General features: G+C 41.8%; 2 protein-coding genes across 6 annotated transcripts; both read right to left on the reverse strand.

Annotated features, from left to right (window-relative positions):
• Nucleotides 1-12,317: 12,317 nt before the first annotated feature.
• On the reverse strand, nucleotides 12,318-47,002 carry LOC137876311 (ephrin type-B receptor 4a-like). Of its 2 annotated transcripts, none has more exons than XM_068715775.1 (17): nucleotides 46,058-47,002; nucleotides 29,234-29,304; nucleotides 26,978-27,259; nucleotides 24,948-25,338; nucleotides 22,609-22,761; nucleotides 20,575-20,910; nucleotides 20,363-20,487; nucleotides 19,216-19,381; nucleotides 18,809-18,908; nucleotides 17,542-17,603; nucleotides 17,296-17,409; nucleotides 16,701-16,948; nucleotides 16,407-16,622; nucleotides 15,921-16,070; nucleotides 15,408-15,601; nucleotides 14,787-14,945; nucleotides 12,318-14,539 (listed from the first exon to the last, which is right to left on the reverse strand). In XM_068715775.1, the coding sequence occupies exons 1-17, from the start codon at nucleotides 46,134-46,136 to the stop codon at nucleotides 14,431-14,433; spliced, it is 2,955 nt and encodes a 984-aa protein (XP_068571876.1). In that variant the 5' UTR covers nucleotides 46,137-47,002; the 3' UTR covers nucleotides 12,318-14,430. The 2 variants fall into 2 exon arrangements, with proteins under 2 accessions (XP_068571876.1, XP_068571875.1); XM_068715774.1 differs by having other exon boundaries at nucleotides 17,542-17,606.
• Nucleotides 47,003-53,348: 6,346 nt separating this feature from the next.
• Nucleotides 53,349-115,336, reverse strand: LOC137876312 (disks large homolog 4). Of its 4 annotated transcripts, none has more exons than XM_068715779.1 (22): nucleotides 115,250-115,336; nucleotides 85,168-85,329; nucleotides 78,387-78,443; nucleotides 69,429-69,482; nucleotides 68,532-68,582; nucleotides 68,255-68,379; nucleotides 65,907-66,076; nucleotides 65,574-65,710; nucleotides 64,367-64,511; nucleotides 63,778-63,913; nucleotides 63,502-63,658; nucleotides 63,261-63,363; nucleotides 62,973-63,087; nucleotides 59,794-59,985; nucleotides 59,620-59,662; nucleotides 59,497-59,524; nucleotides 58,967-59,014; nucleotides 58,748-58,849; nucleotides 58,411-58,583; nucleotides 58,022-58,134; nucleotides 57,739-57,830; nucleotides 53,349-56,837 (listed from the first exon to the last, which is right to left on the reverse strand). In XM_068715779.1, the coding sequence occupies exons 1-22, from the start codon at nucleotides 115,277-115,279 to the stop codon at nucleotides 56,731-56,733; spliced, it is 2,340 nt and encodes a 779-aa protein (XP_068571880.1). In that variant the 5' UTR covers nucleotides 115,280-115,336; the 3' UTR covers nucleotides 53,349-56,730. The 4 variants fall into 4 exon arrangements, with proteins under 4 accessions (XP_068571880.1, XP_068571879.1, XP_068571878.1 ...); XM_068715778.1 differs by lacking the exon at nucleotides 115,250-115,336 and adding an exon at nucleotides 105,635-105,930; XM_068715777.1 differs by lacking the exon at nucleotides 115,250-115,336 and adding an exon at nucleotides 95,477-95,891 and having other exon boundaries at nucleotides 59,809-59,985.
• Between the last annotated feature and the right edge of the window lie 535 nt (nucleotides 115,337-115,871).

Raw genomic sequence — 115,871 nt, forward strand, 5'->3', positions numbered from 1 at the left:
TAGCATAGCATATCGTATTGCATCACATCACATCATGTTAAAATAAAACTGATGTGTCATTTGGTGGCCAGGCAATGAGAACGGCACCTTCAAGGCTGTGTTTACAGTCTAAACTATGCTGCCATAACTTTACAGATGACTGTCAATCCCAAAAGGTTTCAGTCAGTGTTTGCTCTCTCACACAGCGGGACAACCTGCAAAACACTTTTGTACAAATAAGAATGCAGACACGCACTCGTACAAACATTCATCCTTTCTGTCAATTTGTTCTTCGGAGTCTTGTCTAATGAAATCTTGCTTTAGAGCAATCTGCAGTCCCCGGATGATCCCAGTGCAGTCAGCTGCCAGCAGACTGTAACTTGGACTCTTTTTAAAGGAGATATTCGGCACATTTTCTGCACAGAGAAAATGTGAATGCATCGTGACATTTTAAGAGAGAAGATGGTTTAATGATCTCCTGTCCTGTTAAAGCGCAGCGAGCGCCTACACGGATACGTGGATGTTGCAGCCACACGTTTTCTTCCCCAAGAAGCACTGTGTTCCAGACCTCTAACAAAATACCATTAAGCGAGTATAGCGACACATCTACATAATCACTCTGACTAAATCTCCATCCACACATAGGCTGAACCGTCACCTCCCGAATAAGGCCCATCATCACTTTAATGCGTTGACACAACCTGCTCAACAGTTTAGACACAACGCAGCTCTATGGAGCTTCCCTTCACTAACACAGAGCACCAGCTGCTCCATCTTGAAGTTCCGTATTGATAGAAAACAAACATGAACGTGTCTTTCAATACCTCTATTCACTTCTCTGCAAATGAGAAGGCTGTGGGAAATTGCCGTCTCAGGAAATGAGATAGATGACCATCTTTATTCTGAAGAGGCATTATATAACTGATTTTATAATGAGAACGTTCTTGAAGGGGAAGATTTTCTATACAACTCTGTCGTCTCGTCTCATTCGACTGTGATCCTCTGTAAAGTGGCAAGTTTCCGTTCTTGATGAAGTGCTCAAGATTATTCACACAATGATGTTTCTTGTGCTGTAAATCTCTTATTTGAGGGAGGTATTCTGCAAATATAAACGTGCCCATTAATTGACTTGAAGATGTTGAATAACTATCCTGTCATGATAGTTTTTCGATGATTGATCGCTTAGTATGTATTAGAAAAGTGTGCTATTGGCCAAATCTTATTGGGTTAAGTCAGTCAAAACCTTACAAGTGATACAGATAACATTTTATAACATGCTGAGAAATGTTTGTGTTGAGCCTCTACATGAAATGTGCATGTAGTTTAGCAAAGCTTTGATATATTCCCTCAAACATCTTGTTCTTCTTGTGGTTTTGGTTCATCTTAAAGCGATTCAGCCTGGCATTAGGATTGTCCCAAAGAGGACAGGTATTAAATACTTTTAGTAGGATTGCTTTTACTTAAATCCATCAACATTGCAATTTGTTTAAATATGTCTAACCTTTAAGCTTTTCTCTCGTGAAAGACAAGATTACGCTTTCAGCCCCCATAATATGTTTGTCAAAAATGTAAGTATTCGTCTCACTTTCCCAAATCAGCGGATGTGGAAAATTGCTGTTTCCAGCAAAACCAGCAAATCAGACTGAACGCTGGGGTGGATGGTTAGCTGTTGTGTTGATTACAAGTAATGACTTTCAGTCACACGGGAGTTCAAGTCGGATGCATCATTACACAAATGAACCAAACACATCACACACTGTGTGACTGCTGCCATCACAGACATGTGTCAGAGGAAATTCACAGTTCGAGAGATGGAAGCAGAGCTGCCAGAGGTGGAAGTATCGGTGCAACTGCATTATCCTCTGTTATTTATCAAATGTTTGCTGATAGAAAACGCTGCAAATAGATCAGAGAGAAAATGAGGCATGTGCTTTGAGACTGCACTCATCACATGTTCAAATAAATGATACTCTTGAAACTGCTGATTGAGCCACAGGGCTGATTTGTCTCCACACCGGAGTGACGCTGCCACCTAGAGGCGACTTTACTGGACTTGGGTTGTGTGAGTCTGTTTGGGATATAGAGTATCAAAGAAAATGTCATATTGTGTCACAAAAACGTTGTTTCCAAATAATTAGGTTTATAATTACTATTTTTCAGCAGAAAATAAATTGAATGACATTCACAAAGAAGCCGCTGATATTAAATGCAAACAAATCTACATCTGTAAAAACACAGTGCTATTCATCCTCTGTTTATGCTCTTTATAGTTTCATTTTGCATATTTTTCAGTGAAAATGGATTCATGGTAACCCTCTTCATCCCAAAATAGCTAAGCTGAGCACTTCAAACTGAGAGATACAAACAGTGTAGCAACCAACTGCGTGTCCCCTGCTGTCAAATCACGCATCATTAACCCTAAACTGATGCCCCACTGCTGTTGACCCCATCAAGCTGTCTGTTTGGAGGAAAATCAGACAATGGCTGACGTACATGTCCCATGTAAGTTACTGTAACTGGCGTCAACATTAGTGATTCCGAACAACCAGACGTTTTCGCAGTCCAGTCACATTTATCCAGTGCTGCTGTGCTTTGAAATCTCATCAAACGTGTGATATTTCTTTTCTAGGTCACTGGTGGAAAAAACTAAAAAAAACTGCAAACATATTTCTTTTTTTTCCACCCATGAGTGATGTCTCCACTCGCTACCTTCAACGGAAGCCTCTTCAAACACTCAACAATTCATGCAGTAGTAATATATTAGATTAAAAAAGTATTAAGCATGTTATTTGAATGGTTCATCCACAGATGGCTGAGTGATCATGGTGGTCTGACTCTCTCAAACGTTTACTTTTATCTGCAGTCCCTCCCGCTTAGAAGCATTTAAAAATCCGACTTCTCATTATATGTATTAAAGCTGTATGTGCATATTCAGTTGTTATTTCTCATAATAATCACTATTTATGAATGCAACAGAAAGGTTTAATTCTCAGGTGTTTATCTGTCTGTCATCTTTTTATTCTCTGCAAGCATTCCATCACATTGTGGTTTCATATCATTATTTTTGCTGAACTTGTATTTTCCCCTCTTTCTGCCACCTCTTACCTGTATGTCATTGCAGAGCGCTCCGCCTCACACTCAGCCAGGGAGAGTCCACATTCTCTCAGGTAGAGCTCCAGTCGGCGTCGCTCCACCAGCCTGTGCGCCGCCTCCAGGATCTGAGAAGCCAGGGCCTCTGACTCGGTCCTCTGGTCCGGGGTCTTGCTGCTCCGGGCTCCAGATTTGGCCACAATGCTCCCTGAGGAGGACGATGCCTTGGGCTTCTTACTGATGCCATAGAGGTCTTCCACCGAGTATTTCCCTCCCTTACCTCCTCCACTACCACCGCGGCTGGCAAACATTGTTATGTAGAAACAAGTGCTGCAAACTGATAAAAATTGTTCGTCTCTGTTGCCCAGGTTTGTCTGCTACATCTACTTTAGGCAAAAGGTGCTTCTGAGTTAGAAACAAAACAACAAGGCAGAGCTATTTTGATAAAGATTCGTGAAGATTTGAAACATCCGGCCCGAGGATGTCAGACATCAAACCGCGGGAAACAAGAACTTAAAGCACCTGTAAAATATCAAAAGTCTTGATTGCTCCTTTGTGGAGTCTAAATCCAAAATAAGACAAAGCCATTCCTAACATTTCAGCAGCAACACCCAGTCACAAACAATGACTCCTGCTGATGTGTGGTGCCTCTTTGAGTAAAAGTGGATCGGAAAAGCAACCAGCATCTTTCTCTCTTTATCTCTTAAAAGAGGGATTTGTGTTGGAGCCCCACCAGCTTACATTTCTTCAGATTAAGAGAGCACCCGGATGAATTATCTGCTCTTCTGTGGCTGCCATATAATCTGATACAGCAGAGGCTGTGAGAGTTCAGCCCTCTGACATTTTCTTCAAATACTGAGTATTAATGAATCTTTTTTTTTTGCCTACATGGAGAGCTGATCAGTTCATCTGCAGGGGCAAAGGCATCACAACTAACAGTCCCACTGCCTTCCAGCTCCTGTTGGCTCAAACACAAAGAGAGTGGCATCCTCCCAAAGCCTGGCAGCGGCTTCAGGCCAGTGCTGAGTGTTAGTGTCGAGGTCTGGGTTAATGTGCAAACCTCCAGCGCCTGATTTTCACACAAAGCATAAAGCAGCACAGAATGTGGGGATCCTCTTTTCACTGGAGGGGCAAACAAAATGTCTTACCACTGAAAAAAAGGTTCGGACATCATCTGTGCACTAAAGACATTAAAGAGAATAAAGACAAACATAAATCCGACGGACCCACAGGAAATTGCAGTTTACAAAATGATGACAGTGATGGAGAGGATTACTTTTCTTCTAAACGGTATGTGTGCAAAGAAATCCACCTTCTAATCTCTTACGTGCATAGCTGTTAAATCCCAGTACCGTAAACAAAAAATACATCTTGCATAAATATAAGTGATTTACTCCCAGATATTATGAGGGTATCATATGGACAGATATATTTTTCTGTATTTCAAAAGGAAAACAACGAGATGAGTCTGAGGTTAGTGAAAATGCTTGCTCACGTTCACACGTGTCACACTCTACAGCAGGTTAAAGGGTGGAGACATAGGATCAAAGAACTATCAATGCTTAATGGATGAATGCAAGTGCATCAGTACACAGGAGTCAAGCTCATTGACTGCCTGAGAATCCATTCATGAATCCGTCTATCTCTTTCTGTTCCTTCATCTTCCAGCCGTCATGGCGGCCAGGCGTTGCTCCTAAACCGCGGCCCTCCCCGACTTTGCTGCAGTGGCTTTTAAAAGCAGAGATCATCTGGGATTAAGCCACTATAATCGCTCTTTCGATTGACCACAGGCAGCTGCTGGAGGTCGGCCTTGATCTTCAGTGTAAATTACCACACTGAGTGTTTCCGGGGCCACAGAAGGTGCAGTTCTCAGAAGCGGGATTATCGCAGGAGAACTCGAGAGCAAAATATACGTTTGCATTTGTGTGAGCAATCTTGGTCTCTGCATTGTATAACTGTCAGATATCTGGGTTAGAATGGTTTGTTTTTAGTAAACTGTTGCATAACTGTGCAGAGATAGATTTAGTCAGTCTGACAACATAGTAGTTCAGGACTATAGAGCACAAAACTATGATGCAGTCTGGCTATTGTTTGCCACCTTGTGCATGCTGTACAGTGAGGAGAGGGTGGCGAGCTCAATTGATTGTGAGAGAGGTGGGTTGAGGATCCCATGCTTCAGTGTTACTCACCCTCCAGCACCTTTATACACTGATCCACTGCTGGTGTCAGATTCATTTTACTGTGATGGGAGAGACTGGGATGAGACGGTCTGTAAAAATCACGGTGGCAACTCACAAAACCACACTTAAGGGACTGCAGGAATATTTTTATACATGATCTCCAAATTAAATGACAAAATACATAGTTTGTACAACATTTGTCTATACCGTCCAAGACTGTTGAAAAATAATGTTAAATAAACAACATATAAAACGGTTTCATGGTGTGTGTTTTTCTTTTGACCCTCCTAGTGACTCAGAGAAAAACTGAAACATCCTCCCCACAATATCTTAAAATAATATAACGATATGGAATTGGTACAATGTATTTTTTCCACAAATAATTAAAGATGGTTAACTTCCAAGTCAAACCTTAATGTGTAAATTAATTGATAATGTTCACATAGCCAACACATTGATACATTTGACTTTGCTTTGCTTTCTGTTAAGATGAGCTGAATGAAATGAAGGTGGGAACTTCCTGACAGACTGATGGAATCTCTGGAGAAATAAAATGAATTACTAAAAATCCTCCCCCACCCTCCCAAATAAGGAAAAAAGAACAACCCTCCCCCTTGCAAAACCGCCCCTTCTAATAATTTTCATACAGTCCCTAAGAATTTATGGTGGCTTAAATTCCCCTCTTCTTCCCTCTCACACACACAACAATGTTATGCAAGTCATTATCGGGTTTTATGTTCCCGTAGTGCTTCATCTCCTATGGGGCATTGACTTTGTGCGTTTGCAATGTTAATTTCAAAGGGAGTAAAAATTATTGGTCATATATATATATATATATATATATATATATATATATATATATATATATATATATATATATATATATATATATATATATATATATATATATATCTATCTGTCTATCTATCTATCTATCTATCTATCTATCTATCTATCTATATATATATATATATATATATATAGATATATATATAGATATATATATAGATATATAGATATATATATACATATATGCAGACTACTCCGCCCTCACAGCCTTGTTGTATACTCACGCTCATGGGTCCATGGTGTGTAGTTCGTTTATAGCCTAATGTTGGCGTTTTACTTCTGCCAATTGCATCCATGCTTCACAAACCATAAAAGTGGTGTTATTGGTGAAGACTATCTTGCTGAGCAAAACGTTTTGGTATCATATACTTGTGTTTGCCACAGAGTTTATTTACTGCAATAATACAAAATCCAATGGAAACATCCTGTATGCTTTTTGTCGAGGGACCCAGTGCGACCCTAACTTCCGGGGTTGGCCTAAAAAAAACACTGCTGTATCTGCAGCATTTATACAGTATGTATATGTCCACGTGCACAAAGCCAATAATCAAATCGCTCAAAATACTAAAAGAAAATGTAGACAACGTAGAAACAGAGCAATGTGTGTGTGCATTCTGTTGGACCCCCACCTATGGTCGGATCAGAGTCATCATGACTTTCCTTTTTTCCTCTTTCAGGGTGCCACACCGTCCCATCACCGCTGGGTGGCGACAAAGCAGCGCGGCTGAATAACAATACCACACACGTCTGGTAGGCGATTCAAAGTTACCGTGAAGAAAACCATAAAAAAAAGCTAAATTCTAGTACATTTATTTTGACAGTAGACGACTCCACCCTGTGATGTGTCGAGGAGACAGACATAGTCACCGGTTGATAATGTTGTTGAGCGCCCAGCCCCCAAAACACACATTGATCATTTCACACGCGCAGCCATCTCTCTCTCTCTCTCTCTCTCTCTCTCCTCTCTCTCTCTCTCTCTCTCTCTCTCTCTCTCTCTCTCTATATATATATATGTGTGTGTGTGTGTGTGTGTGTGTGTGTGTGTGTGTCCTCGTGTGATTTTACTCCACCCAGATGTGTGGGGGCAATGGCGCAGGCTGCACACCGCGTTGTATTCTCGGAGAGCACACTGTGAACAGACTGTGGCAGAGGAGAAACAATCGGACGTCAGACACGCGCTGCTTTATGCGTGACACGAGCTCATCGATCCAGACAGCGGTGTCGTCTAATTGACAAGTTGGACCGATGTGTGGGATCAAAATGTGCTGAGACAATGAATACGCACGCGCGGCGACTCGTCGCTGCACAGATAGTCGTAGGCTGGCTCATATGCATGTATTTCAAGCTTCCATTAACGTTATATGTCCCACAGTGACCATAATTAAGATGAACATGAGCAAAAGGAGTGATTATTTTCTCTCAGTATTAGAGTCTGTACTTGGGTTTCTGCACGCTAGATGGAGCGCATAGCACGACAACTAGAGCCAGAGGCGTCTCCTCTTTTGGATACATTCTTCTATCCTGGCTCCTATGCTCTATGAATTTGAAGAAGGGATTGTTGGTCATTGCTGTTGCATATGAACTGTGTTGAATTAGAGAGTATGCACAGGGTTGGCTACAGTTTACTTTATTCCTGTAATCTGATTACATTCAATACACATTCATGTATACACACACGTACACACTTCATACTTTGAAAACCTGCTTATTATTGCATCCAGATGCTGGTTGAATTATAACCATATGCTCCTTCCTCAGATTTCTAAGTGGACTCTGCACATGGTGAACAAAGGTGACACACACACACACACACACACACACACACACACGTTCCTGACCGCCCTGCAGACTGTCACACCGCCAGCCCAGAGAACACGGTTTGTTCACGGGGTCAGTAATGAACGTGAGTGGTCATGTTTTTACAGTATAATCAACAGTTGTGATGGACTGTCATTTATCCGGACCGGGCTGAAGCAGCAGGTTTAGGTTTTTTAGGGGGCCCCAGGGGAACAGAAGAGGGGGGTGCTTTAATCTCCTGGCCTGCTGTGTGAGGAGCTGCATTCACGCAAACCCCCCACCCCAAAAAAGTGACTGAATCAGGTTCAGACTTTACATTTAGGAGCAAAATCAGTTCTGCAGTGCAGTTACTCACATGTGTCTGATTGTTTACATGACTTTTCAGTGTTTACCACTCATTGGCTTTGTAAACATCTATGAGAATAGCTCATTTAGGCGATCGGTTACCAAACTATATAATTTAAATGTAGAAAAAGAGGGGGGAACATCCAGTGAAGGTAAACAGCTATGACCACATTACAAATACAAAGACCGGGCTTCACTGTAATCATGAAAAACAGAGAAACAGCAGACAAAACTGGCATGAGAAAAAACACCCTTCAATGTTTTAAACTCATGTTACTTTGTAGTTTCTCCAAATCCTGCAAATTCTTCAGACTTTGTGGTAAGAAAAGGCCGTGTTTTTCTCAGTTTGGGACTTTTGGCGGATACTGATGGTAAAGACTTTTGCTGGTGGGGTTCAGAGGTGAAGAGGAGTTAGGTTGATTTAGGACATGAAGGTGAGGCCTGTGTGAGAGGTAAAGCACAACTCCAAAGAGTGAACCCCATCAATCTGAGTTCAACAAGCAGAGTTCAAAAAGGACGTCAATCACTGATCACTGATCAGAAACATTTTTAGCACGACAGGCTTGCCATTTCTGAATCTCACTTTCAGATACGCGCACGCTCACACTCCTTTTTGTCACACAACACCTCACTACTTCTTCTGACTTGTAGAGCAATTTGATAGTCTTCCAGTTACTTTTAATTCCCCCCCCCCCCATAGTGGTTCTTGACGCATGTGGATTGAGTTTCAGAATACCGGGTGATTCACACAGAGAGGATAAGAAGCAGGGAAGGTCACACTACTTTCATTTCCTCACAGAAGGCAACGGGCACATCTTAGAGGAGTGGAAAACAAAAGGACGCCACAGGGGAGACGGATGGCTGCTGTGTGTGTATTGAAAGCCGAGACAGAGCAGGAACCGACAAACACCTTTGGAGGGGCAGTCGCTCGTCCTGAAGGTGTTCATATTTGCATTCCTCATCCCACTAACACCTTCATCTGTTCTTTGAATTCTGGCAGAGGAGAGGTAATATACCAGCTACATGTGTTATGGCCACTTTGGAGTTGTAATATGTATAGGAAAACTATTTGGCTTTATGAAAAAATCAATTTTTATAAGCAGACAGATGCACAAAGGAGCAGACATGGATCTGTATAACTGTGGAACTTGCAGAAAAGTCAAATAAATTGAGATCACATCAAAATATATTCATCTGGAGGTGACAGCCTGGAAGCAGATAATAGAACAATATTTGAAAACCCTGCTACAACAAATAATAACAATAATAACACTGAGGGGACAGCAGGGGCCTATAATCTAAAGGTTTACATTGATTAACTGGATTAAGGGCATGATGAAAAGTACAAGACTAATTCCACATCAAATGGCGCTGCAGCATGAAAGTATAATTAAAATCTGACAACCTTTATTTGACCAGGTGGGTCAGTGAAGAACAAACTCTTATTTACAGCGATGGCCTGGCAGAAGCTCCGGCAAAGTCAACAGAAATGCTGTAGAACAGCGGGGAGGGACAACTTTCCCAGTGATCAAATTTAATACAAAACAGAGTGGAGGCGCTCAGCCGCGCAATGTGCCTCCCATCTTTCACCACAATCACGCTGCGTACACAGGTGAAAAAATAATCTTCGCTGGCTGCTCGGTGCATTTGCTCAGAAATATTGGGCCATTTCAATCAAAATTGTCTGAAAGTCATCTCGGGGAGGAAATCTGGCACCAGAAGAGAAAAGAGAAAAGAGAAGAGAGAGAGAGAGCGAGAGAGAGAGAGAGAGAGAGAGAGAGAGAGAGAGAGAGAAAGAAAGAGAGAGAGAGACAGAGAGAGAGAGAGAAGAATGACTCAAATGTAACTTTCCATCTCCAAGCTGCCGCTGTTAAGGGAACTCAAAGCAATGCTGCATCCAAAAAAAGGAAGGATGGAAAGTTAGTCAGTAGTTTCCCAAAATGGATTTTTTGTACACGTTAAAGGGCCATTACACCAATTTTAAACATTAGGCTCCACTTGCTTTTCACAAGGAATACTATTCAAGGTGGGCGTGGCCTGGAAACAAACTAGTTTGGACAACATCTGTCTTCCGATCACGTTGGAAAGCAAAAGTGCTCTTTGCTGTTCCAAATGGATGCAACTGAACTGTGAAAAGCCGCCTGTCATTATGAGGAGCGCGACACAATAATCATTCATATATGGGGATGATGGCGCGCTCTTCATTGATAGTGCTGCACTCGTTTGTGCACACAAAAAGAATCGGTTGTGTAAAGAATGGAAACCTCTGAACTGAGAGTTACATACATTTTTAAGACACGTCCCCCTTCAAATTCCGACATCAGAAATGTTTGAGGGACAGGGTTTCAGGCGTTGACCCTGATGATGTCATCATTTTTTTTGTTAAATCAATTTGTTATCTCGGATTAGGCTTAAAACTTTTGATGCTTTCAGCAGAAATTACAAACTGGAGGTGTGGGGTTTGAAACAAGTCTGCGTTTGGGAGGATATTGAGATGCTTTATTGTAGTGTTTGAAGCTTGGCCCATACTACAAGCTGTTTTGAATTTGTTTTTTGTTTTTAAATCCGTGTCTTGTGAGGACCCCCAACTTTATGGAAGTGCAGCAGTGAATCGCTGGGGTACACCTTTAACGATACACATCTGATGCAGAATCACTGTTCTGTGCTGTTTACCGCTGCAGACACGGTGAAACCACTTCTTATCCTGTCTCACCCTCCCTGCCCCCCTTGCTTGCAAACACAAACGTACCTGTCCCACTGGTTCACCCCCACCCACCACTACCATCCACCCACCTACCCGCACACACACTGCACACTTGAATGCACACAGGAATGCGAGGGGAATGACACAATCCGCTAAATGCTGAAACCTGGGCGGCCTGGTCGGCTCTCCGCTCAACAGCAGGCCTAATGAATGGCCATTCAGATACGCAGACAAAGCCGAGGCTAGATTTCTACTATACGGTGGGGTCAGGGGTCACGCAAAGCACTGACAGAAGTAGAAACCAGAGATGAATGCCTGTCCCTCTCTTTCAAACAATGAATCACTCCGACACAGAGATTCATACACACCATAATACACTGTGTGGGGTTTAAAAAAAAATAAAGAAATAGAAGTTATCCATCGTTATTTATCTCCACTACATGGAAACTCCACTGGCGCAGGTCTGTACTTTGTGGGCCACAAGAGAGCAGTAGAACAAGAGGAATGAGTCAGTAACACAGAGATAATCAAAGAACATTAATCAATGAACCTAAACACTTCTTGAAGCCTTGACAGCTTTGCCTGGTTATGGTAGCTTTGGAGATAGGAGCAGAGAGAGAGAGAAGAAAAAATACATTCTGTGTGAGAGTTTAGTTTAAGCTTATGCTGCGCTCTAAGCTGCTCTCAGCCCGAGGCACAGGAGAAGAAAAGAACATCTCTTCATGATTAAAAGAGCTGAGGACCAGGAAGAGAAACATAGGAGAGGACAAGCTTCCAGCCCTCGAGGGGTAAAGGCTCTCCGGAGAGACAGAAGGCAAAGAGGAAAGGCAAAGCTGGGAAATGTAGGCGGAGTGAGACTCAATTCTCGCAGTCTCCTGTTTCTCTCATTATTAAAAACGGAGCGGCGGGATAGATGAGAGGCACGCTTGCAACAAGAGCCACAAAGGACATTAGACATTTTACTTGCACATTTCTGCTGCGAGCATAGCCAGTTCAGATGAGGCATTATCTAACCACAGATTAAAAACAAGAAAACCAAGAACTATTTATTTATTTCACATCTTTGAGAGCCGAGATAAAATGCAATTATAGCATAAAAGGAACGAGCAAATCCCGAGGCATCAGTGTGTTTTTGGCAAATATGGAGCTGCTTCGCTCTGAATTTGGGACAAAAGTCACCGGGGTTACTGGGACAGCTCCGCCTGTCATCAGGTAAAATATATGGATTTTCACTTTCGGGTCAGAGAGGATCTTCCTTTGACGTCAAAACAATGACGTGCACATATATTTGGCGCAGCAGTCACGCTCCAGTTGAGGTGATAACGACTTTGATGATTATCTACAGACATGTTGATAAGCAGAAAAATGAGTCCTTGATAGTAAACACTGGTGTGTGTCTTTATTATGAATACTGAATACAGATTAGCCTACACACAGGACAGTAATCAAAACATACTTTATCTATTCATCATTTAAAAGTGGATTTTATTGAGATCTTCAATATGAAGACCACATTGCTCACACTCCTTAAAGGAATCTCTCAGACTCTTGCGTGACAATACCAGTGATTTTGATTATGGGCCTGTGACATAAATGTATGTTAATTAAGAGGGGGGGATGATTTTATGGTATCACCAACCACACTTTTTAAAGTGTACCTCAGAGTGTGGCCATTACTACCACCCAAGGTTTGGTGTGAGTCAATCCGACTTCAATCTATGTTAATCATCACATTTGAATGGATTTTGAATGTGTGTAAATTGCACTTTAAGCCTCTTGAAACCCAGGATAATTGTCGCATATGATAGAAATGCCATGTTAAAGTCCAAGGAAGAGGAAAACCCAAATTGCCAATTGAAAAATCATATAAGTGCTCAATGGCACTAAGGTAAAAACCATTTAGAAAAAGCAATCATCCCATGTTGTATTCAACATATTTCAGTATGTTTTAGCAGCTGTTTAAACTTCATTTTCCTGATTCACTGCAGGAAAATGATGTACGACTTGTCAAAATGATTGGTATTATCCTTCGAGAGATCTTTGAGCAGTACTTTGACATTTTGAACTCCAGTCGGTTATTCTTCTTCAAGCACCTGTAATAATGTGAGGGGGGCTGCTGTGTGTTGTTAGCACTCCAATCAGAAACCAATACGTACTACTGGCTACAAGCTAGCATGTTAGCTTAGCAGGTAGCTGTAGATTGTCTTCAATGCAAAATGTTAAGAAATTCAAGTGACTCATTTTGTATAGCTTTGAGGCAACGGCAGAAACAATTTGCCGACTACACAACCAGCATGAAGGAACATAATACTTCAAAATGTCAAAGTAACCCTTTGAGGTACATTTTAATGAAACAAGAATCACTCATGAGAGATTTCTGCTTTATAAAACTGGCATTTAAGTCCACAAAGACGACTGAATGGCACTGGAAGATGGAGAATACAGAATAAGAGAATTAAAAATGCATCAATTATATTCAAGAAAAACAAGTTTGAGGCCAGATAGCAATTTCCTTGGTAAATTTCTACAATGAAACCCAATTCTACAGTGTTCTCTGGTCTCTGAGTCCACTTGGTCCTTGTTCAGTCAGTATTCAGACTATAATGAAACTGAGCTGCCAGCAGAAAACACAGGCAGTAGAAAATAACCAACCACTCCAAGAGAAACACATGGAGCTGCAGAAGATTACAATTCACTCTGAAATGACAAAAGTGCTGATATGTCTCAGTGTCTCTCTTCTCACATGCTGCGGAGCCGATGAAGAAAGAGAGACTGAAGAAGATGAAAGAAGTCTGATTAGGACGAACGAGTACAGCGCTCTCCAAAGTTTGCATTACACATCACACCTGAGTAAAGAGGAGGTAATGTTGAAATCAAACAGAAACAAAGAAGTAAAAATCCAACTGTTAAAATGTTCAGTCTCAATGTGAAAAAAATGTCTGTGTAGTTATGTAATCCAGATGGATTAAATGCAAGACACCCAGGTGAAAGCAGTTCTCATTCATAATTACAACAATATGAAAACTGAAATCCTTGGATTGTCACTGGCATTTCTTTTTGTCTACTTTGGTGACGTGACTTTTTACTGGGACAACAAACCAGTCCCCTGCCAGTTTCCAAAATGACATGATACAACAGAAACTTTGTAAATTCTGATCAGTCTTGGTTTAGCACATTAATTGGGTCCTTATTTCAGGTAGATACAAAAACACTGACCGCAAACAGTACAAAAAATGAGGCAGAGTCAAGTCTGCACAACAGCAACTTTGTCCCATGGTCACTGTGCTTGTCAGAGACATGCCCGTCTCTGGACAGCTCTCTCTTTCTGATGGGAAAGTCATCTTCATTTTTTTGAATTATTTTTTGGTCATAGGTAAATTCTGCTGATTTCCCTTGAAGTCCGTGTTCAAAGTGGGTCACAGGATGAGCATCCAGAGTGCTCAGAGTGCACGGCTGCACTGGTCCAGGTTACTAAACGAGGTGAGCTTAGAAGGTGACAGTCGCAGTGCTCTTGTTCCGAAAGGTCATCGTCTGGATGCTGGAAAGGATTTTCCTCTGGTGCCCAGCCAAAGTCACTCCCATGTGCAGCAGATCCCTGAACACAGACGAGAAAAATTACTAATTAGACAGGAAGAAAATAAATAAATAAATAATATAAGATATAATTGGATGGACAAAAATGTCAGTCATCAAATTTTTGCTCTCTGGGCTTCCATTGTCTAAATTTCAAATATAAAAATGCACCTCAGGAGATTGTAATGATAGCCTGTCTGCCATGGAAGAAAAGTGAACATTTAGTTTTGGAGATAAGTATCAGTTTAGATAAGAGAACTGGAACTGACTGTGTGGTGATCTGGGCCAGCTGGTCCACTGAGTTAAAGCCGGCCTGCAAGAAGCTGTCTTCGTAGCGCTCCATCTTGATGGCCCGAAGCCATTCCCCCACCGAAGCACACGACGAGAGGGCTAAAGGTGCACGCTGGTCCAGCAGGGGGTAAGACGGCCTACGGCACAGAGTAGAGAAACAATGGAAGAACTTACTCACACTGTCACCAAACAGTGAGGAGCTTACAATCATCCAGCAGCAACATTCCAGTCGACAGGCAAAGGTATAATCTGAGGCTGAGTGACTGACAGGGCCAAACAATGGGATTTGTCAGGGGTGGAGTGTCCTCTCCTGTATGCGACCAGCTGACAGGCAGAATGTGAAGGAAGGGAAATCAGCACAGCAAGTGTCTGACAGGTCACAGCAGGACATTAAAGTGGTACATAAGATTGGGCAGTAGGAGGGTAGTGTGTGACTATTACAACTCTAAATGGAAAATAAATTCTAAATGGACACTAAAGAAAGGGACATCATGAAATGACTGGCATGCTTCCTTTTCTCTGTTCTTTGTGTATTCGCTGCCACTGTGACCCTATCAGGCGGGTTTGTCTGTCAATCACCAAGAAACCGCTGCACTCACCCCGCTCCTTCTTGAGCCACTATTTTCAGCGACGCTGGGTTGCGGATGAGCTTATCGAGGGCACTGACGAGGTCGGAGAAGCGAGGGCGCGCCGAGCGGTCCTTCTGCCAGCAGTCCAGCATCAGCTGGTGCAGATGGGTGGGGCAGTCAGGGGGCGGTGGCAGCCGGTAGTCCTGCTCTATGGCATTGATAACCTGATAGGAAGAAAAATTATCACTATTCAACCCAAGGCATTCACTTTTCAATTCAACGTTGAGCTGCTTGGTGGGTTAGAAAAAACAAACAATACAGAAGAGGAAAACGTTTCCTCCACTTAAATTTGCCCTTTATACCAGTGTTGCTCGGCAATCTCATGGTTAAGCTACTATCCAAACACTATATTGTTTATCTGAAAAGTTCATACATAGCTTTTTTTCAGAATGCAAATGTTACATTTTGTTTTGCAGAAGCTCAACTCTGTGCTGCGCCAAACAAAACCATCCAAATAATTGTCAAGAATGGCCTTAAACTTACATCCTGGTTGCTCATGTCCCAATACGGTCTCTCTCCAAAAGACATGACCTCCCACATGACAATGCCATAGCTCCACACATCTGAGGCTGAAGTAAACTTTCTGAAGGCTATCGCCTCTGGTGCTGTCCAGCGTATTGGGATCTTACCTCCCTGCACAGAAAAGAAAACAGTCAGCACTGCAAAACTTCAAATAAACATGATCAGACAGGGCTCTGACATGGAAAGAATACATAGATATCTATCTTTATATATATATATATATATATATATATATATATATATATATATATATATATATATATATATATATATATATATATATATATATATAGAGAGAGAGAGAGAGAGAGAGAGAGAGAGAGAGAGAGAGAGAGAGAGAGAGAGAGAGAGAGAGAGAGAGAGAGAGAGAGATATCTATAGATATACTGTAGACAGATTTAATGAAAGAGTTTGTTAAGCATCATCTGAAGACGAGTGTCATCGTACCAGGGAGCTGGTGTAAGTCGGGTCAGATGAGTTCTCCTGCAGGAAGCGCGACAATCCGAAGTCGGACACCTTGCACACGAGGTTGCTGTTGATCAGGATGTTGCGGGCAGCCAGGTCTCGGTGGACGTAGCTCATCTCCGCCAGGTACTTCATGCCAGAGGCGATGCCACGCAGCATCCCCACCAGCTGGATGGGAGTGAACTGGCTGTCGTTCAGCTACGGAGGAGAGAAACAGTTCAGTCGGAGAACGACTGAAGCGGCGGTGCGTTTCAGTGTTTTCTCTGTCGCACTCACCCGTAGAAACGAGTCCAGAGCTCCGTTCTCCATAAACTCGGTGAGGATCATAACCGGACAGCTGGCTGTGATGATCCCCTCCAGGTGGATGATGTTGGGGTGCTGGAACTGACCCATGATGGACGCTTCAGAAAGGAAGTCCCGCCTCTGCTTGTCAGTGAAGCCTCCCTTTAGTGTCTTAATGGCCACGTAGTTTTCTTTTTTCCCTGGGACCTTCAGTCGCCCGCGGCACACCTCCCCAAACTCTCCTGCAGCACACAGACACACGTCTTCTTTAACTGGCGTTAACCACATTAGGAGGACAGTTGTCGTCTGCAAACCTACAGCTCGCCTGAGGCTAGCGGTGCACTTTAGATTGAATGGGCTGGAAACATATTTATCAGTTTATTGCTTTGTTTACACGCCAATATTGAATTTTGTCTGATGACAATTGTTTTAAATGTCACAGAATCAATTTAGCTTAGCAAATTAAATATATTCCTAATAAAGTTTTGTTGAACGTTGACAATCTGTTAGGCTTAACAAAAACAACTGTAAGTTCACATAGAGAAAGTACATTTGTGAATAATGGGAAAAGCCTAAAGCTGGGGCTTACCAGCACCGATAACCTCCTCGATCTTGACAAAGGAAACATCAATTTCCTTGGCAAATTCTCGCACGGCCTCATTAGGGTCCTCATAGGTGAAGGGGTCGATATAAACCTTGACCCCTGCAAAATTAAAACAAACAGAGTCGTGGGAAAGGAAAAGAACAAATGTTAGAGCACTATGAGCAAATGTCTTGACGTGGGCGCGTTGTAAATCACAGCTAAGGTTTAGTGTGCATGTCCTTCATCTGTTACCTTGGCCAACAAGGTACTGGCTGTTTTTGTCGCTCAGCTCTGGATCCTTTACCCGGCTGTGTCTGCTGCAGGTAGAGACAGATCGTGATTAATACAAAAAAGATTAGGATTGGCAGCGCAGTTATCTGAAGAATGAGAATTTGACTTTTTCTTAGTGCTTTATCAGCCCAATGTTATGCAAATCACGGGTCTTACAATGTGCTGTGTATCTGTGACTAAAATACAACGTCTAAAAAAGGAAAAATTTGCCATAAAATATATTTACACACTGTATGAATATTTTTATTTGATGTTAAAAAAAATCTAGGATGATAGCAAATTTTTTTGATCCTGCTATCTTAGCCCCATTCACTGAGAAGTCAGAGGTAGGATCCGCTAAAGACCAAAACACTGTCTTTTACAAGATCCGTCATTTTGTTATTTTTTTTTTTTACACAAAGTCTTGTTGAGAAAACAATCCTCAATCGGTCCTGTGGTAACGGTGAACAAAGCGTTAAGGTTCTGCTCTTTGATACAAGCAGCTGCATTATAACTGTGCTGGCGCTAACTCATCCCTGCAAGACTGTAACAACCCTGTAGCTACTGGATCCCTGCCTTCCTCCATTTCTCTCCTGCTCCCACCTCATAAGCCTAAAATAGCAATAATGTGCACCACCCTCGGTTAGTGGCAGATCTGGGCCTCAGCCACTGGTTTGTGTGTGTAAGTGTGTACGTGTATGTGTGTGCGTGTGTGTCACAAGGTCATAGCCATTGTTCTCCTGCCCTGTGGAAACAGGGTTGGGACGCCTGCATCCTGTCTCTCCCTGCCCTCTACCTCTACCGTCCGTCATCTCTCTCTCTCTCTCACACACACACACACACACACACACACACACACACACACACACACACACACACACACACACACACACACACACACACACCCTATAACACTATTTACTCAAACAATGAAGACTATGAAAAATGTTCTAATGGGCACGATAACTTTTGTCCGTGTAAGCAAAAGACATCATGAACATTGCTTTGTGTCTGAACTGCCTCAAACACAGAAAGAAATGGTGTGGGGAACAGAGTGCAAATCCACTGTTGATAAGATATGATTTCTATAAACAAAAGAACAAAGTGGTGCAAAACTGTAAAATTGGGGTCACGGTTGTTATTGGTTTTTCAATTTTCCCCTATGTCCCGTTTCCTGTTATTCCGTCAACTTCTTTCCCTTCAAAATCTATCTTTTTCTCTGCTTCTACACCCTTTCCCTAGTTCTCACCGTATGCAGTAGGCGGCCACTAAGACGAAAGTGACAAGTAGCAACATCCCCACAGCGATAAGGATGCCAGGTACTAAGAACTGGGCGGCAGAGTCAAGACCTGAGAGAGGGGAGAGAAAGACAGAGAGTTAGAGTGATGTAATGACAGAGATCATTGCAGGAGCTTTTTTTGTTTTGCTAATAGCGAAAAACAAGTATGAGAAGGAAAGAAAGAACATGACAGGAATTTAGAATATTAAAGAGGCTCAATACAAGGACACCAACTGAATAGAAGGACAGAGACAGTACATTCATTCAACAAACAGGGACTGAAAAGAATCTGAAAAACCTTCCCCGTGGAAATGGAAGAAAAAAAAAGGTGTGAAAGAATAATGTGTGTGAAACTCCCTCTTCAAGAGCAAACTTACCATCAGGCAGAGTGTGGAACATGGCTGCAGGACTGAAGCTGCCATAACCGGCCACGGTGCGCGCTCGGACCTGCACCTCGTACTGAGTGGCCCTGCGGAGGTCCGTCAGCACGGCCTGGTTTCTGTTACTCTCCGTGTAGTGGCACTGATCCTCGTTACGTCGCTCCTACCGCATGAAAACAGAGTTAGCTGAACTGGAAGTGAGCGTAAAACAGGAATATGAGAGGGAACGACAGAAAAAGATGCTAAAAAGCCACCATCGTCGAATGTTGATATCAAGTTCAGTCAAAATGACTCAATCCAATTACAATACATTCAAACACAATGAGACAGTCTTAATCAGGAGCTTGTTAACTAATTATGTTATTATGTTGGAAGGGAACATATGTTTAGAGATTCATATCACACAAAAGCGTCTTATGTCTCAGTTGGTATGATGGTGTCTCTGAGTCAGGTTTGTCTTGTGTGTTGTTGTCAGGGAAACCTCACCATAGAAAAGTCAACCACACACCCATGTGTACCGTCTACTCAGCAGTTGTCCTGCAACACTGAGACAAAGTATAGTGCCGTGTTCACAAGATGAGCGACACAGCAACAGGCTACAAGTCATTTTAAATGGAAGCCGTTGAAGCCGCTCTCCAATGATGCAGAGAAGCGTCAACTAATCATATGTTTTTCTCTCACCTTGCTTTGTTCCATCTAAAATAAATGCCGATAGCCAGTTGCCAGTGCTGTTAAACGACATAACTACGTCAACGAGAGCTTGAGTAAAAGTTCAACGGGGCCTCGCCAACAATGTAGCCGGCCATGCTTGGCGTTTTGTTGCTTTAAGTGTGGACATAGCTTAACTCTCAGAAATCAGATGGTCATATCTTAAGCTGTTGTACTGCGATGCATAATTTCACACTGTCAAATATGTGAGGTATTGTTCGGTTAAACAATATAGACAATCTGGTTTTCAGTTCTCTTTGTACTGTGTGAGGATATCCACATTAGCCACTGTACTCCCCTGGTTACATTCCCTTGCAAAACATTGTGAGTCTTTCTAATCCTGAGCCGCAGTGGAACTGAAAATAAAATCAAGAAACCTGAATAGTGTGTGACCTTTAAGCCAGACAGTTTAGAGATGTCTTCAGGGGGCTCTCACCTTCTCACAGTAGCGTAGCTGATATTGCAGGATGGTGTAGTGTGGCTGAGCTGGGACTGACCAGTGCAGAGTCAGACTGCTCTCTGTGGAGTCACTCTTCCGAATCACAGACACCAGCGAGGGCACTGCACAGATGGCAGAAGAATTATAAACACCACATGAAATCAGGACTATTTATACGCTTGCACATCTTCCCCCTCGTCCTCCCTTACCGTCGTGGCTCGTGGTGATGTTGACATTTTCACTGGCGGGGTCCTTGCCGCTAACCTGAGACACCCCGTTGAGGGTCTGTATTGTGAAAGTGTATGTGGTTTGAGGCAGCATGCCCCACACCTCCACCCTGCGTCCCAGCAGGCCGCTCTGCGCGGGCCGGTAGCTGACGCTGTCCCCGCAGGAGAGGCACGGCCCCTTGGGCGACCTGCACACAGAGCACCCGATGGCGTAGCTCAGGTCCGTTCTGCCGCCGCTGTCCAGAGGTTCGTTCCACGCCAGACTGAGCGTGGTGTCGTTGATCTGGGTGACGATGCTGCGTGGAGCCGAGGGAGGTCCTACAGTGAAAAGAAGAAAAAAAAGCATTGGCATTCTTAATTTTGTAATTACTGGAAATAAGCAGATGATTTGTCTTTTAAGATCCTGACAGAAACATTACACAAATTGACGTCTTTATACTTTCTGTACTGATGAAACAAACGAGATAATGCAACATGTTCAGTGAGCTTTGGATGTGCAGGTAGGTGGATTTGTTTTGTTGTTTTGGATGTTTCCCTTCTTTATTCTAAGCTAAGCTAACTGTCTGCTGGCTGTAGCTTCATATTTACCACACAGACATTGGAGAGTAGTACTGATCTGAAGTAATCAAATATGCAAATCTCCCAGAATGTCAATCTATTTCTTTAAATGTACTTTTTTTCATCCACCAAATATTTGTTACATTATTCAATGTACATGGCATCGCATTTTAATACAGACGCGTCTCTTAAGCCTGACGCAATCACAATGTATAAAATGTCTCTTTCAAATCAAATCTTAATCTCTTCTGTGTGATTTTACTGCTGCTTTACCTTTCCATGACCTGCACAGACCATTCGTTTGTGTTTTTCCGTATGCGTTGAAGACTTTTTATTCCGTCTGCACATGTAGTCACGAAGCAGAACAATGCTCCTGCAGTGCCTTTGCGTCACAGCAGGAGCATATGTGTTGCAGAATTTAACTGGTGCAATTACGTTTGTCTAAAAGTGGATGATAATGATCACCGTCTGAAAATTGTAAGAAGATAGCTATTGCCTCAAGCCAAGCATAACTAAACAGTAATACCACTCAGCCAGTGTGAATGAGTTTCTGTTCCTGCCAAGGAGGCAGAGCTTTGTCACCGAGCCTGCAGCTAACTTAAGTGCTAATAGTGTTCACACTGGAAACCCAAGTGGGGCGGCATCATAGACGATCTGGGTGCGAATGAATTCAGTATTCAACTATTTGAGAATGAGGATTTTTAAAAGTGATACATTTTATGACAAAACAATCAGAATCCGCATTATTAAAATCACCAGGGTTGTCACAGTAATATGAAACACTTATTTTCAGGGGAAAAGGTCTGTTGTGATTTACAGTTGGCACGTCTGGTTTGCAATTTTGCATACAAATTGAAAATAGAAGTGATATGCAGAAGTGATATGCAGAATTGCACGGGCAATCCAGTACAATAACAGAATAAATAATAGGAATGGCTTAATTAAGTGATTAATAATTAAGATAAAGCCTTTGTAATTAAAGTTTTCCGTAATAATAATAAAATTGGATGTAAATTCTAGTTGGCATTGATATCACACCTGCCGAGAACAAGTTCTGCCAACATCCCCACCGTGTTTCACTTTGTTTCACATCCTCTTTATGGCCATTTCCAAAAGAGTGCACCTAATTGCAAAGTCCCTCCCATTCACACACCCAAGACGCAGCTGAATTAAAATTCCTGAATCTGCATGGAGGTGTCACTTAAGACCATCAATGCCTCCTCCACTTTAGAGTGGACGCCCTGCCCCCAACCACCTGTCACAAAAGACATGCATCTCAATGCCCAGCAGCGGGACAAAAGACATAAAGCAGATTAGAGAAGTTTGGCCACATAACACCAGGGTGGAAGAGAAAAAAAAATAAAGTGCAGAAGCGCAGGGCAAAGTAGAGAAGTGAAAACAAACGAGTGTGTCAGCACCTCCAAATTGGGACACAAGCACGGTTTCCTGTATACTCACTAGTGCACGGGGTGTCGGGTGAGTCAGACTCTGCACGTAAGTATCCGGAGCGGCACGCACACACCGACGCTCCTCCGACGACGGCGTGGCTGAATCCCGGACAGCCTGTGCACTGTTCCTCTGAGGCCGACTTGAACTGACCAACAGGACAAGCTGGGGAGGACAAATGAGGGCAAATTATCAGGACTTTTGATTCAGGACATGATCCTGCACAACACTGCACCAACCCCCCCCCCACTGTGTCCCAGACCGACCTGGGTCAAACCGAATTTGCAAACACGTCGCTGTTTGTTTTTCAGCGTACTCGGGTGCCAGATGGTTGCAGATTGACAGACAGAACCGTGTGATGAGGGCTATAAACTGAGGACAAACGCAGTAATGAAGCTGATTGTGATTTCAATTTAGTGCATAAACCGGTCTGACATTGACATGCCGCTTATTATTGACTTTACCTGACCATATCAGAATAACGACACCAAACATGTGGCTCCACTTATTGATCAACTATCGTCCCCTCTCTGTACTCTCCTCACGAAAACCCAAAACGGCCGTGTGGCATTCAAGGTGTAAAGAAACAGTGAAATGAGTCTGAACCAGTGCTGAAAGGATTAGTTGATCAATCAATTACTTGACAGACAACTCGATTAAATACTGGCTGGTTTAAGCTTCTCAAATGTGAGGATTTGCTGCTTTTCTCTGTTTTATAACACTGTAAATGCATTTTATAGAGTATTGGTTGCAGTCCTAGTCCCTCACAACGTCTCCTCTCGGCTTCACATGAACACTTCTCCTCCACGTGAATGTGTAACGATCGGTCACCTTGTAACGCCACAGTCAATCACCAAAACCAGCATGTCTACAATAACTGTTCGGTGTGGCGGTTGAAATGCTGCATGAGAGGAATAAAGCAATAAAAATCTTTCACAGCGAGTGGAGCATTGTTAAAGGGTCAACACACTCACACAGATCCTTTCCTACTGACATTTTGCCTGCGAGAGTTTCCCACATGTGAAAACTGTATTGCTGTGTGCCGAGTGCTGATGCATGCCTCACCTGCTAAAGGTTGTAAATACAGACTTTATAAGTCAAATGCAAGCGACTGTGACAAGACAGGATTATCAAAATAACCTGGGTGCTAATAGTTTGTCATAACTTTAAATCTATTTGGGAATATTCAGAGCGTCGTCTCCTACCCTTTTGTGTTATATAACATTGGTAAAGCTACGGCATACTAGCACAACTCCTCCCCTGTATCAGTATTTATAGCCTGCTAGAGCTTTACTTCAAAGACGTGTTTAAATATTCTAATCTAGCTCCTCTATAACACTTGACTTGACATTATTCATAAGTTTTACGTTAAAGGGTTGTGTTTGACCCAGAAAATATGTGTGTTGTCTTTGGTAGATTACAGCTAAAGTAATTTAATGTTAAACGCAGACATCAATTGTATTTTCAGTGACCGGCCTATGAAGCAAATTAACAGTTCAATCTTGCTATAAAGGCAATTTCCCTTTTATGGTCTGGTGAGTGTTTTTTCCTCACGGCTCTCTTCAGCGACAGAATGCTGGAAATGCCAGCGCCACTTCACCAGAAGCAAAATGTTGGAAATTATTATTTTTTTGTTATGAAAAATCATTATACCTCCCACAGAGATCAAACCGAATCCAACCTTCAACGAGGCATTTTCTTGAGAAAATGTAGCATTTCTTTCTTGTGTCTCAGTGGTTTCAGTGCTCAACATTTATCTGTGTTGGTGCGATGCAGTGAGTGTGTGTGTGTGTGTGTGTGTGTGTGTGTGTGTGTGTGTGTGTGTGTGTGTGTGTGTGTTCATGCACGAGGCTTGTTAATTGGACTCATTAGACAGAGCTGCTGCACAGCTCCTGAGAGAATCATCCTGCTTCTTCCTTCTTTTTTTGGCCTGCTTTGCTTTGATGTTCTCAAAGCGATATGATCTTTACCCCGAGCGCCCCCCCTCCCCCACCCCCTTTCCTGCGCACTCTCTCCGCTCACCTCTCCACTCCCCCGTGCGCTCCCTCTAACTTAGCTGAACTATGAGTTGTCGCAGCAGCAAGCCTTTGACCCTGCTCTTCCCGTCTGAGATAAGTGCTTCTCCACCTGACCTGTCTCTGTCCACTTCGTGTTACAGCCGCTCCCCTGCCTCATTAACTTCCTCCGGCTCCCATTTCTCTGCTCCAGCGTTTCAATACTCAGTGAACCCCCCCCCCCCCCCCTCTCATATTACCATTGTTTTCTTGTTTAGTCTGCCTGCTCTGCTTGCCTGGGCAGGTGTAGTCCATAAACACCCTTGTATATGTGGCCTAACCGTGCCTCCTTCTCACCTGTGCATATAGTGTGTCCTTCAGAGGACTCATATCCTGGTAGGCAGGCGCAGGAGGTCGTCGGCTGGCCCACCCACTGGCCGTCCTCTCCGCAGAAGAGCTTTGGTGGCCGAGGTCGAGGCCCCTGCTGAGCGGCGTGCTCCACACACACACCCTGCGACTCTTGCACCAGAGTGCGAGGCACCGTCTCGGGGAAAGAGGAAAGAGCACTGACCAGGGGGGGGCACTTTTTGAAGAACACCCTGACGGACAGCAGGGCCATGCTGGCGCCCTGAGCCTGAAAAGCCAAGTAGAAGCCTCTCTTTGACAGCGGGCCGAATCTTAAGGTCTTCACATTGAATTTCCGCTCCCCGCCCTTCCTCAGGAGAAAGTCTGCAGCCACTGTGTCCACCTAGGACAGGAAGAAAGAGAAAAGATCTTATGTAATGGCCTGGTTCCAACACACTCAGTTCTAAAAAAGGACCAGGCTGGCGGTTTTGCATGTTTTAGCCATTTTAGCCCATTAGCTAGACATGACATATGCTTCACATTATTGAACAAAGCATACCACTGTGATTTTAGATGGATCTCCTACCTTCCTGGCAGCGATTGTTTCACATTTGTTACAGTACGCTTTGAACCTCAACTTGCAGGGACTTAAAAAACTCGCTTCGGAGAAATGTAATAAATTACAGTGAACACTTCATCACTTTTATTTTTCTGTCAAAGTTACATAATTAAGCGGTAATAAAGTCAAGGAGTTACTATTATGAAAACCTCTATTTGGCGGTGTGTTCAAGGACATCACAACATCTGATGTTTGATAATGAGATGCCAAGAAGCACTTTGCTCGTAAGCTATGTGTTTGGAAAATGAAAGCCAGAAGATGAACAATAAGTGAACACGCAGGTTGTGAAAACAGCACTTGCTCCCATGTGAAGATTAAATCACTTGGACAAAAAAATGTAAGCGATTAAATGCCGAGTAATATAAATGCATTACTAAATCAACGCTTTTTGTCTCTACAGGCTGACGACTTTTAAGGAATGAATAGGAGCAAAATGCACATTAGAGGCCAATTTAAAAAACTCAGAATACTTACCGTACTACATACATGGATTGAAAATGTAACAGAACCAGTTAAGTCCTTTAATAGGTCTGAAAGGCCATTTCATAGGGGAACATTTCCACCACTACCCCTTGTAACTCTGACCTGATCAGCCAGGTCGCATTGAAGTGTCAAGGGTGGACTCAAATATGCGGACACAGCTGAGCTCCAATCACAAATCGCAAAAGCCTGATTGAAAAGACAAGTGTAACCACGGCCATAGGATTTCGGTAAAAAATGTTACATTTTAAGCTCAATCAAAGAAACACTGATGATGTCATCCAGGCTATGATAATGAATAATTATAAATAATGAATTAGAGCGATTAGTTGATTAATCAATAAGTCAACTGATAAAAAATGTATCGATCTATCTAAAACTATTTCCACCTTTTTGATCTTGATTAATCAATTTTCAAGCAAAAATGCCAAAAATGCACATGCTTCTCAAATTTGTTGTTTTTGCTTGACAAATAAAAGTATCACATAAAGAGTCATATAAGAGTCAATTCAATATTTTGGGGGTTTTTGCAGTGTTGGTCAGATAAAACAAGTTAATTAAAGGCATCGCTGTAGGCTCTAAGAAATATTAATTGCATTTTTTTCTAAACCCTTAATGGATTCATAGAGAAAATAAACAGCAGTAATCATTAAAATCAATAGTTAGTTGGAGCCTTATAGTTAATTATGTTCTCAGACGTGAAGAAGTTCCTCCAGAGCAAAATAAAACATTATAAAGTTGTTCTCACGGGCTCATCGATACTAACCGTGGCAATTAAACTGATCTTCATAAGTAAAAGATGTGGAGTAACTCTATAATGCAGATGTTTAATGTGTTAAAAGTTAATAAAAATATATAATTTTAACAACCACAGAGAGAAAAGCTGTCCTTTGATAAGAACGACTGATTGACATAAACCATCGGAGGGCGGGCGTGGACGTACCTTGGTGTACGGGTTCTCCATCCAGGGCGGGTAAGAGGACGTGGCCTCGTTGGAGTCGGCCTGGTAATAGTACAGGTTGAAGGTCTCCTTACAGCTGCGGTGGTGGGTGCTCCTGGAGGAACACTCCATCATGGTGAATCGCAGCTCCACGTAAGCCTGAGACGCTCCTCGTCGCTGGATGAAGCCGCTGCGCAGCCAATGGCTGGATGAGCTGTCGGTCTGACAGATCTGGTAGATCCTCACGCTGTTGTTCTCCTCATCTAAACCGCTTAGTTCCTCCCACTGAGAAACAAAAAAACAGAAGAGGAGAACAAAGAGTTGTCAAAGGTTGCAAGTTAAAATGACATCTGACCCAGAAAAACCTGTGAACATTTTAATTCTCCTGGAGAGACTTTCACTAGGGTCTTTAAAAAATTCATCACATTAAAAGCCCTATTCATCATAATAACGCTGCGACTCTTTGTTGGCCCTCTGCTGTACTGCACCTGTCAGAGGCCTGAGGGACAGATCTGGCCTGCTGTGGATTTAGATCCAGCCCAAATTTGACTCTGAGTTGTTAAATCATTCGTCCTGCTGAGCTGCAGCCCAGCAAGGGGGGAATCCAAGTCTCACTTGTCAAACAGAGCACACTGCTGCACACAGCATCCGAGACAGACACAGATTTCACCCTTCAAACACACTTTTAGACTAAAATACAAGAATACAGAGGGGGATATCACAGATATACGTATGAAGCGAAATCCCTCCACAGAAATCTACATTTGTTGGGGAGCCAAATGCAACCGCAAAAGAATCTTTAATGTTTGACTTCTGAGTCAACAGCAAACATGTTCACCATCACTATGTTCCCAAGAGCGGGAAACGAGCAAGAAATTAACATACTCAGGGCAGAATTGAGCAGATTTGCTGAACTTGAGGCTCAGAAATTCGGTTATGTAAATATGTAAATCTTCAAAATCCATTTGCAGATGATGTGTTGAGTGAGGCAGAATACTGGTCTGAATGAATTACAGTGCAGCAGAGCACTGAGAGCCAGGTTTGAATCACTCGGAGGAGAGAATTTCCCTTTTAATTCCAAAAAAATAAATACTATGGACTTTGGCAGCACATGTTTCTGTGAACAAAATGCTTTCTGTGATGAAGATGTACAAAATATCCCACAGGGCTCGTCTGGATTTGACATAAATCATTTAAAGAAATTGTTAAAAGTCGATTTTTGAAAGCAAAATCACAGAGATGTGCAAATTACACAGATCCACTACATATGTTTGACATTCCTCTCAGTACAAAGCATACTGGAGGTCCGAGCGAAGTAAATGTGTTTTATACAGAAAACATTCAACCTGTGCCGATACTCGAAACAGGGTTGAGCCTTTGTTATTGCTGTTCACACAAGATTTGAGTCTGTAATTGAAGATCAATACACATCACTGTTAGACTACCAAATTACATTGATGATTTATATTTTAGGTTTAACATGAATATTAGCATTATTGTGGTTCCCCGTAATAAGTTTGTGCCACAACTAACATTTAACAATGATGTTTAAGTTTCTGAAGTTGAGAGTATCATAATCCTTTAATGCTGAAAATAAATAACCATATATTAACTGTTTTATATCTGTAATTCTGATGCAGACGGCTCACGACATCTCCCTGTCATTACCGACTAAATCACTGTTTTATACTCTTTACTGTTAAAAAACACAAAAACAATATTTTTGACAATGTGAAGCTTTTGATGAACAGCTTCAAATGATAACGGCTGTGCAAACTATTTAGAGACTGTCGGCGTGTTTTGCTTTGCATCTTAATCAAACGCGGAGACACATTTGTTGAGTGTTTCTGTCTGGTTTTAGAAACCTCCTCGCCAGCGTCGCTGTAACCATTTTCCTTCTGAGGAATCAGCGAGTCGAGCGGTTTGGGTCACTGATGCTGTTGGCAAAAAAATACCCTCATAACCACTCCTCGGTTGATCAAATTACAAATATGTCATTCTCTGGCAGCGGTATTCAAAACTGTGGGCAGCCAGTAACTTCAACTCCAAGGTTGATGGGATATATCAAAGCATCTGCTTTCAATGTACTTTGAATCCCACATTCACTCTGGCGTTTCCTTTATTCCGTCAGTTACCTGCCATATAAGGAGCTCTTTTATAGCCAAAGTAACAAAGGAACAGCTGGAAGCCAAAAATCCCCAGTCACCACAAAGTCTGTGTTAGTAATACAGATAACATAGTGGAGCTGGGGTTACATACCGCGGGTTTGGCATGTGAGAAGATGGTCCATTTGAGATCAGAAGTCTCCGTCTTCGTGTTCATCAGGACCTCTGTGTGGAAAAAAACCCACAAACAACACAGCGTCACTCACAGCAGGAAATATAAAAAATGACACGTATAGGATTCATTTACATGCAGAGAAACAACACAGGTGACTTTAAAATCAAAGGGGCGAACATATTTCCGAGTCCCGCGTTCCCTGCCAAGTATCGGCTACGGCTTAAAGCGGGATTACGGTAGAAGATGGAGTTTCACCAGTCAATTACATCTACAGAAACATTCCCACTGCCCTCAAAAATGTGTTTCTTCTCATGTTTGGTTTTTATTCCCCCGGCGTCCCTTGTGTTCCCGGCAACACGCCATGCCTGTGGTCACACTAAACCTGCTGCGAAGAGTCCGGAGAGTAGTCGGGACAAGTAGTTGGGACGGGAGAACACAGATACCCACTCACAGACATCCCAATGTAAAGATTTAAGCCCTTCCAGTCACGATCTGTGATTACAATAGAATTGATTTTCTTTTCTAATCTTTTGAGGGGCAGGCTGCCAGCTCACAAACAATCGGAGCAGTTCCGCTATGATTCAGTATCACAATAAAAATCCAGGGCCTGAACCGCATGCGACTCGCTGCAGAGTGAGCTCTTCTTTTTCATGTGAGGGCATCTTTCTCCCCCAGCTGTCTCGGCAGATTGTCTCTGCTGAGTTGTGACTAGTATTCATGCTGATGGGATGAGGTTTCTGTCACAGACCGGGTTTTTAGAGCACCTACGTGTTCCCCACAGAAGCTCATCTCAAGGGTGAGGCCGTTTGGTTTTTTACCAATAAACAGGATTTAATGCGGCTCTCCTGTGTGCCACCATCAAGGCGAGCACTTGCATGAAAATGGATGCTGGAGGAAATGGGGGTTTCAGTGTGAGCTTATCATTGGGGTTATTAAGATGTTTTGTTGAATTAGGCTCCCAATATAAGTCTCAACAGTAAAGTCTGGCATCCAATACCCTCAGTATTACACACTCTACACACACACACACACACACACACACACACACACACACACACACACACACACACACACACACACACACACACACACACACACACACACACACACACACACACACACGAAGACAACACTACATCTGCGCTGGCATTTAAAACAACTCTTTTTCCAGTTTTCTTTTATGGTTTTCATTTTCCACAGATTTAGTTTCGACATATTTATTTAAGTCTTAGTACATTTCTTTTTATTGATTTGAGTAATAATGCTTCATAGAAATAAAACAATGCCTGCAATACACTAAAAACATATTTTGGAATACTATTGAGCTTTTAATAAGATTGTTCTTATTCTTATTAGTCATAAGAAAAATGTATCCCTCTGAATTCTGGAAGAAACTGTTTAAGATGTGTTGTTTCCACTTCCTACTTCAACATGTTGCTTTATTGTGCAAAACATCGAAGCTGAATACAAGAGCAAATCAATAGAAATCTAATTTAACACACAGATTCAGTGATTCCATCTGTATTCAGCAGACTGTTGCTCTCTAATGTTACTTCTTCTATTGCTTTACAGGTGTAAGATCTGATATATGGATCATTTCAAGCTGCTGTTGGGTGGGATGGCGTACTCCACTATATCTATTACATAGATAATGGTTGTTTGGTGATATTTTAATGCTCTGACTGTTAAATACAGCTCCTTTAATAACGGCTTTTGGTTTACATTTTCAACACCTCAACTAGAAATGTATGTTTCTTATTGTCTGGCTCTTCATTTTGTGATTAATCCGTTAATGAATTGATTGACTAATACAAAACAAAGCAGCTTCTCAAATGTGAGAAGTTTCTCATTTCCTCTGATATCGTTGTGGATTGAACATATTTGGGCATAAAAAATTCATTAGTTGCTGCCCTCGAGTCAAGAAAAATACCTCCATCTAACAGATTTTGTCAGCACATCTCCCATAGTTTGATGCCCGCTAGTGTCAATGTGAGAAAATATGCTGCCGGATTCATAAAAAAAACATCCTTCCAAGTGACTATCACTCTCTGTTCAATAACTGATTACAGTCAGCTTCCTGTGGAAGACTGTATACAGGAGAAAAGGATGTTTGCAAAAAGCCTTTTACGTAGAAAGAGACGAAGGCAGTCAGGGACTCCTTGTGCTCTATGAATATATTCAAACAGCAACAACACTTGTAGTATTTTACAAAAATAACTGCAACGCCTACAGTTACTAATCTCTGTGAACCTGTGTAAAGTGAGAGGTAATCACGTTCACCACTTAGCAAACCCACATCCCAATGAAATACACACGAAGGCAAAACAAAAACTCGGATATAAAGCAGAGTCTGACTGGCGCTTCCTTCTGAGACGAATGTTTCGGCTGACTCCATTGTTTAACACTTTAATGACGGTTACAGATCAGACACTGCGGACAAGCTCGGCCTATTCAGGGTGGACTGTTGAAAGAACGGTCTCTTTAGTCCTTCCACACTTAAAAAGTGAATGTAAAGGGATATGTGGATATTCTGGTAAATCAGTGTGCTGTTCCACTCTGCTTAATGGAGGTGATAAACTTCTTTATTTCTCTCTCTTTTTTAAATGAATTATCCTACATCCCACAGTCTGAAGTTCCAAAGTTCTATAAAAATATACTGCTCCACTGCTTTTCTTACTTTAGATTAAAACGCATGTTAAAACTGCAACACATGAACATTTGAATACAGAACGATTAACGGTAAATGAGCAAGTGGAAAACGTCTAGTGTCACCTATAAATATCTGACTCCTAATATCCTCATTTTTCCATAATGATCTCGATGATCACTCGATCACGCCCACTGCTGCTCACATCATGGCTCCTGCTAATTTAATACATAACCTCAGTGAACACACACACACACACACACACACACACACACACACACACACACACACAGAATTCATAATTGAAATCTTTCTTTTAGCATTGAAAGCGTAATTTTCTCGTTCCCGTCACCTGGCTGACCAGAACATGACGTCACTAGTTGTCACTGTTGCAAATGCAGCAGTTTCATCATCACACCGCACCCGAGAGGTAAACGCAACTGCAATCAATTATTTACTACCAGTTTCTCTTTTACAGTCTATTTATTTGACTCTCTCTATTTAAACTCCTCGTAAAGAAACCCATACATGCCTCTCTCCCTCTTCCGCAGAAGCCCACCGGCTCTACGACAACAATCTGAGGCGATAAAGTGGAAGAAAGGGAAGAGGAGAGAGGTGGGTGAGGAGGATAATTGGATGACAAAGTTCAGGTCGGTGTTTTCCACGCATCTCGTCTAACTCCAGTTCACTCCAGCATAATTAAAAAAAAACACATTCATAACACTCAGGCTGTCTCCATCTATGCACATCTACCTCTTTCATATGCTGATTATGTTTTCTTTTGAAGGAATGGAAAAGAAACACCACCCCCCCCCCGACATGATAATCACTGTTTATCCCTGCTCCATCATTAAGGTTTATGAGACAGGATGTGTGAGCGTGAGTGTTTCGATGAGATGGTGAGTGTTTCTATTATGTGCATGCACGGACTTGCCTTTCACTGAAGTAGGCTCAGACCTAAGCCCCGTTAGAGGAAGCTGGCGTTTCCCCTACAATTTTTACAGCAGCGGCGGCCACCCACTGCCGGAAAATTGCCCCCGAGTGTTAGAAAAATGTACGAACAATGAAGATTCGTCATCCGGCCAGATTTAACACCCAAAACAAACAATTGTACAGTAATTACAGTACAATCGTCCACATTATGCGACAGTGAACACATCTAAACTGATACTGGTGCTGGCAAGAAGACTTAAACGGATTTATGGAAACATTTAAAACAAATATATTAGTAGACATTATAAGACTTTTTACTCCAGGTAGAGACACTGAGAGGCAGGTTTGACAGATCAGAATTAGCATGGTATAGTTTATGTTCTAATAAACAAACCGTGTCGGGAAAACAGAGGCATGGGGAAGGTATAGGGTTTTCTGTATGAAAGGCAGACAACAATAGAGGGTGTTTTCTTTTGAAATGTAAAACCTGACCCTGTATTTTTCACAAAGGGGGACTACATGGCAAATATTACACCCTGGTTTTCTATAGGCTTGTCTTCAGGCTTCAGACCGAAGCTCAAACTGGAGAGCAGGACCCCATTTGCATTGAATCCCGTTGTTCACCTCTGTGTTCGTGTCTTTCCCCGCGTACCCTTTCCTCTCTTATTTTACGCTTTCCTGCGAGGCTCTGGTGTGTGATCGGGAAATTATAGGCCTACGAACATTTGCCCCGCTTCAGCTACAATTAGACCTCATTTTAATTAAAGAAACAGAGTGCCTATTACCCTCAAACACCTAGAGAAATGGAGATGGAGGGGAAGAACGGGGATAATGAAAAAGAGGGAAAGTGAGAGGGGAAGAGATGTTAAAAGATGAATGAAAAACTAGACGTGCCCGTCAGTGTGTTTGGCCAAAACTACAGCTGCGTTTATCGAGCTGCTCGCTCTCAGTGTCATCTTTCATCTAAATTTTTCTTTTGGTCAGCTGACATGAAGCCATGACAGGCTGATAACTTGGAATCATTATAATGTATTTCTGTACGCTGCAGGCTTTCCTTTTACATCTTCCCAACATACAATGAAACCATTGACATGGACCACATGGGTAGCTTAATTGTTAAGACAAAAAACAAACATTATTTTTGTCAGTAAAATACATTGCAGAATTTTTTCCCCCATAAAATAATTTTATTTAATACAAGACACAAAAGTGAAATGGATAATGAAATGCTGAGCAAAGAGATCTCGTCTGCTTGCATAACATTTGTTTGGTGGTTTGGGACGAGACGCTGCTCCATATGACACGTCTTGATAGCAGAGTTACTGTCCTGCAGGTAGAACTCAAAACCTCATGTGTTTCGGGTGGAAACTGCTACCACATGTTTGAAAATATCCAAAGCCTGAAATCAGACCTGCTTATGGGATGTTCTGGTGCCTCGGGCAATTTAATACCTTACATGTTTCGCATTTAAATGAAAGGAATACCAAAAGTTGGAGGAGAATACCACTATGTCTGTGCCGTTAGCTTATAGCGCACAGACTGGAAACAGCTTGCCTGGGTTTGTTCCAGTCTTTCTAAGCTAAGCTAAGCTAACTGGTTGTAGCTTCATAGTCATCACACAGACATGAGTAGTTTTCTCTAACTCTAAGGAAGACTTAAAAGAGTATTTCCCAATATGTTTAATGATTTTTTTTTTTTTTAAATCCCCCATTTTGGTTATTTTTACTCCATTCATACATGATTAACAGGTAAAGTTAACGAGGTTGTCTCCATTAACGTTAGCTTGATGGATTACAGCTGCTACTAGAAAAGTCGGTGAAGTTTGTTTTGTTCGTTGGGAGCATTCAAATCATTTCTAAATAAATGATCACTTTCATTATATAATTGGAGCGATTGTCCTCCAGGTATTATTGAGCACATGTCACAAAGAATATCGTTGGTTAATCTTTAAAAATGCTAATTTTGAACGCCCTTGGAACCCGGGTTATCTACCACAGTGCACATGCAAAATGCAAATGGTAAAAAAAGATTTCCCTTCACAGGCGTTCCAGCGTTGTTTATGTGAGTGTAGGTCAGTGTGTGCACGTGAACATAACAACTTATGCGCCGAGTGTGTGTGTGTGTGAGCCCTGTTTGTGTGTCTTCGACAAGAGTTGTGTCTACTGAGATCAGGCCTCAGCTTCCTGTAGTTCCCCCTTCCTGTCTCCTGGTCTGGTTGGAAGGGTGGGTGTGTGGGTGTGTGTGTGTGTGTGTGTGTGTGTGTGTGTGTGTGTGTGTGTGTGTGTGTGTGTGCGGGGGGGGGGGGGGGGAGACATCACTCACTGTTTAACCCCACGTCTACTGTTTGACAAAAACCTCTGGCGACACGTGCAGATGAGCTCAGCTACTGTAAGTGTGAGTCGTGGAGTAGTGAGATGAAAGAGGGGGGGATGTGAGACAAAGAGAAAGTGTTAATGTTTGACACTTTGTCCTTTCTTGTCTTTAGGGACGCATTTCAATACGTGTTGTGGTTGGTCTCTGTCCCAGGACAGCATGTGACCTAGTTAGAGAGGGAGCTTCATGGACGGAAACCAAAGATGCGACAATGCCGAGTATGAAACCGACGGTCTCAAAGCACTGAGGATTAAGTACAGGTCTTCAGGGGTTCACCGGACAGAATCATTACATTAATCATTTCCAGTTAAACATGTGTTTTCCCCCCAATCAATCCCAGAGTTCTTTAGCTAATAATAAATTCACGACAACGCGGAAGCTCTTTTGATTTCTAGTCGTTTGTCCGCCGAGCATATGTTCTCATCCCCGGGCAAATCCCCTTTTCTAATTGTGAATATACATCTGCGCATCACAAGGTAAGGATTTCACAAAAAGTTTCTCTCCGGTGTTGGAACACAAAACAAATGTAAAGTGGAGGGAAAAAGCTGTTGCATTATTCAAGGCGCACAAGTTCAAAGTGAATATTTACTCTAATCACAGAGGCATAAAAACGTTTTGACCCTCACAGGAAATGGGAGGTTGAGGTTAAGAGGATATGAGACACCGACTTGGTTCTGGTGTTGTTTTATATAACGCTTGCCTGCGAGTAATGAGTCTTGACCCATGGTGTCAACTGCAGAACATCACTTGTGCATCTTGGACTCAAACAGACCTTCGTCCCTCGGACAAACACAATCCACACAGCTGTGAGGCCAGAGATACTCCCAAAGAGACTGCAACGTTTTCTCCAGAGAGGTCACATCTATGACGGTTTGACAATATATTACAGGGTTTGCTGTTGGACGTGTGCCCAACAGGAACCTACTAATATTGGCAAGAAGTAAAAGCAATAGATTTTAACATTTAATTCAGACGAAAGAAGAAAAAAAAAAACCGACTTCTTTTTTTCTTCTGTTTAAATCGTTCACAACTCACTTGACACATTTAAGAACTCCCGAGCTTTAAACACATAATTCGCTGCACTATTTCTCAAACAGTGTGATTGATTAAATTGCTAAGCGTTACAGCATATTTCAGCTACTTTGGAATATTGATCCGCCACTGAGTGAATTCACCTCCCGCTACTTCCAATTATGGGCAGCACTCTCTGAAACCCCCTCTTCAAAAATAACCCGACTCTGTGAAAAACTGAAAGCCTTCTTGAGAACATTGTTGCAGGCTACACCAACTCCCTGGTGGTTTCCTGATACAGAATCCTATAACAGGAGGAATGAATTACAAAGGAAAAGTTTAAAGCACTTTTTATCAACTCAGTATATTTCGGGAGGGTGTACTGCACATTTTAAGACCTCTGAATTTTCTACAAACCATGTCGTCTTTAAATAAAGAATACTAAAAGGTAAAAAGAGTTTTAAAAATAAAGCAGCGCAAAAACCCAAGGCTATTACGTTTACTATCATGCATGACGAAAAAAACAACATAACATCTTAACATCTGAGAGTCTGGAACCAGGAGGTGTTTAGCATTTGTGCTTTTTAGTTGCTCTACTATTGGTTGCAGATCTATCCATGAAATTCTCCTCTCCTACGTTTTTCATTCCTCTCCTATTGTTTACATTAATTCTCTCTCTTTTCTCGTCATCCATTCTTTTTTCACCTTAAATTCCCTTTCTCAGATGACAACGATAAGAATCCACATGCTCCCGAACTGAACTCTGTCAACTAAAAGCCTAAAGTGTGAAACTAGCTAAATATACAAAGATATTCAAGTTTCCCCACAATGTCTGATTGTATCTAGTTTAATTTCATACACTAAATCCTACCTGCTGCTGTATTATAGGAGGAGGAAAGTTCCCTCAAAATGTGCGTCACACATGTATCGATTAGTGTAGCCACACACATTTATATTTGTCTTCATGTACATAGTAACTCTGCTGGAGTCTGACTGAATTAAGGGAATATACCCTACTTCTAAAATATCATTTTATTTAATTAAAAAAAAATATATATATACATATATAGCCGGTGAAAACATGGGGGGACAAGGAATTTTTATGAGCATGTCCCACCTTTTAATCTTTCAAACTTGTGCTGTAATTGCCTCTGGGCTTTAAAAAAAGGTGTATAGTTTCTTTTCATAGACCTTGATAAGGCAAGTGCCTTAGTTAAAAGATGTGGGCTGCACAACACATTTTAGCACTTCAGTCTTTTCAAAAGACACTTTTTGTGATCACGGCCGTCAGAGGCATGATTGCTTTGGTAAAAGGTTTTTACTTTGTTAGATGTTGTCAAAGGCTACAGTCTGTGACACTGCGGAGTAGAAGAGAAAATGAGCTAAACAGAAACTCAATGCCATACTCATCTACTTAGAAAGGATGTTTAGATTGGGAAATGGTACTCATTTAGTAATACAATTTAAAGATCATCCATCATCCACGGCAGAAAAGAACACACAACCAAATTCACTTCCCTGCTGTGCCAATAGACTGTATGTAAGAAGTGGATGTAGTCAATGTGACGTCACCAATTTGTATGTTGACTAACGCTTCGAAGCCTTGAATACGTCTTTTTGGTCGTCGCCATCTTGGTTTTTTGCAACCAGAAGTGACGCAAGAGGGTGGTGCCAAGTACAACATACAACTCTGAAAAATACATTTTGAGGCCTCCAAAAAAGGTTAAAATTAACTTTTATAAACAGAAAACACACCGTGAAAGGGTTCAAGTTGTAAGACGACCAGACAACTTACAGTTAGCGACCTGTCAATCACAAGGTAGCCCCGCCCTAAAGCATACCCTGCTTTCCTCTAAATGGGACCATAAGTTACTAAATGAACATCATCCTGTAGTGAAGAACACTTGAAACCAGAGATTGAGAGCATAAACTGATGTTTACAATGTTTACTGAAGGGAGAAATAGGGTCATTCTCCCATAGACAATGGGACAGATAATACAATTATTTTTGCAACCAGTGAAAGAATGCAAGTTTAAGGCACTACAGCATTGGCTTCACTTCTGTGGCCGTGAGCTATCATAAATCCTCAGTCTGAAGTCAGAACTGCCCTCTACAAACCAACTAGCCGCAAGTTGTTATCTCCTTTATGGAAGGCTTGGAGGCAGCTGATCGTCTGCGCTGAGCTGTGTCATCACAGCCGAAGCGCCATGAGAAAGTGCAGGTTATGTGTTTGCCTTGAAACACTTTCTCGTTCGCCTCGTCTTCTCCCGTCCACGGGGGAGGCCTGAGGTCAGGGTCAGTCATAGACTGGCACCCCTACAGGGTGGACACTTCAGAGACACGCGGCGCTGAAATCTGGGATGATCTTCCTAACCAGCGGGAGACTCTGCCACCCCCGTGATTGCACCGTCTTCCAATAATTGGACGTGATAGTTGGCCAGATACTACCGGTACAGATGAATTATTAGCATGTCTGTATCTTATGTCATTTAATCATGAACAGAAAAGACTGGGATCTATTCCAAAATGTTGTAACGTGTGTTCACTCACAGGGCTGGAATGATATATTATCCTATAGAGTTGCAGCAGCAAAATGAACTTCCATTTGTTAGAGTGAAAAAAACAGGGAAATATGAGCCTTTATAAACTAACATATGACAGGTGGTGACCTATCTTATTTCATATCTGGCTTGATGAAAAACCCACATAGCTCCATCTACTGCTGTGATGCATCTAACAAACTCTCAGTGAGCCCCAAAAATGTCTACTGCTGTTCTTTTAACACAGTAGTGGTATCAAAGCCTTTACTAAAGCAGAATCTACAATTCATTTTGGGGGGGGGGGGGGGAATAAATCTTGCAGAAGAAAACGCTCACACACACACACACACACACACACACACACACACACACACACACACACACAGAGCTTTCAGTGACTAATCTGCAGTGGGAGGTGGACAGCTTGAAGCTAACATTGCAGACTCCAGCTAAATAAACCATCTAAGGATTGACACATCTAAGTCGAGATACAAGAAAAACAGACTCTCTGTGAGGATCTTCTCTTGTATCTTGACACATCACCCTTTTTTTTCCATATCCAAACATCAACAGACACACTGAGTAAATTCTCTTCATCGGTCTGTGCGTTGCTCCTCCGAGCCTGCGATTGGATGTCTGCGCGGTGGTGACCGACATATAACTAAAATAAAGATGGATTCATCTCTTGGCCATTTGTTAGAGGACAAAGAGCATCATGTTTCCAGCGAGGGGTGAACTCAGTAGTTCAGAAACTGAATTTGACAACCGACAATATCTGTAAAAAAATGGGCCGAGTTTAATAATACAACGACTCTTCTTCAAATGAATGGATAGAGTTGAGCTGAGAAAGAAAATCGGTTATTATTGAAGCAATGGTGATGTGCAAGAACATGAGGGGAAGAACAGTTTGTGTGCAGCAACCCTTCAAAAATAAGACACCAAAGCTGCCAAAAGAAGGTGTTTTAATGCTTCTTTAACTGAACTGACCCACTCCTATTTGGAGCACGACTCCCTCTTAAAGCTGTTTGCGGTGAGCAGGTCTGTAGGAGGGCAGCTAGCGCACAGGAATGTGTCTGCTATGCCGCTGGTTCAGGGCGGTATATGAAAGCAGGCCCTGGGAGACACACGCTGAAGCCGTGTGCATGCATGAAGGCGGAAGCAAAAAATATGCACGCAGGTCTCCAGGTTGATGTCGAACCAAGTGAATTCCATTTTGACTTAAAAACGGGCATATCAAGCACCAGATGTAGGTCAACCTCTGACGCAGTGAGAAAAAATATCCCAGACTAAAAATCGAATCGAGCCTACTGACGGTGCATGCTTCAAGCTGAGACATCTTGACATCAAGGTTGCTATTTTTTTTAATCAATTCTTGAAAACACCCCCCCCCCCAAGATTTAATTCTATTTTTGAATGTAACGACAAAAAACACCACAAGACGACAACGTAGAAAATGCCTCACAATGGATTTTTTTTTGCTGCACAATGCTCGGCGGGCCTCTCACAGCTGTGATTAGTGTGTAAGATAAACGAGAGTGATGGACCCGAGATAAATAGCTTCTTCTTCTCAGCGTAATTAAAGGCCTTTTTAATCCCCTTTTGTCATAATCACATATTCATCCCATCACATATATATATCTCACATATCTGGCCTCAGGTGTGCGTGATTACAGACTGCAAATAGGCAATATACATACTTTGCTCATTACGACGTGCACATCCCCCCCCCTTTGCACTTGCTCTTTTCCATTTCGTCGACTCATGCCGGTCTCCCCAGCTCTCCTTGACTCACTTCAAAGAGAACCCCCCCCCCCCCCCCCCCCCCCCAATCCCTCTAAAAAAAAGTGCCATTCTCCTTGGTGCTTATGGCTGATAGGCTGTGGCCTCATTCCCTCTCTGCTGCAGCCTGTCCCCATTGTGTCCCACTCTCAGAGAGGAGCGTGTGGGTGGAGGACAGACTGGCTCTCCAAAGAGAATGCCTGACATGGATGTATGGGCTGGGAGTGTATCCTCTCGGCCGAGCTAAAATATCATCCACCTGCAATTCCCGGCTGCCATATGCATCCTTCACAGCGAGAAGGGGGGGGGGGGGGTGAGAGAGAGAGGGACACGGACTGAGAGTACTTGTGGCACTCGGATGCCTGTTTAACTCTTGAGGAAGCTAATCATCGGATTGAGGTGCTGAGGATGATGGGCTACAGGCTTTCAGAGAGGGGGAGGGGAAGGGGTTGCTTTAAATGCAAATCCCTTTTCTTATAAAAATCGGTTCCGTTTAAAAGGATTTCTGGGAAACGATCCACATTTCCACGGCAGGGGAGACAGTCGGCAAGAGAAAAACAGCATAGCACCAGTCAAACATCAAGGAGACAGAGGACGTGGAGAGAGTAGCAAAAGAAAAGGCTACATGTCTGTGAAAAGAAGGGGTTTGAGGCTCAAGTGAGGCCTCTTAGATAAAAAAAACACACATCCTTTCTGCGTTTGAGACACTTTGTGAGTTTTAGTTTAGACTGAGAAGCATTAAGCTATTCATCATGCTAGTTGTGTCACGAAGAAGGGGGGGGGGGGGGGGGGGGGAGAATAAAGAGACTGTGTGGGAGATGGGAGAATATTTTAGTTTTTAGAGGGTTGATGTCAATCTTTGCTTCCACTGAAAGCGATCCATCAGCAGATTACATAAATATGAGCCGTGAATGTTTTCATTCCATATAAAGACGCCCGTCACGTGTTGTTTGGCCGACTGGATGTAAAGCAACTGGTGAGTGTCGCAGTATGTGTTTGAAGCAACATGCAGATGTTTCCATCCAACCACTACCAATCAACAGCATTGCACAATATGAACAGAGTGCTTTTTTTTTTTTTTTTTGGAGCATCTATTGTCAACCCACTCACATTAGAGTGTGGAGATATATCCGCTTTTATCTTTTTTGTTACCGCATCAAATATGTATTGATGCATCATTTTTAATTTACAGAATGTTTTAAATCATGGAACTCTAATTGAAATGTGAATTTATTACTCTAGTTGTCTCATTACTCCCACTTGCCGCCGCCCCCCCCGGTGCATCTACTTGTAGCTGTGTGTGAGCTCATTGTTCAGGACGGAGGCAGCACGTGTCAGAACAAAAGATGTGAATGTCAACTCTTTTGTTTAGGGTTGCTTTGGTTTGGAAGGGGGGGTGATATGGAACGAAACAACTGCTGTGTGTGTTTGTGTGTGTGTGTGTGTGTGTGTGTGTGTGTGTGTGTGTGTGTGTGTAAAGTTTGCAGGAGACAGGATGACACTTCCTCTTTCCATCGGCAGAGGCTAAAAAAAAGTGCTGATGATGTTTTTCACCCCCCAACAACAAGTCGGGCTTCTGCTTAACAAATCACACTGGCAGCTGCACTCTCTTGTTGCATTATGTGGAGAGATGATTTGTAAATGGAGGGAGGTAACAGCTGCAGTAACATACCATACTGCAGAAGCAGGAGATTGCTCGTATGGAAAGATGGATTTACAACGCTGTAATAAAAAAAAGGTACGCACTAAGTACAAGCCTCCCAGACAAAAAATAATCCATTTTGCTAAAGAGACACCGCCTTCACTTGATGTTCAGCAGTCAATCACACATCAACTCCAGAACCCCAGATATTTCTCCGCCACAATGGATCATCAAGTCAAGTTGCATGAACGCGAGTAACAGGAACCCTATAGTGCATTTCAATCCACCTGATTTTATGCACATTTTTTATTTGCACATCCAAAAACCCGAGCAGGGTTGTTGTTGTAATACCACAAAAAGTTTTTTTACTTGACTGAGGTGGTAAAAAAAATGCAATGGAAACACACTCAACAGATTAATCTTGACGAACAGGAAGCATGTGACGTATTTGTCACCGAGGCTTCCACTCCAATGTCGACAGATGAAAACATCAATTCAGTGCGGAGCAATCAGGAGACTGTAACCTTCCTCAAATTAATAGATGAAAGAAACATAAAAGCTACATTTCCTCCACATTTTCCATTTCCGTTTTCTTTGCTTGGGCTTTCATGGCTCTCTTTGAATGTTGTCACCTCGTTGCGTCCTCTTCTTCTGAAACTATTAATTGCAATCGACGTGAGAATTGGCACCACCAGCTGTTTTTCTTAACGCAAACAGTATTTGCATAACAGTCGTGGATAGAAACTCGCATTCAGTTGCTTTTCCTTTCACAGATTTTCTAGAAATTCAGTTGAGATTTGCACTACATTTGGATGTAAACTTGTCTATTGATATCGAGAGTGACTGTCTACACAAAGCTGCTACACTTCAGATGATCACACAGGTACTTCAGTAGCACGAGCTCTCAAAAAACGCCTCCAAGCCACGGAAATTAAACAGGACAGACTACAATGTGTCGGGCCACCAGAGTGGAAAATTTGTCCTCCGAGTTTAGACGAGCGCCGACAAGTTTGCATCACTTTCGAAAAAATTATGTTAATATGGTTTCAGCTCTGGACCCGAGCAGGTGGAAAAGACTGCAGTGCTTTTGTCGCTGGCTGCATCTTGCCATCGGTAAGAGAGAGAAACTGTATATGTGCGAGGAATAACGAGGGGCAGAGAGGGAAAACAAAATGGGTACTTTACAGGTTGAGCTTGTGTGTGGGAGGGTAAGGAACATTTAGGACTTACACTCTAATGTCTAATACCTTTCAAAATTGCAGTAGGAATACATTAATCCTGGATACAAAAAAAGCCCTTTTCAGTTTAAGGCTCGTACTTTTTCTGTACATGACACATTTTATATCTGAAAAGCGAGGCACTACTAAACTAGTGTTTGTTTTTTCTCTGTTATGTGTGTGTGCGTGAGTGACAGTGTGTGTGTGTGTGCATCCTCATTACTAATTTCCACCCGAAGCTTGTTATTAATTTCGAGCCAAAGTAATTATCTGATCAAGAGGTCTGTGTTTTAATCTTCACAGAGACAGAAGGAAGAACGATCCCTGCGCTGAACGAGCAAGTGGTGTGTGTAAGTGAGTCATTTATCCTTGAGTTGGAAAGAGGAGGCGAGAGATTTGGCAGCTGTTGAGCCTCATCTATACCCTCCCCATCGGTTCGCTACAGAATTCCCGACTAGATGGGAGAGAACAAGGGGGGAGGACGATCCAGAGTGTGCTGGCACAGAGGACTGGGCCATTAGACGAGACATGGAAACCAGACATCTTGTTCACACTTGGTGAGACACAGATGTTCTGGAGTCAGACAAGCCCTCGGCTCCGTCCTCCACGTCGAGCCCGAGCTGCACCTGTTTGGAACCAGCGTCTTATAACAAGTCGACTATTTCTGATTGACTCAAGGATTCTGCCACCACAAAAAAAAAACCTGCCGGGCATCACTTCCCACGCGTAGATCCGAGGTTAAGCATCTCTTACGTCCCGGAGAATAAAATCTCTGCGTTGAGTCAGAGAGGTGGAGTCCCAGCTGTGGAAGAAGCAATACCGCTCCTCTAATGGCCTGATCCCCGGCTCCCAGAAAACTCTGAGAAAAATGTTTAATGTCTGGGAAAATCCCAAACTTCTCGCCTGAAATACAAAGTCAACAACGCTTTTCACCCGCAACAACTCAAGAACTCTCAGCTGCGGTCATTTTTTACTTCTTCTCTCAATGCTGCAAATCTAAGCTTCTAAACACCCTTCAGGAGACTGCGGGTGAAGTGATGTCACATGATGTGATGCACCCATGTGTTTGTTCAGACTACAGTAGACACCGTACTGCATGTCAACCCCCCCCCCCCAAGAAAGGGCATTCAGTGCCAGCGGATACGTCCAGACTCAGACCAGAAGCAGTTGACAGATTCATGTTCCTGCCACAGAGCATGTGAAGTCATGCATGTTCGCCGTGTTCCTGTTTACAGCAGCTATTGATTGGAATGAACATATTGGGGGGGGGGTCTCATTGTAAAAGAGCCCATTGTTTTTATTTTTTTTAAGTCACAAAACACCTTCCTCATGTAGCAGTATATGTTGGGAACCAGCCAGAGAAATGGCCGCCGTGTCAATGTTTTGTGTTAAGTTAATATTAGCATATGTCTCCATTCTTCGCTCTGTGATGCTAACTAGCGAGGCGAAATCTAGATCTAGAAAACAAGACTTCTTACACCACAATGTCACCCTAAGCAGCCGTAAGCCTGACACAGTGCCGGCCAGAAATAGCTTGATGGAGAATAAAGAGTAGTCTTCACAGGAGCACAACAGCATGCAGCCTACACAGCAGTCAGGTACTTTTAAAAAAAAAACAACTGTGGTTCAACAGCTCTTAAAGAAACCCAGTTGTGATCCTCTAATCCTCAGTCAAACACAGGCCTATTATTTCCACACAAAAAAACATTTTTATATCCAATGTTTTACAGAAATGTTGCCTCGACATCATTCTTAACGAATTGAAATCAGTTCTCAGTTCACTCCACAGCACTGAAACGTCCCTAATAATATCACAAAAAAAGACAGAGACATGGCAGATTAAAAATAATAAGACACCCGGGCCTTCTGGTTGATTCTGATTTGTCAAAGTGGCTCAGTGAGGCTCAGTCTTGCACCCCTGCATTAAGCCAATTATCCACACACTGGCCCTGTTGTTATGCTGATGATGCCGAGCTTTACTCGCCCGACTGTTGGGAAGCATCATTTTCTTTAACTTTATGACAGCTTACGTCACAAAAGTTGATCCAGGACCTGTTAATGTCAAATCTCGATCCAGACTTTATACACAAAGTGTTTGATGTGTTTCCCCACAATAGATCTCTATACATCAACTCACAGAAGATCACATCTGCCCTGTATCATCCTCAGAGCAAGTCTCATTGATTTACGGTGAGCTGGTTACGGGTCCCAAGGGTGCAGCCTGGGGACCTTTGACTCTAAAGGAAAATTAGTGTCTACGTCTTAGAAATGAACTTCCTGAGGATTTCAGGAGAGGAAACCCAGAGTTCTGTTATTTCTTTGACAACACTGGAAGAAACACTTTCAAAATAAAATGCCAGAAGAAGGAGATAAAAAAACAACAACACAATAATATGAACATTAATGCTATGTATGTAACATACATTTTAATTATTGAGATCCTGCATCCTGGCATGATTTATTATTCCCCTGTGATTTAAGTTAAATTCTTGAGTTTATTAGCTTTGAATGCTCTTAAAATTGCTTGTGGTTTTTACTGCACTCTCTTTTTTGGGGGGCCAGGAACAGGATGTAATCCTAATTGGACATCTCACTCAGCCATGTAACCACAGAAAACAAGTCCAGGCAGCATTTGAAGGGGAAAAAAAGTCTAGACTCACCTTCCTCTGCAGAAGCCAGGAGAGTCCAGTCGAGGAAGATGCACCCCAGCAGCACAACGCTCCTGTATGTCAGCTCCATAGTGCTGTTACCAAATGGTTAACAATTAACCTGTTCTCTGTTGTTCCGCTTTGTCTCGAATTAAATATTAAGTGGCACCGGCAGCTCGGCTGTGCACTCACTGGCCACAAACCAGTCCGCATTTAAAGTGGACTTCAGTTCAGAGAGCCTCACACTGTGGTCAAAAACACTGCAGCAAAAAAATAAATAAATTAAAAAACACTTTGGCTAAGTGAAGATTCAGTCGATAGTGAATATAAAGCACGTTTCACTGGTCGCACACAGGCTGGAAACTTCTCTGAATTGTCCAACTTTGTGTTGTGATGAAAGTCTGGATATAAAATACACAACAGTCAGCGTTTCACTTCCTCTCCTAACCTCCTCGGTCCTCTGTCAGCACAGAGGCTGCATGGTCCAAACTTGTTGTGTCCTCGGCTTTAAAAAAGCTCTTTGTGCTCCACGCGACTTCTCCCAATTTCTCCCCCTGGACTCGTTGACCGAGCACAGGCTGAATCCGCAACCAGGGCGCCTCACTGCTTGCGTGTTAGTTGCGGAGATAATCCTCATCACCGGTCGGTTCACACCTACTTCCACATGTTCTCGTCATGTTCGGTAAAACAGTCCAAAAAAAAGTGTGTTGGTGTTTTTTTGTTCTTCCCCTTAAAGCACCAAACAGACTATTTTGCTGCACCCGAAAGGTGGTGGGGGTAACTGTGCAGACACGTCTAGCCCGGCCTGGATTAACAGGGGGGGAAAAGACTGCAACTGGGGTTAAAATGTCTGGTTTGTTCTCTGGATAAGTCCGCAGACTGCACGAACAGCGGACACTAAAAGTTGCGCGCTACAGTAGCTCGTAGGGAGGAGAACTGTGCGCTGGTCAACGAGGACTTCATCTCCGCATCGAACACCGAGTCGAATGGGCACCAGCTAGCTCCGCCCACAGACTGTGGTTTCCATAGCAGCAGAGTCAAATACACGTGATGGCATACAGAGTTTCCGGTAGGCGCCTTCAGAATAAAACCACAAACGTTTGGAAAGAAGCGAAACAAAAATCCCAAATGTAAGAATTAAGGGTGTCTCGGTACAGTTTCACTCTACTTTGCCAATCAATCTTTGTTTTTAAAATCCAGGTGTTGTCTCACCCAAATGTGGTGGGTCTCTTGTTTCTTTCCCCATGCAGCATTAGGTTAGCTGTAAGCTTTTATTTTGACAACAGATTCACACTACTTTGGGTGTTATTTAGACTATTTATGTGTGTCTTGACTCCAAAACAACAATGAGGTCTGTCCTGTCTACAACTAGCCTATTGGCATGCTGGTAACTTGTCATATGGATGAAATCTGCAGGACACTATCTCAATCCAATATTGGCCCAATCCTGTTCCGTACCGGGCATAATTAAATCCCAGTTGGTATGGAAAGCAATTGTGTACGCATTTCCTAATCCTACACACAATCAAGTTAATCTGTACTGAAATACGTTTGGTCCAACATGCAATGACTCCCCATGTAGGCAACTCCTAGCCACAGAGCAGCACCACTGAATGATATAATGCAGGACTTCAAGGACACCTCTGCAGGGCTGATAACTTCTGGCACTGGGGATTTGAACACTTGGCCTGCAGATATGGTCTCCAGTCGAGGTCAATTAAGCTGAAGTCTGCAAAATGCTGATAGACCAATAGGCCAACACCTGACTCATGATGTCACCCTGCAACCTGCTTTCTTGCAGTCTAATGGGAAAAAGAAGATTTGCATAATTAGCCCTGTTAGCATTATACATGAGCTAATATGCAGTTGTGCCACCTCTCTGACTTTTTTAAAACGTGTATGTTTGATGACATCTCTGTTTTAAATGTGCATGTTTACCATCTGAACACAGCCTATTTTAATGAGAGCCATAACATTACCAATTCATTACTACATCAGTGTCGCAGCGCAGCCTATTTTCTTATTTAATTAATGGGTGTTTTCCTCAAGGGGAACTGAGTGGAATCACTTTTTGAAGACGGTCTGCGGAATAAATAAGAGAAAATGCTAATTTTAAGTCTAAATGACAAAATGTAAATAAGATATCTGCACTTCAAGCTCACTAACAAGGCCAGACCAATGTTTAATGTTGGCAAGGCAAGGCCAGAGAACAAGAAACATTCTTGTTCTCTGAATTAAACTTGTCTTGTTAAGTCGTTTCTAATGTCTGTAAAGAATAATTGGGTGAAACACATCCAATTCATCCAACCTATTGACATCGCCACAGGCTATGCTGTATCCCCCAGAATTATTGAAGAAGGAATATGAAAACATACAAACATCACACTATGATGAGATCCGTGGCACAAAACAACATTTCTCAACATCAGTCCCCATTTAAAGTATTTACTGTGAATGCTATCTTACAAGTAAGATCAAAAGATAGAAACAGCGCAGTTGGGACTTGTCCTTGACTTTTTGTTTTGTTTATAACGCATGCTGCTTTGGTCTTCTTTTCACATTTGCATGATCAACTGCACTGCAAATATTGTATAAGACCACAAATTGTAATGAGTTAAATCAAATTTCTTCAATTTCCTCCGGACTCTGTAATAATCCCTGTTGCTCGCTTCTGAAAAAACTACCTTTTCTTTTCCTTCTGGTCCCTTTGTTAATATGTTAGCCTACAGAAGTGGATAGAAACTCATAACAGCAAGCATAAGGTTGATGCTTAAGGGTGTTCTAGTCACCTAAGCTGTCACATTCACTGTATGCCGTGCATGGAATTCTTCTTCATAAACTTTCACTTCTAGCACTGGCAAGCAGCAGTGGGAGCTTCAACGGGAAGTAATTCTGAAACAAAGAAGTCAGAAATGTCCCTGAGAGGTTAAATTTTTCTTCTTCACAGTACGTCTATGATTCGTCTTGAGTGTAAGACAAAAGAGCTTCTGGATCAAAAGGACCACCAAGAGAAAACAAGGCTATTTGTCAGCTGTTTGTGCACACAATACTTTTTCAATACTTTTTGCAGAGGCTGTGTTATCAGACACCTGACTGTCATCCCAGTTTTATTGATTTGACTTTGGTGATCCCCTGAATTTGTTGTTTATTGCCACCAGTAGGTCAAAGTTTTTACCTGTGCAGTGAAATATCTCACAATCTAGATGGACTGACACCTCAGTTTGTACAAACATTCATGGCTCATGTTCAATCCTGCTGATCATGGTAGTCCCCTGACTCCTCCTCTAGCGCCACCATGTGGTTTGACATTTGTGGTTTGACATGAAATGTCTCATACAACTATTGGATGGACTGCCATGGCATGTGGTACAGTCATTCATGTCCCCTTTTGACTTTTGTGATCCCTCCGGGTTTTCTCTAGCGCCATCATCAGGTCAGAGTGTCAGATTGTCCACTACTCTATGAGCAAATACTTTGTGTTTAGAGCTAATTATCAAATGTTAGCATGCTAACACATTAAAATAAGATGGTGAACATGATAAAGATATCTGTTAAACATCAACATGTTTGTTATAACATTGACTTTAGCATTTAGCCTGAGATATAGCCATGGTTGCATTAGTGTTTGTCCATATATTCTTTCCATATTGCATAGAAAGGTGGCCCTTTAAAAGTAACAACACAATGAGAAGTTAACTGAATATTTTTGCATCATTTTAGGTTGGGACACCCAACAACTAAATGGTCATAATGGCGCAATGCATGCAATGACCTAAACAGATAAAAAGTATTTAACAGTATGCTACTTGCACACCAGGAACAACTACTAAAAAAGATATGTAAACATTTTTTTTTGTGGAACAATGCTGGAGCTCTTTCCTGGACTCACAACAGAATCACCAGATAAGCATTTTCATTTCTGATTCAGTTCTCGCAAATAAAGCACTGTCTCCAATGTCCCCAAAAGTCTTTATGTTTACATCATGTTTTCTTTTCCAGCAGCATCTATCTGGTCTGTACGGTTCACTTTTCTCTAAATGTGTATTCGATATTATTTCAGGAAGCACTTCGGTGTGTCATCCAAAGCATTTTAAAATTCCAACGCTTGCACATTCCTATATGCCATCATCCTAATTTTGGGATCATATATCATCATTGCTACTACAAAATGAAAGTGTGCATTTGGCCCAGGTGACATAGTAAGCCTTCAAGGGCTAAGCTCTGCTCTTGCAGATACAGCTCATAAAATGAAACCACAAGGCTGTGTTTTAAAATCCCTGTCGTTCTCCTGGTTGGTGAAACCTCACTGAGCAAGGAACAAAATCTTTGTCACTTTGTATTCATTTCAAGGTTGTTGAATATTAAATGCAGAAGGTAATATTCCTTTGAAGCCAACGTTCCATGTTTTAATTAGTGGAATGGGCATAGAGTTGACATTTTTCAACAGATGTAAACATGCCAAAACACTCCTCACAATCCGTTTTATTCTCACATTATTTCAGTATGCTCTGCAGGTTTGGCTACAATGAGGTGTGTTTTATTTTTTTCTCGACAGATTATCTTAATAAGCCTTTAAGAGTGAGAAAAAGGCAGAAGAACCCATTAGGTTTAATCCAACTAAAGTCTGAGAGCTCTGGCACAAAACCACATGGAGTCTTTGTTATCTTAAACTTAAGAAGGCAACTCATTTCAAACAGCACAAAGCAGCTTCTTACAAACCCTGCACCACACCCTGCGCACACCGAGGATGAATCATCTGAACTCTGGGCAGTCGGTGTGATACGTGGTATAGAGGAGCACTGAAGCAGCCAAAGTGACATCATCCGGAGCACAAGACATAAACAAACTCAAGTTGTCCTACACAAACACTTTGATGGGTACCAGCTGGGGCCTCATGGGTGGAGGGGCAAAAAAAAAAAAAGAGGGGACGAAGCATCGGTGAGGAGTAAACGCGGCAGGCTGAAATTAATAATAAAATATGAACATGGAAAGGATCTGTGTTTGATCCTCTACTCCAGACTGTAGCTGTCATGTTGTAATGAAGGTAACAAATGCTGCTGACAACCTCCTGTGTAGCCAACGTGTTTGCTAGACAGATTGAAATGTCTTTGTGAAGTCTGTGATGAACCGTTCCTGTTGCAGTTTTGGAAACTCCTTCATAGAAACATTCCTGCTTGGAACCAAGAGGATTACCTTGGCCCAAGAATTATATCTGAGTGAAAGAATACAGGCACCCCCATCCGATACCAGAAAGGTATAGAGACATTTTATAAATGTGATGAGCTAACATATGTGGACCTATTTACTGGAAGCTTGCCACTCATTATAAATACACATTTTCACCTCAGCCCTTATTGCGATACACCTGAAGTCCTAGGGTGTGTACGGCAAGTTAGGGCGACAAGTAAAGGTTCAGGCTTTGAGTTATGTGATGGCTTGCGTTGTACTAAAATGCTTTCCGGCTTTCCCCTGTAGAGGCATATGAGCAGTTTTGAGGTTGCTTTGAATGTCTGAGATAGACCCCATTCTTCTGTCTTCCACCACTTCGTGTTCTTTCATCCAAATCCAGCCCTGTCACTGCAGCTCTGGACCCCAGCAGCAGGCACAAAGAGGTGCTACTCCACAGCCCATTGGGAAACAGGCTAATAACTGCCTGTGATACAGTACAGGACTGACTTGCAACGCATAATGACTATCACCTTGATCCCGCTAAAGAGTTCTGGGATCGAACATTTGACAATTATACCGCTAATTTCCCTCCAACGACTTCCTAATTTTCATCGTGTTTGGAGTGAAATTTGAATTACTGGCTTGATTATTCCATTTGGAGGCATTCATTCCTCGTTCCTCTTTAGTTTATAATGACTGTCCGCCCTGGCAGTGAAACAGAATGTTGGAAAGGGATCGTGCGTACATCTGTGACATACAGGGTTTCAAGATTTCCCCAAATATGAATCGCTTTAATGATTAAAAAGAGAGTTTATCCAGTGAGTCAGTTACTTAATTAGGAGGAAAATTCAAGTTCTAAATTTGAAGTAACCACATTGCTTTGGCGAATTTTTCAATAATACGTCTGTGAGGCATCTGTCTTGCTCTAGCATCCAACTGTGCATTCTCCCAGCAGCTTGTGGGTAAGATTCATTACATCCCTTGTACGGAGCAGACACCTGTTAATGGCTGAGAGGAGGATAACAGAAACATGCGGACGGGAGCAGCCTGATGGCTGTAAGGCCTTAGCTATGTACCAGTTGCAGGTTTAAATCCTGTTTATGGGCTTTGATGGATGTTCTCCCCTCTCTCTGTCAAATCCTTTCTATCACTTTCAGGTGTTACAATACAGCAGAGACCAGGCTGTGGTCGACCAGGTGATTGATGTTTTGAATTTCAGGAGTGAACCTCAGCTTCCCTCTACCCTGAACAAGTGGTTGAGAAAGTAAATAAATAGATAAATTAAACCCCATAATATACATATTTCTCACCTGTAAACCTATATTTAAGAGAGAAATAACTGCATTCTACACTGTCAGAGCTTATTCAGGCTCCTCATCAACACTATGTGATGGGTGCCCAGAGTAAGTTATTCAAACCCAGACTTTCTTATGCCTTCATCTGATATTTTTGTGAACCATTTGATACACATCCCCCTCAAAATTCAACCTAAAATGGTGGATTTACAGAGCATTTGAAATACAGTTATGTGTGTTTGGCTGTAAAGCGTGACTACATTTAGCACTGGTCTGTTCCTTAACAAATCACACTGCATAGTGGAGGGCTGTTTGACCGTTTGTCAATACACCATAACCATACAGCATCATTATGGTCAAATCGGTGTGTGGGGAAATACAAGTTCTAATGTTTCAGTTGGACTCATTTGTTCAATTTTCTTTACCTTTAAATCACAGATTTAAAAACTGTTCAGATGATAACAGGCCTGAGGCAAGCACAGGTATATATGACCCACACAGTGCGAATATCCGCCTGTTCACAAACACACACACACACACACACACACACACACACACACACACACACACACACACACTACAGCATGACATGCAATCAAATGAAAGGATCCTCATTGTGTGTTTTTCTAAAGAGAAAATGGTTCCCCTGATGAGGGAGGGGGAGGTTGAGCTACCGGCAAATAAGAGCATCTGAGAGCATCTGTAAGCAGCGCAAAATGGAGAATGAGTGCCCTCCCCTGGTCGTACTGTTGCTTTCTTGCAGCCTTCACCTGTGGAACTGTGACATATCAAATCATCAACCCAGACAAAAAAAACAAAAAACAAGGCTGCAGAGTCCATTTTCAGAAAGCATTTTTAAATTCATTTTATTATTTTATAGCTAATTTACAACAAGCGCTTCACTGAACTGGAACATTTTATTTTGCTTGATATTGTCATTGTTAAATATATTTTTCTGCATCAGTTGACTTTGTTGTAACTTCGTAATCAGTCTTTTCTGTAAAAATTCATATATTTTATAAGGAATATCACACTATGATACGGATGGCTGAGAGAGATATTATAAGAAATACATCGAACCCTCAAATAAAGAAATTGAAAACATATTATTTCATTCATGGATGTGTGTGTCAGGTGTTGTTGTTTCTGTGATTCTCTCAATGTGTAAATGTAAATGTATGTACTGATATCTTTGTGTGCGTGCGTGCGCATGTGTGTGTGTTTGTGTGTGTGTGCAGATGTTGTTTCTGTGTTTGAGCAGTTAAACTGGGCTGTGGCTCTGATGGATCCTGTACGCGCATCAATTCTGCAGTGTGCACGGCTAAATCTAAAGCCACACAGCACTCCAACATCTCTATTGTATTTACAGCATTTCTGGCCGAGACCCAAACGCTCTCTCAATGTGGAGGAAATAAAAATACAAAAAATATACAGACTTGAGAGGGAACCTGTGACAGATATAAATAAATAATAAACCAAAACTTGATACTTGTCATTCACGAGCCTCGGCTGTTCCACCTTGAGCTGAGAAAAGCAAGTGAGCAGAAATCAACAAACAATAAATATGAATGGTCACTTCCATCAATACTTCCACCTTCACTCTTATAATTCAGAACAAATTATAAGTAAATACAAACACATGCTCATAAAACCTTTGAGTCCTCGTTTTCTTGCCGATACCTGTAGCATATAATGCCGTCAGTGCAAACTTTATAAATACTGTTTAAATCTTAGACACACGTAAAACCATCTTAGTTGCATAACATCATAGCAGTATTGCACTACATCTTCATGTGCGTCTCACTCTCTCGCTCTGGCACACACACACACACATACGCACATCACCCATTAATGTATTATACATTATAACCACCAGTGGATGTTATAAAGGATAGATATTCTCATATAGTATCATTTATATTTTATACACAACACACGTTTTCTTGTCACCCGCACACACACACAAGCAGCAAACACACATATGCACGCGCACACAGTCACACACAGCTGCATTGTACATGTGTTTCAATTCGTTTTCGACGTACACGAGAACATATGTCTGTTCAAAGCTCTAGTGTGAGGTCTGCTTTACATTGAACGGTTCAGTTATTTCTGTGTGGATTTTTGCTGCGTTTTACAACAATAAAATGGGAACGTGAGTAAACTCAACAACCAAACTGCAATATTACCCAAAGGAACCAATGGAATATCGTTTGGAGATGTTGATTTTTACAGACTTAGTCCCGTTAGAAATTGTCATAAAAAAGATATATATTTATATTCATATTTATATTTATATATATTTATATATATATATATAGGCCATTTATTTGTTAGACATAACTTAGCTTTAATTTGTGTGGACACAAGAGGGAGAAAGAAGCAGAGAAAAAGTGGAAGAGAGAGTAAAAGAAGACCTATTCCTCCCACAAAGAGGAGTTTCCACTCACAGATCACACACAGAGACCCACACGCATACACACATACACACACACACACGCACACACACACACACACACACACACACACACACACACACACACACACACACACACACACACGCCATGGCTTTTACTGCGGCCACTGGAAACGGTGTGTACGTCTGCGGCTGAGGGATTCTTTTGGAAGAGTGATCAGTGAGTCGGCTGTGGTGCGATGAAGCTAACAGCTCTGCTGTTTGTGCCTAGAGAGATAACATTCATCCTGGATTCTGACTAGCAGGTCAGAACAGCCAGTCGCCCTGTAGAGGAGTGTGCTAGGTTACAGCTGAGGTTACAACTCTACGTGTGTGTGTGTATGTGTGCGTGCGTGCGTGCATGTGTGGATGGGTGTGAGAGTGTGTGGGTGCATGAGCGTGTGTGCGTCAGAGAGCAAGAGGCTCAACGTATGTCAGAGCATCTACTGCGCTCAGGTTTGGCCTCTCATGAACATATCTCATGACTGTGACGCTCTTCTCTTCTTCCTTCATGAGACATGCTAAAAAAACTCCTCCACAATAAGGAGGTGGAGAAGGAGAACACACCCCACTTACCTACTTTCTTTTTTAATCATTTTTTTCTTTCTTTTTTTTAAGTCAGATTTTTCCAAAGTTTTTGTCTAATGTCGCCATTGTCTTTGAGGATGCATGCACAAATTCAGCATATGAGTATTCTTTTTTTATCATTATAATTATTTGAACTGCCTTTAATAAATAATGCCTCGTAATATTCAACATGGGTGATTGAGCAAACGTCAGTCTTGGTCACTGAGGTGTTATTCTGAGTTCACACTCAGAACCAAAGAGGAGATTCACGAGAAAAAGGGACACTTTGCCGAGAAAAGACGCCTCATCAAGAGGGACTCAGCAGGATCTCGGCGCCCCGTTCTCAATCTTCCCCCTTTCCTGTCCTGAATCAAGGCAGAGCTGACAGGAGGAGGAGGACAGAAAGCCAGAAGGTGATATAAAAAGAGGGGCCAGAGTCTATTTGGGCGCCTTCATCTCAGACATAGGCGCGCGGAGGTGTTCAATGGGGGCGTGAGAGGTTGAGGTGGTCTTAATACTACCCCGGGGTCCGTCCCTACTGGGTCACCCTCTAGTCTCTTTCAAGCCGTGTTCAGACCTAATGTCTCGTGTCCAGACAGTGTTGAGATCCAGATGGACTGCAGTTCACACATGGCATCAGAATGCATCTGAAATCTCTCAAGTAATCGCTTGTGATTGGATTTCGCTTCACATTTGCTTTTATCTGTTGGGAAACTGCATCTAAACAGAGAAAAACACACATTACACACTACATTTTTTTTTTGACAACGCTAAATCAACTGCGTCCCCAGGTTTTTGGTGCAGTCACAGCTGTATTTGGAGTTGTCCACTTGTGGCCAAGATGCATTTTAATGCTGAGTGTGAACATGGCCTCGACACTAAGGCCTGCCTCATTAAAGTGGAATACTGACTATGTCTTTTCTCTCAGTCTCTTGCAGTCTAATTACACATCGCTGTGTTCACGTCTGTCTCAGAGTCTCTTTTTTTGGTGTCGTTCCTTGCCTCGCTGTGTCACTTCCTGTGTTTGTCTCTGTGTTTGTCTTAATATGCATTTGTCTCTCTGTGTCATTCTCAGTGATTGCCTAAGCACTGACTTTGCTGGAGGACAGACAGGCAGGCGAGGCTGGCTTGGCCATGAGGGTGAAGGGTGTTGTCGGTTGGTGGTTGTGAGAAAGAGGGTGGTTTGGACGGGTGCAGCATCACAGCCTCTCCCGGGTGGGGATCCAGATGTAAGGCCCTGATTGCTCCTCGATCACTGTCTTTACTTTGTGATAAACCTCTTCAAAGCTGTCCCCTTCCACGACAGCTGCAGCGGGACAAAGGATGTGTGAGGGAAGAGGAGAAAACAATGAGGGGTGGACAAAAACATGAGAAAGAGAGACAGTGGGAAGAAGGGGAAAATGGAGTCATTTGGAGGGAAAGAGAGAGAGGGACAAAAGAAAAGAAAGGATGTTTATCACATGTGTTTGCCAGACAATGAGAGGAATAATCAATTATGAATACATCTCTATGATCTGCGTACATTGTAGATATTGTGCGAACAACAGGCATATTTCCATTATGCATGTATTTCTACAATGTGTCCCACATATTTATACAGTCTTGTACATTTTCTAAAATGTCACATATGACAGCTGTTCACAATTTGAAGAATTAAATTGAAGACAGCGCCAGATTTGTGTGGAAATCTAACATCTATATTCTGTCGACCGCTGTGATTTGCCCTAAATGTGTCCCCTAAATGTTAAAATGCCCCGAGTCCTCCCAGAAGGCGTTCATTCTCTCGTTTAATGCATTCAGCTCTGCCAGGAACATGGAAAAATGAAGTTCATCTTTGTAGAGGAGGCTTCTTTATCATTGGCATTTGTTGTCATTAAACAATTAAAAAAAGAGAAAAAAAAATGATGAAGGGAAATGCACATATTATCATCCTCTGAAGTGTGCCAGCAATAAACCAAAAATATGGAGAACGTATAGTTTCAAAAATCTTGTATTCATGAGGATTTTTTTTGATAACCACTCCACATCAAACAGATTAGCATACAGCAGAGTGCAAACACGGGTGCAGCTCATTTTTACCATCTGACGCTGCCATAATCCTAACCAACATTATAGCGGTTTGCCAAAAGAGAAATCCCATGTTCAGTATGTACACATCATTTTTGTGTGTACATCATGTCATATAGAGAGAAATTCTTCACGCTTACCCGAGAAACACTCTAGGAAGTCTTGTTCTAGTTTGAGGGCTCGGTCCATTCCTTTCCTGGCCTGCTCCTCAGTCAGTCGAGTGTTGATCTCTCTGTTAACATCACACACACACACACACACACACACACACACACACACACACACACACACACACACACACACACACACACACACACACACACACAATCTTCATTCCAACACATACTTTCATGATGTGCAACATTTTTTATGTCTGTTCAACAAACATTGCAAATTGTAGGAGGACTTTTTTGAAGTACATACAGGACATTTTCCAGTGACTTGGGCCGGACAAAGATGGCGATGGGATGAAGCTGAGCTGCTTGTAGTCTGCGCACAGCGTTGGCCGATACGTCCAGGATGCAGTGTTTCCCCTGCTGCTTGTGCACACATGCAGGGAAATAAATTATAAGGGTGAATAAATACTAAGAGAAGTCATGAGAGGTTGTGCCTCTTTGCTAAAACTTTCTTTTTCACAATTGGAATTAAAAATACTTTCGATCACGTCATAAATTCATCTTATCTTGATATTCTTGTGCTTTATTCTAGTACACATAATTAGTAGAAGTAATTAAACCAATTGTTAAAAAGGATTGATATTATTTTTTATTGCCATTGATTCTTATTTCCTGGTACAACATGTTGCTGCGCACCTGCTCAGCCACCTCCCGGACACTCTGGACACTGGTGCCGTACAGGTGACTGTTGTACTGGCCCGCCTCGATGAACCGATGGCTCTGAATATCCTTCTCCATCTGTTCCCGTGACGACACAAAGTGATAGTCCCGTCCATCCACCTCATACTCCCTCTTGGGCCGTGTGGTGTCTGTCAGGGGACGAAAGAAACAGTAAAAAGCAGCACATACACTTTAATCTGTATTATGCAGACATCACCCTAAAATGGCTGCAGGTGGCAGCACCGACATGAAAACTCCAAAAAAAAACAAAAGCAACAGATCAGTCTCCATGACTGACAGTGTAATTACTTACGTGGGACACAAGATCCAAACTTATCAGGGAACTCAGACAACAGGTCGTCATTTATCCTGTCTTTCACAGGACCCAGTATGATGATGGGCCTCGCGTAATGAACTTAGCAAGACGGGAAAGAGAGAAGATTGTGAGTAGAAGCATTCAGAGAGAGGATACACAAACCGATATGGAATCTAATATAAAAGTCTTAAATAATGGACTTTTGTATGACCTTACCTTCCACTTGAGTGACGGTCTCATAACTTTGTGAGGTTTTATCTCTCCCTGGTGACAGAACATAGAAGCATTCAGGCACATTTCTTTTTTGCCAGTACAAATGACGTTTAGGCTCATGAGTCTGCATGTGTGTATCTGTTTGTAGTGATGCATTTTCAACTGTCACAGCTAATATCAGAAGTCGTTATTGACAATTAACAGTATACATGTGACTCTGTTGGAGGTGAGGTGTTCTTTGGGCAAAGTAAATGTGAATAAAAAATGCTTGTGTTGATATTTGACGGTGTTTGTAATGCCCACAAATTGGTGGTGGGGCATTTGGAGATTACAGATATGCTAAACAGTAAGGCAAAGGTAGGGAAGGGACTCTAGCTGCAGGTATTGACATCAAGTGTATGTAAATAAAATAGGGATATGTTTTTTGTGTATCCATCAGCAAATTGTGTGTCTGTGTTGCTGCCCATTACTACAGTGGTAAATGGTAGCTTGCAGTGTCAATAAACAGTACAATTATGCTTCATACTAATTACCTTGAGTCAAGCTGTCTCGACCATGGTCCTGCAACAGAAAGCACAGCAGAAATTCACACACTGGGAGACAGTTTGAGGGAACCAGCCACAAGTTATTCAAACAGCTCCGGTGAGTGAACTTACCCTCTCTTTGGTGTTAACACGAGACCACTCCTTTCTTTCCACCCTGCAGAGACGAGGAGGAAGAACTATTTAATTTTTGGAGACAGAACTATCAAGTGAGAAAAGTTTAGCCACGGTGTTTTGTAATTGTTGATGCACAATGAAAGATAAGTCAGACCTCCCACACTCACTCACAGGGAAAAGTCTGACCTGTGCTTGCTTGGGATGAAGCCGACCTCCTCGGCTTCGTTCTGGGGGCTGACCTTACGGGCTTGCCACCACTCCTCATCTCCGCAGTCCAACACATGCAGCACATCCCCAAACCTGAAGCCCAGCGCCTGACTGAGGAAGCCACAGTCCGCAGTCTTGTCATAGTCAAAAAGAGCCCTGAGGGAAGGAAGAACTCAAATCAGTCACTAAATAAATTTCAAATTATATTTAATCACTTGAACACCAAAATTAGGAATAGTTTTCTTACATTTTGCTTACGTGGCTTCATAATAACAACATTTTGTTTGAAAATAACAAGTACTTTAGGCCTGTATATTGCTTTTGAAAGTGTTTTTAGAGGGAAATATCCAAATACAAGATGCCATTTTATTAAGGCAAACGCATACTTATGGATGTTCATCTAATAGACGCACGGAGCAGTTTACCTTAATTAATCTTTACAGAAAATTCAACCACATTTCTGTGTAAATTGTCATAAACCAGACTGTATACAATATAATAATCTAATGCAATGCATATGGAGCATCATGCTCCATATGCATTGCAATAATATTTCAGGCCACCACATGGCACCACTGAGCGCTGTGCTTATGTGCATGACTGCAGTCGCTGAGCAAGGAAGAAATTCCACGCCATTTTGAATTTTAAACACGTTTTAAAAGAGTGAACTTGAGTGCTCATGCTCTCCGTAAGTTGTGTTTTTGTTACTTTACACACCCCTGACACTACCAGGAAGTCTCCTGATCTGTTGCTCAGAAGTTCACCTAGCTTCTAGTGGTTTATATGTCCATCCTTCATCTAAATAACTTTTTGTTTTGCACGGAATACCTGTAATGGGTGCTTCTGTCAGTCAGCCCCTCAGGACAATGACAGGTAGTTTAATGTCCTACAGTATACGCCAGCACGCGGGTACACACCTGGAGCCGCGCAAATGGGTTTTTTCTAATGCAAACAATTTACGTAGTAGTAGTGTCCCGCGGGAACGGTATTGTCGCGGCGGTGACGTACAGTAGGCCTGTATTAATCCGACCGCAAACAGTAGACACCATTATCTACTCGTGTTTGATTGAAATAATACAAATGAGAAGGAGTTGGGTCGAAGAAGTAGAAGAAGAAGAAGAAGAACGGACATGGCAGCGTCTCGAGGACGGCGGAAGTTTTTGGACTGAACCTATGACAACATGGCAGCGGGAGAACTCAGTGACATTATTTATTTGAATTGTCCTGTCATTGCTGCTGGTTGTTGATTCACACCTGGACCAGACGAGGACATTATTATCAGTGTACAGGACACCAAGTAAGAAGTTCTTCAAAAGGTAAGACGCACATTCCGTTTACTTGGATGTTTGCTATAACTGCGGCAGTGTTTTGGGGTTTGAACTGGTTGCACAGATTGTGTTGATTGTTATAAACACAGTTTCTGTGCATTAATCTCTCCTTATGACATTGTTTTCATGGACTTCATATCCTGTATTCTGTCGCTGGTTGGTTGGTGTCGCTGTTCGGGGTGCTGAAACAGCGGTGAGCCGCTCATATTGTTTATCTCACTGTATTTACACAACTCTGCACAAGTTAAGATGTGCATGGAATGATGCAGCCTTCTCTGCAGCGATTTGGCATTTCAACCTCACATGTACTTATACAAAGTATTATTTGACACATAATGATGTCTTTTCTTTGTATGTGACGATCAGGCGTTCTTAACCACAGCATGTGGTGAAGAGTGGTGGAGTACAGCACTTTATTTACTGTATTCAGGAATTTTCTTTTTGTGTAAATTGAATTTAACAGAAATGCAATGGCATTTTACTAGTATTTGCAGTAAATCTCGTATGGGAAGTGAATGTCTTACACAGTGCAACATGACATAGAGCCACATACTGTTGTTGTACATGGAGTCCTCAGTCTTTACTGTGTAGCATAGCAGTTTAGCTCTGATATATGCTTATCATATTATAGGACTGGGCAATACATTGATTTTAGATTGATATCGTAATATGAGACTAGATATCGTCTTAGATTTTGGATATTGTAATATCTTAATGTAGCATAAATTATATCTTTTCCTGGTTTTAAAGGCTGCATTACAGTAAAGTGATGTAATTTGCTGAACATACTAGCCTTTTCTAGCTTTTGTGTTCTCGTATTTCTCTTTACCACTTAGTCATTATGTCCACATTACTGATGATTATTTGACTTAAATACGTGTAAATATTTTGTAAAAGCACCAATATTCAACACTTCAATATCGTCTCAATATCAAGGTAATTGGTCAAATATATTGTAATATTTCATTTTTCTCCATATTGCCCAGTCCTACTTTTATGTTATGTTAATTTACGTTATGTCATTTTATTTCTCTGTTGTGGCTTTACACTCTCTGACTTGTGCTTGACTTGGTTGTGGCTCATTGCTGAGAATTGTCTGCTGAGGCTACAGTTAATCATTTCTTTCTAATAATCAAATTCCCTCCGGTGGTCATGACTCATATTTTCAATTTTGAAACTCAACATTTCAGCTATATAAAGGATTTGCAGTTACTTCATAATTTAAAAAACGACAGTTGGCATCATAGGAGCGCCTTAGTGGATGACTGGAGGGCTTTGCTCAAATTATGACTAAATATATAACGATGCCACAAAAGATTCAGTTTTGTAAGTGCACAGTAATCCATTCATGTCAAGTATAAATAGTAAATGGACTTGCATTTGCACAGCGCATTTCTAGTGTTCCGATCACTCAAAGCATTTCTAGTGTTCCGATCACTCAAAGCGCCGTACACTACATGTCAACATTCACCCATTCACACCCACATTCATACACTGATGGCAGAAGCTGCCATGCAAGGTGCCACCTGCCCATCAGGGTCTAAACTAATGCACACTCCGATGGCACAGCCTGATGGCACAGCCTTCAGGAGCAATTTGGGGTTCAATGTCTGGCCCAAGGACACTTCCACCGGGGGTCGAACTCCGAAGTCCTCTGGTTCTTAAAACAGCGGTGTTGATTGTAAGCTAGCTGGTGTGAGATTGCTGGTTACTCTTAACGAAACATATCACTGACATTTGTTTTGGCTAAATATCCTGAACATAATGTTGGCTGGCAGGTTCATTTGGATTCATTAGCATGGGACTGTGTGAGACCTGATGTAGAAGCCTCTCTTTGGGTTGCTCCTTAGCGTCGTGGTCCCAGAGCCCATACTGCTGTTCATCAGCTGTTCCCTCAAGTCGTGGATCTTAGCCTCAAAACGGCTGTACTCTGAAACAGAGAAACACAAACGCATAAAGACCTTTTGACCTACACTCAGTATTGATGTAATGCCAGTTGAATTTCTAATTAATCCGTTTAAGTTAAAAGTGTCTTGTGAGACACCATTCGGGACTGATTGACTAAAGAGATGTCTTTGTTATGCATGACAGTTGTGGCTTTACCGTCGGGTCTGTACTGAGCGATGATGGTCACTGTCTGGCCAGCGTTCTTCAGTGCTGCAGCCGCCTGTTCGTGTGTGGCCATACGCAGGTCCACGCCGTTCACCTGGCACACACACACACACACACACACACACACACACATACACAGCATGACTGTTAACAACCACGGCTAAAAATACCACTCGGTGCAACTGAGAATGCATTTAATGTGTGACTACTTTAGGAGGATAAAAGTCTTTACGCTGAGGATCTGATCGCCCTTGTGCAGCTCTCCGCTGAGGTCAGCTGGTCCCCCCGCCAGGATGAAAGAGATAAAGATACCCTCTCCGTCCTCTCCTCCAACAATGTTGAATCCCAAACCAGTGGAGCCTCGGTGGATCAAAACTCTGCGAGGCTCCCTGGAAGAGAGACGGAGGAAAGTCAATGTAAACACTACCACTACCACCAGTACAGCTAATCCTACTGCTCATAATACATCGGTGTACATTACACGTTTAGCTGAAGAATCATTGCTCACCTGGGGATGTCATCGTCTCCCATCATGCCATGCAGAACGGGAGAAAACCGACTGGGTGAGGTGGGAGTAAGGGCTTGTGGGTAATCTGACCCGAGATAGTTGGGGTGGCTGAGTTCAGTGTCCATATGGGAATATGCTGGAAAAATACACACAAAATCCAAAGCGGTATTATATATGGCTTTTTAACCAGATAAACACGTGGAATGTGATATTTTGTTGTTTGATAAATTCTCTGTAATCATCTCATAAAAGCCTAAAATGATTACTATGCACAGATTATTTTAATATAAGGGTTTATTTAATCAAGAGTCAGATTCAAGTCATGGACATTTATTGTGTTTTTGCGAGAAAAAGTAAAACAACCCTGAATCTGTACACCTCAGCTTTGCATTTTCACAGAACTTCCACAGTCATCTCTTGTGTTTTAGAAAGAACAATATATTCCCTCTACTAAATTAAATTTTTGTGGGTATACTTTCTTTAAAATACATCAATTCAAAGGCAGGACATTTGGTGACAACGTTTAACCGGTGTGATTATTAGCCTTTGCAACACACGGTGTAGATTTTCACACAGAAGAGCGGCTTACTGCTGGTGAGGTCAGGAGGGTTGTAGGAGTTGGTCAGGAACAGGTTGTTGGGCTTGGCCACCCTGAGGTACACCACCTCGGCTGTGTTCTTCAGAGCCCCCACCGCATCCTCGTGCATCACGTCCTCCAGACACACATTGTTCACCTGGTTGTTTACGACAAGCCAAACACAATCGACATCACCAACTGCAAACTACGGCTCAGTACATTTGTAATGTATGATAGTCGCTCTGCAGAGGAACTTAACGATCTTGACCAAACGACACCAACAGATCAAATTCTGATTGACATTTTGATCTAGATTTCATAATTATTTCTAAATTTCATCATTTGATTAGAGCTGCACCCTCTTAATGGATTAGTCAGCTACTTTTGGTCTTAGTCGACTAAGATTTCTTGAGTCGATTATTCATTTTTGATGCTCTTTTACGCTGAATGACTTATTTCCGAAAAACATCTCATCTCTGATATGTTAGTGTTGCTTTTGTGTGTCGAAAAAAAATCTGTTTTACAGAACCGTTGTTTAAATCAACAGTTTAGTTTTGTTTGAGCACAGCCCTACATTTTAGTAATGAAAGTAAAACTTATTTCATCATTTTCTAATGCTCGAACAACAAGCTTTAAACTGATTTGTTACGGCACACGGACCTAAATTTAAACCATACATAATGTACAATTAACTGTCTCTGCATGTTTCAAAAAAGAACATTATTACATATGACTTCATACAACCACTGGTGGCAAATGTATTTTTCAACGGATTCATAATGAGCAGAAGCATGTTGCCGAATCCCATTTAGAGGTAAAGCATTTTGCTCAGGCACCATTTAGCAGAGAAACCCAGCACCATTTTGAAGCTGCTGGTGTTGAGCTCGCCATCAGCTGCAGCTCTACACTCTCTCCGTTCTCCAGCAGGTGGCAGCAACACTGCTCGAGACTCATTGTGGCAACACTCCAGTTAAACATTTAAATCCCTTCCTACACAAATATTAACATATTAATGAAAGCAAGTTCAGGCCAGGAAAATTACAGCTGTAATTTATCTTGCCTCTTGATACGTCAATGCTGCTTGTACACACACACGTGTGTGCGCGTGTGTGTGTGTGTGTGTGTGTGTGTGTGTGTGGTGAGACTATGATGCTGTTAGTGACATGTGTACTATGTGTGGGCATATATCTCTAGTAGTCAGTCCATACGAATGACCAACCGCTAAGATCTTGTCCCCGATCTGCAGACGACAGTCTTTATGAGCCGCTCCGCCTTCAATGATCTTGGTGACATAGATACTGTTATCTCCTGGTATATGCTGGTTTCCCACCCCTCCAGCAATGCTGAAACCTAATCCTGAGAAAAGAGAGAGAGAGAGAGAGAGAGAGAGAGAGAGAGAGAGAGAGAGAGGCAAGGAGAGTGAGCAAAAGGAGGTATGGGTTAACCGAGCAGATTTACTAAATCCAGGGGGCACAGCTTAGCCGGGTATAAAGCATCTTTAAGCCCGCACAAAGGCGTTGATGCTGTACACCGGTCCACACTTCCACATTACCTTTAGGCCCTTTGATGAGTTTGATTTCAGTGACTTTCTCTGCTGCTGGTTTTCTGCGGAGAACGTAGAGGCGGACGATAGCACCTGCCTCCTTAAGGGCCTCCACAGCTTGGCTGTGTGTCACTTCCCTCACGTCGACATCATTCACAAATAGGATGCAGTCATTCACACTAAGAGAGAGAGGGAGAGACACAATACAGAATTAGTTTTTGTTTTGATGAGGTCAGGAACAGTCAACTATATCTCATCTACAGCTATTGGCTGTGTTAGGGATCCAGTTTCATCACGGACAGCTGCCCCCCCCCCCCCCAATTCTCAGTATCCAAGGTAGAAACCCTTCGGCATGACGTAGCACAAAGGTTAGCCGCGGTTTAGCTCTCTTTGCGTTAGCTGTTCCTGAAAATGATGAGTTGATAAACATGAAGAGTAAGTGACAGCCCTCCGTGCAGAAGAGAAGCTGATTTTCAAGCAAGAAGATTTTGATGAAATAGCTATTTTCAGACGCACACACTCCTTCCTCCAAGGGCGTAAAAAACTCTACTTATCACAGTTCCATTCATGTGTTGAAAATTGATTTTTACGGCCATGAAAATTATAGGGTGTAAAATTTTGTAAGACTGAAATAACTCTTGAGGGCTGCAAGAGGTTTAACAAATGAAGCTTAGCGAAAGTTCAATCAGGGAGACTATCTTCATGCTTGCTCTATTTATTTACATTCTCTCTCTCACTCACTCACTCACTCACTCACTCACTCACTCACTCACTCACTCACACCCTCCTCCCGCTTTCTTACCAATCCAATCCTCTCGTTGCTGTCAAACTTTAAAACCGTTCCTATCTCTGCTGCTCTCGGCTGTCATTTCAGTGCCCTTCTCCACCCCGTTCACCACCGAGCTCATCAAAAGTCCTGCTCAGCAACACATCCACCCAGATTTTAAGCCCGTTGTTCTACACCCTTCACCTCCACCGTCCCCTGTGTCTAGACTCCATCATGACATGACTTCCCTGATAAAAATGATGACTCTTCACATATTTCCTCAACTTTTCCTATTGAGCACACTATGTCAAATACATTCATTTAACTACTCTTAAGCCTCACTTAAGGATTCTACACTGACAAAGTCTGAGCTGCATATTGTTTGTGAGACAATATTATATATATGTAAATGTCATGCACTAACACGTTTTTTTTTTATGCTGGCAATTCTAGTGCAACTCCACCAGAGAGCATCCCTTTAAGGTGCCCTGTTTGTCTATGCCCATAGGGATTTACATACAACCTTTATTAAGCCATAAAGAACAATTTATGTACATACTGCATCAAATTATCCAAACCCGCACTATCAAACCACACTTCCATTAACCTCACAGAGTTCTTTCAAAGGTTATTCAAATAAATCCCAGCAGCCACTGAGTCACTTCATGTGGAAGATGGAAATAATGTTTTTTTGTGTATGAATCATCAAATTGAGTCTTCAAACTATCGGAAAGCAACATGAATTATACACCCACAAATTGCAGGTTTCGTAGGGTTGTCAAGGAATTCCATCTTTGAGATACTAGGAGTAGTTAGAATTTATGTATTTCCCTCAAGATAGTTGGCATATGTTGTTAATAGCAGACCGTAAAGGCCAGGAAAAAAAATAACATTGCGTTCAGGCAAATGTAAGCGTTCTCTCCAGGCCTGCTCAACACTCTGCAGTCATTCCAGATGGACGTTTATAGGTCAACTGTAAAGAGAAGGACGAGCAGGATGCCTCTGCACATTACTTATTTATTGCAGTTGCTGTTTATTGCCATTTCCTTACCATCCCATGTCATGTCCTTTTAAAACAGGATATCTTTTAACATAAATGTTGCGTATGAATGTACTCCGTTGAACCTCACAAAAAATATTTTACGATTCTTAGCCCAAATACAAACCGTAAAAGTAAGAGAAATTGTTGATAGAGCTATAAAAGTAGTAGAGGATATTAGTTTGGTGAAGGCATTTAGATGTTGAATAAAACAGGCAGGTCTTCTCTGATGTAACGTTGATGCTGAGCGAGCTGGACAGTCAATAGGCTGTAGTACTGTGGTCCAATACTTTTTAGACTTAAAACGAAGAGGTGGGGTTCCACTTTGGCTGTTTCTCTAAGTGTGTTTGCCGCTAGAAAAGTGACTGGCTGTCTGAATCAGTGAATTCAAAAGACAGGGCCGGGTAAATGGGGGCAGTAGAGCAGCATCTCTTTCATCGGAAACCCGAGTCGGCCCTGGTGGGCCCCTGGGCTTTTTTTGATTGTTGGATTTTATGTTTGTGGAATGTGGGAACATGAATGCACGAAGTCCAGCTTTGAGTGGGTTCTTACCTCAGCCGTCCATCCTGAGCCGCGGCTCCTCCAGGTATGATTTTGGTGATGAAGATGCTGGGGTCGTCGCCCACATGAGGGTTGTCTGTTCCTCCTGCTATGCTGAAGCCAAGACCGGAGTTACCCTGCAGTGGCAAAACAAAAACACATTGTTATTCACATCAGGGGCATTTGACTGTGGCTGTAGAGATTGGAGACAGTCAGTTGAAGCTACCTTTTTTACATTGTCTATACATATGTCTAAAATCAAGTTTAAAAGGTATTTTCTCAGACTCACTCTCTCCAGTGTGATCTCTTCATATTCAATTTCTCCTTCTGTCCCATTCACCTGTCAGAAAAGGATGTTAGGTAATAGTGTTTAAACAATTATACAAGCTTAACTGTTTGAACAAATGATTTATAAGCAAAACTCACAGTTTAAATCATAAAGAGCTAATGTTGATTCAGCATTTGCCCTCTGGGCCTGATCATCATATGCTGCTTCATCAACTGATGGGGGATTTCCCCTCTGCTCCTGAACGCAGCATCATCAGCACCAAACTCTAATTATAGCTTCTCTCAAACAGAAGTTCTGTCCACTAAATTTGATCCAGCATTGTTCTGCTCCTCCACCAATGCGGTACCTGGTTGAAAATAGCACCGCTCTTCTTTTAGTCTAATTCGCCTTCTGGCTGAACAACTCCGCTACACATCAGCTTTACCTCCAGAATTAAGGAAGTCCCAGAGGAAGAGGGAATTTAAAGAACTTCAGATTTCACTGTTTTGGTGTCTGACCTAGAAAACATCTTTTCTTAGTGCTGTAGTGGTGCAACAATACTGGTCTGTAGTGGGAGCACAGGCTTTTCTTTGAGAAGCCTCGTTCTCTAATCCCTCACAATTCATGACAATATGTTCATCTCACTGCTTTCATTTCAGAAAAGGCATCATTAAAGAACGTTGAATCTAATTAAGTGATGCTTCTGTTCAGTCTGACGTATATCAAACAGAGAAACTTCATTTTAATTAAAAAAGAGGTACAATTAATTACTTTTATTATTCAGATTAAAACGATGCACACAGAGCTACCTGGATGCTGGGAAAGGAGTGGAACTACTGATAACAAGGACTGAATATGAAGGCGGTTAAAATGAGCCTATAACAATACAATAAATGGGAGATTAAACATAATCCTTACATATGGGGAGCCATCGAGTGTGTCAGTGTTCACCACCACTGGAGGAGTATTTCCCTGGAGGCAGAGAGAGAAAGAGAGAGAGAGAAGAAGACGCGTTATTAAGAAATAATGGCAGAAACTGGAAGATGAGGCAGCTCCTGGATGAAACCTACAGTCACAGTCAAGACTGATGGCCGTTATAGTGCCTAGCTGTGATAACACCTTTCTCATCCCACTGTGGTTGTCACTCTAAAAGATAGAGGGCACTGCTCGGGGGGGAAATGTATTATTATCCGCCGATGATGGACCAATAATTAATGCTCGACCCCGTGGTTTTTCCCAAAATCGTTGGTTTATCTTGGTTGGATGACGGCATGTTAGGCTACGTAGTGAATACTGTGGACATGGTCGTCTGCCTCACGCCCACCAGTCGCTTCAAAACAAACGTTTCAAGACAGCAAGTCAATGAGAGGACATGATTCTTTTTTGGCACTGATGTGGTTTGGGTTTACCTGCTTCTCTGTCAGCTCATCTACAGTGAAGAGTTAACCTCTGCGCACTGTTCTTATTCCTCTCCTCTTAATCGCTTTATGATTTATTCTCATTCCTTTTCATGGATTCACTCTCATCATCATCCAGGTAATACACTGTTATGTACAGTAGTCTTTGGAGAACACGGTGTGACTCCCTATCTAAACTCCTGTGTTTATATTTCTGTCACTTGTCCTGATTAGCATGGGAGAGAGGCTCTGAAGTGCTTACCGAGCAGCAAACAGCAGCATAAAATCAGCCCGCTGACCTTCACAGACCCGACAGCTCTGGCACACACACAAACAACGACACAACGAAACTGATCACAGTTTCTCAGCTTTTAGGAAAACCTATTTCACATTCTTACCCAGTGTGGGTAATGGGTTATGTGATGCAATGGGAAGTTATTTTTTTGCTCTCTCTAAGAGATTTAAGTTGTCAACTCGAAGAGGAAATGCTGTTTTTGCATAGATTATTACAGGATTGCCAGTTTATTAGGTACACCTAGATGAAACTAATGCAATAGTCCTGCACTAATCCTGCCTTCACGAAGGTTATAATGTTCTCCTTCCATCCTATCCCTGTTTCTTGTAATGAATCAAGTTAAATGATACTAAATATAGCTGCCATTATAAGGACAAAATGCTCATCCACATGAGCAAAAGACATAAAACTCTCCCTCAGCCAGAGCTCTGCTTTAACTGTTTTCGATTATAACGGTGCCATGTGCGGAACTTCACCGTGTAGCTGTGTCCAACGGGCCGTGCTGCCGAACATTACGTCAAATTCATCCTTATCTAGAGACAAAAATAATGAGTATAGCCAGCAGAAATCTAAGCCCAGTGCAGGCAGTTTCCCTGCAGGGATTTTTGACAGAGCCCTCTCTCCCTCGCTCGGCTCTGTCGAGTTGTTCGACGTTGCGGTCGTTAGGATTTACAGTGTTTGGCTGCTCTTTCCCACCTATATTTTAGCACCACCTATTCAGCTAACCCATCCTCTGCCATGTCTGTACAGGCAGCACCACCATCCATCCACTCTCAGACCTTTTCCTCTTGATGGATTTATACGCAGCACGCTAAGTGCCAGAATATGCAAATTCAAAGACGAATACAACTGATTTATTTGGATTTTTCTTCTTGCACTTATCTCCAGATTTTTTGGTGCGTTTTGTGCTACGTGTGATTTCAACATTTGTTGAATAAAAGAATATACATATATCAATATTTTAGCAGGGGCAAGAAACAGAGCAGCAAAAGAGTGAAGTGTGTTTAAGTTCATTCCTTTTTCTATTTAGATTCATGAGATTTTCAGGTGATCTAGTCATTCTCTATACTACTGTTTGTCTGAGGCTCATGACCCATTTTGTGCGCTCACACCTCTAGTCGCTCTCAGTCTGATTGACATTCGTAGTCAAATGAGGTAAAATAACGCAGATAATAACGTTCACCAGGTTTAGTTAAGCCTAAGGATATTTAAAACATCAGCTGCTGTCTTTGCCTTTCCTGTTGAGATGAAGCGTGCGAAGAATGCTTCACTATGATCAGAGGGGATGATGTCACGTGTGAGCTGGCACTGGATACCAACCTAAGGGTGCATTAGAGAGGCTTAGACGGTGCGTGTCCTGCACACCTTGCAGAAGCTGCAAAGCCTTTAAAATATAAAAGTCATCCGGGCAATCGGCAAGATAATGACCTCTATGGGAACATACGCAATGTCAAACTATATGTATTGGCATGTGTTTAATAAAGACAATGTTTTTATTTTATAGCAACAGTTAAGCAGGCAAGCATTATGGGTATTGCACTTTTTTTTTAATGTGTATCCAGAGTGCTGCTCATCTGTTTAAGAGAGAAATAGGTACAGACAGATAACTCCAGATAGACCCTCACCTTAGGGCTGCAAGGCTGATCAACTAATAGAAATAAGAGGACCAGACTTATGTGAAGTGTTAAGTAACATGTGAGTCAGGTTAGATGGCTGGTGCCATGAGATTCATTTGGATATCACATGCACATTGCTCACTTATTGGCTTCTTATTAAATCCCAAGTATATCTATGAAGTGCATTAAAAGCTTGTAGCATAGTTGTATGTGTGCAGGTTACAGGGTTGTGGAGTTGGTAGAGACCTTGAGCTCCCAGTTGGTTGAATGAAAGAAACTGCACCTTCACACCGTTAGAGGAGGATTACCAGATTTGATTACTGAGGCTCACTGTGATTAAAATATCCATCATGGGCCTTAAGTGCAGCCATAGCCTTGACTATTCTATCTGTGCAGATAAACAAAACAAAGCCTTGGTACCATAATAATAATAATAATAACATAATCAAACATACTCTTCAAGCGCCACCTCCTCTGAGCTACTAGGCAAAATTGGCATTTTCAATAAGCTTTCCTAGATATGAGGTACAGTCATAGAGGGAACATGTTTGAAAACATGCCTACCATCTCATAATGTCGATGTCTCTTGGCTTTTCGTACATTGTTGAGGAACCGGCTGCCCATCTTTTTGGCGTACCACACAGACATGAACATTCTGCTTCGGTGCCGAAGTGTGAATCGTGGTAGATAAACTGGGAGCGAACCCTGCTCACCTCCCAAAGTGACACACTCACCCACACAAGTGTGTGGCTAGAGGAGTTTGAGTGCGCTCTAGAAGTGTCTGCTTTCAACAATACCAAAAAAAGCATTGTCGCAAAGCGAGCCATCGGGTCCAGGCCCTGCCATGACGGTTGATCACAAAACCACTGAGCGTCCAGATCGCCTGAATGAAAAGACGTCTATTTTAACTCAACATGTGCCGTTTCAGCTTTGCTTTCCATTCAATCTAAATACAACACAATACCAAAGATGGCACGCTTAAGACACGGGATACACCTTCATACAGTTTGAAATCCAAAATCACAGAGAAAGCACAGCCCTGTTAGCGTCCTTGTCTTGCCGAGTCGGTGCGGGAGACTTCGCTTGAGGAAGCCCAATAACATCCTCCAATCCAAGGCTCCGGCTATAAAAAAATACTCCTCGTTGATATGGCTCGTTATTATCTGAGACACAATCGTCCTGTCTTCAGAAATCCTCTGTCCAGAGTTAAAAAAAAAAAAAGAGCATTTCAAAAAACGGATCCCTCCAGTGATCGTCATCCGTGGCAGTGGACTGCGATAGCGGTGCCTCCCTGCTACTGGTCTGTGCTCGGAGAGAATGCAGTTCATATTTTTCTGCTGCTACTGTACTGTACCCCTCCCATCCCCACTGCTCAGGGAAAGAGGAGCGAGCAGGAAAGTTTGATGGCAATTACTTAGCTGTCTCTCTGTATAATGTCCACGCTGGTGATGTGAGAGGGGGAGGATATATATATATATATATATACGTTGGCTGAACTTCGAAGGACTAGCAGCTCAAACTGGCCCGACTCTTCCTAGGGAGCACTTGGAACTGACAGGGGGGGCTGGAGGCCTGCGAGCCCCAATGTCTGCAGTCAGTCAGTCAGAATAGTGAAACGCAAACACAGCGGTGGCAGCGAGGGCCGAAAAATGTAGTTTGACATTATTACTTTACTTTGTGTCCTGTGTTTTCGGTTTTAGTAAGGATCAGAAATCTTGCAGATATTTTCGAGCAATTTGTCTAAAACAAATAAACTTCTGAAGATGCATATTACTCCAATTCTGCTTTGATTTGAAAAAAAAAAATGTTCTTCTCATCAAAATCCCATGTTTGGAGGCAAAATCCATCTAAGACCTTGATAAGGACGGTTATTACAGTCGTCGAGCCTTATAGCCCTTCAGCTTGATTCAAATAGCTCGATCAGAAATCAGTGATAATGGGGTCAAAACATTCACTTCTATGCTTATGTACTGTATAGATTATATACTGGAATTGTAATTTTGGTTTAACTTTTGACAAATTCAAAAGGTTTTAGTTGAATTGTAATTCATGTTTATTTTGAGGATTGTTTTTACCAAGTTGGTGATGTACAGTTGATTATTTTATAATAAATAGCAATTTAGTAAATGTATATCTGGGTATTTGTTTGTTACATGTTGTTTTACAAAGAAAGCAATGTTTAGGTCAAGCCTGATGTATAGCTTATTGATTAAACACTGGTATTGGATTGTTTTTTGGCTGATACCCAGAGCCCAGACGTCTTTATCGGTATCAGGAACAAAAAAAATGAATCTGTGCATCCCTACTTCTGCTGCCAATGATTTCAGCACCATGGACAGCTAAACACTTCAAGGAGGGTAAACAATGGGACAATACGTTTGAAAGGGAAATTACACGAACGCTTGCTGAATTTTTCAGTCCTCAAATGAATTACTAAATGGTGGATGTAACCTGCACAAAAAGAGTAGAATTCCCATTTAAATCCACATATATTATTTCTCACAGCTCGCTCGAGCTCTCTCTTTTTAAAAGACAGATGGATCGACAGGCGTGCAATATACACACACACACACACACACACACACACACACACACACACACACACACACACACACACACACACACACACACACACACACACAAAGGCATGCACACTGAACAGACTTATGTAAGGACACGCTGAAGGACAAGCTGTCAGCTGACGCTCTCATTTTGTTAAATAAAATCCCTCCGTCCACCTATCTAATTTTCGCACCCTTCCAATTGCAAGGACCCCTCTATCTGTCTTACTCTGCCATTCAGTGTGAACGGCTCTCTCCTCCTCCTTTTGCATGCATATTTTCTTCCTCCTCTTCCTCCCTCCCCTCTCCTCCCCAAAGGACCTGAGCTGCTGCTGCTGCTGCACTGTAATTACACCGAAGCTGCAGGGACATATTTAAACATTTATTAAAGAAAAGTAAGGAGGACGGAGAAAATGAAGATAGAAACCAGATACCAACCAGACAAGTACAGAGCAGAAAGGGGAGGGTGTGATGGGGAGCTCTTGGGCAAACACTACAGAAAACAGTAATTGAATCCTTGCACTGAAAACAATTGTCTTAGAGGGGTTGACTATTTTGTGTGGAAAGTATATTGTGTATGGGAACATTCTGTGGTTTTAGAGGAGAGAAAGTGATCCTTTTTTAGAGAGGAGACGGAGTGTAACATAAACTGGGCAGTGGGTGTCTTCAGTAAGCACTTTATACCTGCTGGTTCTCACTCCCGGCCTGTCGAATGAAGGATAAATGGCAAATGCTTTCTTAGACGGACAGTGTGCAGGATTTGCTGGCATCTGCCGGCGTAGTTGCAGATTGCAACCAACTGAATACTCCTCTGCTCACTCCTCCCTTTGCAAGACTGCTGTAACGTGGTTTAGAACGCAAGTCAGACGGCGGTTCCACGGTTTTGCACTCTGCGGGTCACGTTACCGCAGTTTCACAAGCGTGTCGGACAACTACGGGGGCCTTAAGCCATATCCTATCATTCATACGCAGATGACACACAGCTCTATATCTCGCTTTCTACTGATGTCCTGAGACCAATTGAAAACCTGATGAAACTCATTACAGACACAGATTATTGAACTTCTAATAGCGAAACATAAACAAAACTAAAATTCTTTCTGTTGGTCCCGAGAAGCAGTGGTAGAAAATAACATCATGCCTTTCATCCCATAATTTAAAAGCCAGTGAGCTGTCATCTTGGACGCCAACCTTAATTCAGAAAATCACATATCAAATATATCATCTTTCTTCCACCACTAGAAATATATCAAAAGTAAAAAGATTTATATCACAAACTGATTCTGAGAAACTGGTTCATGCTTTCATTTTTTAAGAGATGAGATTACTGTAATGACCTTTTTAAATGGATTATCAAAACGCTCAATAGGAAGACTTCAACTCGTACAGAATTCAGCCGCCGGAGTTCTTACCGGTACAAGAAAGCACCATCACATTACTACAATACTTAAATCACCTCATTGGCTTCTCATTCAACAGACAATTCATTTCAATGTCCTTCGATTGGTTTTAAGGGCGCTGCATGGTTCAGCTCCCCAGTATATTTCTGACCTGCTCGCTGACTTTACCCCATCACATCTCTCAGATTATTTTCCTTATTGTTATACGATTGTGTTGTGTTTGCTTGATGTTTATTTGATTTTCTTTCTTTTAAATGTTAAATTATATTACTTTTCTGCTAATATAACCCCCCCCAAAATGCTCCACACTGGCCCTTTAAGACTACTTTTGAGACAGACCTCTGTCAGTGAATAAAGACAAAGGTAGAATGTTATGAAAAGAGGCGGAGAGCAGCTACAGCGCTGCCTTCAGGGTAGTTAGTGTGAGTGAGCCTCATCCAAAATATAGAGAATGAATGGAATTCTTCAGCCATAGATGGGATTTCGGGTAATTGTGGTATTTTTCCTGCCTCTTTAGAGTCTCTCTCACACACACACACACACACACACACACACACACACACACACACACACACACACACACACACAGGGATCACTACTTTTATATCTATATGTGAAGTATAAAGGTTTCTTTAATGCTGAATTCAGCCAAGCTTAGTTCAATAACCAGATACCAGTGGGATTCACTCCAAAGGCAGGGAGATACTGCAGGAACGCTCATTAGCTTAGCCTTATAATATTATAATATTTTCGGATAAGAGAGCAAATAATGGATTTGCCTCGTTGTATAGAAGTCTTTTAATGCTAAATATTGTGTCCAGTGTGGTATATGAAAGCCTTTATTTGGATCCTTTGTTTGCTGTGAGGTAGAACATGAACTTTCAATGTAATCACAGCAGCAAGAAAAACATCCATCACAACAATTTATGTAGCCCCGTAATAAAAGTGGGACATGGTACAGCAGACCTATAGAGTCATATAAGAGGTAGGAAGATCCATTAATATGAGCACAGATCGATACCAAAAGTTCTGTGCAGTGTGTGTGGAAAAAAAATCATTTCTAATTACATTATGCCCTAAGTTTAAGAAAAAAAAAGAAAAAAAGAATGTAATTTGAAGCTAAAGCACCTCTTCGCTAAATCATGTACATAACCCAAAGACCTCCTCTTACTTTGCCAAACCATTGCAGTGCGTCCAAAGACAATCCTACCCATAAATCAATGGGGCCTGGAGTGGTACTGGCAAACCCCACGCCATTAAAGCAATAAAGAGACAGACTGACGACACCACCCACACATCAATGACAAGCACATGGACACGACACCACCTGCAAAGACATGCACACATATAGGCGGTACTGCAACGTACTTCACCACTGGAGCGCATGCAGAATGAGTACGACTGTATGTGTGAGGGAATGAATGCAGACGTGTTCTTACTGATGACTTTATGTTTAAGGGTGTGCAGAATGTGTTAAACAGTTTAACTATAAGCAGGCACTTTTTGACGGGGTGTGTTTAAGCTCAGGGCAAGCAGACAAAGAATATGTGAAAAAGTAAATACTTGTTCAACGGAGACTGAATGCCAGATTTTTAGAATCCACTCCTTCTAAAGATCCCCTCTTTTACTTTGAAAATTGCTCTATTTAAGTACACATCTAACCAACTTTAGCAATCAAGTTTTGCATTCGACTGGTGTTATAAGTAAGTATAAATTATATTATAAATGATCATCTCCTTGTTGTTTCTAATGGCACTTTAGTGTGACTTCCCCTGCCATTGTATAATATATTTCTGCCTTGCAAGACAGACAAAGTCTTTGGAGCAATTCATGGCGCACGAGGCTAATGCAACCTGTCTGATCATAAAACTGTTTTATTGAGAACGCAGCACAGCCGTCTTTTCAAGGTTATGGGAGTGACTCTGCACAGTCTAACACTGACACCTACAGGCTTCAGTCTGTCCTGCAAACATATCACATCTATCCGTCTATCTGACCCTCACGCTACACGACACCTCCGACACACCACTGAAGCTTTAACAGTGATGCGCATTAAGGATTGGTTTCGTCTTTTACTCATGTCTCGCTTGCATCGTGGCTACTTTTCCATTGATTTCCATGTTTCAGGATAGGTTTTGCCTTTGTGCAGAATCAAGCCTGAGATTCTAGAGAAATATGTCGACAAAATAGGATCCATAATGCATAGGCTGGATGTGTTCACGTAGGAGTAGAATTGTGAATATAACACAGGAAATCAATAATATGATGTGACGGAAGTAACATTTAACACACTTTTCAGTCGCAGTTTGTGTGATTCAGGCCCAAAAATAGTCATCGAGTACAAGCGGAACAAATCGAATGACAATGAGTATGATCACACTGATGTCATCGGAAAACCGATGACCTCATACTCTGGCAGCACAGATACAGTGGCACTGAACAAGGCAGCTGCCTGTCTGCAATCAAGACAGCAGAGCTCTGAGTGACACCAAAGACAGGAAATGAGGATCAGACAAATCATACTGATGATGATGATGATGATGATGATGACCGATGATGCTGTTAGCTTTCGAGGTGACGGAGAGGCTCGGGTCGCTGTGCTCTTACCAGTGTGGAAACGGCGGAGGTGTACATTGGAGTGTGTCCCGTAGACATCAACACAGGCTGCAAAACAACAGAAGGGAGAGGGTAATTGTGCAGAGCATGCGGATGGGAACAGGGGAAGAACAGCGGGTACCGCCTTGTTTTTTTTCCCTTCATTTACTGATAACGTTCATATGACACCCTCACACATGTTGACATCTGGGTTCACAGCAGAGGTCCAACAGAACCAAGTTACCATGAAGTATATTATTAATAAAATCTATTATGAGCTTCTACTAGATGCTTTGAATATGATATACAGTTGTGGTCAAAAGTTTACATACACTTGTAAAGAACATAATGTCATGGCTCTCTTGAGTTTCCAGTTATTTCTACAACTCTGATTTTTCTCTGATAGAGTGATTGGAACAGATACTTCTTTGTCACAAAAAACATTCATGAAGTTTGGTTCTTTCATGACTTTATTATGGGTTAACAGAAAAAGTGACAAAATCTGCTGGGTCAAAAATATACATACAGCAACATGAATTAGCAATTTTGGTGACTTAGAAAGTTGTGTCAATGAAATGAGCTTCATAGCATGGCCTCTTAACTTCTTGTGAGTGATTATGAGTGACTACAGCCGGTGACTTCTCTGAGGCCATTTAAATAGGGCTCATTGGATACAAACTCCCACAAACGCTACAATGGGAAAGTCAAAGGAGCTCAGCATGGATCTGAAAAAGCGAATCATTGACTTGAACAAGTCAGGAAAGTCACTTGGAGCCATTTCAAAGCAGCTGCAGGTCCCAAGAGCAACAGTGCAAACAATTGTTTGTAAGTATAAAGTGCATGGCACTGTTTTGTCACTGCCACGATCAGGAAGAAAACGCAAGCTATCACCTGCTGCTGAGAGAAAATTGGTCAGGAGGGTGAAGAGTCAACCGAGAACCACCAAAAAGCAGATCTGCCAAGAATTAGAAGCTGCTGGAACACAGGTGTCAGTGTCCACAGTCAAGCGTGTTTTGCATATCCATGGACTGAGAGGCTGCCGTGCAAGAAGGAAGCCCTTGCTCCAAAAGCGGCACCTTAAGGCTCGACTGAAGTTTGCTGCTGATCACATGGACAAAGATAAGACCTTCTGGAGGAAAGTTCTGTGGTCAGACGAAACAAAAATCAAGCTGTTTGGCCACAATGCCCAGCAATATGTTTGGAGGAGAAAAGGTGAGGCCTTTAACCCCAAGAACACCATGCCTACCGTCAAGCACGGTGGTGGTAGTATTATGCTGTGGGGCTGTTTTGCTGCCAATGGAACTGGTGCTTTACAGAGAGTAAATGGGATAATGAAGAAGGAGGATTACCTTCAAATTCTTCAGGATAACCTAAAGTCATCAGCCCGAAGGTTGGGTCTTGGGCGCAGTTGGGTGTTCCAACAGGACAATGACCCCAAACACACATCAAAAGTGGTAATGGAATGGCTAAATCAGGCTAGAATTAGGGTTTTAGAATGGCCTTCCCAAAGTCCTGACTTAAATCCCATTGAGAACATGTGGACAATGCTGAAGAAACAAGTCCATGTCAGAAAGCCATCAAATTTAACTGAACTGCACCAATTCTGTCAAGAGGAGTGGTCAAAGATTCAACGAGAAGCTTGCCAGAAGCTTGTGGATGGCTACCAAAAGCGCCTAATTGAAGTGAAAATGGCCAAGGGACATGTGACCAAATATTAGCACTGCTGTATGTATATTTTTGACCCAGCAGATTTGATCACTTTTTCTGTTAACCCATAATAAAGTCATGAAAGAACCAAATTTCATGACTGTTTTTTGTGACAAAGAAGTATCTGTTCCAATCACTCTATCAGAGAAAAATCAGAGTTGTAGAAATAACTGGAAACTCAAGAGAGCCATGACATTATGTTCTTTACAAGTGTATGTAAACTTTTGACCACAACTGTACATGCCACATACAGTGTGTCATAGTACACAGTGTATGAAAACACAAACACTGGCTGTGTTTACCTGCATTTTCACACAACAATTATACAAACGAGGCACTTGCCTATTTATTAATCCGATTTACATTATGCACTGATTATTAAATAGTAAACCACAAATTAAATGATGAGCAATAATAGAACAGAAAAAAACACCACAGAACATATACTTGATGATATAGCACCTCTTTCCCCCAACCAGTCATTCATAACTCTGCAGCTGCTACTCTAAACAATGCACTCTATACCTATGAATTTCACAAAGAGCGGCATTTTCAGGATGTCAGGAGACACTTTTCCTCCCACTGGAAAAGTTTTATATTGCAGCAAAGCACGTCATTAAAGTATGAATGTTGGGACAGCTGTATTTGCTGATCCAAGTAGCGCTACCTGGGAGGTGGATTCATGCTGATCCTGATATTTACAGATAATATATGTGCACATCTCTTTCCTAATATAGACATGTTCTTCTATTAATAGCTTCACTGGAGACATTTTGGACTTTAGTGCCTCGCGTGATGGCACATCAGCAGTAGGTTTATAGTAGCAAAGCGTATTTAACTAGCACTAATTTATTTAATCACACTACTCCCATGACGACTTTCCTTGCAGGTGAAATTGTTCAAACAGGCAAACGTTGCGCTTACAAGTCAACTTCCCTCAGCCAGACACAAGCAGGGAGAGGGGTGCAGGAGAATCATACAACTAATGAGGGACGTGAATGTGAAACATGGGGAAATGAGATTGATTCAGGCCAGGGTATCCTCTGGAAATCATGCCACTGTGTCAGGAAGTGCAGATAAACCAGACACTATCGTCATCATTATCACATCATCATCATTCTCATAATCACAATCATCTTCATAAGCAACGAACAGCAAAAAAAACAGCCCTCATTATCTTCATCATATTATCCTCAGATTTAATGATTTATTACAATTACGCAATTATAATTGATCACACATGAATCAGAGTTGCAACGCATCCTGGAAAACCTCAAACAGTGGACCAATGTTCCACTCATTGAAAACACGGGACAAATCAGAGAGAGGTTTTGGTTAGCATGTTTGGTACAGTTTTGCTAAAGTTGACGTCCTTGCTAACTTGTTTTGCCTACATCTGCAGGTGTGTTTAATTTATGCTATGATCAATTTGCCATGATTGCTAAGCATGTAAGAGATGATTTAATAGATACGTTTTAGCCATTTACTGCACCTTTTTAAAATCAGAGAGGAACATATTAGTATATAGCGCTACCCCCGTCTGTCACACCAGCTAGTTAATCAGTGAAAATGATCTGTAGAAAAGAATGGTAACCCTGATTAATGCTAATACTTTCATGTCCCTCTGGAGACTCTTTAGGTAAAAATAAAAGAAAAAAGTGTTTGTCCACAACCATCCTGGGATTGAGTTACTTTTATACAACTAAATATTTGTTTAAATACTTATTCAATGATGCAGACCATGGACATAAAATGATGCAAACAATTCACTTTGAAGTGAGCCCAGACCTTTCTACTTCACAGTGCATTCACTTCTCCCCGAAGAGAAACACAAGACTTCATAAATAATGGCAGCGTTCCAGAAATAGAAAGAGGGCAAATCCTGGTTCCCAAAATGTTGTGAACAACATCAACATTCTGCCTTTTCATGTGATAGGACAAATATCCTCAAGATGGAGTTTTCCTGCAGTGTAATAACAATTAGTGCTACGATATCTATTTCAGTTACTTTCCCCCACCACTTCACATATTTTGTGTGTTTTGCGAAACAGTTTTGTGTCTCGCTCTAAAGTTTTGATTCAGTATTATCTGTGGACAAATGGGAAAAAAATCTCTGTGTCTGTAAGGACGAATGGGACTGTTACACATAAGTAGTATTTACCTCTAGTGGTTATATCTGGAGGGATAATATGAAGAAAGCTTTTTTGCCATACAATGCGGATATTGTTGAAACAGACTCCTACATCAGGTGCAGGACAGTGCGTGTTACATGATGCACATTCTCAGCCCACACAATACAATGGCTTCAACTGACTATGTTGATATTCAATATTTAAATTTACATTTTTTTTTTTTTTTTTTTTAAACAGGACACAAATACATATTTTAATTTATCAAAAAAAGTCTTGGAAATGTCCGAAAACAGCTGAGCATTGTAGTTATTACTAAACGTTACTCAAACAATATAATGCAAGTAAATAAAGCAATTTTTGGGGACTATTTTCAGTTGCAGATTGATACACATTGAGTTTTTATGGCAGCAGGGCAGTTTATGTGCCAGTGACTCAAATTAAACTACAGTACCCATATTCATGATCATAAAGGGACATGTCAGTGCAATGGTGTAGCTCACTGATGTTAGAATGGAGGTCTATGGCACAGAGGAAGACTTCGGCTGCTTTGGCAGTATTTGTGGTTCTGGTTATACAATACATTCATTATTAGTGTTCGTCTTTTCTTGATAACAAACATATCATATCACCAGGATTATGTTTTATTAAACTTTATCTGGAGACCTATTACACATAACCTTGTTATTCACAATGTAATTACAGTTTGGCATGAAATCCTATTTCCTGTATGTTCCCTTACTGACTTACTGATATCACAAGCCTCTATGGAATGAATGAATGAGTCATGTAATGGATCAGAAACACTGCAGGGCACACATCACATTTTCTCTTAGATAGACTTTATTTAGACTTCATTAAGGTTGATTTTAGGGAAAGGAGAAAGTCGCCCTCCCCATCATCGTGATAGAGCAGTGCACCCATCCACTGTGAATAATTACTGATCCCTTGGCATGTGCTGGATGACAAACTCCAGCGAGACAAAGGGACTTAATCTAACCAGCAAGAAAGGTCAGAAAGGGATAGCAAGAAGCAAACAATTTCAGGGTTTCACACAGTTTTTCTAGTAATTTATCATGATGTCTGTGTAAAAAAAACTGTTACCCCCCAAAATCTGGTTTTGTTTCCTCACATGTTCTGCTGTACTCCAGGATTTCATTAACCTGCGTTACTTGTGTGATATGCTGATTTCATGTTCATTTAATAATCCTGTTTGAACTGTGTCATACAATAGTCTCTAGTGTCCCGTATGATGACTGGAACTGACTCTCCGATGCCACTCATTTTTGATTTGACGGTGTTCCTAAACTGAGCACTATATCTCAGAATAAAAAACATCCCCATTACCTCCACAGCTCATGCTGAACAGCCTCTGTACGTTTTGAATAGCAGTGGTGAAGCACAATAACTCAGCCTCTCCTCTCCGCTCATTAAAAGAGAGCATTTTAATGGACATATCAGCTCCTCGGGGATTTCAGTGAACTCCCATGATGGAAATTGAGAAACACTTTCCCCCTCAGAGCAAATAAATATATTGGAGCTCTTAAGTCTTAACAGCCAGCGAGGCTGTTAAATAACATGTGTGGGCGTATGGGATGGATCGTTATTAAGTGTGCATTACAGCCTACACCTGCTTGCATTTGTAGCTACAGTATGTATTCGTTAATGCACTCCAGGCAACATGACTCCGCTCATATTCCTCCTGATGTCAGCGGTATCTTTTGACTGACCAGTAGATCTTATGTTGTCTGCAGTGTCTCCTCCTTTGTCACGGAGCTCTCACAGAGGTTTGTGTCTCTGCATTTGTAAGACACGTGTCTTAAATATATTCTGTGAGATAAGTAGGTCAGTGGCTGTACAGGGAGCTGCTTTGATTGTATCTTAAAAAGTTCTAGATGACTCTTTTGGTTTCATAATGTGAGTGTGCCTTTTCCTGTGTCAAAGTCTTCTTTCAGTAAATGGAAGATTCCTTCAACCACACGTGCCAGTCAGGTTATTGAGATTTGTTTTAAATGTGTAAATCGCAATCATTCTGCTGTTACACGTTCTATTCAGTCTGTTTTTTAAATTGATCTTTGACCACATCCTGAAGTGGTTCAGGTCATCCGATCACTAAATGCATCTTGTGTCCACTTGTCTTAGATTTTCATGCTGTTAAGCTCTGATATCAAATTGCCCAATATGCACGGTGTAGATTGGCACTTAAAGGTGCCAAGAGGCCGGGTTTCCTCATAAATACATTATATTCTCATCAAGGTATTTACAGTATGTATTTTAAGTATGTTGCAGAATTAGAATTTAAAAAACGGACAACACAACATTTGCGTTTGCGATAACTGAAATTCTTAATATAAATGTAACAAGCTGAGTGAATGTTATGTCTCTAAACGAAGCAAATTAGAAAAAGGGAAACCCCATTACCATGACTATAAATCTGTCTGGCTCTCAGACCTAGCCTTTATAATGGCAAACTGGTAATGCATTGTAAGTAATTTGGCATATCATTTTTTGTGTCATTTTGCTTTAATTTGAAACATTAATAAACATTAAAAGCAGCGTTCTGCACAGTGCTGCGTCTCTCGGAGCCAGTTAGGACACGTTGTCATTGACAAAAAGCTAAAAAATTGATATTTGAATAGTCCTAAGTGTTTTTTATATCTATAATATTCAAATGTCATTTTCAGCCAATTTTGACAGCCCAACTGCAGAGTGGCTCACGTGACAAATGACACAATTTATTTGAATATACGATCACATTGTAGATACAGTACTGTGGTAGATTTAATTGTTGAAGTGTGTTTATTCTAACACAGTAACAGTCCCATTCCTAAATGCTGACAGCCGAGTGTATTGTGCTGTTGTAATAGCGTTACGTATTGATCCAATGTATATGATTGTGTATGTGTGTGTGTGTGTGTGTGTGTGTGTGTGTGTGTCTGTCTGTGTTTGAGTCCTACCTTAACAGGAGAGATATGTGTGTGTGGTGTGTAGCCATGTATGGCCTCCATGGCAGCAAGATTCTTGTCACTCATATGAAGCATCTCGGCACTTTTCCCTGGAGCCAGATGTGCTGGACTGTGCTCCAAGGGGGGCGTCTCCTCATCCTGGTACCTGTACTTCTGCAGACACACAGACACAGATGAGGCCGTTAGTCCAAACAGGTCTCATGTGTAAATAGCAGCTATTGGCTGAGTGTAAAAAACGTCAGATGTCCTCCTTAAAACACAATGGTGTAAATGCCAAACTCCCTTCACAGAGCTGCATTTCCATCACAGTGACATCTGAAGCCAAATGTGGGCAAACTGTATGCATGTAATAACATTACATGTGTGACGCCTACAAGTGCCAAATGATAGCATCACAGAGGTCTTAATATATTTCCATTGTGCGTTGAGCAAAGTGATCGTCCTCCACAACCACATGGAGTGACCAGATGACTCATAGAGGCTCCACGGCAGCAGAACACACAGCTTCTTCCTAGTAGCCTGACTCCTCTACCGATAGCCCACACCTGGGCAGCCTGCCAGCCGCCCACTGTTCTAGCCACACATGGTAGGTTTCATTCTAGGCGCGATCACACAAAATCTGCACACAGCATTTTCCATTACAAACGCGTCAGAAGGTGGGGAGGCATCACAGCGGAGATCTACCACACTGTCCTGTGAGTTAGCCCTTGTGTGTGTGGTTTTTTTTCTCTTTTTCTTTAAAAGATCCGTACCGTCCTGAAGCCCCCGAGGCTCACAACATGCTCTGCTGCACTGCAGATGTGAAGCAGCCCATTCTGAAAACAGAGACATTTGGAGGGATCATCTGAATTTTGGCTGATAGCCTGATGGCCAGCTCTGCCACTCTCCCCTGTCTTATTTTTATTTTTTTATTTTTTTTTGGGAAGCAGACTGAGAGGGAGGTGCATCACCGAGCCCTGTCTCAGACAGGCTGCTTAGCAACCAGAGCAGAGCAGAGATTGCAGTGCCACAGTTGGGGCTGCCAGCATCGGTCCTGGATCACATTACACTGAGACAGCAAGAAAGAGAGGGAGTGAAACAGAGATGAAGATAAAGGAGAAAGTGAGGGGGATGGGTAAAAAATGAAAAAAAGTGAGACTGTCCATAAAGGGAAGCAGAAAACAGCAGCAGAGAATGAATAGTTGTTTATTTCACCGTTCCATACTACAGGTTGATAAGCCAGCAATTATTGATTTGTTCCTTTATGAAGCACTGCAGAGGCCTGGCATGGCTACATTAATGTAAACAGATTAAATATTATGTAACATACTGAACTGAACAACTGTTGGCTGATTAATAATCTCCATATAAGTAAACCCTACTATGTAAGATTAATATTAAATAAGGAAACATTAAGTTAAAACTCTGAAAGATTACGTGAATCACAGTTCAAATAGCCCTGAGCACTTTGGTCTCCGCTGCCTCCCCCTCTCCTGCATGACCAACATTCATGCCGCCATGTTGCCTTCTGTCCCACTGGTGGGGGATGTGACAGTCGATGCTTATATGTTACAAAGTGTCCTTCGGCAGAGGGCTTTAGGTGCATTTTCTCTGATTGTTGCCACAAAAACATCATTTCTAAAATGCAAACAATTTGTCCAAGATTCCTTTATTTCGAGGTAAATAAATCCTGTCTTGAGGAGAATGCGGATTTCGCTATGGTGGAGCTGAATTATGACAAACACAAATACTATGGATTCATGTGAAGTTAAAGGAGCACTTTCCAAACATGTGTCCCTGAGAGGAAAATTCTGGTCAGTCATTAAAGGTTTGTTACAGTTTTCCAACTAGTGAATTGTATTTGTCCACCTGGCGTTCCAGATATCAATCAGTCCCTGATTAGATGGTTAAAATGAACCGGTAGCTCCTGAGAACAAAGACGGTGAACTTCTCAAGATGACGACACCTTAACATTGACCTTTCGGTTTAGTATTTTTCCGGTCCATACATTTTTACACAGACGCATGCCTGCAGCATTTTACTTAAGCTACACAATTTCACACTAATTCACTCGCCATGAAATATGGTTATGATTGTTATAGCTCAAACTGGTGGAATAGGTATCCACTTAAATACAGAGAAAACTTTATTTATATTTAAAAAGAGGGGGGTGGGGGGGGGTGGAGTACAGTGTATACAGACAAAAAACATACAATCACGGAGCACCCTATAATAATCATATCATGAGAGGGATCAGGCTTGATCCATCGTTATTCAAAGATCCCCGAATAAGAAAAAAAATGTACTATGCCCATTTATGGTGCTCCGTGATTGTATATGTTTTTTGTCTGTATTCATTTTGCTCCGCCGCCCTGTTTTGTGTTGTGTAAGTGTGTCTCTCAGTCCTACATTCAGCACTTTAAAGCCGTAGTTAACAGGAGGCGGAGCCTCAACCACCAGGGTGTGCACAGGTGTGCTGCACACAGTGGCTGGGATGTGATTTGTTTAATTCTACACCTGCCATTCCAGCTGAACCCTGTACGCTCTGATGAAGGTCCTTTAAACCAAAAGCTAAAAATAAAGTGTTCTCTGCATAGATTTAAGTGTGCAGATATCTATTTTACCAGTTTGAGCTTATTTGATGCTTCCAGCACCAGATAAAGCTGGGTGAAGCGGTGGTTATCCTCCATGATTGTTATAGATAAAAGCCTTTGAAAGTGCAGCATTTCTTCAATTGTAGACACTTAAATCTAGCACACAAGCTGACACCAGCACTAGTGTGAGGTAAAACAAATACAACGTTTTGTTAAAAGGTAATATTGCATCACAGGTAAAACAATAAAAAGTGAGCTAGTCATATCCGAACTATTGAATACATCAATTGAAAACATCTGGGATTCCTCATTTACACTCTTTCTTTGATTCTGGTGATGATATTGTTCATCATCTTGATTCACGTAAACATTTTGTTAATGAGGGACTTATTTGATGTTTATTGTCATTCTATTATTTAGTTTAAAGACAATTAATGTGTCTCTGTCTGCAATATACTTGCATTTACTGTTTGAATGATTTTAACTTGTACAAACAAACATCTTTACGATTATCATGTACTTTAATCTATCTCAATTAGATTCTATGAAACCCCTAAGTATTATATTATCGCACTTAAAGGGGTTAAAGTTTTAATGTCTCACCATTAAAAGATGATTTCCTTGACTGTGTAACGAGAGTGAGCTGTGTCTTTTATTAAAATATCAACAGGCAGAGGTACTAACACATAATACTTTAATGCAATCTGCTGGTGTATGAAGATAACTTGACAGTATTTATGAATAAAAAGGTTAATAATATAGGAGAAGTTATTTTATTCTTTCGTTTTATTTTATGCACTCCCAATCCTACTATTATATTAACACAGAGCTGGATTAATACATAGAGAACAAACGTGGTGTGATACTACACAATATCTGTTTTACTAGCATGATTGGACATTGTGTCATTAGAATCTGTTTTTCTAAGGTTTTTAACAGCTTGGAGCAATTATAGTCTGCTTCTCACCATACACACAGCCCTTTAAATTACCTTCTGGGTTTCCTCGGCTTCATTGTGTCAGTATATCACCATGGAAAGAATCCAGTAGGAATTACTCTGTCGTAAAGGTCAACATAAGGAAAGTCTCCACAGTTCGCCGCTGCATTTGTTGGCCCTCTTTTACTATAATAAGAACGGCACACTATGTGGCTGAATGTTCCTGTAATGGTTATATGAGTTAACTTAATATAGAGCAAGTGTCAAATTCTATCTACCATCATCTCAGTTTGTAATTCAAGGACTAAACTTGAGCTTTTTAAATGACTGTAATGGAATGAAAGCTAACCTCACCTCTCAGGCATATAATTTCCAAGAACCTGCAAATGCATTTGACGTGTAAGGTGTTCCAAGAACCACGAGAAGCTCTTCAGGTGCAAATTAAAGGTGGCAACTCCCCACTGCATCTTCACAGAGTTTAAGCTTTCCTGAGTTCATCTATTTGCATTTTCTTTAATGATGATTAATCCATTTTTTTTCTTCTTCTTCTATATTTGGATTAACTTTAACATTTTACTGCGGTGATGAACTCAGAGGGATTTCGTGCTGGGTGTTAAGTCTCTGTGACGCTTCACAGCGCTGTCAGTGCTTGAATTTAGTTGTATCCAGTACAATACATCTCAATGAGGTAAATCTGAAGAGGTAGAAGTGCTTAAATTAAACCAAATTTGAATGAGTTATATAAATAGATGTTTAAATTATGTTTCATTTAAACACATTAGCCTCATTTCTCCTATTCAGACAACTGCTAATGATACATTGTCTGAAACCAACCGTGATGAATATATACAAAATACAGTTTTTACAAATACTAAAAGTATCTGACTCTTCTATTAAAGTTTATATACTTAATACTTCTTAATAACATGCTCAATCAGTAGACGCCACTACATAAAAAACGTACATAAAATGAAATATATTTTAATGCATATCACCTGTTTAAGAGGGACCCAAGGCTCTAGCTTTAGTTCATTCATCACTAGATATAGAAATTAATTTACCTCCCTCTATGTTATGTAAGCCATAACATAGAGCAAACCCTCACACCCACCCACTGGCATTTAAAAAAACGCCACATTTAACCTGAATACTAGTAGACTTTTTCATCGTGCTTAAAATCAGACTATGCATAAGAAACATGACACAGTATCTCTTAAACATCATTGTCACTTTGACAGAGAACAATGTTTCTCCCTGATGGTCACCTGAACTTTTGTTTTCCCACTACAACCCGTCAAAATCACTTCTTGTTTCCTTCTCAGTTGATTTTCACTCTCAAGTGTCTTTTCAAGTGAGAAACCCCAAACACAGCTTTCATCTCATTTGCATTATCGCAATCGCCGTTGCCAGCCAACACCTACCATTACAACTGTTTGTTGTTTTTTTCTTTTTTTTTTCTTCATGTGCATGTACGCCTCAGACGACAGAAAATTCACTCATCTTCTGCCAATGCTAACTTCAGACTATTCTCCAAGGTGTATCAGCACAACACTTTGACAACTGTTAGTATCCTGTAGCTATGTATGCTGCAACAACAACAACAACACTCTTTACATTTACTATGGGGCAGACTGCTTAAAGCTGCACGAGGAGGGATTTTAATGTAAGAATCGAATGCAGCCTAAATCAAAAAGTGGGGCTGCAACAAAGAGAAGCTTCTTATCCCCCCATGGAGTCGCTCTAGATTCACCCACTTTGCCCAAATCTGTTTGGGCAAAGTCTGTTGTTGGGCGTAGTCCTCCTTGTAATGCTGAAAATTAACAAGAAACACAAAGCTTCTACCTAAACAGGTCAACCACAGATATATGGCTTTCTAAGAGTGTAGTTTGTAGAGTACATGCCTAATGAAAGGAAGAGTGGATGTGTTTACTTATTCATGATTTATAATGTATTATTAATTCATTATTTTAAATCAAGCTCCAAAAAAAACCCAGCAGCACAAGTATGATGTGCTTTGTGTATGGAATATTTAAATCCAGTGTGACGGTGTTTCATATTTGGTATCACCTGGACTGCATCAGTGCTTGTTCCCACAGGGAGATAACCGAGGTGCACATCCTGCCCAGGAGCACTACTCTAATCGTCCAACTTTGATCAAACATGTAAAAATACTTCCAGCGGTGCGTGTTGTGAAGCATTAATGTCCCAAACAACTGAAGACTTTCTCTTAAAATAAAAAATGAAATCCCTAAAGTGCTGTTGGGCTTTCTTCACCACCAGAAGGCTTATGTTGCTACAGTGAAACAGGAAAAATCATAAAAAATATATTAAGAAAACTGTTTTGTTTTTTTCCCTCCCTGGATACATGCTCAGCACTGTTTCAGAAACTCAACATTTCGTCTTCCTTACACTTCAGTATTAAATATCTGCTTGTTAATTTATGCTCATCTAAGCCAAATTAATGATATTCTAAGTCTCATTTCTGTGGGATGATTCATCTTTGATAAGACCCACACAGATGTATCATCCTCAAATTTAATAATCAAATTAGAGTCATAGATACAGTAAATGGTGCGTGCTTGGCTGCAGTGCTTCTGCCGAGGGTAGTGAGGGGGGGAGGTTTCCATCTTGTCTGTCTGGAGCCTGTTTTCACAGGAACTTTATGCTTATTTGCACGACACGAAAGGAACAATATTTACATAATATGTAGAATAAATTGAACTTAACCAGGCTCTGGTTTTACAATTGCTTTCCCTAATCTTGCAAAATAATGTACCATGAGTTAAACCCTGTAAAACTGACCCACAACAACAAATAATTGCCAAAGATTAATTTTGCTTGCAGGATACTCTGCCATTGTAAATGGCAGAAACAGCAGAGCCGTAAACAGAACACAAACAATTGTCCCGTCTTAACATGCAGCTACACTTTATCTAAAAAGTATTCATTCAAACTCCATGTCCTTTTGCAGTTTACAGGTCAGGTGAAACCTATTCCTCAAAATTCTCCTCACAGGTCTCACACTCACACAAAGCTCAGTAATCTTGATCATTTCATCCCCTCCCCCTCTGCCCACAGAAGCATGCACACACCAATTTTTATGCTGAGTACATACATTTTTATGTATGTTGCACTTGTAGTGGGGGATTGTGGTGTTAACCCTCCCCCAGCCCTCTTTTTGGTACACACACACACACACACACACACACACACACACACACACACACACACACACACACACACACACACACACATGCAAGCGGAGGCCATGTTAACATACAGCATGAACTGGGTAATGATTCCAATAGAAATAAACTAATAAACATATGAGGCTCATTTCACTGCAATGTCTAAATAATGGAGAAAAAAAACCATTCTGTATAAATACTGATCATGGTTGACGTGTCTTCTTACTGTTCACTTTACATGCAGTCACCCTGCGTCTAATATTAATATAGGTCTGACCACACACTTACAGTTTATTTATGTTTTCAATTATGAAGGTTAATGTCGTGGAGGAAAAGTAGTTTGATTCTGTCTGTGTGCTACACTGAGGCTGAATCTGCCTTCAAAGGATGATGATGCATGTCTTTGCCAGGTGCTTAGCGAGGTGGGTTTTTAATTTATTATGTTCTTGTCTGTTAACTGTCTGACAATCCAGATAAATTAAAAGTATCTGTGATGAACAATGGTTGTAAAAAAGGGCCTCTATTGGTTAATCAAGTAGTCCACCACCATTTCTCCAGCATTGATGTGCTCACCTCAAGGTTTTTAGTGCTGGTATGATTATTTTTTGCATTGCTTTTATAGAAAGATACATTCAGGGCCATTTCTGGACAGTTTTTATACTGCGAGTGTGCTACTTCCTGCACATCTATTACTCACACAACACCAGCTGCAGTATTAGATAGCAGATAAACTGGGAAGAGCAAGTTAGCAGAGTAGCGGCGACCCTGAATGCTCCAATCTGAGACCTGAACAGAGCATTAGCAAATATCTGCCGCCACACATTGTTGTCCCGCATCTCCCCGAGCTTACTGTCAAGAGCCGAGGCTTGCTGCTCGTAAAGGAAGATGACACAAACGGCAGGGTGAAATAGATCAAATCCATAGGAGGAAATGTGTTTGCGGAGCTATAAAAACAGTTACAGTACGGACGTGTAATGTAAAACCAGCGCCTCACACACGGGAACACTCGGCGCACATTGCGGTGCAGCAAAAGTGAACCACCTCTGCTTTGATATCACCTGCTGATGTTTTCCATGTCATTACTCTTGATCATTTGATTGATCTGCTGGTAATGAGTGAGAGCGGCTCGTTTTCCTGTCCATTTTCCAGTTAAGACGTCTGAGGATCGATTCTCGGGGTGAGGTGATCATCGATCTTGATATTGAGATGAAGGCACACTGATCCCTGTGTCGTGAATCATTCATTACATTAATGCTCAGTTTACATTTAAACTCTGTCCTTTGGCTGCATTGTGTGGCCTTCTGTGTAAGCCCTGCGCTTGAATCGTAGCGCAAAGAAAATCTTCAATGAGGCAGTACTGTACGTCTTGATTAAATGTTGTGAGGCCATCAATGAGCATTAAGCATAAAAGAGGACGTTAAAGCACTGCTGAACGCTTCCAACCACATAAACATGCTTTTAATTAAGATCCTGAACTGAAGATGACTGAGAGGCTGTGTGCTGGGCTTTGTTTAGGAACAAATGGCTATGCAAACACATAACTTTGGAACATCAGCTTGGGAAATGACCAGTCATGTGATAGCTATTGTCACATAGATGTTTAACTGTCCTGGAGAATTTTGGGAATGAAAACATAAAAGGTGAAGCTGGAAATGTAAAGAATAATAGTGACAGGAGGGAGCAGTAAAAGCATATTCCTACTGTACATCCCGAACAATCTGGCCAAATTCAATCCCACCGATAACAACTCACCACAAGACTGCGACAGACTGGATCCAAGCTGTTTGGGGGCTACTGAGCCTGCTGGAAATATGTACAGAGCAGGTATTTGGACACGTTGAAGGGGATACTATGGCACTTGATAAATGTTCGTGTTGGTATGCTGATAAAATAACAAAGTAGGTTAATCTTGAATCTTGGGATGATCAGCATGTGTAGCTTAGAAGGACGCAAATGTGCTAATAGTTATATATATATGGTTTACATTCAAAAAAGATACAATGCTTGTAGCATGTGGTTTAGATGAGCTGAACTATTATAAGCCATATCTGTTATGCTATAACCAGCATTACATACAGCAAGCCAAGCACAATCCATTCTAATTGAGTAGTTAATCACATTTTAGAAACCATCTTGTATTACAGGCTAGATGTTTGCTTTGGAGCTCCTTTTCACTGGATGGCCATGATGACTGTGGAGGCCACTTGTGGGAGGATGATTTTAATATTTTTTTTTCCACAAGGAAGGCATGGAGTCTCAGCTGGAGATACAGAGGAAGATATGAGCCAGCAGGGAGTGAGGCGGAGGGGACACATTGGATTCTCTGTACTAGTAAGACTCGACACTGAGCACAGCAGGACCTCACTATCAGGAACCCAGGAAGCAAACACCCACAAAATAATTTACCCAGCGGCGTCTCACAAATATAGAAATTGTCTACCAGACTAAATATATACAAACAATTACAATTAATGAAATTTCAAAAATATCCACCTAGTTTATATCTAATCACACTCTAGCAACAAGACAGAACACAAACTAAAATGTCTGAACTGAATCAACAAACAAATTATCTAAAGCTCTGTACACATGCACACATCCCTTTTGGCAAGCGTTGGGACAAAGCCTGGACATGAGCGAACCAGTGTAGTCAGATTTGGCTTCAAAATGCCAACAGACTAGAGCGCCATGTGGAGGGAAACTCGGGAGCTGGCTGCCATACTGGAAGCACCTGAAGCTGTGTGGGAGGGGCATCTGGTATGCGATGGACAATCAGTGAATGAATGCTCTCTCTGTGGACATACAAATACACTAAGATGAAATCATACTGTGAACACACAGCTGAGCATTTGCCTGTTTTTCCTTTTTTTTTTTGCTGAGAATAAGCAGCCTGATTCATTAGAGGGTTATAGAAAATAGTAGCGGGGCACTGTTCCTGTTACCTGATTTCGAGCCTCTCTCTTGCAGTGTACAGTTTCTCTGATGATGAATGATATTTAGTGGCCCTGAGCAATAAAGTGCACCTCCCAAGGTCAAAAGCATACCATGCCGTTTGCTTTGCTGGGATGCAAAGCTACTGTAAATGTGAAGCAATCAGCACGGTGAGCCATATAGGTTATAGCCCTAACCTGACCTGCCATGCACGATAAGGAGTGGACATCTGACAGAGATTGATGTTTCAGTCATTACATATCAATAATCATTTATGGTGAAAGCAAAAAAAAACACAAAAAAAACAGCTAACACTAAACGCAACCATGCATGCCAAGGATGCTGTCGTCTGTTTTGTGTAAACGGAAATCGGCCATCTATGAGCATGAAAAAAAGCAACTGATGTAAAGGTACAGTGTGAATGAGCTGCTACCTGAAAGCATATGGACATCAGAGATAGCCGTAGGTGAGTGTGATCACTGTACTAATTACTCTAGTGGCTGTGTAATGAGAAAAGCGCGGCTCAAATGAGCCACAACTGGCACAAACCCAAACGCGCTATTTCTTACAAAGGCCTCTTACACATTTATACAAACTAACCGTCCACATTTGTGTGTCTCGATGACAGTCGCTGCTGCAACCGTCGGCTGCTTATGCACCCCCAGGCTTACCTTGCACCCGAACATGAGGGAGAGGGTCCGGTTGCTGCAGATGACCTTACACTGGCACATGACCGGCGAGAGACACTTTAAATTCCTGACAGGCAGAGACATCAGTCCAAAGCCTCACACCGAGACAAGCACAGGCACAGACCACAGCTCGTCGGTCCGCTCGCCTCGCAATCAGAGCCGCGATACAGTCAGCAGAGAGCCGCGGAAGCTGAACGGAGAGGGGGTGGGTGATGCCCGGTTAACAGGCGGGCTTCCCGGTTGACTGCAGCGGCGCTCGGGTCCAATGTTTGTATGCAACTTCATGGTCGTACATGTTTGACACGTTTAAAGCGTCGGTCTGTCGCTATACAGTCGCTGTAGGTTTAACACTGGCAGCAGCATTCATTATCTCTCTCTCTCTCTCTCTCTCTCTCTCTCTCTCTCTCTCTCTCTCTCTCTCTCTCTCGCTCTCGCTCTATCGCTCCCTCTCCTCGTATTTGATTGACCGTAAAGTTTGTACTCAATGCGCAGCTGGAAACATAAGGGGAAGCAATAAAGGGACTGAATAGAGAGCAATGGTGCATCTATTGTGCCCAGTGGCAGCATGCAAATAATATCTGTAGTAATGGCAAAGTACCACACGAACACACGCTCATCTCAAGCCAGTGTAAGCTGAGAAATATTAAATGGCCACATCCAACAGCCTGCTTCACCACCACATGTTACAGTGTGATTACTGCGGCCCCTGTTGGATCTTTAGAAAAGTGCTTGAGGAGCTGTCCAAGGTGCTGAAATGTCTCAAATCATGTGGAAAGCACTCGATGGCTACGACAACTTGGACCTTTTTTCCCTAATTTCTCATGTATATGGTGAATTCATCCACAACAAACAAACAAACAGGGGTGCTGTGCTCTGCATGCAAACAAACCCACACACTCACAAACAATGAAATGAAGTAAAGTGAAATAACACCACATTGATGTATTGACCTTATTGTTACCAGTCTTTATGCGTATCACAATTTTTGATTTGTTCACTTGTTTAATCTCCCAAAATCACTGTGTAGAGCGGTGATTTGACAGTTCAATACAGGCAATTCAGGTAAATGCATGCAGGGCTACTTATCATATGGTGTTCAAATAGTTTAAATTAAGAGAGAATACAGGTGTTCAGCAGAAAGTTGCTTTTTCACTCTTAGAGCTGATATGGCTCAGTTAAAAGTGTTAAGATAACGGATTAGTGTGACTGTCAAAAGCGACTTCAACATTCCTGAAATATGTTTGGTCTCATTGATCTCTGAAAAAAAAAGATATGTTAATAGAAATCGTCTCACTTCTGAAGTTAAAAAATATGTTTCTTGTCCAATATTTTTAAAAGAAATAAAGTTGTACAATAATATTTTTGAAAGGAAGCTGATAATAAAGTTATAAAACAATATTTTATAAAGGAATGTTCTTAAGAGAACCAGCAACATCAATAGCAGGTAACGTCTCTTTTTACTTACAAACAATCCTGACATCTTAACAGTTTCTACGTCCTTCACAAGATAAACGTCTCATTTCCGTAGTTTTCATCCGTGTTGTGTTCCTCTCCCCTCCTGTGTGTGGTTGTGCTGACATGTTGAGCCCACAGGGTGGAGTGAGAGAACCAGGTAGGCTTAGATTTAAATATTGTGCATTCATCTCAGGACCGACTGCGGCGCAGGGCTCCACGCTCCCGGGTGACGTCAGCGTTAAATCGAACACACACACTCCGAATACACCAGTGTGCTGCTGATGGTTTTAAAAAAAGAGGAAAGAATCCTCCCGGAGAGTTGGGGATATCCTGGGAAATCTACAATGTGCTAAAATACATCAGCAGGATTATCACAGGCCTTGGTGTCGCTTTGTCAGGAAACTATATTCTTTATAGTTAACTCAAAGACACGAGAAAACAGTCAATTAATCAATACAAAACTATCTAAGAAAGCAACCTGTACAATGATGTGATGTGAGCGCCATATACAGCTAGATAATCCTCAGTCTTGATCACGTAATAGAAATAGATATTGTGCGTTTCAGTGTGTGGGCATGGCCTTGTTCACACTCTTCTTTTATACTCTCGATGCATGACGTTGATATTCCTCACACTCTAACTTTACACTTTGACTCTCGTCTGTGATCACATAAGAAGACTTTTCATGCCCACAACAGTTTCCATGGATATTGCTTCATAAAAAAAGAAAACCTTGTCCTTGATTGCAGCAGTGAATAAAGGACTCTGGCATTGACTGAACCTTGTCAAGGATTACATCAATGAGTAACAGGTTTGCAGTAGGCCACCCATAGAAATAGATTCTATTATTATCAATAGATTTTATCTTATATTATATATCTATTTCTATGAGGACACCTCTTCAAAATCATACATGGCTGGTTCCACGCTTTTTATTCACACAGTTTTTCTGTTTGTGCTCCTTGTACCATACTCCACTCTGAAAAGTAACCGACTGATCTCTTGATACGAGTTCCTTAGGCGTGATCTAAAACAGGAGCAACATCTTATCATCTAATAAACAATTTGCCACATTGCAGGAAGCTCATAACAATAAAAGCCCTTTTGAATTAGAGGGTCTAAATTGGAGGACGTTAAGAAAAGAAAGATGTGTGAAAATCTGTGAATATTTTTTATTAAGTTGATAATCAGTCGCCATTTAAGTTTAGAGATAACGTTGAAAATAATGGAAAATCTGCAATTTCACCTCTCTTTTGCTACAGTAATAACTATGTGTATCTGATTTCTTAACCATGGTTCTGCTTTGACTTGAAATAATAGTTGACAGAAAAAGAACAGAGACCTTTTCATTTCTCAGTCCACCGAGCTCTGACATGTATAAGAACAGCAGGGGGGGAAGTCAAGTCATGTTAGCTGCCTCTCAGTGGTTTCACAGAAACACACCGTTCTCACAGACATGTCATTGAAAGGCTTCTTTCTTTTTTTATAACCCTCCTGTATGTTGGGCCAACCTATTCGATTGTATTGTAACAACATGTTTCTTCTGTGTCTTCATACAGATAAGTAGATTTATTTTTAAGCAATACATTAAGATGTATGTAACGCGGCGTATAATCATAGATGCAGCATCATTTCTATGTACTGTAAATGGCTTCCCCCTTCCACTACAGTATTATGTAAGCGTGGGAGTCGCATGGAAACCTGAACTGTGATGTTCCAGTGTTGAGTATAGCAATAACATCCTAGTGCTGCATTGTGTGTGTGTGTGTGTGTGTGTGTGTGTGTGTGTGTGTGTGTGTGTGTGTGTGTGTGAGAGAGAGAGAGAGAGAGAACCCCAAAAGAGCCAGTGTTTCCATGACAACATCTGCAGGGGGTGGCAGATCCCTAACAAATAGTCCACTTTCCAGCAGCAGCATTGTGGTCACGGCGTCCTTACGACGACTGCTTCTGTCACAGGTGATCGTGCGCACAAAGGCCGTCGCCTCACGCTACTACTACATGCGTCACATGCCATGACACATGCAAGTGTTTTTCTCGAATTCACAGAGAATATTAAGAAGCACTGTGACTCGAGGAGCAAGCTGCTAGTGCTGGCATTATTCACAACTGGCTGTTATAGCAGCTCACTGAGCCTGTGAGTGCCAGAAAATGGTGCTAAGCCTAATGCACTGTAGGCTGAGCCAGATGTGCCATACGTCACATTTTCTCATCTTTTCTGCAAGCCTTGGTAGGTTGTTTTTTTTTGGAATCTTGTTATTATGAGTGGTTGAAAAACAAACACATTCCATTAATGATTTACATTTACATAAGAGATCCATGCATTATCAAAACCTGACTGTATGCAATCTGAAGTATATGATCCAGAGTAAAAAAATGCCTCTTTTTATGTCTCTGTATGTCAAGGATTTTAGATTAAATTAACGATTTCATATTATTTAGTTCTGGTCCACAAATTTATCAAAATATGCCCAATTACAATTAAGCAGCAACTACTTTTTTTTTTTTTTTTTTTACAAATATGCACATTCATATTGTTCAATTGTTCCCATGAAAACTGTGAATTACAACAGTTTTATAAAACTTGCATTTTTAAAATTTTTCCTCCACATCCTCCAATGTCTATTAACAATGAACTATAGAATCACCTCAATTCTGACAGTAATAATAAAGGAACAAATAAAAACAGACATCATCTGAGGACATTTTTTTTCCGCTGCTTGAACTCTCTGTAGTGTACGATGTGTTTCCACCCTATAGTCTGTTATAAGTGCAGCACATTCAAACTACACTCAAAATGTGTCTTCCTTATTTCACGTTTGCGTGTCCTTTAGCTACATTCAGGTAAGCCCACACTACTACTAACTCCCCTCTCATGTAAGGAAAGCAGGGTATCTAACCTACCTAAAATGTAGATCACACTTACACAACACACATCCAGTCTTCAGCCTTCTATAACCCCCAGCACTCTGCAGCTTTGACACTGAAGTAGTCTAACTAAAGTGCAAACACAACTGGGAATCTCCTGAGGCTCTCAGACTGCCTCGGCTCTACTGACTAGGAAAACACCCTAGGTGAGAATTGTAGTATTACACACCTACACAGAACCTGCTGTATCTGATTCCTCTCGGCTTGAATATTTGATTTCACCTGTTCTCACTAGACAACACTGTCGCTTCAAAAAGGAAATGGTCGGCTGAAACATTAGCAAGAAGTGAAATAGAGAGGAGTGTCTAAACAAGTTAACTCACTCTGCACAATGTCAGGGCAAGTAGGACTTTATGGTCACCCTTAAAACACTTTCCACATCCCCCATAAATAGCACGGGGATTATTTCTCCCTAGTGAAATAAATAAAACAACGTTGCGCCAAAAACCTGCACACCCTGTGGCAGAGCCTTGCCTCACCTCAGCTGCAGGTGCAACAGCAGCACCCAAAGGTCGCTCTACAGGCAAACTGTAATTCTTCACATCTGACATTCCTGCTTCTGTCTCTTGCAAAAACCACCCAGCTGTGTAAATTTAACATGCCAGAATGGAGTCATCACCAACAGTGATGACTCGGAGCACTGCTTTATGCATGAAGCATGGTGTGCGTGTTACACCTTCAACACACTTCAAAGGCCCCCCCCCAAAAAAAAAATTGATTAGCCCGGGAATACACTTGTTTTTCTCTCCGTTTGGTTGCTGCAGACATCCTTAGAGACAGTTATTAAATGGTTAAATTGAGCTCTCGGGGATAATTATCTGCACCACCCTCTGACTGGGATGAGAACATCTACACCATAATCACGAAAGCCAAACTGATGTTCATCTTCCTGTGACGAGGAAAGAATGTTTCACAGCAACTACCGGTCTAATTCTACACAGCCATCACCTCACTCCCTCCATCACGGTCTGCTTCTGCTGTGCCTCCTCCCACACTAAAGACAACAGCGCTGAGACGATCCTCTGCTAGCTGTCCTCCATCTGAGACTTATACATGTATGTTGGGAAAGAATGTGGACAAGCGATCGCTACGCACTGCCAGCTAAAATCTGTCTATTGTAAACCAGAACCACCTACAAGCCGAAAAGCTTTCTCTCAGCTAAAGCAGCCCCCATGTGCCTCTCCAGCCACATCGGCTGGCTCTGCCACAATATAACGTATATTCACCGTGTAACACAACACTCGTCTTCAAAATGAGTCTCATTTCACTTGTATTGTGTCCAGCTTATTTAGGTATTTTATAATGTTAAACGGCAATGAAACACATAATGTCAAATAGAGCAGAATGACTAGAGGAGGGATGGATTTACATATGAATAGAATTCAGATTTTTGGTAGACGATAGAAGTTGAAAATGTGTATTATGTTTTACTTTTACTCTTTTAATCTACATTTAAACATTTTAATCATAGCACTATTTAGTAAATGCTCTCTGCTGTCTTGTGAAACTGTGTGCTGCTTTACCTTGCTAAATCTAATAACTGGTATCACATACCTTAGACGGTCAAGACACACACACACACACACACACACACGACTAAGATACATACTTTTTTGTACCAAATATCTTTTAAAGGAACACACTATGGTATCACTCCATAGTGTTGAAAAGCCGTTGTCATGTTTTCTGTAGCAACTTCTATCACCAACTGAACTATTCTGTTAGCAGTAGATGGTGGTAAGTGTTTATTTGGCTTGGGGCATCACTATAGCTCAGTCCATAATTAGACATGGAATTTGCATTGTGGGATTGTGTAAGTTCTCCGTCATGACCACAGCCAGGACTATCTGACTAAATGGCCAGTAGATTACTAATCATTACATTATATTCATGTAAGGGTGATAACAGTAGATGCTTCTTCCTTCCTTATGAACCAGTAATGAGCCAGTTATATTGACAGTATTTAACCTTCTAGATCAATGGTCAGTACTATATGAGTGAATCAAGTATAACATTCGATTTGTCTACTGCTATGCTCTGGTGTTGACTGAACAACTTTAAAATAAAACTCTGAAGTTGTCTTTACGGATTGCTTCGTTAATGAAGGCAACTTGGCCAAAAGCATTTGGTGAATAAAGCCCAGTGCTGGAGAAGAGTTGTGTGACAACTTTTAATTACAAAGGACTCCCATTGAAGCTCACACGGATCTGCACCTCGCTGTGTGAGTGGCTTCTCAAATTTAGAAATTGCCTCATCCTTTTAACAGAGTAGAAGTATTCTTTTGGAGCCACCTCTGATGGAATGCAACAAAGAGGCTCGGACCACCACTGATTTGGCTCGGCGTTTAGCGAGCACAGCAGGGCGCCAGTCTGGTCAGCCACGGCATCGCTTCTAGCCAAGATGATAGAAAGCAGAGCCGCCAGGTGCCAACAGGTAGAGCCGACTGGCAGTGTCTACGCTCCAGTTACCCACCACTCCCATCTGAGAGGGAGTCACGTCACCTCTAGTTCACACACATACACTGTGTACCTCAAACTCTGTTGCGGGCAAAATTGAAAACTTGCGTGTGTGTGTGTGTGTGTGTGTGTGTGTGTGTGTGTGTGTGTGTGTGTGTGTGTGTGTGTGTGTGTGTGATTAAAGGTTTTTAAACCGGAGGAAGCACCGCTCACAAAAGGAAGAAAAGAACTGCATATACTCAGTTGACCCAACTAGCAGTAACTTAGGAGCACATAGTAATTAACAGCTTACTATAATTACCCAGCATGCTAACTGGTAAGGAAATGTTTGGTTGAATATGGGCTCTTCAAACAATTATAGAAAAGAGGATGAGAACCACACAATAAAAGGCATTGCTTCTTTTTTAAACCGGTAACTAACTGCAATGACCTGCTTTTTGAAATTTGTGTTCAACAATTTAACAGAACTTTAAACTACATTATGATCCAGGACGCTACAGCTCCATCAGATCCGATGAGTGTGAGACATGAATAGGTGACATGTCAACAATATGACTTGGTATGACGCACGATTCATGACAAAGCAGACAACATCCCATTATCTGATCAGGTAGAGCAGTAAGAGATATAATTAAAGCTTTACATGGCAGTAGAATAGCAAGATGTTGAAACATCAATTCAGAGAAAGGACTAACGGAAGACAATGGGTGCATAAATACAGCACAAATCAAATGTATTTTCTAGTATAGTGTTGTGACACCATGATTTTGACTCGTCTAGCAAGACTATTGGGGGGGGTCATGTTGCCTTAAAATCACTCTGAGGTTAAACTGCCGACTCTCAGCTATAAAAACAGGGGTTTACATCCACAGTAGGAAATACAGCCCTTTACTGTCCCCCTGTTATCAGACAAAAAGTAGCTGAACTCATCATATGTGATTGGAATTCCCTTTGCGACCCACAGACCTCAACAGACTCTTGGTATCTTCCCTGGTGATGCTCTGACAGTCCTACATTGCAGCCATCTTCACCTCTTGCTTGTATTGTTTTTTTTGTCGTCAGTGTGGTCCTCTGGAAATCATGCACATGCTCAGTTGACCCTCGGCCAGTCAAAAGAATCTCCTTTGTTGCTTTGGCTGTATGTTAAGAATCAATTCCCTGCAGATAAAGCGTTGCGCAATGAGTCCTGATGCATTCAGTTGGGTCTGAGCACTGTTTTCTGTATACTTCCATATTCACCCTGCTGCCGCCGTCAGAAGGGAAATTATCAATGCACTCAAGTGCGATGACTCCACTGGTCCATTTCATCACCTCCACTATGTTTGACAAATGAAGTGGCATGCCTTACATTATGAGCCGTTTCTATTTTTCTTTGATCTTTTCCATCACTCTGGCACAGGTCGGTCTTTGTCTCGTCTCTCCATAACTCTGCAGGTTTTCTGGAGCACTCCATGCTGTAACTGTAACCTGGCCTTTAGGGTCGCATCTTGTGGCGAACCTGCACAGGTTTTACACGTGTTGTCTTGTTCTGACGCTTGTCTCTGATACATGACACATCCTGGAGTGTCTTCTTGATCTGTTCTTGTTTTTTTTGTCAAACTTCCAGTTGTTCCTCTGTCATCCACTCTACTGGTCTTCCCTTCTCAAGCAGGTTGTTCACAGTTGCTGAAGTCAAAAGTGCTTTATTGTTTTTTTAAAGGTTCTCTGTGGAGTTTTAGACCTGTTTTCTATATGAGAGGGTCCCCGACATGCAGATGATACACATTCCTACCAATGGTGTCACACTTTCCCACTGATTTACAGATGATGGTAACCCTACAACAAAGACCGGATGAATACAACGTAGGATTTAAAATCAGCTTTTCAAATGTTTTTCGTGGAAGGAAATGCACTCGAAAAGTTTGTTAGACCTCAAGGATACACACAGTGTGAATTTTGGTGAATAACACTGAATGTAATCATTACATGTTTTTGTTTACAAGAAAACTCCACAGAGCACCTTTAACTGTTGATTTTGACATCCGAAAGTTTTTGGCTCAGCCTCATGTTGGCCTGCTTCACTGGCAATGATGACACATCTTTGGTCTTCACGCTGACAGACAACAACAGATTCTTAATGTCACAACTAGAACAACCTCCAGATCTTTCCACATTGTGTCCCCTAAAATCTGGGGACATTTGCCAACAACCCTAAATTAAAGAAGAATCGTGACTTCGTTTCATTTTAAAACCCGACATGCCAGTGCACAGGGACACAGGGTCAATGTCCTATAATTTATTAACTGCATTGTATACTCCAATCACAACGTCAATTTACAGTATAAATCTGTTGCCCAATAAACTGCGATTCAAACTGAAACTGAAGGCTTAAATTTGTGTTCTCATTTCCAATAACAACACACACACACACACACACACACACACACACACACACACACACACACACACACACACACACACACACATCAACACGCGTAACACGCAACCATCCCAATACAAGCTTGTCATGTCTACTCTGCTAATTTAGGCTGGAGGAGCTCTGGATTTCTCTTGGCTTCTCAGTGTTTACATTCAACACACACATCTGCATACAGTGTGTGTATATATACGCATCAACATAATGGTACCTGTACGCCTTGGACGTGACGAAAACCCATTCTCTCACCTCTAACCCTAATCTATAGCCCTATCCCTGATGTTGATCCTTAACCCTAAAAATGACACAACCTCTTTATAAGTGACGTCAATTTCTTTTTTTGTCAACTGGAGGATTGTCCTCATCTTCGAGCGCTGTGCTTGTGTCCTTGTGTCCTCACAAGGATAGAGGTGCACAAAAATATGAATAATATTCAGATATACATAGCTAAAACTTCTCCAAACAGAGAATAAAAACATTGCATCCATGAATCTTTGTAATGCTGCTATAATCAACAAGTCTGCTGGAGTTTTACTCCTACTGCGTGTCTAAACATGCACACACACACACACACACACACACACACACACACCCACATGTGCCAGGCCACGTTCATACGTAATACCCAAAGTGCATGAATAAACCTACCCGGAGCACACGCACAAAGAGAGCGAAAAAATTCCTCGTACACATATTTCAGATGAATCTGTGACAGTGACGGAGATTGCGAGCATGTTCGATGCAATATGCAATAGATGTAGAAGCAGACCTCCCCAAAAGCCTGCCAGAACGACTCGCAGACTTTAAAGCTAACATGCAAAACAGAGGCAGCAACAGAGAGAGATGGAAGGAGAAGAACGACACGAACGGAGAGGTGAATTTACCTACCACACACGGGCAGAGCGAAGGGAGCTTAGTGCGGCCCTTCATGAGCGAGAGACAGAGGATAAACAGCCTCCCAGACACCCGCAGTAGAGGAGGAGAGGGATGGGGAGAGAGAGAGATGGGAGGCTGGGGAAGGGTAAGGGGAAATAAAAAAGAGGGAGGGGGAGAGAGGGAAGGGGAAGGGGGGGTGTCGTAGCAGACGAGGAGAGGGAGTTTTCCTGGAAGCCAGAGTTGTTGGTGTTGGATGTATCTTGATGTTAAAGGCAAGGGTCTGAACAGAGAGGACTGGCAGCCTGCTCCAGCCGTGACTCATAAAATATGTTTGTCACTGCTGGTGAGTGAGGGAGGGGAGAAAAGGAGACGTAGAGAAGCAGAGTGAAGCTTCTGTATTATTTTTCGTCTCTCTTTTTTTTAATCTGAAGTAAACACGACGGTGGGCTTCCATCAACGCTGCTCTTTGCTCCCTCTTTGACACACACACACACACACACACACACACACACACACACACACACACACACACACTTCAAGTAAAGGCTGAATGTCAAGATGATGATTTAAAATGAGGACAGTTTTGACACGGATACCTCTGTTATGCAACCATTATGTAATTACATATTTATCTGTTTGCACCTAGTGTTTTAACTGTAGCCGCTGTGTTTATTTGTGAGGTGTATATTCACTTCATTGCCGTCATCTGCTGCTCACACGTGAAGACGTGAATATACATCACCAGCCAAATTTATGAAGGACACTCCATAATGGCCCCGTCGATGTGGAGACTCAAAAAAAATCTTGTGAACACTTCAAACACTGAAACTATTAAGTGGCCGATGAGTCGATGAACATTTTGATAATCAATGAATTGCTTGTCATCTATTAAGCAAACATTTGCTGGATCCATTTCACAAATGCAAGAATTTGCTTCTTTTCTCTGTTTTATTTTGTATTCTAAATTGAATGCATGAGTTGTTTGGGCTTTGGGAAACTGTGCAGATGATTTTTCACTATTTTGTGATATTCTATTACTGAACCGTTTTTTTTAGATATGTTAAGATGTAATCGTAATCATTTGTCGGAGGTCTTTGTAATCTCTTGTCAAGCCTCAGAATAGTGAAAAACATATTGGTAGTTTGGGGGAAAGAAAATCAGTTTTGTGGAATGTGCAAAGATGTTGCCCGTTGGCAAAGAGGAACCCATTTTCTTGTTGATCTATATCTATATGTCATATATCATATGTCATATATCATTGATAGTGTGTGTAAATGTGTCTCAAGTATTTGCACTCAAGTCCTAAGTCCTAAACTTTGAATTTACAGTCCTAAATAAGTCATAACGAGCGCTTCACTAACTATAATGCCATTTGCACCTCATTCTGTAGTTTTCGACCCTCATATTTTGCATACTGCAATTCCTTTTTCTTTTTTTTTTGAACCGCCGCATAGTTTTTGTACCTGAACAAAATTATCTTTGGTATCTGTTTTTTTCCAAACTGCCTCTTCGTGACGTAACATTAGTTCTTTGTGGTTTTCTCCTGCAACATGAATGAATGCTGTTGGGATTGTTGGGGAAGTGTTGACTTGCTGGGAATGAATTGCATCACCTTCGTTGATTCAGGGAATTATAGAAAATTAATAGATTTTTGAATAACATTTGAATCTTTAGGCTTGGGGGAAGATATCAAGTACTTGTACTGTATGTCAAATCAAGATCAAACATTCTATAAAGGTTATAGATTATAGTTCATGTTTCATTTTGTCTACTGTACTTTCTCACCTTACTAGTGCACATCAGCCCAACACAGTCATATCAATGAAAGGTGTAAAGCAGCAGGTGTTACAAAAGGTTTTCACCTGGCAAAAGATATTTGATTTATTTGGCTAGACACCATTTAAGGATAGGCAATTTTAATTTTCATGTCTACACATTGTGTTGATATGGACATACAGCTATATATTCAAGGAATTTGTCTTTTTTAAACATTTGTTTGATGTTTTATTGTAAATATTTAGAATAAAATCTGTGACTTCGGTGTTTTGTGCAACTAGTACTCCAAATTGTTAGTATCTTTTCTTTAATGGTTGAGAAATCAAAGCTTCTCTTAAAGTATTATGTTTTTTGTCCTATTCAGCTAACTAGCTAGTGGGCTAGTTAGCTTAGAGACACTTGATCAATCTTTACAATATTAACATTTCATTTGTCCACACCAATAATTTAATCAGTGCAGTCAGTATTTTGACACTAAATATAATTCTGCGTCCACTCTGATTCACATAGTAGCTTAATTGGCAACATAATGGGTGTGATTGTTTGTAGTTTGTGCTCTTGCCCTCTCAGGCTCCGATCCTCTCTGCTATACACGGCTGTATTAAGGGTGAAGCAGAGTTGAGCGAGGGAATAAACAGAGTAAATGCACCGTGACCCCATTGGGCTGCTTTACAGTGGACTTCTGTCGGGTGATGGATGGGTTATGACACCTGCGGAGGTTAGGCCCAAAGCCCTCTGGACCTCGGCGGCGCACACTGAGCTGTGGCTTCGGCATCAGCCTCACTGTCTGTGACTAAAGACAACTGGAGCACGTCGTGACATTTCCATCTGGAATGAAGCCCCGTGCTGTTAGAACAGTGTCAAACGCTGTGCAACCCGCCGATCCAGTCGCATAAAACCAAACATTAATTTTCTATTCTCCGCATTCATGAGCATTCTCTGCTGCCGCCTACACAGAGGTCATCCTCCTACCTGCACACTGTGGGCTTCACATTATCAGCACCCTTCAATGGCAGGGCTCTCTCTCTCTCTCGCTCTCTTTCTCTCTCTCTCTCTCGCTCTCTCTCTCTCTCTCTCTCTCTCTCTCCTTTCATCTCTATTCTCTCCGTGATGATACCCCTGCCATGTTGTCATGGCAACAATCGGGCCCTGATTGCTCGGTTGCTAGGCAACTGACATCACCTATAAGAGGAACACGAAGATACAAAAAAGCCAGAGACAAACAAATCACAGAAATAATGTGCGCTCATACGTTACTGTGTGGCGTGCGAGCGCGTCGGGTGTTTGAAGTCTCTCCGTGTCATTTGCTCATGTCACGTTTTTCATTCAAATGTTTCACTTTTCTTTTTTGTCGGTGCTAAAGCCACACATGTAGGCGGCAAGCATGCAAAGCGTACAGGTACTCTGGGCAGTCTTCTGCTTCTTTGCCAAACAGGAGGTTGGAAAACCTCTGAATCCATGACCTTAATTTCAGATGAGAACATTGCGGCAGGTCTGTGACAAGGGACTGCTCATGAATAACTGATACAGGATCCAGCAATTTCCTATTAATTATGAGGGGAAAAAAACGCACGGCCTTGACCTCAGCGAATGCAGACCATGTATGCACTCTAAGGCTCGGGCTGATGTTGCATAATGTAGTGTCCACATATCCAGCTGCTTGCGTGGACACAAGGAAGCTCACATTTGACAGGTTTCCCTGAGCCAGATTGTCGTGGACTCCTGTGCTGTAGTTTAACAACATGCCACAAGGTGTCATCGTGTGCTGTAGTGAATAATATGATCCCACCACTGTAAGAAAATCTGATCCCATTTGCAAGGCTAATGCAGGAGCTATTCATATCGATGATATCATCACTACCGTCGCTGTCGTTCTGGTTTTCCGTCATTTTTCTTCCACCTTTCTTATCTCTGCACTCCTGCACGTCCCCAGTCCCACCCCAGCACTACACATTGACAAACACACTCTGATTACATAACATATGTTAAGTTAGTTGACTCTTTTAACTAAAATGCCTATAGTGTGGACACACAGTTTTATTACAGAGGCCCTGAGCAGTTGGCCCTCCTTAACCATGACTACTTAATGAGGCCCACAGGACCTCTTCTATTGAATCTGCCCACATCTTTAAATGTACATCATCATCGCTATTGATTTACTTATTCCTATTTACAGAATTACTGCAACAATTTGTTCTTGTGTACATCCGTGTTAGAGCAGAGTGGTCGTCGGCCACAGTCTTCCTCCCGGTCCTGCTCATGTTTCGCCATTAGCCTCCTCAGTCAATGTGAGACGACAAAGTCTCCAGCCCAAACAGGCCTTGATGGATCTAATCTGTCACCTGTCATATGGTCAATTTCAAGACAGACAGCGATGCTGAAAGCCAAAACACTGAAATTAGGCAGCAGAGCCTGTAAGCAGAGCCTGTAAGCAGAGCCTGTAAGCAGGGTCTGCTGGTGGACAGCTGCGAGTGGGCTGTTTTTTTATATAATTAAGATGAAAAGGAAAAATTTGAGGATTTTTTCCATTCAGTTTTTTTTTACTAGAGATGTCTTAGGTTCTTTTCTGTTTACAATGTACATATTTCACTTTAAATTCCCTTAATGTTAAATCAACAAAGTGATGATGCACCAGTGTGACCAAAGAGAAGGGTGTTTAAGCCGTGCACTATGAAAGAAATGTGCCTTTTCCTTTCATAGATGGAAAGATTGAAATATTTCATGAAAAACACTAAAAAGTATAAAGATACAGACTGAGCCGATGGCCTCGCCACATTGTGTCATTCTGAAATATCCATTAATAGTATCTAAGCATTCAAGGTGAGATTCAAAAGAAATGATTAAGCATTGCTCATCGAGAGGCGAGGGAAGCAAAAGACAGCACAGATTGTGTTGTATGCATTTGACAAAGAAGAAGCTCTTAACAGCCTCTTTTCTGGTGGGGGTGGCGGGCATCATGAAGTAGTTGAGAGGCGAGAGGTTGGCATTGCATGGGCAACATGTTGTCATAGAAAGAGACTGATGAGCTGGGATGAGCCCAAATATGAAGTCAACTCTGCAAGCTCAAGAAGATGTTGAAAAAAATGCAGCGATTCGACGTTCTGAGTCGAGACCACTGATAAAAGTTGCAAGACATCCAAGGTTTAATTTCTGCAACAACACCACTCATAGTTGCAGCTGCTTGAATTCAGCAGCTGCAGTAGGAATTAGCATCATACAAGCGAGCCTCTACCTCCTGTTTAATTAGACCTGACAAGTTTTCGAAAGACATGCACTTGCACCAAATTTCTTTGCTCGAGCAAGGCTGCAGTTTCACAGTGCGGAAGCCACTTGTGCTGGATGCTCTGTGGTTTGTGTGAGTTCTGTCTGATCATGTAGGTGTGTGGCTTTCTTTCGGGAAAGCGGTTGAATGTGTGGGTGAGAGGTGCAAAATATGTAAAAAAAAAAATAAAAAAAAAGGCGAAACGAAAACCCGTAGCTGACCACAGAGATTTGCAATATTTTCTTCATGAGCTCAAAAGCAAGCTGTCATTTGAGCAGGGATGATGACGGAGAAATCAAAACCGACCTATATATAAACACATCTCTGCTATCTCCTCGATTTTGCTGTGTGTTGTTTCGGACAATAGAGGACCTCGGCGCTGTGCAGTCGTGGCATCAGACCGGGGCGAGCCCTGCTTCCCTCACTGTGCCCTGGGAGCAACTTGGCAGGATCAGTGTCTCTGTGGCTGCATACAAAGGCCTCGTGGAAGCTCGTGCCCTTGAGCGGAGATCATATGAGCTCTCCACTGGATCACTAATCTTAACCCACAGCACACTGTCACACACTCGTACAGACACGCATCACACAGCGCCGTGAACGGACACTTGTTTAGACGAGCAGAATCGTGGACGGGCTGAGTGAATACCGAGCGGAGGGTTTTAGCTTAACTCCATTTTGGAGACTCTTAGGGACTGGAGCAAGATGCAGCAGCCATAAGCTCCTCACCCTTGAATGCACGCACGCTTTCACAAGATATAAATATTCATATATATTGAACCGTAAGAACAGCTGGCAGCACAAAATAATCACAAATGTTAGTACTAAAACCCATTCCGGGAAGAAGATGTCCATGTTGGAGCATGAAGCCATACATGATGCCAATAATGTGCACTTGAAGCTGCTGACTTTGACTACATCTTGTCAAATGTATAATTTATTTTGAAGGAGCACTAACTAGGGAAGCCTTGAAAGTGCTGAAGAGGAGGACAGGAGGTAAGCTAGAGAGCAGAGAGCAGGAAAGAGGAGAGTAAGCAGAAGGGGGAAGGAGGTAAAATGAGATAAAGGAAAGAGGAAGCTGGAAGGGAGGACTGAGTGAGGGATTACAGAGGTGAAGGAGGCAGAGAGGACAAAAAAATGTGGAATTGGAAATGTGAGAGCAGAGAAGTGGAACGGGGGTGACAACGGGGAGAGGAGTGATAATCAAAGGGGTGTAAGACTAGCGAAGCAGGAGGAAGGCGGTTAGGAGTTAGCAGAAACTCCTTTCCACACAGGAGACACATTCTCTACTGCAATCATTTTTCTATCAGACATTGTGATAGCTTTAAGAGAAGTGGCTTTCAGAGCTTAAATCTCTTTTACTGTGTACACCATCTTTGTTCTCGCCTCTCAAACATCAAATCGTCCTTCTCTGACTCCATGCAGGGAGGGAGAGTCAAAGGTATTGTCAGGCTCGCAACCAAATATAAATCCTGTGACGTCTCCTCAAGCTGATATGCCTTAATACTCCAGTTCTTAATGTTATGTAATAATACCTCTGTATGAAGTACAGCCATCCTAAGCAGCTATTTCATATTTAGTTTTTAGGGCTGCACATAACTGATATTTTCATTGTTGATTAATCTGTCGAGTATTAGTTGTTTGGTCTCAGAAAATTGTGAAAATATTGATCCATGTTTCCCAAAGCATCGAGAAGAACGCACCAAATGTCTTGTTTTGTCCACAACTCAAAGATATTTAGTTTACTGTCACTAATATTCACATTTAAGAAGTTGGGATCAGATGATTTGGGCTTTTTTTTTTTCTTGAAAAATCACTCAAATCGATCAATTGATTATCAAAATAGTTGCAGATTAATTGAATAGTTGACAACTTAATCGATCAGCCTTGAACATCTTATAATGACCGAGCTTAATTCAACCTCATCAGTATTTCTTGTGTTTTTTGGAGTTGGTTTGTCCTAAAACCTCAAAGGATTGTCATTACAACATACAGACAATTGATTATGTCTCACATAGCATGTCTCTGAGGCTTTGAAGATAGAATGCAATCTTCCCTCATATTTTAAGGTTTGAACTTACCAGCATTATAAAAGGAAAATAAATACTTTTCCAATTTTATCTTGATTGCCTCAAGGACGAAACAATCCTATTCAAATAATACTAACCCCTTCTTTGTATAACGGGTTCTATCTTAAATGCTCTTTATTTTTCCTCACAGAATTGCAGTAATTCTGCCTCTATTGCTACCAAAAGAGCCCCAATCATTACTATCTCATTGGAAATTCAAGGTTCAGGTGAATTCCTCAACGAGGAAACAAAACAACACATTTTAGCCTAAGTGTGTACCGTTGTATTGCCCGAGCTGCTATTCTTCAAACTTAAAGCAGCATTCAGTCCAGTGGTGCTTAACTTGGCGTGCTGTGTATACAGGGTTACCAGATGTTTGTCACTCACTGGCCGTCTCTGGCTTCACCCACACAGCAAAACTTTGTTGCGCCGGCGTGCACGGGAAGGCAACATTGTTCACATAACCTGTTCTAGTATGTGGGTGTCAGGAAAACAGCTCACTCAGGGAGCTGCTCACCCATCATCATCTGCTACATGATGGCCAGCCCTACTCCTCACCTGCAATGCAGCCAGAATCCATTAAAGTTTAATAACGCATTTAAAGGAATACAACAGTTTTTGGCAAATCTGATCCACGATCAAGTTTAATTTGCACGCTGGTAAGACGAGCGAATCTCCAATACTGGGAATATCCATTTTTTATTCGCCTAATAATGTACAGTAGCTGATTTTATTTGTCCTGTGTGTTTTAAAGTCACATGTAGCCACTGCAATGGAAATCCAAACAAACATCACATTGGTTGATCAAAGACCTACTTTGCCAATCAATTCTTTTCCCACTTTTGTTTCCCTAACTTTCTCTTTTATAAACTGACCATCTGTCTCACAATCGCTTGGCAATAGTCAGGTTTTCTTTGCCAGCTTTACAGTAAGTCTTTTCTCACTTTTCTCGCAATTGCAGGATTCTAGAACCGCTTTGGTGAAATATCCACTGTTACCAACTGTGGTCTTTCACATTCAGTGTTTTCTTTTTTCTCCCCTAGCTAACTCAGTGAGTCACACTCAAGGCGAATAAGATGCATGAGGGACTGATGTTCCAGGCTTACGGAGAGATACCTCGACATTTTCATATTTATTTTTTATTTTCTCACAAAGCATTTGTCACACTGCATCGTGTTAGGTAACGATAAAGAGGCCTGTAGCACCGACAGTTAGCTCATTAGAGGAAGATGTGAAATCAAGTTTTCGCTTAGATTATGATCTATGTCACATTAACAGATATGTATTTAATGTTCATCAATGTACATCTACACATTGTAAAATGCTGTCTCCCTGACTGCGCCTACCTATCTATGTTTAACTGACCAATAATCTCTGTTGCCAAGGAAACTGAGAGGTTGATAAGCAAATGAAGGTAATGTGCCACAGTTAAACACAAATGTATGTAATACATCTGAAAGGGCCAGCTGCCCTCACTTCTACTCTACACACACTCAGTCCAAGTTAAAATTTCAAATGATCCCCACCTTCACACAGCTGTGAGAGTTGCTGTGTGTGTGTGTGTGTGTGTGTGTGTGTGTGTGTGTGTGTGTGTGTGCGTGTGTGCGTGTATTTCTGTTTCCTACTTTTTGTCATCACTTCCTGTTAGAAACTGGTGCAGCTGCCACCGTTTATTGTTCACCTGTTTTTGAATCTGCATGTCCACCCAGGTTATTCAAGGTCTAAAGCAGATTTTAACCGTCTGAACAAACCCCAGTGTGTGTGTGTCTAGAGTCGGACTACAAATAAAGCTCTTTAATTTTTTTATTTTTTTTTATTAGCCAATTTCATGATCAGGACTGCCTCCGTGCAGCGGCGTGCTGACGCTGAGCACATGTGTGTGTGATATAACACATCGCTCATGTCCTGTGTGTAAGAGGCAGATGTGTGCAGATGTACGGTGGGTATAGCTTTAACGTGTGCCTTATACGGTCGAGGTTAAGATAAAGCAGCTGAATTTATGAGCGGATTAGCATGCAGGATGCCCTCCCATGGTCCCTGACATATTCTGCAGCTCCGGCATGACACAAAGCCCCGCACAAGCAACTCAAGCGCCGGTTCTCTCCCGCTTTTTACTACATCCACGCAGGTCAGCCAGCCCCTGTTTATCCACTCACAAAGCATGACACAGAGTGGGAGATGCAGAGAGAGTGGGAGAGAGTCATCCGGAGAGGGAAACATCAAAGAGTATCCTGTCAATACAACACTCAGGTAGCCTGGCTTACCCTGATGTTTACCTGACATAATGCAAAGCTCCCAAAAAGATCACAAACGCAGAAACATTTTTATCTCGTACAGAAGAAGAATACTTTGAGAATTGAGAGGTGACAGGACGATGAGTGCTTCCTTCTTCTTCTGTGTTCACATACAGTTGTGGCACCTCTCACTCTTTCACACACACACTCACACACACACACACACACACACACACACACACACACACACACACATAGAGCCTGAGTAAGGAACAGCAGATAGGCTTACCTTTGTAGTCACAATGCAGAGGCAGTCCATGGTACTTAGAACAAAATATTGGGGTGTATCTCAACCCCCCCAACCCCCCACGACAGAGGGCTGAGACCCCACACCCCTCTCCCCAGCCTGCCCCACTCCTGCGCTCTCACTCTCGTCCTGCCTTTCCCCCCTTTTCTCTCCTTCCGTGAATCTGTTCTTTGACTAACTGAACCAGCGAGGGAAAGAGAGGATGGAGGGAGGGGGAAACATGAAAAGGGAGGGGGAGGGCCACAGGGAAATAGAGAGAGAGAGAGAGTGAGCAAAGAAAGAGAGGAGAGGAGAGAGGGTGGTCTCGGAATTTAGTATGAGAGAGAGAGAGAGAGAGAAAGAGAGGAGAAAAAGGAAGGTGAGAGTATATCCGTTGTTTTTTTTTCTTTCTCTAAGGCGAGAGAGAAGCGGCGGAAAAGAAAGAGAAAAGATGGGGTGAATATGAAAGGAGATGGAGGAAGGGGAGGATGGAGATGGAGAGCAGAGGTGGCGGGATTAAAAAAAAAAGGGGGGAGGGAGGTTCACACTGTGGAAAGAAAGGGAAAAAGAGAAACAGAGAAAAAGACAGCGAAACAGCAGAGGATGAAGAGGAAGAACTGAGGGA

The sequence above is a fragment of the Cebidichthys violaceus genome, unplaced genomic scaffold (assembly GCF_023349555.1).
Source record: "Cebidichthys violaceus isolate CVI_PGR_0920_01 unplaced genomic scaffold, fCebVio1.0.p SCAF_20, whole genome shotgun sequence".
NCBI classification, from domain to species: Eukaryota; Metazoa; Chordata; class Actinopteri; order Perciformes; family Stichaeidae; genus Cebidichthys; species Cebidichthys violaceus.

What these genes read in the sequence shown, in the direction of transcription:
- LOC137876311 (XM_068715774.1), bottom strand. Translation starts at nt 46,136, where the DNA reads ATGGAGCTGACATACAGGAGCGTTGTGCTGCTGGGGTGCATCTTCCTC. An exon ending in TCTCACATGCCAAACCCGCG is followed by an intron (nt 27,260 to 29,233) that starts GTATGTAACCCC and finishes TTTGTTTCTCAG; the next exon opens with TGGGAGGAACTAAGCGGTTT. An exon ending in TGGAGAACCCGTACACCAAG is followed by an intron (nt 25,339 to 26,977) that starts GTACGTCCACGC and finishes TTCCTGTCCTAG; the next exon opens with GTGGACACAGTGGCTGCAGA.
- LOC137876312 (XM_068715776.1), bottom strand. Translation starts at nt 95,578, where the DNA reads ATGTCTCTGCCTGTCAGGAATTTAAAGTGTCTCTCGCCGGTCATGTGC. An exon ending in AGGGCGATCAGATCCTCAGC is followed by an intron (nt 63,364 to 63,501) that starts GTAAAGACTTTT and finishes TGTGTGTGCCAG; the next exon opens with GTGAACGGCGTGGACCTGCG. An exon ending in TCGAGACAGCTTGACTCAAG is followed by an intron (nt 59,015 to 59,496) that starts GTAATTAGTATG and finishes TTCTGTCACCAG; the next exon opens with GGAGAGATAAAACCTCACAA.